The sequence below is a fragment of the Nothobranchius furzeri genome, chromosome 2, assembly GCF_043380555.1.
Source record: "Nothobranchius furzeri strain GRZ-AD chromosome 2, NfurGRZ-RIMD1, whole genome shotgun sequence".
Lineage (NCBI taxonomy): Eukaryota > Metazoa > Chordata > Actinopteri > Cyprinodontiformes > Nothobranchiidae > Nothobranchius > Nothobranchius furzeri.
The window spans coordinates 4,572,119-4,716,297 of NC_091742.1; the positions used below are offsets into that span (position 1 = coordinate 4,572,119).

General features: G+C 42.6%; 4 protein-coding genes across 9 annotated transcripts; 3 read left to right on the forward strand and 1 right to left on the reverse strand.

Moving 5' to 3' along the window:
- Positions 1–8,642: 8,642 nt before the first annotated feature.
- On the forward strand, positions 8,643–17,997 carry si:ch211-203k16.3 (angiopoietin-related protein 7). 2 transcript variants are annotated; one of them, XM_054747951.2, is made up of 9 exons: positions 8,643–8,758; positions 8,908–9,146; positions 9,845–10,060; positions 11,931–12,050; positions 12,141–12,255; positions 12,332–12,472; positions 15,461–15,677; positions 15,756–15,951; positions 16,018–17,997. In XM_054747951.2, exons 2-9 carry the CDS (start codon positions 8,991–8,993, stop codon positions 16,162–16,164), a joined length of 1,308 nt encoding a protein of 435 aa, XP_054603926.2. In that variant the 5' UTR covers positions 8,643–8,758; positions 8,908–8,990; the 3' UTR covers positions 16,165–17,997. The 2 variants fall into 2 exon arrangements, with proteins under 2 accessions (XP_054603926.2, XP_015802778.3); XM_015947292.3 differs by having other exon boundaries at positions 12,335–12,472.
- A 1,691-nt stretch (positions 17,998–19,688) lies between these two features.
- On the reverse strand, positions 19,689–39,002 carry snx9b (sorting nexin 9b). 4 transcript variants are annotated; one of them, XM_015947294.3, is made up of 19 exons: positions 38,152–39,002; positions 36,484–36,570; positions 33,663–33,737; positions 32,780–32,911; positions 32,238–32,315; positions 30,737–30,884; positions 26,036–26,165; positions 25,859–25,943; positions 24,804–24,929; positions 23,846–23,963; positions 23,633–23,763; positions 23,444–23,547; positions 23,256–23,359; positions 23,042–23,119; positions 22,850–22,926; positions 21,204–21,293; positions 20,988–21,102; positions 20,803–20,894; positions 19,689–20,725 (listed from the first exon to the last, which is right to left on the reverse strand). In XM_015947294.3, exons 1-19 carry the CDS (start codon positions 38,161–38,163, stop codon positions 20,678–20,680), a joined length of 1,830 nt encoding a protein of 609 aa, XP_015802780.1. In that variant the 5' UTR covers positions 38,164–39,002; the 3' UTR covers positions 19,689–20,677. The 4 variants fall into 4 exon arrangements, with proteins under 4 accessions (XP_015802780.1, XP_015802782.1, XP_015802779.1 ...); XM_015947296.3 differs by lacking the exon at positions 32,238–32,315; XM_015947293.3 differs by having other exon boundaries at positions 19,689–20,894.
- Positions 39,003–47,167: 8,165 nt separating this feature from the next.
- LOC107377595 (DBH-like monooxygenase protein 2 homolog) lies at positions 47,168–69,472 on the forward strand. Its single transcript, XM_070543199.1, has 16 exons — positions 47,168–47,512; positions 47,632–47,778; positions 51,077–51,191; positions 54,501–54,706; positions 54,781–54,927; positions 65,660–65,812; positions 65,892–65,975; positions 66,257–66,412; positions 66,518–66,620; positions 67,748–67,920; positions 68,000–68,088; positions 68,182–68,278; positions 68,375–68,434; positions 68,552–68,670; positions 68,779–68,857; positions 69,122–69,472. Exons 1-16 carry the CDS (start codon positions 47,243–47,245, stop codon positions 69,290–69,292), a joined length of 2,169 nt encoding a protein of 722 aa, XP_070399300.1. The 5' UTR covers positions 47,168–47,242; the 3' UTR covers positions 69,293–69,472.
- Positions 69,473–69,660: 188 nt separating this feature from the next.
- On the forward strand, positions 69,661–96,233 carry rps6kc1 (ribosomal protein S6 kinase polypeptide 1). Of its 2 annotated transcripts, XM_015947298.3 has the most exons (16): positions 69,661–69,910; positions 70,916–70,951; positions 71,703–71,823; positions 72,007–72,122; positions 72,199–72,292; positions 72,967–73,020; positions 73,102–73,524; positions 73,693–73,817; positions 73,949–74,047; positions 77,130–77,177; positions 77,568–77,700; positions 81,278–82,936; positions 83,540–83,629; positions 92,741–92,823; positions 94,133–94,228; positions 95,926–96,233. In XM_015947298.3, the coding sequence occupies exons 1-16, from the start codon at positions 69,809–69,811 to the stop codon at positions 96,025–96,027; spliced, it is 3,381 nt and encodes a 1,126-aa protein (XP_015802784.3). In that variant the 5' UTR covers positions 69,661–69,808; the 3' UTR covers positions 96,028–96,233. The 2 variants fall into 2 exon arrangements, with proteins under 2 accessions (XP_015802784.3, XP_015802785.3); XM_015947299.3 differs by lacking the exon at positions 70,916–70,951.
- Positions 96,234–144,179: the final 47,946 nt, after the last annotated feature.

A 144,179-nucleotide genomic window follows, 5' to 3' on the forward strand; every position in this document is an offset into this window, starting at 1 on the left:
GATGACAGAGAACCTTCACCAGCATACAACCTACCGGTGCGGGACCCGGACCGACGCCACCCAGTCTGGTGCGTGCCGGCCCAGGTGTGAAAGTGCCACATCAATAAAACTGTTATTGTTTCAAACATTCCGTGATGGCTGCTCCTTTAATGGGATCAAAATGAAAGAAATTGAGATGAGTTATGATTGAATCGATAAGCTATCTCCTAGTCTGACCTAGATAAATACCAAGCTAGGTCACTGTAGTCTTAAAACAACTTAATTTCAGACAAATTCGTTACAATGTTATTATTTAAACTTTGAAATTTGTGTCACATTTGCATTACATTTAGTCTGAAAGAAAAACAATTTTCCTGTTTGCATTTATACGTTTTCCTGTTGTTTTAAGATGGCCGTTAGCGAGTCAGAGTTGATTTTTTTAATCTCTTCAAATAAAAGCAATTTAAAGATCTCCACATCAGTGGTTTTCAAGTAATTTTATGGTGAGCCAGCTCTCTATAAAAAAAACTGAACTGGATTTAAAAACAATATTTGCTATCCACTCTGGTCTCTTCTTCCTCTGACTAGCCATTAGCCCATTAATCTGGTCAGATTTCAGCTTTAACTCAAAAGGGCATTATGATTTAAAAGTTCTGTGCATGGCTTAGAAAATATTAAGTGATTAGAATAAAATGAGATTTCAAAAATTCTGCCAACTTTTAACTATTTTAATTGGTCTGCACTGAAAACAAGTCTCAGCGTGAGATCTTGACTTCAGCTGCACAACTTCTGATTGTTCTCTGTAACATCAGAGACCCGTTCATCAGGGTGCCTCCTGGATTTCTTCTCCCATCAAACTGTTATTTTTAGATTGAAATTTGATCAGTAGTTATGCAACATCAACCTCCAGGTATGACGTCGGCAATCAACCAACAGCTCTGTCTTCATCAGAGTAAGAAAGCTCAAGTGATGTTCTGTTTTTGAAGCTTGCTCCTCTTCTTACATGGCTTCATAGAACTCATCACTACCTGCTCTGCAGCTGTCAAACTGTCACATCCCTCAGCCTCAACTCATCTCAGCTTCCTGTCAGGGTACAGGAATCAGTCACGTTGCATCGGGTCAAAGTAGTATCTGATTTCCAACTCATTTCTGCAGGTGCACAAGAGCAAAATCTTTGTCCTGTCATCCTAAAATTTCATAACTGCTCCGGTTTCAAATGCATCTATTGTGAGTCCACTTTTACACTATTATCATTTATAAGTCCTGAGGCTAATTCCAGCTTGAAAAGCAGTTTATCAAACCCAACACCCTGAGAACAATTCTCTTATTGTCTCCTGAATCAGAAGGAGAATATTGATTTTGAGTTATGATCTATGACCACTACTTCTACGTGTGCCCCATCATTTATTAATGCAGTTCCAGCAGCATATAAAAATAATGAATATTTTTACAATTATAAATCAACCTGAGCATTAATTGACTGACGGATGGAAACAACCACGTTAGGACCTGATATAGAAGCAGAACATCAACATCTTCAAAAAACTGCTCCGCAAAGGGCGTTTCTTCCTGCTGCACCTGATGAATCATGCTCTGTTACAGGAACTGTTAATCATTATATCTGTTCTGAGTGAATCCATAAAAATCTGGTTTAAAGCGGCCACATAAAGGAGGAATAAACCTGGCTCTTCCATCTGGACAAAGACACTTCTCCTGCAGCTTCTTTCCTCTTTATACATTAACAAATCACCCATGACTGTTCAAAGATCTACATTTAATGATATGTTTTATCAAATTAAAATTCACATTCCTTATGTTTATTAAAACATGCAGCCAAAAGGCCTGGCATGTGGGCTTGAAAGAAACTGGAAGGCACAGCTTAATGAGGGGTGCATTCCAATTCAGCAGCTTTGTCTGCTGATTTAAAAAAATGAGCACTTCCTCCTCCTTGAACCGTCACCTTATCGTGGTGGAGGAGTTTGAGTGCCCTAATGATCCTAGGAGCTATGTTGTCTGGGGCACTTAGTGCCCCTGGTAGGGTCTCCCATGACAAATTGGTCTTAGGTGAAGGGTGAGACAAAGAACGGTTTGAAGGATCTTTCATGGCGGTTAAAACGAAGAGTCGGAGTACCCGGCCCGGAGGGTTACCGGGGTCCCACCCTGGAGCCAGGCCTGGGGTTGGGGCCCGTGAGCGAGCGCCTGGTGGCCGGGCTTTCGCCCATGGGGCCCGGCCGGGCCCAGCCCGAACCGGATACATGGGCTCGTCCAACTGTGGACCCACCACCCGCAGGAGGAACATGAAGGGTCCGGTGCAATGCGAATCGGGTGGCAGACCAAGGCGGGAGCCTTGGCGGTCCAATCCCCGGACAAGAAAACTAGTTTTTGGGACATGGAACATCACCTCACTGGCGGGGAAGGAGCCGGAGCTTGTGGCAGAGGTTGAGCGGTACCGGCTAGATATAGTCGGACTCACCTCGACACATTGCATTGGCTCTGGAACCCGAGACCTGGAGAGGGGTTGGACACTCTACTTTGCTGGAGTTGCTCCGGGTGAGAGGCGGAGGGCTGGGGTTGGCTTTTTGTTAGCCCCGAGACTCTCTGCCTGTGTGTTGGGGTTTACCCCGGGGGACAAGAGGGTAGCTTCCTTGCGCCTTCGGGTCGGGGAACGGGTCCTGACTGTTGTTTGTGCTTATGGGCCAAATATCAGTTCAGAGTACCCACCCTTTTTGGAGTCCCTGGGACGAGTGCTAGATAGTGCTCCATCAGGGGGCTCCATTGTCCTGCTGGGGGACTTCAATGCTCACGTGGGCAATGACAGCTTGACCTGGAGGGGTGTGATTGGGAGGAACGGCCCACCTAATCTGAACTCGAGCGGTGTTTTGTTATTGGACTTCTGTGCAAGCCGCAGTTTGGCCATAACGAACACCATGTTCGAACATAAGGATGCCCACCGGTACACTTGGTACCAGGGCAGCCTAGGTCACAGGTCGATGATAGATTTTGTAGTCGTATCATCTGACCTGCGGCCGTATGTTTTGGACACCCGAGTGAAGAGAGGGGCGGAGCTGTCAACTGATCACCACCTGGTGGTGAGTTGGATCAGATGGCAAGGGAACATGCCGCGTAGACCTGGCAGACCCAAACGCATAGTGAGGGTCTGCTGGGAACGCCTGGCAGAAGAACCTGTCAAGACGGTCTTCAACTCCCACCTCCGGCAGAGCTTTGACCACGTCCCGAGAGCAGTGGGGGACATTGAGTCCGAGTGGGCCTTGTTCCACTCTGCGATTGTCGAGGCGGCTGTTGCTAGCTGTGGTCGTAAGGTGGCCGGTGCCAGTCGTGGTGGCAACCCCCGTACCCGCTGGTGGACACCAGAGGTTCGGGGAGCCGTCAGGCTGAAGAAGGAGGCCTACAGGGCGTGGCTGGTCTGTGGGTCTCCGGAGGCAGCAGACAGGTACCGGATAGCCAAGCGGGGTGCAGCAGTGGCAGTTGCCGAGGCAAAATCTCGGGCGTGGGAGGAGTTTGGTGAGGCCATGGAGAAAGACTATCGATCGGCTCCAAAGAGGTTCTGGCAAACTGTCCGGCGCCTCAGGAGAGGAAGGCAGCAACTCGCTCACACTGTTTACAGTGGGGATGGGGAGCTGCTGACGTCAACTGAGGCTATAGTCGGACGGTGGAAGGAATACTTTGAGGAGCTCCTCAATCCCACCAATGCGCATTCCGAGGAGGAACCAGAGCTGGGAGGCCTGGGGATGGACTGTCCAATCTCGGGGGCAGAAGTTGCTGAGGTAGTCAAACAACTACACAGCGGCGGAGCCCCGGGGGCGGATGAGGTTCGTCCTGGGTATCTCAAGGCTATGGATGTTGTAGGGCTGTCATGGTTGACACGTCTCTACAACATTGCGTGGTCATCGGGGGCAGTTCCTAGGGAGTGGCAGACCGGGGTGGTGGTCCCCATCTTTAAGAAGGGTGACCTGAGGGTGTGTTCCAACTATAGGGGGATCACACTCCTCAGCCTCCCTGGAAAGGTCTACGCCAAGGTACTGGAGAGGAGGGTCCGATCGATAGTTGAATCTCAGATAGAGGAGGAGCAATGTGGTTTTCGTCCTGGCCGTGGAACTGTGGACCAGCTCTATACCCTTGCAAGGGTGATGGAGGGGGCATGGGAGTTTGCCCAACCAATCCACATGTGCTTTGTGGATTTGGAGAAGGCTTATGACCGTGTCCCCAGGGGCATCCTGTGGGGGACGCTCCAGGAGTATGGGGTGGGTGGCTTTCTGTTAAGGGCCATTCAGTCCCTTTACCAGAGGAGCGTGAGTTTGGTCCGCATAGCCGGTAGTAAGTCGGACCTGTTCCCAGTGAGGGTTGGACTCCGCCAGGGCTGCCCTTTGTCACCGGTTCTGTTCATCACTTTTATGGACAGAATTTCTAGACGCAGCCGTGGTGTGGAGTGTGTCGAGTTTGGTGGCAGGAGAATCTCGTCTCTGCTTTTTGCGGATGATGTGGTCCTCCTAGCTTCATCCAGCTCTGACCTTCAGCTCTTGCTGGGTAGGTTCGCGGCCGAATGTGAAGCGGCTGGGATGAGGATCAGCACCTCCAAATCTGAGACCATGGTTCTCGACCGGAAAAGGGTGGCTTGCCACCTCCGGGTCGGGGGAGAGGTCCTACCTCAAGTGGAGGAGTTTAAGTATCTCGGGGTCTTGTTCACGAGATCGGATCGAAAGGAGCCAGTTGAGGTGGTTTGGGCATCTGGTCAGGATGCCTCCTAGACGCCTCCCCGGGGAGGTGTTTCGGGCATGTCCTGCCGGCAGAAGGCCCCCGGGTCGACCCAGGACACGTTGGAGAGGTTACATCTCCAATCTGGTCCGGGAACGCCTTGGGGTCCTGCCGGAGGAGCTGGTGGACAAGGCCAGGGAGAGGACGGCCTGGAGCTCCCTAATTGGGATGCTGCCCCCGCGACCCGGACCCGGATAAGCGGAGGAAGACGAAGACGAAGACGAAGCACTTCCTCTTTATTTAATAGCCTGTGGTTTTTATGCTTTATCAAGTCAAAACGACTGCCATAGTTAATTTTAAAGTAACACTAAATAAGTTTCCCGCTTCTCCCCCGTCTGGTTGAAAGTGGAATTACTGTCGTAAAGAACCCTGCCACAGCCTGCTGTAGCTAGTGCTAAACACAAGCTAATGCTAACATGAGCCAGCTGATTCTAAATAAGCCATGAAGTAAAAAGATCCTCAGTGTTCAAAAATAATATTAACATTCACAAGTCCAGTAGCAACATCCAGTTCACCATCAGTCCGTGATTTTGTAGCCTCCTTTAGCTCCCTCAAACGGGTGTTGGCCTCACCGATGTTAACTCTGGTTTTAGCTCTTTCCTTCACCTCAATAAACATTACTTTCCTACTTTTACTTCCAGGCACCTCCATGATGCCAACAGAAAAAGCAAAATTCTTCTTTTCATACTTTTAATTCGTAGTCGCTGAACAACGAGCTAACTGCTAGCCTTTATATTAGCTACAGCCACAGTAAACAGCTCTAAAGCAGGTAGATACCTCCCACTGGTGTTTCTACCAGAACCACAAAACTGTGCTAGTTTCTGGCTCAATAATCACTGAAACCATCTTCAAAGCAATAGCTAAAAGGGTTAAAACCTCTTTAATATTGTGTAGCGTGATGAATTGTCCTTTTCTGACCTAAAAGGCTCCGTTTTGCTCTGCTCAAAGCAAAACTAGAAGTTTCTGACACAAACCTAATCTGCATGAAATATTACTCAAGGTCTCATGCTCTGCTTCTAAACTGTGTCTTCCTTTCCAGCTCAAGAGAAGAATGAAGACAAAGGACTCTTTCTTTTAATAAATCAGAAGAACTCTATTTTTAATAAAGCTAATCAAACAAAGTGTTAGTCTATAATAAAATGTGAACCAATCTGTAAAATGACAATGTTTATGATCAATAGTACTGTAATAAGTAATATAACTTTAAATATTTCCACTAGAGATTCTCATCCACGTAATGTTAAGAATCACATGACACATTTCCTTTTTCTGATCCAATCAGAAACTTCCAGATCTGACGGAGGCGTGGTTTTGGCGGTGCTTGGTAAATCTGTCCTTTTTTGATTCGATCGTAAATAAAAACATCCAAATTGTAAAACTATGCCCATGTCAGCTTAAACTTCAGTTCAAAGCTTTCTAGAGAAGTTGTCGGAGTGGCCAATCCGTAACTTTCCTCTTCAGCCGAAAGAACCAACGACAAGCTGGATTAAATCTGTTGCATGTTCCACCTGCTGCAACGGTTCCTTTCAGAATAAAAGCTGAACCATCACGACCCCCCTTTTGGGTCTCGCTAGAACTGTCGTGACCCGGAAGTATCTCAAGACTGGTCTGGTCGGCAACCGCTGCTTTTCCTACCGGCTTCGGTTCCAGAGAAGGTCAAGCTGGACCTCGACATTCCTGATCTAACGGGGACTTCCGCAAAGGGTACGAAGACCGGCAGAATGGCGTCTCAATGTGTCTTATAAATCTCCAAACCAAAAGCTGAGCACGAAACATCATCTTCACTCCCATCAGAAACAATCGTTTCTCCGGATCTGCTGGTTCTGAACATAGTCACACATACAACATTCTCAGTCTTACTTCACCTTAGTGACACCATACACCCAGTGTTAAAGTTAGTCTAGTTTAATTTGTTTAGTAATAAATCTTTAAACTTTTAAAACTTGACTCTCTTTCTGTTGTCTCTGAGTGAATATGAAGTGTTGATCAATCCCTGCAATAAAAAGATCCAATCTTCTGATTAAATTTACTTAAAGATCCATTAAGGTGATATTTCAGACTTCGTGATATTTCACATTTTATGGTTTCTAATTAAACGTAGGAACGTCTTCTCTACAATTGCTTCAAACAATGACAAAGTTTTTTGCATTGTTGCCTTGCAACAAGAAGGCGCCGGGTTTGATTCCTCTCTTGGGTCTTTATGTGTGGCGTTTTATGCACCTGTCATTAACTATAAATTCACTCTAGGTGAGAGCATGAATGTGATGAACTGGTGACCCGCCCAGGTGTGGTATGAGTTCACTCACTGCCTGATGTTTACAATTTTCTTTTTTCTCCAAAACTTTTCAGTTCAGTTCAATTCAATTAAAGTTTATTTATATAGCGCCAAATCACGACAAGAGTTGTCTCAAGGCACTTCACATAATAAACATTCCAACTCAGGTCAGTTCATTAAGCCAATCAGAAATAATGTTTCCTATAAGGAACCCAGCAAATTGCTGTAAAGTCACTGACTAGTGTCAGTGACTTTACAGCAATCCTCATACTAAGCAAGCATAAAGCGACAGTGGAGAGGAAAACTCCCTTTAACAGGAAGAAACCTCCAGAGAATCCTGGCTCAGTATAAGCAGCCATCCTCCACGACTCACTGGGGATGGAGAAGACAGAGCAGGCGCACACACACACACACACACACACACACACACACACACACACACACACACACACACACACACACACACACACACACACACACACACACACACACACACACACACACACGCACGCACACACACACACACACAAAGTAATGTGTCTATAGTTATATTGTGATTTCTTAGTAAATATGTAACCATGCAGGTTATTTGTTGCAGGCTTGCAGCTCAGCACATCGCTCAGCACCAAGGCTGCAGGTCAGTAGGCTGTCGCACAGCGCCACCATGTGGCCGTGCATGCACATTTAAGTCACAGGCTTTGCATGCATCAGAACAAAATTTCTTCTTGAATGTACTCTCTGTTATAACAGAACACTCCTGGATTATAAAAAAGGTGATTTAAGAATAATTCTGTGACTTCAACAGTGCAGAGTTGAATGTTTGGTGCTGGTGATGTCACTTCAAAGATTTAACTCAGAAAATAATACTGTCTGTGCATAGTTTCTAACTTTTGTCTTGTTTGAGGTCTGATGATGGTGCACGAGTTTCAAAATGCATATTTTTTCTCCATTCGGTGTTACATCTGAATGCATCTGAACATAACAAAATAGTAATATTTGTTTTTTTTTTTAATATTATCACTATCGTTTAAAAATCTGTCTGATTCTACTCTTGTTCTCTGCAACAAAATGAAAATTTAAAGCAATAATCTGACTAAATTATCACAGTTTTCTGTCAAATTGAGTCCACTTAGCTTCTTCCAAGCTGCAGCCTCTCGATTCAGCTTTTGATCAAGTTTAGCATCAGCCGGAGAACATAAAAATGTGGAGAGCAGTTTAGTAATCGGATCAGCATCGTGCATACTCCTGATCACATTAGGCTTTATTAGCTTAAAGCAGGATTACAGTGCTTGTAGGTTATGTTTCTTAACTGTGCGTGCTGAAGAAGCTGTTTCTGCTGAGTCATGCTACGTGCCTCAGCAGAAACAGCCTTTTTTCCTGAGTCAGCTGATTTATCCTACTGTAATGGAAAAAACTTATTCTGGTCAATTGAAACAATAAAGAGCAAATGAAGAAATACTGTTTAGTTTTTATAATCTGATCAGCACTAAAAGTTCTTTGACTAAATCAGTAAAACAGATTGTGGTTTTAAATTTGTGAGCAATATTTCTCTTAATACTTGATTGCATTCCTCTTACGTCTTACCCACTGCCTTTACTCGGTTGAGGTGAATCCTCTTAAAGGTGGATTACTGGACTAAGATGGCCACGTCCAGAGGGAAAGAGGAAGATGTAGAATGAAAACATGGAGAGAACGCCTCTGCTCGGTGGCAGAAGATGGTGTGCAGCTGTGGTGAGTTCAGAACAAAAACTGTTCCATTGATGCAGGAATTGTTTATTTTTGTGAAACAGGGCATTGAATTCATTGGAAACTTACAAACTCTGCAGAATTTTTTCCAATTAAATATATTATAATTTCATTTTTTCCTCATTTGGTTTCAGGGGACCAGGAGCAGAGCCTCACATCATGAAGCAGAGCGCCTCTCGTCTCCTGGACCGTCTCACTGACTAGCACTGGAGCAAGAATGCTTTTCCTCCCATTTTCCATCCCTTTGAGCTCGAGAGTGTGTTCTGCTCTCTGTTTCCTGAGCTCGCTGCTCTTTGAGGTCAGAGCAGACAACCTGAACTCTTCTGCTGCACGTGCAGGTGGAGGGTCTCAGTGTGGAGAGTACACAAACCAGGTACACCTCCAACACCAACAAAATTAGCATTATGGACGTGTTACTGTCGTAATTGCCAAAAGTTGTCAAATCAAATGAACAGAAGAAATAAGGGTGAATTGTGGAGCCTATCAATGCAAAGAGACTGAAACACAAACCTTAAAATAATCAGTTTCACAAGTTTGACTAAATGGCTGTTCTTATTTTAGCATTTGTTTCTGTGTTAATCCTGCAACGTTTAGTAATGTTGAAAGATGCTTCATCCAGTCATGTGCTTTTTTTTTTTTACTTGGCAAAACATTAAATAAATAAATAAATATCTGGTTATTTAAATATTTTTCAGGTCTTAGAAAGAGGTCAAGGGTCTGTTTTTAAAATTTGAGAATGTTTTTCCCAAAATTCAAAATCTTTAGAAACACAACAATCCAAAAAGGCACATAAGCTCCACTTTACTAAGACCAACAGGGACTGGGCTGGCACTCCGAAGTTGCAAGTGCTGTATTCTTGCCACAGAGGGCAGTGAGGTCTGAGTGACATTTCATTAAAGGACTATTTTAGCACATGCTGTCTCTAGAAAAGTATTTAAAAACATGAAAAAAAAATTGCTCAACTTTGAATCCTTGAAATAAATAACTGAAAGCTTGTATTTTACAGTTTGTTCAAAGAATTCCTGTTTCCTGACAAAACACCAAACACGTCTTTGACCTTTCCTTTCCCAGCTGATGGAGGATGGGATGTGCTATTTGGTGGCCTCTCTGCCTCAGCAGGATGAACGCAGATGTCCAGATTTGTTTCGCTGCACAGACGAGGTCTCCTACTGGCTGGGTGAGAACGAGCAGAGGAAGCGGCAGATTGTGGGTCTGAAGGAGACCATCTCTGAGCTGCAGGAGGAACTCCGAAACCACTGGCATCGCATCAAAGTCCTGGAGCTGCAGGTGACGGAGCAGATGTGAGTCAGCTGTCAGTAGCACTTTAAACAGCTGACTGCAGGCTCAGGTCATGGCAATGCAACAGCTTTTGTTACAAATTCCTTATTGTTTATATTCATGTATTCACATCATGGTTTTTATTCTCTCAAATTAAAACGTTTTAGATGAATGAGATTTTTCACTATACTAAAAGCTTGGTTTGAGGGGAACATTTACCATACTAAGTATGAAATCACTTGTTTGAAGTGATTTTCAGCCTAACATGGTGTTAAAGCTGGCTTCCATCCGTGCATGTCCTTGACCTGGGCTCTAACAGGATTAGACTCGTCCACGTGTCGCCTCGTGCGTCTCAGGTGATGAGCTTTCAGCTGCATCGGTGAGAGTATGCAGAGGGGTGGGAGAACTGGACCAGCTCTAGTAATGAAAAATGGAAGTGAAAACAATTTTTTTTTTTTTACTGAGCTTGGGTTCAGGGTTTGACCCCTGGTAAATTCCCCCTAGTGTGTGTGTGTGTGCGTGTGTATGTGCAAGTGTGTGTGTGCTTGTATGTGTGTGTGTGCATGTGTGTTTGCGTGCGTGCGTGTGAGTGTGTGTGTGTGTGTGTGTGTGTGTGTGCTTGCATCCATATGTGTACAAGTGCGTGCATGTACATGTGTGGTGTGTGTGTGTGTGTGCTTGCATCCATATGTGTACAAGGGTGTGCATGTACATGTGTGTGTGTGTGTGTGTGTGTATGTGCAAGTGTGTGTGTGCTTGTATGTGTGTGTGTGCATGTGTGTTTGCGTGCGTGCATGCACATGTGCATGTGTGTGTGTGTGTGTGTGTGTGTGTGTGTGTGTGTGTGTGTGTGAGAACCTATGGTATGAGTTGTTTCTGCCAGTTGAATCTCTTGGAACCTGCTCCAATTCTGCAGCTGTATCCTAGCAGTTTCTTCTGAAATGGGTACGTAAATAAACATGTTTTTCTTTTTCTTTTTTTGTGTGTGTGCTTGCATCCATATGTGTGTATGTGTACAAGTGCGTGCATGTACGTGTGTGTGTGTGTGTGCGTGTGCGTGCATGTACATGTGTGTGCGCGTGCGTGTGTACATGTGGATGTGTGCATGTGTGTGCATGCATGTGCATGTGTGTGTAAGTGTGCAAGTGTGTATGCACACACCCAAGAGTGTGCGTGTGTGTACGTGCATTAGAGTGTGTGCAAGTGTTTGAGTGCATGCGTGAGTGTGTGTGTGAAAATGTATTGTTGTACTCGTGATAGACTGGTTACCTACCCAGGTGTACCTCACCTCTCACCAGCTCCCCGAGACCTTTAACAGGACCCAGCATGGAAGGATTCATTAACAGTATAAATGCCATTTTTACAACAGTTGTCATGATCTTGTTTTCCATAAAAACACATGAAATTAGTTTTATTTAATATTCAGACTAAAGTTGGAGGAAAAAAAACTCATGTTTTCTTTTAGAATCTTAATTTTTCCCTTTGAAGAATCCTGCCTGTTCTGTTATTTAGCTTATAAGGAACACAAGAACGTCCCAGTCAGTACTTTTTGTTTTTTACGGTAATCTTTTGCATATCCACACATTTTTGTTTTAATCTAAAACTTTTCAAATCTTTATAATAACATTGGTTTTATGCATGTTACTCCTAAAAGTGTGTTTATTTTGGGGCGGTATCATCAGACTCAAATGGCAATAAAAATAATCTGTTTGGATCGTTTAAAAAGCCTGACTTTAATAATTGAATATATAAATTTAAAAAATATAACATCAAAGTGTTTGTTAGGTGTGACCAATCATCATCATAAGATTAGAAAAAGTCTCAGTTTTAATCATAGCTGACCCACTTGTTGGTTATTTGCATCCAAACACACCACCAGAGTGAAGAGAAGACAGACCTGAACGTCTCTTTGGAGCAGCGGTTCCATGAGCTGGAGGTTCGTTACACTGAAAGCACCTCCCTGCTGCAGCTACAGGGATCCCTGATCCTGGACCTGCAGGTACACCTCCTCTCTTATTCTGATTAATGTAAATTAAACCTTCTTTTCCCTTTGGATGGAAGAAAACTCCAATTTCTGTTCAATATCCAGAACCAGCTCCATAATCTGACCCTTTCAGTGGACAAAGTCAACAGAAACCCCGGCTGTTCCATCAACGTCGTCCGTCCCAATCCTCTCCTCAACACCCAGGAAGCCCGACACCCAGGTGCACGCTCATGCACTGATCATTCATCAGTTGGCACCAAATACTCCTGATTCTCATACCCCACACACCCTCCCAGCAGAGATCCAGCATGTGGGCAACTGTCCCATTGACTGCGCCTCCATCCACTACAGCGGGGTGAGGAGATCAGGCCTCTACACCGTGGTGCCATTGGTGGTCGGCATGCCTGTGGAGGTTTACTGTGACATGGACACAGATGGTGAGACAAAGCCTGCAAAGTAGCAAAATATAAAAGCAGGATACCACATCAAACTGTTGAAAGTTCCATATAAAACCACAAAGCGCATAACACACACACACACACACACACACACACACACACACACACACACACACACACACACACACACACACACACACACACACACACACACACACACACACACACAAAAGGCTGTTTTAGAAACCTAAAACCCCGTAAGAAAAGGAAGACAGGAAAACAATCTCAAAACAATGAAGAATTTTCCTTTTCCAAATGAGCAGTTTTACAGATAAAGCCAATTGACAAACTTACAGATAAATTAGATGATAATCACATTCAAATTAACATACAGGCCTTCCATGTTTGCCTTTAAGAGCTTCTGAAGTCCATCATTTCCATTTTAGCCTTTATTCACAATTTATTTTGTCCTTAGTTGGTTTTCCAGCTGGAGTTTTCAGTCTCCAGCAGTGTGAGTGTCTCTATTACTTATCTGCTCCAAGCATTCCACCTCATCACGCAATACTCAGCTGCACCAGTAGGCGGCAGTAACACAACATAGGAATTTAAGTAGATATTCTGTTTTAAGGGGATACTGTGCAACTTTTTCATATTTTAAATTATTTTCTTGAGCCAGCATGTACTAAAATGACCCTTAACGTGGGTATGAAATGTCACTCAGACCCTCACCGCCCCCTGTGGCCAGAATATCATACTTGCAAGGCCAACCTGCTGGTGTGGAGAGCTGTGGAGCGGAGTGGAGTTGACATGGTGGAGCTGGAGTCGGCTTCCAGCACGTTTCCTGCATGTTTTATCATGAGCACAGCTGATTTGTTTGATTTATTGATGGATCGCTCCTCTAGAAACCAATGAAGGCTGAGGAGACATTTCAGCTGTTAGATTGTGTTAAAAAGATGAACGCACACAAGCCTGAAATTAACACACTCAGGCGGAGCCTGAAAAAAGAAATTGCCTAGGGTTTGTCAGTGTGTGTGTGTGTGTGTGTGTGTGTGTGTGTGTGTGTGTGTGTGTGTGTGTGTGTGTGTGTGTGTGTGTGTGTGTGTGTGTGTGTGTGTGCTCTGTCTTCTTGATCCCCAGTCAGTCGTGGAGGATGGCTGCTTATACTGAGCCAGGATTCTCTGGAGGATTCTTCCTGTTAAAATGGAGTTTTCCTCTCCACTGTCGCTTTATGCTTGCTTGGTATGAGGATTGCTGTATAGTCACTGACACTAGTCAGTGACTTGATGCAATTTGCTGGGTTCTTTATATAGGAAACATTATTTCTGATTGGCTTAATGAACTGACCTGAATTGGAATGTTTATTATGTGAAGTGCCTTGAGACGACTCTTGTCGTGATTTGGTGCTTTATACATGAACTTGAATTGAATTGAATTGAATTGAATAAATAATAACTTAGTTGGGGTACTCAAAGAAAAATACAAAAACTATTTAAAGTTTTCCAGGGCAGAGCAACGTCATCAGGATTTTCAGAGCATATTTTCAATGTTTTACCAGCTTTAAGAATTAGTGAGGATGAAAACATGTTCACATACATTATCCATTACTTTGTTCTTTTTATACACAGCTTAGTAAAATAATTGTTTTTTACTGACATGTTTCAGCTAATGACTCTAGGCATCATGAGAGTTCGCCGGTGTGGGTGGCGTCGCTCCCGTTTATCATCGGGAAGCAGAGGATGATGTTGCCCTCCACCGCTCGTGTCACCCTTGCCGATGATACTGTCCCACGCGTGATCCAGTGTAGACTCTAGTGATGAGAATTCCGGCTCTTTTTAGAGAGCCGGTTCTTTTGGCTCAGCTCACCAAAAAGAACCGACTCTTTCGGCTCCCAAGTGGCTCCTCAGATTTTCTGTTATGTAGAGTACATTTATAACCAAAATAATGCAAAACTATACAGTATGTAAAATGATTTACTAATGTAAAAAAAATTCTATACATCAAATATTTATCATTTCTATGGATTTAATAACTGAACACTTTCAGAAATCTCCACTTTCCGACTGCTGGCGTTCATTTTCTCACCGTCTTCGTCACACTCTCCTCTCCTCTCTCTCTTGCCTTTTTCCTCCTCATTCCCTCTCGTCTCCCTCCGCCCGCATGTGCTCTGCTGTGTGTCTGAGTCTGATCCTCCTTCTTCCCCACCCCTACTGCTCTGTGTGTGGACAGTCTGGACACGCAGTTGCACATGCTGACCAATTGCCTGTGGTTTCACCAAAGCAAAGGGGGAGGGGGAGGGGACGGCTCCCAATGACGAGCTGGCTCCCGTCGTTCACTTCAAAGAGCCGGCTCTTAGAGCCGGTTCGTTCGCGACCGACACATCACTGGTAGACTCCAGTGTCTCTGTTAATGGTTGTGTCCACGTCTCCTTCTTTCTATCGCTTCTTTGATCCATCTTTTGTATTTTAGTTTAGAGTTTATGATCCGTGATCCGTCCCAGTCCATTCTATGATTTTCTCTTGTGCTAAAGAGTGTTCAAATACAGCTTAACCTCCTTTTAGAAACCACAGAACAAGAAGCTGTGTTTACATCACTTTGCATTTGTGAATATAACTTGGTCAAAAGCAAAAGCAGGTTCATCACAAAAAGCAGATTCATGTTTCCTTTCATATTTAGTGCATTATTTAAATGAAGCTGGAAGGAAGGCAGTTGTTGTGGTAATGAAAATAGAATAGGTGCACTACCACTACTATTACTACTACTGCTACTACTGCTACTACTACTAAAATTTACCCAACTACTCCATTTCTGGGTAATCTCTTGGAAAATAGCTACTAATACGGGAAGAGGGTGGGAAGGAGATGTGAAATACGAGTTTCCCGGCAGCCAAAACTGGCAACTTGACCAGGGTGAAGCACGGCCATTGCAGAAGAGCAAGAAGTGGGTTTTAATCAGCACTTCTTACCAAGCAAAAAGGAGAATTTAGCTAAGTTTTACATTCAGGACTTCATTTGGTTTCCGCATCCTCAGGTGGTGGCTGGACTGTGATCCAACGGCGGATCGACGGCTCAGTGAGCTTTGACCGAAACTGGAGGGATTACAGAGACGGATTTGGCGATCTGCACTCAGAGTTCTGGTTGGGCAACAACCACATCCATGACCTTAGCACCCAGGGAGACTACAGCCTCCGCATCGACCTGGAGGACTGGAGCGTCCAGCACAAGCACGCTGTTTACCAGAGCTTCAGGTCAGTGCCTTGCAGTCACGTGTGACCCCTGCATGACGTTCTGTGCTATGATTTCTCCTTGGATGTCTACGTGTGCAGTGTGGAGGATGAGGATCATCAGTACCGTCTCCACGTGTCTGGCTTCAGCGGGACAGCGCAGGACTCCTTCAGCTGGTATCATGACAAGCAGGGCTTCAGCACGCCGGACAGTGGCAACATCTGTGCTGAGATCTCACATGGGGGCTGGTGGTACAACCAGTGCTTCTACGCCAATCTCAATGGAGTCTACTACCGGGTAAGAACCAGAACACCTCAACTTGACTTTTTAAAAGACAAAACTGTTGATGTCTTTATTCTGCAGGGAGGTCCTTACACCCCTAAAGGAAGAGGGCCACTGGGTCCAGATGGGATCGTCTGGTACTCCTGGAAAGACTCAGATTATTACTCTCTACGGAAAGTCAGTATGATGATCCGACCGCGTAGCTTCCACTCACATATGTCGCCCTGAATTATTGTAACCATGACAAGAGAGTGGAGACAGGAAGTAGCGTCCCTCATATGAGTGAGGGTGAGATTCTGAGACGAGAGCATGCTAGTGGTGCATCTAATGGGACTCCCTCTGTGTGGGAACAGAAATGGACTTTGGAAACAAACTTTATGCTGTAGTGTCCATTTCTTTCAGTCATGGAAAATGAATTTATTTTTATACAGCTTTTTACAGCTTGTTAGTTTGATGCTCTTACAGTAATAAGTACACAGGGATAGGTGTTTATCTGTTGAAGCTAATGCTTACTAAGTAAAAGGCACTTAAGTACAAATTACTATAACTAAGACAAATCAGTCATATGTATTTAGCAATTTGCTCTCTCTTTACCACCGCTCAAGTATATACAAGCAAATTTCCAAGTACTATGTACTGGTTTGGCTTAGTTACTTGTATTTGAGTGCATTTTACTTCTAAAAATTAATAGCTCCAACACTTACCTACCAACCTATTACTCAAGGCCGGATTAACCATATGGGCAACTGGGCAACTGCCCAGGGGTCCACGAACACTAAAGGGCCCAGGCCCAGGGCAGCAAGGGCACGAGCAAAATACTGTAACTTTAATCTCCTGCTTTATATTAAACTAGTGTGACCATGCGTCGTGTTTTCCCCGGACATGTCCACTTTTCACTCTCTGTCTGGGCGTCCGGGGGGTTCTTGTATTGATGAAAATGTCCTGGTTTTCATCCAGGAGCAGGGATCGTATTATGGGGAGCGGGATATCCTACACATCCAGGGGAGCCGGAAAAACGTTTTCTACCTATATTACATCCTTCATGGACTCTTTTGAGCAGAGAGCGGCAGAGCGCTGATCGTTGTTGCGCAGCGCTCTAGGCTGCTGCGTCCATCACACGGTCCATTCTCAAAGTGGCGCAACCAAAAAACTAATTAACACACGATCGTTCATGTCCGCACATGTTCTCTTCTTTCTGTCTTATTTGTGCCTGAAGCGCTCTGCCACTGCGGAGCTCATCGCCTGTGCTGTGGTGATTTCACCTCACTGACGCAGCATCGAAACGCGCTCTCCGCTTTGCGGTCAGGAGTTCCCTTTGATCTGCTCAAAAGTAACTGATGAGGTGAAAAGGTAAGAATCCAGGCAGCAGCTTTTCTGGAGAGTTTAGAGGAGATGCAGGAAGATGAGAGACAGACAGGACAGGAAATAGTTAAATAAAAACAAGAAAACAAAACAAAGTGTTGAAAAGTAAAATGTAGGTAGATTTATCTCGACACGTTTTTACCTATATAAAACAATAAGTTACACACATGTCATATTTATACATCTGATACAATTCAGATCACCTTTAAAACTCACTTACACACCCAGGGCCGTTTCAAGACATTTTGGGGGCCAAGGCAAAACAGAACACCCCACCCCCTGCATATTACAGTAAAATATTCTGTATGTGACCATATTATGGTGATCCTTGGGTCGTGATGATGGGGCCCTTTAATATTGTTGCGCAGGGTCCAACAAAGTGTTAATCTGGCCCTGTGCAATGAGTTTTCATGCTTTTGTCAAGTAAGGTTAACTAATCAGGTTTTACGGTGCACAAGTGTTCTTTTTTGTGGTCAGGGTGATGTGATTTTACGAAAGCCTCGACACAAAATCAATAAAAACAATTTTAAGGCCGTCTGATTTTCTAAATCTGTTCCTTTTTATTTTTTCTTGTAATGCTCAATGCCACAAGAGGCTACAAAGAGAAACAAGAAATGATGCTCATAATTCCTCTCACAAAATGTTTTTTAAAGGAGTTTGGTCAAACAAACAAAAAAATAAATTCCTTCTCATCTTTCAGGGCTTGGATTCTCCAGTATGATTATATACATATGTGAATATACTCAGTATTTTTGTATATGATGCACCAAGGGGCAAAGAAGATGTCATCCAACAGAGAAACGTGCTTTCACTATCAAGATGCTAAAGTTTGGAGCAAATCATGGACACAGAAAGTCTACTGTGTTCTGTCAGTGTTCGGTTTGAGGAATTATGTCCGTAAAACAAGCCGTTTCAAAAAGTCCCTTTTTGTGACATCACAAACAGGAAGATTAGCACAATATCACCTTGCATGTGCAAAGAGAGAGCTGCTGCTGGAGCTCCTCGCATATATCAGAGATTCTCAGCTTATAGCAGCCCGAGCAGGGTAGAGGTGGGCGTGGCCAACTCCAGCTTACTTTCTTACCCCAAAATTCCACTACCTCCGCTCCGGTCTGCCCCCGCCCTCCGCAGCCGCTCGCTTCCGAACTCAATTTTTACTGCTACCCGCTTTACAACGGCTCCGCTCCGGTGCGGAGACCTGAGGTGGGCAAACAAGCATGCGCGGGATTTTCGAGATCTTGCGATACAGTCCGAGCAATAAACGCGGAAGTTAGATCCAAACACCCGTTGTGTGGGAGAAGCATCGAAATGAACTGTTTGATCGGCCTATCATTTGTGTTGAGAGATCAGTAGTGTTTGGATCAACAAAGTGTGAATACTTTGATAGTGGAAACTGTATTTATGGCTTACTTTTGTGCATTTAAACTTCAGCCGCCACTGATAGTTGTTAAAAGTTGTTAAACCTGTGCATATGAAACAAAAAACGCCTTTTGTTTATCGATGTATTGTGAAAAACGGAAGTTGTGCTCGCTCCTTTTCCTGTTGGGCGTTTGTAATTTCTGTCCATTTACTGCGGAGGTGCTCCGGCGTCCGGCAAAAATAGGATCGATTCTATTTTTGCCGGACGCCGGAACAGAGGGCGGCGCACGGCGCCGCACTGCCGGAGCACGGCCGCAGTAGTGGAATTGCTCTGATTGACTACAACGGGACCGATTTTGCTCCGGCGTTCGTGTCGGAGCGAAGCGTAGGTAGTGGAATTTGGGGGTTAAAGTTACAGAGCCCCTAAACGGCTCATTCTGGAAGGTACTGAAAACATCAAGAATAAAACTGCTGAAATTGCTTCACGAGACGGATTTAGAGTACAGAACTTCATGAACGTGTTTGGTATGGACCACAGAACTATTATAACATATGTAAAAATATATTACATATGTACAAGTTACACGTCGCCTTTAAAAAAAAGAGAAATGAACAACTATTTGTTCTTACTGTAGTTTGTGCCAGATAATGACTAAACAATAAATTACATGTTTTCTATAAAAAATATGTGCAAATAATTTTTGTTTTATAAAAACAAAATTCTGAATTCAAATATATTTAGCATGCTACAAAACTTAAAATTATGTAAAATATTTCATTCTAAACTGAAGTGAAAGACACTTTAGTGTCGGGTGAACTCTTAAACAATATGAATAAATAGGAAAAGTATTTGTGATATTTCTGTGAAAGAAAGACCTTGAGTATTTTCAAAACCAATTTCTAACATATTTCTAACATTTCTCAAAATCCATTAACAGACAAAGTTGTGGGTTTAAATTAAAAAAGGGTATTTTAGGCTCAAACACGTCGCTGCACCTGATCGCAGCCACCGGCCAAATGAGACACCAAACTCTTTGTACAACAAACTGATTTTTATTCTGAGCCACGTCCAAAACTAGACTCAGCCCCAGTGAGGACATCCCAGTGAATACAAATCATTGTTTAACAAATCAACTGTTGCTCCTTATTCAATGACACTATATTTCTATACATAAAATATTGTAATGACAAAAACAGGCACCTGACAGCTCAATTAGAATACATATTTATATAAATTTATGCATATATATTTAAATGTATGAAGCAATAAGAAAACAAAAATTAGAAGCCAATTGAAAATGCAAAAAGCAAGAAAGTGGCATCATTGTCGACACTTTTACCTCAAACAACGATTCTAGTTCTTATTTCACATTTTCTTCTGTCATAATGAGAGAAACTCTGTGTGGTTGTAGATACAAGTAAGGGGCTGGAGCTAATAGGAGCACTTCTTAAAGTGGAGGAAGATCATTCAAGTAAAGCGGGAAGAAGGTGGAGTTTCCTGTTAGCTTTTGAGGAAACACGAGAGGGGAAAAGGGGGTAAGGCACTGCCAGCAGTGGACATGAAAAGGACAATAATTTGCTTTTGTCTGAATTCATAAAGAAACGTCGTTGACTCAGGCTTTATGAACATTAATGAACTTCTTTGTCGTCTCCAGTGAGAAATCAGAAAACAGCTTTGGGATCAGAAAGTCATTTAACCAGGTTTTGCAGACAGATGCCGTTTCCTGTATACCTGAAAAGAGCCTAGCATTCCTTCAGCAGGGTCAGGTGTGACGTTTTCACCCTAAAACTCGTCTATTAGATTCTAATATCACAGTTTACAAGGATGATGACTTCCTGTGTTACAAGCTGAGGAAGATGAACCGGAACAAAGGGTTTATGTACAATCCTCCAGCCAATCATCGTGTAAGAGCGGCGGTGGGAAGCAACAGGAAGAGGCGCGACGGTTGGCACAAGCAGGAAAAGATGAGTAAAGGAGCAGACGCCATCGGGGCGGTTTAGTCCTGTAGTGAGCCGCCGCTCACATCGTAGTGAACTGGCTGTGTGCTTGTCTCAGCTTGGCAGCGATCTGCGGAGTCCCAAAAGAAACGTTTCAGCCATAAAGTTTACTTCAACACATTCAAATCTACCTTTTGAGGCCTTTACTGTCTCGTAAAACGTGACTTGCTCCTCCAGGTACAACTGCATGACCCTGTTGTAGTCGTAGATTCGGTTGTTATGGAAGTGGTTCATCTCAGCTGAGTAGCAAAGAAGAGAAATCAGAGGAGCTCAGACTACGTAGGATGATAAACCGCAGCAGGGATATGTCTCAGACGGAGACAGAGTCTTGCCTTGTAAGGCGTAAGACATGGTGCTGAGACGTTTGGCCATGGTGCCTTTTTCCTGAGCGGTGATTTTATTGGTGCCCACCAGCTTGTCCCCCTCCTTCACCTTCTCGATCGCAGCCTGGAAGAGGAAAAACTCTTTTATTTCACCTGTTATTGCAGCGGTTTATGAAGCATCGGCTGATTTAACGTGTATTTCTTGTGATAAAGGTGAGTTTGTACCTTATGAACTGCGATGGTGTCTGGGAAACATCCTAGAAGACCTTTGTACTCATTGTTGGTCTCCATGAGGAAGTGAAGGTCTTTCTTTGGCTAAAAAAAAAAAAGAGACAAACAAGAAAAGATGAATGTAAAAGGGAAAAGGTGAGATCCTCGAGTAGGAACTGAAAATAGGAACAAAAACAGCCAAGTTTATCTCCAGGGCAGGAAGTCGTGGAAGAAGGTGATAAGAGAGAATGAAGGGAAGTTTTAAGTCACTCAGATGGCAGCCACACGGGTTCAGATGGACAGCGGGTAATCCACCTGCATCCTGGACCAGATGAAGTAAATATGTCCATCACTAAACTAGTCAGCATCAACACAAGCTTACCAAATGAATCCTTCATCTGGAAGCTGCTGAAGACACCAAAAAAGCCAAAAAACTTTATTACACACGACGACCAAGTTACCCTTTTATTTTATATTTTGCATCTAAATGGCAAAAAAGGGAAAGAAATATATAACACAAGAATAATAACTGTAAAACTATGTGTTTTTACTTTGTTGGCAGACTTGAAGTGTGTGTTCACAAACGAGAGGAGTTGCAATCACAGAAGTAGGGAGAGGGGCTTAAGGTGCAGTGAATTTTTCCACCTCTAGATTGTGTCCTCTGACAAAAATGACAGATTTCTGATTTAAAACAGCCAGATTGTTAAAGCTGCTGAACACGTGTCTAATCCATACATTTGCAGTGGTTTCTAGTAGGAATAAATGCCTAAATGTAAAACATACTCTGGGGCAGAAAAACACCAGTGCACCATTTTAAGGTGCTGGAAGTGAGCCACATCACTGCTGAGCTTCAGACGGCAGGTATTGGAGTCTTACTCCTGATATTTGGACATCAACTGACTTGCAATGTTGATGTTTTATCTCCACAAACATCACAACACTGGAGGAGTTCTGCTGTGTGGTGGAGTTGCTAATGCTAACGATTAGCTTCTAGTAGCTGAGACGTTCTCTGCTGTTTCCTGGAGGCTAAACCAACAACAGCCTTCCCCATCGTGAGTCAAGATGGGTGAGTCCATGAATGTTGAGCGTTTCACTCTCTTTAATCAGAATCTAATGCAGGAGATAGGTGTAGGAGACTATTTTCATGTTCAGTCTGCATGAAAAACTCAGATTGACTGATTATAATCAGTAATAATAATTAAAAAAATGTTTTTCAGTGTTCCACGCCTTTAAGGAAAACACTGACGAGTGAAATCAGGAGTAATCTAAACTTTGTACTGTGGTGCAGAATAAAGAGAAACAGGTTTACAGCTAATTTAGCACATTTTAAAAACGGCTGTGTTCAGGAAACATTTAGAGATACAGATGGTGTTAACTGCTGAGCTGAAAAACAAAGTCTAAGTGAAGCACTGAGAACCTTTAATAATCACTTACATATCTGCTTTGACAGAAAGCAGAAGACATGCAAATAACACTGAAAAAAACCTGGACAGAACTGAAACTGTTGAATCATTCTGCTTCATCTAAGATAGACAGACCGTCGTTAGCAGAAGAGACAAAGCCACAGAAATACAGCCTGATGTGGTTTGGACCTGAAACTGGGCCAGCTGCAGCAAAGAGAACTCTGCTACTTCTTCACAACGTTTCACATAAGAACCAACCTGTTCTGCCACCAACTGGGCGATCTCCTCGTACGTTTTCCCCGCCGCCGTCAAGGCGTCAGTGAGAGTGGACTCACCTGCAGAAGAGCAGGAATGAAGACGTTAGCCAACAGCATCTGTGCACCATTTGTAGCATCTGCTTGTCCTTAATTCTTTCTTCGGACATTTCAAAGGAAAACCTTTCCTCCGTACCTTGGTATCCACTGCTGGTGAAGACAGTAGACATGTTTTGGAAGGCTTTTCCTATTCTCTGGTATTCTTTTGGCAAAGCTGGAAAAAACAGCAGAGGGTGGATTAGTTCAAGTTTACAAAACACTGATGTTTTTTTTAAAAAGGCGTAAATAAAAATTAGAGTCTAAAAAGAGGCGTGGCCTGTGTGCGGTAAACACTCATTAAGTGAACGTACGTCCTGTGCATCTCTTCCAGTGCTCTTGTCCCACCGTCAGGATCTCCTTCACGCTGTCGTCCATGGCTTTGGTAAACCGGCTGAACTGTTCACATTTCTTCTCCCTGTCAGAGAAAAATGCATGAGCTGAACTTCAAACACGACGTAAATCACTGCTTCATGAGGTCCATGAGCTTGATTTAACTCACACATCTAGAGGATCCAGGTCTGGAGCTTCAGGCTCTATCGTGCTAAAGATCATCACTCCAACCGTCTCATCCTTCTCTGCTTTTCTCTTGCCCGTCTTCCAGTCCTGCACCAATCATAGCATCTTCTCAGTGAGGTGATTAATGGCAACTACAAGCTAATGCTACACTTAAAAAGAAACCCCATCGTACCTTCTCATCCTTGTACGTGAGGAAGAGCTGGAATACTTCGCTGCTAGAAATAATCGGGTGTCTGCACATCCTGGTCATCCAACCCTGCAACCGCTCCATACGCATCTTAATAAACTCTTCTTCAAAACGACCTAAAACCATCGAGAATAGTCTTTATTCATTTGTAACTGAAACCTCATGATGAACCACTTTAGGGTGGGGTGAGGAGCTCACCTGTCACCTGCTTGTCCGGTAAGGACGGTATGGGGATGGCTGACCCAAACTTGTCCAGGAGCCTCTCATACAGCCAATCAAAGTGCTTGTATCTATGATTGACGGGACGATTTGTGGTCTGCAAACCAAGAACAAGGAGCAGGTTAGTAAAAATGATATAAGGTGGTTAGGATTAGCGATGGGTACCGAATTCGGTACTTTTTAAGGTACCGACCAAATTCCATAGTACCGACTGAGCACCGATTCACGTCATTTCAAACGGTGCCTCGTTTCGGTACCCGTCGTTCATAAAGAGAACTTGCCAAGACAGCTGCGCATGCGCAAGAGCGTTATGTCGTCGCTCGCTGCGAGCGAGTTGTAAACAGAGCAGCATGGTAGAAAGAACGCACGCTAACGCTTGGGTCCACTTCACTAAATGTGATGGGTAATTGGGTGATGATGAAACCAGCGACAACGATCTAAGTGAGACATCCTCATCTTAATCTGCTCGGGTAGGTAAATAAAATGTTTAAGATAACGTTAGCTTGATATGTTAGCTTCCATTGCCGCCATTGTTATCAGCTAATGGTGCGTTCGCTTTCTCTTCGGAAATTCTAACTTCCCAGTAGGAAAAATCAAATGAAAAAGGACAGCAAAAGGAATGAAGATACACGGTAAATTTAGTTCACAGTAAAGATGTTTGCTTCAGTTTAATTATCAGCTTATAAAACTACAAGGACGATGTTAAAATACAAACAGTTGAATGTTATTTATCGTGATATTTATCAATTATGGTCATATACTGAGAAAAATATGTATTTTATTATAAAAGAGAATTAAAATATTAAACACTCAAAAGTATCTAAAACTGGTACGTTAGGTACCGGTATCGATTCATAGGTACCGGGACTTTGTACCGGATCGATTCAAATGTCAAAGGTACCCATCCCTAGGGATGGAAACGGTTCTGCATGCTTACACTGGCGGTGATTTGGTACTCGATGTAGCTCTTGAGGCCGTACATCTTTGAGCCTTTTTTGGGATCAGCTACGACACAGTCCAGCTGGGTGTCGGGGTAGGACCACACTGGGCCGACCTCTCCCATCTGCACATGGAACAGACACAAAAGCACACACAAACACGTCAAACTTAAAGGCACACTTTGCAGTTCTGCTTGCTTTAAGCACCCCGTAGTGTCCACTATTAATCATCGGTGGTCAAACCGAAAATGAAACCTCCTCGCTGTGCGTTTGTCTTTTTAACACCTTAATCACTAAAATGATAAATGGTAAATGGCCTGTATTTGATATAGCACCTTCTAGAGTCCTGGAACCCCTCAAGGCGCTTTACAACACAATCAGTCATTCACACATTCACACACTGGTGGTGATGAGCTACAGTGTAGCCACAGCTGCCCTGGGGCGCACCGACGGAGCCGAGGCTGCCGAGCGCTGGCGCCACGGTCCCTTCGACCACCACCAGCAGGCAACGTGGGTTAAGTGTCTTGCCCAAGGACACAATGAGAGCGACAGACTGAGCGGGGCTCGAACCTGCAACCTTCCGATTACGGGGCGAGCACTTAACTCCTGTGCCACCGTCGCCCACTAAATTAAACAAATCAGCTGAAACATCTCCACAGCCTTCATTATGGTCCACAGGAGTGATTCATCACTAAATTAAACAAACCAGGTGTGATACCGATCTCAAACATGCAGGAAATGTCCTGGAACCAGACTGCAGCACCAGGTAAGTCCGCTCCATTTTTCTCTAAGTCCAACAGGTGGCGGATCGCCAGTCTGAAGTTGCAAATACGGTATTCTGGCCACAGAGGGCAGTGGGGGTCTGACCACCTTGTAAAGAGTCATTTTAGCACATACTGGCTCAAGAAAATAATTGAAAAATATGAAAGAGTTGCATATGGGAGGGAGAGGACCGGTGCTGTGTACTTCAATCAGATGAAGCTAAATTTTGTACTTTTTTAAATCAATTGTACAAAATTGTATCAATATTTAAGGAAAACTAACATAAACCTACATATATTGTCAATTTCTCTTTTTCTTTTGGAAGCTGCTTGCAGAGAAGGTAGAGCTCAGGACCCGACTTGGAGAAACCTGGAAACCTGTAGAAAGAAAAAAAAAATCTTCACTCTTACACCTTTTTGGTGTTAAAAAAATACGTGGACAGGTTTTTCTCTGCCTCATAACTCCTCACTTATTGAGGGATATTTTCATCGATGTTCCTCCTCTTTGTATCGCTCCACTTTCTCCTGACTCGGATTCTGCATAACCGCCAGTGGACTTCATGTCATCCCATTCATCGTCCCACTCGTCCAACTCGGCGCCTGCGGAAGGATTCACGAGTTGTTAGTGTCATACAACACAAGACCTTAAAGTTAACTTTTTATTGATTCTTAAAGGGAAACAAACCAGGTTTCCTTCAGATTAGTTTGTTTTTACTGAGCTGAGAGCATGCAGCCTTGTGGAGCTTGTTGGCCTCAATAGCCTGAAACCAGAGTCTAGCTATAACAGTCCACCACATTTCAGTTCTGGTGTTGCAGTGGGTAAAACTTGTACCTGGGTACGGTTGTTTATGACGGTATTATAAAAAGCACACATGCATCCTTTGGTTGATGCTCACACAGAGCCTCTAAATCAGCTGCCAAAATCAGTTTCCACTTCTCAGTTTTGCACAACAGACGTAAGTGGTTCAACCTGATTTTCTGACAATATTTGCACTGAAAAGGTTGAAAAACTCTAATTTGATCAGTTTTCTTGCATGCATTTAGTCAGATTAATGCCAAACACAAAACCACACATCTGAGTTTACTTTTTAATATTAACACAGTAAGAACTGAGGCTGTATTTCTGCACCTCTCTGCAGAGATACAATGCATTTCAATACAAAACACTTGAACAAACACGTTTTCATTTTACAACACTTAATGAGGTCATTCTTAAATTTCACACGCTGTTAAAAACAAAGAAATCTTTTATAGCTGTTCACACACGAAACATCCACCAGACAATAAGCGAATACCTGTGTAATCGATAAGGTAGGGGTAAGGGTAGATGTCTCTGACTAAAAAGGGGAAAAGGAACAGGTTATTTTTCTTCTCCCAGCAACATTGTTTACTTTCTCCTTTCAAAAAAATAAGCGGAAACTTTAAAATCCAGATGAAGCGACTTGTCTATGAGTCATTTAGTGAGTCGAACTTTTCCACAGGAATTCTGCCCAGATGGCAGAGTCCACATGCTGGAGCAGCCCAGAGTAGGACTTCTAAAAGGAGACATTAAAGTAACACTGGACAGTTTTAACACTTTCAGCAATTCCTTCAAAAGTAGGTTTGAGTGATTGACCATCTTCATCCTGAAAAGGCCTCTGCAGTAGAGCCCTGCACTGAAGCCCTAGGCCCTCGGGCCAACGACTGTGTAATTACCTCGGACACGGGCCGGGCGCTTTTATTTTTAATCGAATTCATAACAAAAAAAGAAAAGAAAAAAATGAAACACTTGAACACAGCAGCACCTGCCTGCTTCTCACGCACCGGCACCGTTAACTCAGTTAAGGTTTGTGTGGTTTATAAATGCGCCTATATAAACGAATTCTCAAACTGCTGATTGAAACATGTGCCCCTATTCTAATATGCCATTTTATGTCCACTTTGATGTGTCAGAAACCGTTTGTTTATTCTCATGAAAACGGCAGCATTCTATTTTTCTGTGAATAAATTCGCTCTGCAGTTAAAAAAAAAACAGCATTCATTGCGGTTTTCTTTTTCTAACTGGAGAGCGCATTTTCAGAGCGGCAGATTAAATTTACAAACGCTATTATAATTGGGGGCATTTATTTAATCTGCCGTTCTGAAAATGCGCTCTGCAGTTAGAAAATTAGAATGCTGCTTTTTTTTTCTAATTGCACAAGAGCGCATTTTCAGAGCAGATTACATTTACAAACGCATCCAATTAATATAGTGTTTGTAAATTTCATCTGCCGCTTGAAAAATACGCTCTGTTAGAAAAAAAGCTGCATTGATGCTGTTTTTCTTTATTTCTTTTTTTTCTTTTTTTTTTTTTTTTACTGCAGAACGCTTCTCGCAGAGAATTAGAATGCTGAGCATCCTATCACGCTAAAACATTATGAAAGGTTAAAAAAAAAAGTCGGGCTTGGGCTCGGGCCAGAGAATCCTGAAAACCTTTTCGGACCGGGTCGGGCTGGGGCTCCACCCCCTCGGGCCGGGCTGGACACGGGCTCTAGCAGCCCTCTGCTGACCTCATACTGCACTTAACGGTTTTGTGGAGCAGGTAGGTGTTCTAGAGGCTGCATGGTGGTGCAGTGGTTAGCACTGTTGCCTCGCAGCACGAAGGTTGCACGTTCGAAACTCGGCAGCGGCCTTTCTGCGTGGAGTTGCGTGTTCTCCCCATGCATGCGTGGGGTTTCCTCCGGGTACTCCGGTTTCCCCCACAGATCACAACATGCCCTATAGGTTATAAATTGTAAGTCGCTTTGGATAAAAGTGTCTGCCAAATAAATAAACATAAACATAAAATTAGAGGGTGCTCTTTACCTGCTTTATGGCTGTTAGCTGTAATGCTAGTGGTTAGCTTTTTCGATTCACTGATCATCAATAAAAAGTAGTAGAAGAAAAAAAGTTTGTTTGTTGTTGTTGACATCGTGGCTGAGCCCGGAAGTAAAAGTAAGAGAGTAATGTCTTCTGAGGCAAAGCAAATCACTAAAACCGGAGTGCACATCATATTAAGAGGCTAATGTTAGCGTTAGCTCGTTGTTAGCGCTAGCTACAGCAGGGTTGTTTATAATTCCCCTTTCAACCAGCAGGGCAGAGAAGGAAATGATGAATGACCCGCACTTGTATAGCACCTCTCAGAGTAAGGACTCCAAAGCACTTTACACTACAGTGTATCATTCATCCATTCACACACTCATTCACACACCGATGGTGATGACCTACGATGTAGCCACAGCTGGCCTGGGGCGCCTGACAGAGGCGAGGCTGCCGAGCACAGGCGTCACCGGCCCCTCCGACCACCACCAGCAGGCAAGACGGGTTAAGTGTCTTGCCCAAGGACACAACAGCAGAATTCTCTGTCCGGAGCCGGGATCGAACCTGCAACCTTCCGATTACTGGACAACCCGCTCAACCTGTTGAGCTGCTGCCACCCCAAACAGCTTAGTGTTACTTTAAAGATCTAATTTATATTGTGACAAGTTTAAACTTTATTTTTATGAGTTATGCATGAACTACTCATAATTTAATTTTATGTTTCACTGGCCTAAAAACACATTTAAAGCCGGTAAAATATTTCATTCCAAGCATCCTTAAACGTTTTTAAAATGATGTCTTTTAAAGAATTTGGTCCAGAAACTGGATTTTATAATAATAATGACAGGTACATTCACCAGTTTGGGTACATTAGCGTCTGTTAGCGAACCAGAAATAGCCGCTGTGGGTGAAGCTCTGAGACAGATGTCTTCTACAGGAGTTTATTTAATAATGAATAAACACATTTGCAGATTCACCAAAGACACACGCAGCTTGTTTCTTGTTGCTACAGATGCAGATCACATGCTCGGCTGTTTCAAACAAGATCTTTGACTCCTATAGGAGGACAGTTTATGGGGCTTACTCCACAGAATACAGCCACACATCCACATGACTATCCATTTAGCTTCATTCAAATGTATTATCTTTGTTTATGGTTCCAGAGAGCATTCCAGCTGAACATAAACACTTTATAAAGCCAGTTAAGTAACGTTTACAACATTGGTGTGAGTTGCCTTTCTTTGGTGTTGCTGGAATCTTTAATAAGTAAAGGAATTAAATTTACACAACTAATAGTCAGATCGAGCTTTCGTGTCTCAATTATTTTATTTAGTCAGGAATTTCCTTCTAAGTTTTCATCATTTCTAGTTTATGTCAATATTATGTTTTTGTAACCATAAAAAATTCAAAGTTAACAGTTGAAAATAAAAACTAAAAGGATGAATTTGACTTTTGTGTGCCACGTATTTAATTGAATAATCAATAAATTAAGAATATTGATATAAAATAGTTACTGGTGGCAGCCTTAGGTATGACACTGGTTTAACCCCAAAATTCCACTACCTCCGCTCCGGCACGAACTCTGCAGCAAAAACGGTCCCGTTGTAGTCATTCAGAGTTGTTCCACTACTGCAGTGCGCCGCCCGCCGTTCCGCCATCCGGCAAAAATAGGATCGATTCTATTTTTGCCGGACGCCGGAGCACCTCCGCAGTCAATGGACAGAAATCACAACCGCCCAACAGGAAAGGGAGCAAGCACAGCACCCGTTATTTCACAATAAATCGATAAACAAAAAGCATTTTTTGTTTCATATGCACAGGTTTAACAACTTTTAACAACTATCAATGGCGGCTGAACTTTAAATGCACAAAAATAAGCCATAAAAAAGTTTCCACCATCAAAATAGTCACACTTTGTTGATCCAAACACTGCTGATCTCTCAACACAAATGATGGGCAGATTAAACTGTTCATTTCGATGCTTCTCCCACACAACGGGTGTTTGGATCTAACTTCCGCGTTTATTGCTCGGACTGTATCGCAAGATCTCGAAAAACACCGCGCATGCCTGTTTGCGCACCTCAGGTCTCTGCACCGGAGCGGAGCCGTTGTAGAATGGGTACCAGTGAAAATTGAGTTTGGAAGCGAGCGGCTGCGGAAGGCGGGGGCGGAGCGGAGGTAGTGGAATCTTGGGGTAAGTCTGCTATCCATGACAGCTCAAAACATGCAACTAAGCATAACGTCCTGTTAACGGTCTGATGAAATGAGTTCTGCAAAAGGAAAGGTGCTGCATGAAAAGACCAGGAATCCACACATACAGTTTCAGCTCCTGAGAAAATAAAATCAGTTTTCACCTGGGCCTTGGTACGCCTGAGGGTGGCCCTGCGATGCAGACCCCCAGGGGTCAGCGGGAGTGCCCTCAGGATTGGACGCCCAGTTGTTGTTGAAGCCCCCTGATGAATCTGCATTCCACACCGACCAGGGATCATTGCCATTGCTGGCCTGTAAGACACATAAAGAAGAAACTGTGAGGAATGAAAGGCAGGCCTGTACTGGAGAAAAAAAAAGGGGTGGGGGGGGGGGGTGGGGGGGACAGACAGAGTCTGTTTCATAAGAAGTTGACAGTTGTCTTAAAACAACATGCTTTTCCAAACACGTGAGCAGATCTGGCCCACAGCAGGGACACACTCTGAGAGATAACTCATCGATGTGCTGCAACTGCTAACGAACCTCTAACAGGACTGACGTGTGCACGTTTGGAATATGTTAGTGTTGGTGATCCCAAAAACGCACAGCATGCTTTAAAACTCGCAGGCAAAGGCATGCAACAGTGTGTGTGTGTGTGCGTGTTGCAGGTGAAAATGACCATAACCCCGGGTTTCCACAGGAGCCGTCAGCAGCACGTTACTGCAGCAGCACGTCACAGCTGCTGATAGGAACCGCTGTGGTCAACAGAACCTTTTCCACTGGAGCCGTCAGCAGCCGTCAGCAGCGCGAGTCGGCCGCGTCTCAGGAGCAGCATGTCGCGGCCTTTACGCGCCGGTTCTATTTTCTACGCGCGACGCCTCTGAAACGGGTCAAGTTCGACATTTTTGGGGAAGGAAAGACAGGAAATCGGACGCGGAAATGGAGAGAAGCTCCCGAGATTTTCAGAATAAAGAAACGTACTTCCTTCCGGTTGCTTCACTTTTAAAAAAGGTTACTAACTGTGCGGCCCTGTGAGAAGTTATCACCTAGCTAGCGGTCTCCTTTGTTTTTCAGGTCCGTATTGGCGATTATAAAACGGACAGAACATAAAACACAAACCATGTTGTAGTTTTCTCCTGCTTGTTGTTGTGTTTACTGACGAAGTCACGTGCTCGGTCGGTGACAGCTGCTCCCCTGCTGCTACGCGTCTCGTGGGAAGGGCCAAGCAGCAGCTTACGCAAGCAAGACGTGCTGCTGCAGTAACGTGCTGCTGACGGCTCCGGTGGAAACCCGGGGTAATACAAACGCGGTTTCAGAGCTGGAATGTCACCAGCAAGGGAACAGTAATGCAGCTAGAACTTCGTGTGTGGAGTTTAAAAAATAAATCAACACGTGATTGGCATTTTAATAAATTATGAGAGCAAAACTGATTCAGTTGTGTGAGATTTAAGGAGATGACTGAATAAATGGTGCTAATTCACATCATTCAGAGTGGATTTGATTGGTGTGATGTGTGTGTCAGCACTGATGTGAATGAAGAAGGCGAGATCATGCTTTCTTTGGTTGTTTTTGGAAAAAAGCAGACCAATCAGATGGTTTTGGGGTGAGGGGTGAGGACAAGAAGGCTTGGACTAATGCCTCTTGCTCACCCCCCCAAGCGGCGGTTACCTCCTCAGGGGACGAGAGAAAGGGGGAAAGTGGGGTGTCGGGGGAGTCCGGCAGGGCACTCAAGGCCCCAGCATCCACCTTGAGGGGAACAGAAGGTGACATCATCACAAAGCGCCTGCGGTGCAGGTGAATACTGAGTGGGGGTGAAGCTTGCAGGAGTGTGCTCAAGTACAAAAGCTGACACATTTCCTGCTGTGGCTCCTATTTTTCACTGATCCAGCAGTGTGCACCCTTTTTTTTTTATTTCTGGAACTTCCTGGCTGCTGAACTCCAGCGAGCTCATTTCCTTCCTGCCCGGCATTACTAAAGCTAAAATCTGCTATGGTTGGAAATAAGACCTCATACAGCAGCCACTCTCACTTCTGCATCTGAGGTTCACAGGAACTGCAGAAACATCAGAAGAATTTGGTCATCAACTTCTACTTTTGTGGCTTTTCCTCCAACGTCACCGCTTCACACACGTTTGTGAAGAACCTTCAGCATGTGGACGATTACACTTTATGTGTCTGAAGTGTGGTTTCAAGCACCAGCTCCTTCATTACCTGGTTTTGGGCGGGCGTTGACGCAGGTGCAAATGCATCGAAGATGGATAGATCCTGCGATGCTATGTTTCCTACACTGGGAGTAGGTGCGGCGGTTCCCGCTCCTTGGAATGCAGGAAACTGCTTATTGAGCTACAGAAAAAAGGGACAGACAAAAGAAGAGAGATTTAATGATTTCTAAAGGAACAATCCACGATGGCAACATAATCATCTCCTTGGCAGTCCTCTCCTGGATTTGCAAACAATGACAGCACAAGCTAGCGACCAACGCACATGCTTCGCTGCTTACGACTGCAACTGAGCTGGTCTTAAATTTGTCATTAGAATAAAACACAGAAAGTCTCGGAATTAAGATGTCTTTATTTATTTCAGACCATTCTCTTATCTGTAAACCTTTAGAATTTGGACACAGAATCAAAAAAGAATCTGGTAGAAGGCAACACACATCCACATGAAGCTGGTGGTTTCCATCAGTCTCTCACATGTAAACACAGACACGACCTGCAGAAAGTGTTTAGAGATAAGCTAAACTGTTAGCATCACAGACTCGACTTTTAATCAGACTTGGCATCCAAATGATGAGGTCAGAGTTACTGAACACACACACACAAAAACACTATAGTCAGCAAAATCTCTGAAGGAGCCGCATCCTGTTATGAACGTCAGGCAAGAAACAGCCAAACTGTGTGTGTACACGAGCCCAGATAACACCAAAATAGCACGTTAGAGCGCAGATTAAAAAAGTAAACTATATTTGTGCTCTGATCCTTCGCCTAACGTGTTAGCCTTAAAACATACAACAACTGTTATTGTTGTAGTTGTTGCTGATAAAGTACTGTGTGTGCTGTAAAACATCTGCTGTATCACTATCGGAGAATCTTACCTCAATGTAATCTTCAGGCACCAGTCCAACCTGCCCTTTTGAGTTCTGTGCTTCAATCCAGCCACCTCCGATGCTCTGAAATAAAGTCAAAACCAGCTAAACGAGTGTCTTTAATGGACACACACCAGTGGAAATAACATTATAACTAGTATCTGCAACTCAAAGTGCACTGCAGTTTAGTGCTCTGTGTTCATCCCTAAGAGCACATTTTATATCCAAGTTCTCACTATTTTTCCACACCAGGTCAATCTCTGTTTGAAGTTTGACACCTAAAGCTCTAATTCACTCAATTTTTCGATATATTTGCTGTGGTATGTAGGATAAGTTAATGTCTTGTGAGTTGTTCTGTATGGGGAAAAAAAAAGCTCTGGTGCACCCGTTTCAGTAAGTAGAAGTTAGCCGGAGGAGCAGAGAGCAGAAAACAACAGGACTTGGAGTCTTACTCATTAATATCCATGACATATGATCATATAGTCAGAGATAGAAAGTCATTTTGGATTGAGATATTGTGCTGTATGGATGGTTTGGGGATGAGGATCAGCACCTCCAAATCTGAGACCATGGTTCTCGACCGGAAAAGGGTGGCTTTCCAACTCCGGGTGGGGGGAGAGGTCCTACCTCAAGTGGAGGAGTTTAAGTATCTCGGGGTCTTGTTCACGAGTGAGGGTAGGAGGGATCGGGAGATCGACAGGCGGATCGGTTCGGCGTCTGCAGTGATGCGGACGCTGAGCCGATCTGTCGTGGTGAAGAGGGAGCTGAGCCAGAAAGCCAGGCTCTCGATTTACCGGTCGATCTACGTCCCAATCCTCACCTATGGTCATGAGCTTTGGGTAATGACTGAAAGAACGAGATCGCGGATACAAGCGGCCGAAATGAGTTTCCTCCGTAGGGTGGCCGGGCTCAGCCTTAGAGATAGGGTGAGGAGCTCGGACATTCGGGAGGGACTCGGAGTAGAACCGCTGCTCCTCCTGATCGAAAGGAGTCAGTTGAGGTGGTTTGGGCATCTGGTCAGGATGCCTCCTGGACGCCTCCCTGGGGAGGTGTTTCGGGCATGTCCTGCCGGCAGAAGGCCCCCGGGTCGACCCAGGACACGTTGGAGAGGTTACATCTCCAATCTGGTCCGGGAACGCCTTGGGGTCCTGCCGAAGGAGCTGGAGGAGGTGGCCGGGGAGAGGACGGTCTGGAGCTCCCTAGTTGGGATGCTGCCCCTGCGACCCGGACCCGGATAAGCGGAGGAAGGCGACGACGATATATGATCATCTCGCCTCTGATTGGCTAACAGTAACATGACTCTTCCACTGCCTTGATTTGCTCTGCAACGTTGATGTTTTATCACCCAAAATAACACAAGCCTGAAGGAGTTCTGCCATGTTGTGGAGTTGTGAATGCTAAAGTTAGCTTCTATTAGCCGAGACGTGCTCTGCTCTCCTGGACACTAAAACAACAACAGCCTTCCCTGTCGTGAACCAAGATGGGTGAATCCATGAAGGCAAATTTACAGTGTGACGTAGATCTGTAAGTCTTTTCTGACCCGACCGTTTCCTCGTCTATTTTCCACTGGCGGCTAATGCAGGAAATAGAGGTAGAAGATTATTTTCATGTTCAGCCTGCCTTTTAAACTTCGTGACTGTTGGTATTTAAAAGATAACAAGTACAAAACAGTTTCTTAGCGAACTTGCTCTTTAAAAAACTACCTTGATTATGTCTTACGATTATTTTTTTAAAGAGCGAGTCACCCCCTACCAGAGTATTACTCCACTCCCACTTCATGTTAGAAAAATGCAACAAATGCTGTTGCCTAGCAGACCGAGAGGGCGGAGCCGCTATCAAATACACACACACACACACACAGGCTCACAACGACATTGTGACATCATATGGTAACAGCTAACGTTCTAGGGTACCTGTTAGCCAATAGCGGTGGCAGATTTAAATTCTACTGCAGTGCAGAGTTTTTACCAGACAACGGCACAACACAGACAGTTTTAGGCAGAACATTTAAATTTTAACTAAAATGCACTAAAGTGAAAAACTTTTGACTACATGTGTCTGCAGCACGATTAGACACGCATTCATATAGTTTATCAGTAAAAAAAAGTTGATTTGGGGGTGACTTGCTCTTTAAATACATGACTAAGAAAGGCTTTATTTATGTTGGTGAAAAGTTCGGTTAGAAGTTCACACACTGCTTTAATGAGAAGTTATAATGTCGTTGCTCAGCAGAAGCACCGTCTGAAGAGACTCGCTATATATCTACGGAGACACCAGCCATTTGAGTTTGTGGGAAAACAGCCTTTAACTTTAATGAAACACCTTTATATCTATCACGTTTGCTTCATTAAATTACCGTCTTCTCTCCTTGAGTTAAGCATACTTTTTCATTACTCTGAACTCCCAAAATAGAGCTTAAAAAGTTTGGACGATGCCCTTCATTTCAAGGACATCTGGGCTGATAGCTGAAGAACAAATCAGATCCACAACAAAACATTTAGATAGAAGTGAGGAGTTTTGGATAAAGCCAGGAAACAAAAACCTAGTTAACTATAAACCTACCCGCTACAGGACAATCTCACCAATCGATACAGCTGCTCCTGATAGATTAGTCAACTATGCAGGTCAGTAAACTTTGAACTTTTGGCGACCTACAGCAGTGACACCATAGTTGCTCAGGTTTTATAGTGACAACACTTCATTACGACGTGAGATCATGTGTTCTGTAATGTAGTGTGCACACAGAGACGCAATTATAAGGCCAACAAATGAATAAATTATAATGTGAGCATCTGAAATTCTGCATTTTAGGAGTTTCAGTAAAATTTACCTGGTTGGTGATGGTGACGGTCTCACCTTCTCTCACTGTCAGCTCATTGTTTCCAGGCTCAGCTGTGAAGTCGTATAAAACCTGTGCCTGAAAAGCAATCAAGAAGGAATCCATTAAACCCAGAGGATGACTAATGGGACTGGTGTGTGTTTGTGTGTGAGCTAACACACGCTGGAACACTTCAAGGTCTTTAGCAAACTACTATCAGCAGGGGGAAAAACAGGCCAAACTAGTTCTTTTAGTCACTTTCTGAAGAGTGATTACAAAATTCCAGGTTTAACTGAAGTAAATCTGGTGTATTACAGCAGCCTAGACGTTCTCTCACACTGACCCACATCTACTAATATGTTCTTTCCCCCTCAGCAAAAGCAAACACACATTATTTATTCATCAGCAGGAGAAACTTCTCCCTGCAGGTCGTGAGTCTCTAAAAGAATCAACTAGTAATTGTTCATTAACCAGAGAGGCTGAATGCAAACCAGAACAAAGATTTTACTTTATGCCCACCTCCAAAAAGCCGGACAGATGTTTTTAATTACATAAAGGGAAAGTACCTTAGTTCTGCTAACATGGCAGAGTAATCTTCCTTAGAAGGTGCCATGAAAGCTTATGCACAGATTTGCTTTAACTTGAAATTCCACTCAATTTGTGTTCTTGTATTATTTTAGGTTTTTAGTTTTTGCATGTTAGATTTTCTATATTAATTATTAACGTACATTTACACTTATTTGTCAACTGAATAAGGTTTACCTAGCTTGAAACGGCACACATATACTAGTTGGGATTATTTCTAACAATATTTTTAAATGTATCAAACAAAAACATTAATTTTGCTAGCTTTAGCTAGAATTTTGCATTAAAATATCAGTATTTAATAGGATTTTTCCCATGAAAATATAACTATAATGATCTGAAGAAAATATGTATAGTTATTATATTAAATAGCATATTTTAATTTCACCACCATGGGAGACAAAATTGTATTTGCTGAGTTTAAAACATCAACCAGTTTTCTTTATCTTTAAACGATTAAATTAATAATAATCCAGCTCAAATTCTACATAATGTTGTATGCATCTACATTTTGCCAAATAATAAACTATCTAGTACTAATTGATCATTTAAAAAGCTTTCCAGCAGGATGTAGCTGCAAAATATGAAGTTCATTGAAAAGAACTACAAATATACCATCAATTACCAATAAAATGTTTAAAGTAATGAATAATTGAAAAGATACTAAATTCTATCTATTATAATTTAAATTTATATGAAGTTTCCTGTTTATCTGAGTAATATCTTCAGTTTATAAAGCTAAAATGACTTATTTAGTCATGCTTTGACCACTTCTACTAATGGGCTACATTTCCCAGAATGCAACTGGTGCAGCAGTGACCCGTAACGGGAGGTAGTAAAATGTCACAAGACACTTTTTACTGAGACACTTTCTCCATGTTTAGCATAAAATGAGACTTTTGTGTGTAACACACAAGCATGTACCGATTACGACGTTATTATTAGTCATGTGACGTGTGTAGTTCGCTGAGTGTTGACTAGAGAAACTACAACTCCGAACATTTACTAAACAACTGTTGTCAGCTGAATCTACAGCAGGCTGTTACAGCTAGCTTAGCAGTATGAAAACACCCCAGAAGAAGTTAGCAGGCTTACCTTTAACGCCATGGCGGCAGCATTGATTAATTATTTAAAAACAAACCAAACAGGCCCAGCGGTTTTCAAGATTTCCAGACCTCAGCTGGTCATTTCCCCCCCTCCTCCTCTTCGTCCCCGCTGTTCTTCCAACTGAAGGCGGACAAAAATACTCCTCTTCGCCCCGCTCGGACAACGCCGTGACACAGATAATAACTTATAAAAACGGGTTGTTGTTTAAGAAAACCGAACAAGGTGGGAAATAAAGAAGGGTAAAGGAGAGGAAACTTGTTCAGGGAGAAGTTTGAACCGCGCAGAGAGCTGCTGACAGCACAGAGGAGGGAGTGACCAGTGATAGGGTGAGAAACCGGAAAGGTAGTCCAGGTCCAACATGGCTCACAGAAATAAAACAGGGTTAGTCTGAGAAAAAGAGAATGAAGTGGAAATGTCATATGGAAAAAAAACTTTTACAAACTTTATCACTTCTATAGACAACTGGAAGCTCTAAAAGCTCTATAATCGTGTTTTAACCCATACGTATACAAATGAACACGTTTTAATTGTGATTATGGTTTTTTTGTGTGCTTTATCCTATAGTTTATATTTTTTGTAAAACCACGTTGTGTACTGACAGTTCTGTAGCTGACAGCTCAAAACGAGTGACCTCACCCTGAATCCATTTCTTAGTGTCAAGTCGCCCCCTGCTGGTTTTAAATTGTCTTTACACTGTACACCAAATTTTCAAACGAATGAATGAATGTGTATTTTGATGCATTTCTGCACATTTGAATCAGTTGTGCATTCACAGCAGTAAGAGTTTTATACAGTCACCATAATCAAACTAGACAGAAGCTAGTGCTTATTCACGCATATCCCGGTTTATTTGCGGAATACAATAAAAGAGGTACATCTAAATTAAATGATTCGCAAAGTAAGAAGAGATTAAAATAAATGGTAGGATGTTCTAAACTGATCAAATTTAAGTTCTAGAAATAACATCATAACAAAATTAAGCATGGACATTATGTGACATGTTGGTAGGAAAATATCAATATGGCAATACATCGTGATATTTTTCCCAGCAATATCGATATTCAAAAGCTGTGTATCGAAAATATAAGATAAGATAAGATAAGATAAGATAAGATAAGAACAACTTTATTTATCCTGAGGGAAATTCTTGTGTCATGTACATGCTCAAAGCAGTCGGAGAGACAAAGGAACAGGTGAAATAGAAATATGATATACAATATATACATAAAAAAGATCTACAGTAGTACCATGTAGGATAGTGCAAAGCAAACAATCGCATATCTCAATAATTAAATACATGACTGCATCCTTGTGAATAAGTAATTAAGCCGTCGGTGCAGGCGATTCACAAAAGTGATTAAAGTATTGTGTAATAGAATATGGGTTTGTAGCAGCATATGATATGATGGGGGGATAAAAACATATTTACAATCAGAACTCTTGGGTAATATTGCACAGTCAGTGAGGGCACAGAGTAACCTAGGTAACAGTATTAGGAGAATCACCTACAGGGTGAGGAAGAGTTAAACAATCCTATTGCCACCTGTACAAAGGATTTCCTGTGGCGGTCAGTTCTGCATTTCGGGGCAATGAGTCTTTTCCTGCTTGTCCTTCGATGGTCCATCATGTGGGCGTGCATGGGGTGGGAGGGGTTGTCCATGACAGAGAGAAGCTTTTTTAGCATTCTCCTCTCGACATCTCCTCCAGGTTCTCCAGTCTAACACCCAGGACAGACCACAATATATCGTGAATTTTCCCCCTGCAATATTACATCTGGTTGTTAACATCTACCAGGAGGTCTGAACATATTACACCAGTCCTACGTGCCTTGCATTGGCTCCCTGTTTTTTATCGCATCAGGTTTAAGGTCATCCTGTTTGTGTTTAAGGCGTTAAACACAGGGGCTCCTAAATATCTTTCCGATATCATCCACCAGCATGTCCCGGTGCGTTCCCTTAGGTCAGCTGACCAGAGATTACTAACTGTGCCTAGGTACAGCCTGAAGTCCCGTGGTAGTCGAGCTTTTTCAGTACTTGGACCAAGTCTCTGGAATGAGCTGCCAGCTGATGTAAAACAGGCCACGTCATTAGAAACTTTTAAAGGAAGACTGAAAACACATCTGTTCTCGCTGGCTTTTGGACGTTGAAGTTGGGGGAAGTAGGCCGGATATGGACTGTGAACTGGCACTCAGGTTTTTGTTCTATATTTTAAAATGGATTTCTTATTGTATTTTTATAGGATTTATTACGGTATTTTACAGGGATTTCTTAGTGTATTTTAATGGATTTATTAATGTATTTTAATGGTCATATCTCTGTCCTGTTGTGTTGCATTTTATTGATGTACAGCGCTTTGTTTGTCCATTTTGGCCATGTGAAAGCGCTCTATAAATAAAGTTGACTTGACTTGACTTGACATCTATATTCAAAAGCTGTGTATCTAATTTTTGGAAGAATTTACATGCAAACGTGTGTATTTTCTTGTCTTTTTGTGCAATTCAAACACCGACCACTAGGTGGCAGCAGTGTGCAATGGGTTTTGTTTCCACCATTGAAATGTAAATCCCTCTGTTATGGTTCAGATACTTAATTTTAAACATGTTAAGTATCAATTTGGACTGTTTATTGAATTTACCTACGGTAAATTCAGTCCAAAAAATTGCTAATATAGTCTGACAGAATGTATCGTGATATATTGTGATATATCGTATCTATCGTGATACGTATTGTATCACCAGAATTTCGCCAATACACATCCCTGATGACAAAGTTAGGACAAAAGAATAATTTATAAAAGAAATGAAATGAAGTTGTAGTGAGATAAACTAAAAATAAATGAGGTAGAAATGGTAAAATGACTAGTAAAAGGCCTGCATTTGTAATTTTTCAACTGTCTTTCATCTAATTATACATTCATCCTTAATTTGAAGTTTATTATTTATTCTGATGGTTTTTGTATTGGCGCTGATGCTGCTTGTCCATAAAAAGCACATTTTGCACAGCAAGCTAGAGCTTGTAGCATGTTAATCTACATACTAATCAACACTGTTTTCCATCAGTTGTTAGATTCTGAGAAAAGATCCAAACGAGTTAATAATGAAGCTTCTATTATATATAAATATCTAGGATATTATATATTCGATAGAAGTTCATATGCCAACGAGCTTGGTCTAATTTTAATCCAAAGATTAATGTTTGATTTAAGACAATGAAATTTAATAGCGAAAGTTTATTTATTTAATCAGAAGATAAAGGAATCTTTGCTTTTTCAATAACCAGAAATACACACCATTCTATGTTTAATTTCAAGAAGAGAGTCAGGGTTTTTAAAGTTAAGAATTTATTACTAACGCTTTAAAAAAATGACAATTCAGAAATGACAATTTTTGAACAGACAATTTGATATTAAAACTTGTTTGAAGGCAAACCTGTGACTGAATGAAAGCTAAATTGAAAATGCAAGTTTTGGATGCGTGAATGTTCTCAGAAGGTTTCTTTCAGAGAGAGAAGCACCTTCTGGGTTGGAAATGATGGTTTTGCAGCTAACTGAGTTGTTTCTTAGGAAGAACAGCATCAAACACAATCTGTCAGAATGTCTACCTCACCCAGTATAGGAGACCCTCTTCTGGATCCGAGATGTCAGGTGGAGATGGTTTCCTCCAGGCACGAGGTTGGTAGAAGGACCTTAGTGCGGCCAAATTGGTCCTGAGATGTCTCCTTGGGTCACTCGACTGGTGGAACGATTTGCGTCTCAAAATCAATAACTCTGAAGGAGTTTTGCATCAGCTGGTTATCGTTGCATTTATTCAGGGCAATTCTATCGGCGTGACAGAATGCTTAGTAGAGATTCGGGCGGCCGTTCCCTTGTCTCCTCGTATGGTTCATGAACTGAACTTTTGCTGTTGGAAATTTAGTTTTACCAAAACCCTCAGAACACGCCCACTCTCAGCTTCAGAAAGCTTGGTCATGAGTAAAAGACATGTGATGATGTTACCCTTACCCTGGATATCCCTTCTGAATGAGGCTGGTTACGTGCAAGACGACCTTCTAGTTTGCTGAACAAAATACATTTATACTGAACCAGAGATTATTTATGATGATTGTAATAACAGTAATAAAGTCAAGAGTTTATTAAAATTATTATTTAAAATTCGTCTTCGTCTTCGTCTTCCTCCGCTTATCCGGGTCCGGGTCGCGGGGGCAGCATCCCAATTAGGGAGCTCCAGGCCGTCCTCTCCCCGGCCTTGTCCACCAGCTCCTCCGGCAGGACCCCAAGGCGTTCCCGGACCAGATTGGAGATGTAACCTCTCCAACGTGTCCTGGGTCGACCCGGGGGCCTTCTGCCGGCAGGACATGCCCGAAACACCTCCCCGGGGAGGCGTCCAGGAGGCATCCTGACCAGATGCCCAAACCACCTCAACTGGCTCCTTTCGATCCGGAGGAGCAGCGGTTCTACTCCGAGTCCCTCCCGAATGTCCGAGCTCCTCACCCTATCTCTAAGGCTGAGCCCGGCCACCCTACGGAGGAAACTCATTTTGGCCGCTTGTATCCGCGATCTCGTTCTTTCGGTCATTACCCAAAGCTCATGACCATAGGTGAGGATTGGGACGTAGATCGACCGGTAAATCGAGAGCCTGGCTTTCTGGCTCAGCTCCCTCTTCCCCACGACAGATCGGCTCAGCGTCCGCATCACTGCAGACGCCGAACCAATCCGCCTGTCGATATCCCGATCCCTCCTACCCTCACTCGTGAACAAGACCCCTAGATACTTAAACTCCTCCACTTGAGGTAGGACCTCTCCCCCGACCCGGAGGTGGCAAGCCACCCTTTTCCGGTTGAGAACCATGGTCTCAGATTTGGAGGTGCTGATCCTCATCCCAGCCGCTTCACATTCGGCCGCGAACCTACCCAGCAAGAGCTGAAGGTCAGAGCTGGATGAAGCTAGGAGGACCACATCATCCCCAAAAAGCAGAGACGAGATTCTCCTGCCACCAAACTCGACACACTCCACACCACGGCTGCGTCTAGAAATTCTGTCCATAAAAGTGATGAACAGAACCGGTGACAAAGGGCAGCCCTGGCGGAGTCCAACCCTCACTGGGAACAGGTCCGACTTACTACCGGCTATGCGGACCAAACTCACGCTCCTCTGGTAAAGGGACTGAATGGCCCTTAACAGAAAGCCACCCACCCCATACTCCTGGAGCGTCCCCCACAGGGTGCCCCTGGGGACACGGTCATAAGCCTTCTCCAAATCCACAAAGCACATGTGGATTGGTTGGGCAAACTCCCATGCCCCCTCCATCACCCTTGCAAGGGTATAGAGCTGGTCCACAGTTCCATGGCCAGGACGAAAACCACATTGCTCCTCCTCTATCTGAGATTCAACTATCGATCGGACCCTCCTCTCCAGTACCTTGGCGTAGACCTTTCCAGGGAGGCTGAGGAGTGTGATCCCCCTATAGTTGGAACACACCCTCAGGTCACCCTTCTTAAAGATGGGGACCACCACCCCGGTCTGCCACTCCCTAGGAACTGCCCCCGATGACCACGCAATGTTGTAGAGACGTGTCAACCATGACAGCCCTACAACATCCATAGCCTTGAGATACCCAGGACGAACCTCATCCGCCCCCGGGGCTCCGCCGCTGTGTAGTTGTTTGACTACCTCAGCAACTTCTGCCCCCGAGATCGGACAGTCCATCCCCAGGCCTCCCAGCTCTGGTTCCTCCTCGGAATGCGCATTGGTGGGATTGAGGAGCTCCTCAAAGTATTCCTTCCACCGTCCGACTATAGCCTCAGTTGACGTCAGCAGCTCCCCATCCCCACTGTAAACAGTGTGAGCGAGTTGCTGCCTTCCTCTCCTGAGGCGCCGGACAGTTTGCCAGAACCTCTCTGGAGCCGATCGATAGTCTTTCTCCATGGCCTCACCAAACTCCTCCCACGCCCGAGATTTTGCCTCGGCAACTGCCACTGCTGCACCCCGCTTGGCTATCCGGTACCTGTCTGCTGCCTCCGGAGACCCACAGACCAGCCACGCCCTGTAGGCCTCCTTCTTCAGCCTGACGGCTCCCCGAACCTCTGGTGTCCACCAGCGGGTACGGGGGTTGCCACCACGACTGGCACCGGCCACCTTACGACCACAGCTAGCAACAGCCGCCTCGACAATCGCAGAGTGGAACAAGGCCCACTCGGACTCAATGTCCCCCACTGCTCTCGGGACGTGGTCAAAGCTCTGCCAGAGGTGGGAGTTGAAGACCGTCTTGACAGGTTCTTCTGCCAGGCGTTCCCAGCAGACCCTCACTATGCGTTTGGGTCTGCCAGGTCTACGCGGCATGTTCCCTTGCCATCTGATCCAACTCACCACCAGGTGGTGATCAGTTGACAGCTCCGCCCCTCTCTTCACTCGGGTGTCCAAAACATACGGCCGCAGGTCAGATGATACGACTACAAAATCTATCATCGACCTGTGACCTAGGCTGCCCTGGTACCAAGTGTACCGGTGGGCATCCTTATGTTCGAACATGGTGTTCGTTATGGCCAAACTGCGGCTTGCACAGAAGTCCAATAACAAAACACCGCTCGAGTTCAGATTAGGTGGGCCGTTCCTCCCAATCACACCCCTCCAGGTCAAGCTGTCATTGCCCACGTGAGCACTGAAGTCCCCCAGCAGGACAATGGAGTCCCCTGATGGAGCACTATCTAGCACTCGTCCCAGGGACTCCAAAAAGGGTGGGTACTCTGAACTGATATTTGGCCCATAAGCACAAACAACAGTCAGGACCCGTTCCCCGACCCGAAGGCGCAAGGAAGTAACCCTCTTGTCCCCCGGGGTAAACCCCAACACACAGGCAGAGAGTCTCGGGGCTAACAAAAAGCCAACCCCAGCCCTCCGCCTCTCACCCGGAGCAACTCCAGCAAAGTAGAGTGTCCAACCCCTCTCCAGGTCTCGGGTTCCAGAGCCAATGCAATGTGTCGAGGTGAGTCCGACTATATCTAGCCGGTACCGCTCAACCTCTGCCACAAGCTCCGGCTCCTTCCCCGCCAGCGAGGTGACGTTCCATGTCCCAAAAACTAGTTTTCTTGTCCGGGGATTGGACCGCCAAGGCTCCCGCCTTGGTCTGCCACCCGATTCGCATTGCACCGGACCCTTCATGTTCCTCCTGCGGGTGGTGGGTCCACAGTTGGACGAGCCCATGTATCCGGTTCGGGCTGGGCCCGGCCGGGCCCCATGGGCGAAAGCCCGGCCACCAGGCGCTCGCTCACGGGCCCCAACCCCAGGCCTGGCTCCAGGGTGGGACCCCGGTAACTCTCCGGGCCGGGTACTCCGACTCTTCGTTTTAACCGCCATGAAAGATCCTTCGAACCGTTCTTTGTCTCACCCTTCACCTAAGACCAATTTGTCATGGGAGACCCTACCAGGGGTTATTTAAAATTATTATTGTGAAACTTGAAGTGTCCTTCAGCCTGGGACGGAACAGCAGCAGATAAAGATGGTTTCAGCAGACATCATGGCTCCTGGCTTCGTTAATCTGTGGGGCAAAGTTACAGTCGACCCAGCTTGACCCAGCTGGGAAAATGTGACCTTTGTCACAAATTAGAGGCCATTAATGACGCTACACGCTGTTATTACTTTCATTTTGTTTCTCTTGTCAAAAATCTTCAAAGCTTTTGGAGATAAACCGTGAAAATGACTGTTTTTGTTGTTGTTGTTTTCTTAACCCACAGAATGATCAGTTTTACTTTACTGAAGAAAGAAAAACAGTTGTCACCTCTTGATCCTCCACCAGAGGGCAGCAGACATTTAAATGACTGTAAATAACAGGTTTTAGATAAAATTACTCATCCTGACTCCACCTGGATGCTTTAATACCAGAAGTGGTTTAATGTGAATTTGCAACAATATTGTTAGTAATCACAGATTAGGCAAGGCAAGGCATTTTCTCATTTACTCAGTTAAAAATAAATACATAAATAAAAAATTGAAATAAATTATGAGCTAGATCTAATATTATTTAAATTATTTTCAGAATAGTTGTTTATTATGTACGAGATATTTTTTCATATTCTGTCAGTATGTTTATTTTTCCAAACAGTCCACAGACGTTACAAATTTAAAAGAAAACAATCTTCTTGTGCTGCCTGGAAACAACATGGTTCCAGATGACTTAGTAGCATAACGTGTGAACCACTGCGTGCTCAGTTGCTCATTTCACGAGCCTCAAGGATAAATAAGTAAGTAACTGACTTGTGTAATGTCAACAAAAAGTTTAGTAAACACAGAAGCAGCCTCCACCTTCAGGTGGGACTTTAAGATGACGCAGCACGAAATCCACGGAAGAGAGGAAACAATGACTCAGCAAGAAGAAAATGATGATGTGTTTAAGATTACGCATCAAATTTCTATTTATTGCTTATGTTTGTTGGCACAGAGTGAGATAAAATGCCACTTTAAAGAGCAAAAGCAATGTTCATGATGAGTGAATAATGGTGCTTAAAGTTTTTTCTCAACCCGAAGGATTTGGGAGTCCAACATTCCTGTAAAACGAGACTCTTCTGGGTCAGAAAAAAGTCTTTGAAACATGAGAAGATGACAGGGGGAGAACAGAGAAAGCCATGGTGAATGGTTGTCAGTCTGGCTCTCTTTTGTCTACTTCTCAGACATAAACACCTGAATTTGACTGAAAACAGGTGGAAATGAACCTGTAGACGAGGTTAAACCTCAACATCAGGTCACTAAACAGCAGCTCACCCTGGAGCAGCATGTAAACAATCTAAAAGTGTTAAATATTTTAACACTGTGCACACCCGACCTCGCACAATTTTACAGCAACTTCAAACATTAATGATCAAGCATCGACAATAAAGAAATCAACAAATGTGAAGCTTAAGAAAATAACACAAAACAGCACAAAAACTGCTGATGTCATTCCTACAAGGTCAAGTTCTGAATAACTGAGCATTTCTTGAGCTCATGGCAACAGTGCAGGTGTGTCGTCAAAGGAGGTTGGGCGGGAAGGTGTTTTGGCATCTCTGAAGCAATTGTGCTCAGTTTGAAGGTCTCCAACCACAGAGACATCATGTCTGCTTTGTTCTCTTTATTCTTCATCTTACTGGCTTTGGGAAAAGCAACAGCAACCTTGAACTATAGCTTAGCATACTCGGCGTACCTGGATGCAGGTCAGCAAGTGAACCTGAAGTGGGGTTTTGATAATCCACAAGGAAACATTACATTCCAACTGACAGTGAACACAACCGGATGGCTGGGCTTTGGGTTCAGTGCAAACGGAGACATGGATAACGCCGACATCGTCATGGGGGGAGCTGGATCCAGTGGGAACTATTTTAAGGTAACCTTTTACCCTTAAATATTTCTATACTATCAATATTTGTGCTAAATTTTGATTATAAACTGAAAACTTTGAGTGAAATTAGTGCTCTCCTGAAAAATGATCCCTACGTTCTGCAGGATTATTTTTCCACAGGAGAAGCCATGCCTGTAGCGGACACCAAGCAGAGCTACACTCTTCTCTCCATGTCTGAAAACAATAGTCAAACCCTGATGACATTTCAGAGGCCTATAAATACCGCTGACAACCAAGACTTTCTTATCACCGTAAGAACTTCTTACTTTTTTCTACTTCATGATAACAGTGGATGCAACGCAGAAAAGCACCACTAAATCATAAATACATAAACTAGACAATTATGCTAAGATAGCTGCATAAAGCTGTTTCAACAAAAATGTTGAGGCTGCTGTCAGTGGCTAATTAGGGTCACCATGGCAACCTTATATTTGCGTGTCACACTTACGACTGCAGACTAAAGGCTGATTTATACTTCTCCATCAGCTCAGGATCGGATTTGCGTACACGCATTAAGGGAGATGTTTTCCCTTCAGACTTCTCCGTCACCTGAGGAGTGTTGCAAAGCCGTTCCCCGCCAGGACAACAGAGGCCGTAGCCACCGTTACAGTCACGTATCAGGCCCAAGATGGTGTTTTTACTACTGTGTTTGCATTGTGTGTGTATATCTCCAACACACTCTCACACCCGAAGCGGCTAAAACTGACAATGGGTGACCAAGCGCTTGTTTCTGATGCATCAGGAGGCGCCGCGTGGTGTCAGAGCGTCGGTTTCCAAAGCCCGCAGGAAAACGCACATTTGACCGACATTTAACCTCTAACCTCTTGCTATTTAACCTTCCCCTCACCCCCATCCTAACCTTAACCCAGTTTCTCTTTCCAAAATTCTCGTTAACCGTGTTTGAGGGGGGCGTTACAACTAGAAACAAAGTTTTGCATGCGCAACTGGGTTTAGCTTAGGATGGGGGAGAGGGGAAGGTTAAATAGCAAGAGGGTAAAGGTCACAATTTGGTTAATTCTCTGCGGGTGTCGGAAAGTGCTGCACTGGCAATGCGCCTCGCCTCGTGACGTTTCAGAAACAAACGCTTGATCACCCATCGTCAGCTTCGTGTGTGAACGTGTGTTGATATTTCAAAGCCTTTTTGACAGGAACACATTTGTCCAACATTCCCCTCCACCTCTTCATACGATTGGCACCTCTAAACCCACGTTTTCCATCCAGGAATAAAACGCTTGCTGCGTATCTTTGTACTCCTTTTGTCACGGGTGAAGAAACGCTCATTATTTTGTTCTTTTTCCGCAAGGCGTTCTTCAATCTGCTCCGTATCTCATTTTTGAGGGGAAAATGGTGGTGCTGTTGACGAATTTAAAGGAAACGGCATCCTGACCAATCACAAGATCATGACAGATAGTTAAAAAGTTGGGTATGTCTCCATCGACCTCTGCGAGCGCGTCGGAGAGCCCTCGCACCGACGCGTAATGGTGTTGCGTGTCTCCGACGCAGACGGAGAAGTATAAACTAGGCCTTAATCAAACAGATGGCAAACTCAGTAGGCGTTTGTTTAGTCTAATGTCGGCAAATTGTTACGTATTTATTCATGTCATGGCGTTAACAGTTTCAAAATGCTTTTACCAAATTTAAGAGTAATAGATAATCAGAATAAAAATACTAGATATGGAGATTTTTACCAAAATCATAATATCAAGTAAAAAATCATAATGGCTGCTCCATTCATTACTTGTTTAAGTGGCTAAATAACAAATATGAAATCAGCTGTGGTGTTTTCTCCTCCATGGCCCATACAACTGAACTAATGAAACATTTTATTACACTTTAATACTGTGTGATGACAACATAAATCCCTACTTTGTTCCCTGTAAAATTGCTGGTCATAACCCTGTTGTAAACCTTTTTACCCAAGGGCGTGTCCAGGGTGTGGCCTGGTGTGGCACATGCCACCCCTGATATCTGATTGGCCACCCCACTGAGTTCCATTTAAATTGACTTTAAATTTTCAACTGAAGGCTTGGGGTTATATAATTTGTCCCCCATCTCACCCCCCCCCCCCCCCCCCCGCCCTCCCTCCATAACCATAGGTGCCTCCCATACATAAACAATTGGCCCACCTGGGCCACCCCATTTGAAAAGGCCTGGATACGCCACTGTAACATAAGTTTCTTTGTTAGGTATGTCCATTCATTCATCCTCCCTTCAGCTGGGTCGTTTTCTAATATGGAGATCAAGGAAGAAACCTAATGTGTCACTTATGTTAATTTGGTCATTGAACCACAGAATTGGTAAATGCCATCCATCCATTGTTTGAACCCGCTTGTCCACGTAGGGTCGCGTGGGGGCTGGTGCCTATCTCCAGCGGTCAATGGGCAATCAGGCGGGTACACCCTGGACAGAGAACCAGTCCATCGCAGAGAATTGGTAAATGTTTAAAAAAAAAAGACAACTTCTTTGCAGATCCCCTTTTAGCAAAGCTGACAGTGTCCAGAAGATAGTTACAAGGGATGTCTGATATAATTGATGTACCATCAATACCGGCCGATATCGATATTAAAATTTAATATCGGAAAATATCGAGATCTGTTTTTCGTTCTTTAATGACCCAACCTTTACATGCCATACACATATTGTACATCAAAGTCTTCAGTTACTTCTCATCTCTGTCAAAATGTCAAAATATGACAGATCTGAGGTAAGGATTTTGAGATGTTTTAGCTCTTTTTATTACATTTGTTTGTAATGTCCAATGAGTCTGTGGAAATAACAAGTGTTTCGCAAATATTTAGAAAAGTTCAATCAGATCAAAATTCAGCATGTGTGATATTGTTACATCATAAGTTTAGCACTCTTCTAAATTTTAGGAAAATCGCAATTGTGTAAAATCCATAAAAGATTTCAAAATACTTTTTCAGGCATGTAAAATCGAACTTTCTGGGAACCGTTTAAAGTTTGAGTGACACTTCTCCTTTAACGTTTTCCCTCGCTGTAGAGCTCCAAAGGGGGTTGGGTCTGTGACAGAAACAGATCAGGTGAACAGCAATCAGGGCACTTACTCATTTATGCCTATGCACCCTTATTGATACCATCAAGTGATAAACACGAGAACAGCTGGTATGTTTTGTCCTTGTTCAGAGGTTAACTGAACAAATGCACTTTGATGTCTTTAATGTCCTTAAATTTCTTTATTGTTTGCATCGAAACTTTCCTCACAGCTCATAATTGTATTGTTAGTTTATTTGTTTGTGTGCTGCACCTCTCGAGTTTCCAGCTGTATAATTATGTGGAGCCTACTGTAAGTGCCTTTGTTGGACTTGAACATCCATGTATTCTGCCTTCAGCAGAGCAGTTTTCCAGTAAGAGGACAATGGTAACAGGACAATATGCTGCACAGGATTTTTTTCTCCAGTGAATGACAGAAATACCAAAAAAGTTCTGTAGTGGAAAACTACAGGGTTATATTTGCTGTTTCAGCGCCACCCAATAAAGGCTGTAAAAATAACATTTTCTAATTTGACTAAAGTAATCTTTATCTTGCAGAATCAACCCATTCTTGTGATCTATGCCTACGGACTAACAGATACAATTCAATACCACGACAACCGTCGAGGACACAAGCAGCTGAATTTGCTCAACTATACAGGATCTGACAAAAGTAAGTATTACTACATTTTTGCTGATAAATCAATTTCTGTGCACCTACGCTGATTTTTTGCACAAACATCTCTTTGCATGATACCTGCAAAATGAAATGGCACACTCTAAAATATATCCCATTTGCTGTCCAGAATAGGTATTGTAACGTCCGAAAGGGTCAATTTTTCACCATCTACATTGACCAACATAGTGACCTTTCATCTATAGAAATAAATCCACTTTCTATTTGGCATTCCAAACCCAGAAGGCTCTACAGTGCTTGTTTACATACCATTAAGACAAAACATTCAAACATTCTCAGCCAAGGTTCTTGCACTCACTGTGTGAACGCCAGAAGTCAACATTCTTCAGACTCCACGATTTTACAGTTATAAGTTAAATAATCATGTGTGATGAATGAACAAGATATTTAAATCAAATGTTTTAATAATCTGTGCTTAAATCAATGAATTTGAAATGAATATTGTTCTTACAATGATCCATTTATATCACAAATCACTGTGTGTTTTATTTAACAAGTTAATCACTGTTTACACTCATACACATTACAATAAGACACATATTAAGGTTAAGAATTTTGTATCTGAGGAAGGCGTGGCTTTCTGAGGGATGTTGGTAAATACTCAGAAACGTGTCAAATTCAAACTTGGCCAGAAATCATAACAAAGTAGTTTAATAAAACAAGAATTACTTCTCAATTAATTCAGTTTCTCGCTGACCCTCGAACCGGCCAATTCGGGAAAGAAGCATTTTTGAAACCATCTTCTCCTTTGACCTCCTGTCAAAGCCTCTCTGCAACGCTGTGGCTGATACCAGACAACCGGCTCTTCTAAGAGCCAAACAAACATCAACATTAGATGCAAATAAGCATTCCAGCTTCCTGCCTTCACTTGGAGGGTTCTCAGACTGGACGGGCTCTATCAGAACTGGCTACAGGTTCCTGATATCAGAGGTTCACTCCACCGGCAGTGACGATCAACCCCCACCAGATCGAAAGAGAACCTTCACACCAAGGGTGTGTAGACTTGGCACGACAGATTATGTCTGATCTTCGTCTTCGTCTTCGTCTTCCTCCGCTTATCCGGGTCCGGGTCGCGGGGGCAGCATCCCAATTAGGGAGCTCCAGGCCGTCCTCTCCCCGGCCTTGTCCACCAGCTCCTCCGGCAGGACCCCAAGGCGTTCCCGGACCAGATTGGAGATGTAACCTCTCCAACGTGTCCTGGGTCGACCCGGGGGCCTTCTGCCGGCAGGACATGCCCGAAACACCTCCCCGGGGAGGCGTCCAGGAGGCATCCTGACCAGATGCCCAAACCACCTCAACTGGCTCCTTTCGATCCGGAGGAGCAGCGGTTCTACTCCGAGTCCCTCCCGAATGTCCGAGCTCCTCACCCTATCTCTAAGGCTGAGCCCGGCCACCCTACGGAGGAAACTCATTTCGGCCGCTTGTATCCGCGATCTCGTTCTTTCGGTCATTACCCAAAGCTCATGACCATAGGTGAGGATTGGGATGTAGATCGACCGGTAAATCGAGAGCCTGGCCTTCTGGCTCAGCTCCCTCTTCCCCACGACAGATCGGCTCAGCGTCCGCATCACTGCAGACGCCGAACCAATCCGCCTGTCGATCTCCCGATCCCTCCTACCCTCACTCGTGAACAAGACCCCGAGATACTTAAACTCCTCCACTTGAGGTAGGACCTCTCCCCCGACCGAATTATGTCTGATGCTGTTTTTAATAAACAATTCTCTAGTTTAGAACCAAACAACAAATTCTTTTACACCCAGATTTCACAATTTCTCTCAGATACAAAGAGCGGTTGCTACAACATCTAGCTTCCATCACAACCCCTCCCATCCACCACATCACATCTCATCATTTATATCTTGTCATGTATAAATTGTTAGTTTAGGAAAAGAAATAAATTCATTTCATAAACTATAAACTTGACTCTGTCTGAATTAATACGAAGTGTGTTTATGGTCCCTAAACAAGCAAAGAACCCTAGAATCTTCTGATTGAACATTCAAAGATCAATCAGATTGATATTTCATATTTGTATGGACTATCACATCTTATTGGCCATAATTAATATGTATTAATTGCTACAGAATAATGCAACAGTGTTGTACAGGAGTCTTGTTAAATAGATTAATAACATTAATACATGAGCCTATTTGTTTGTACATTCTGAAATTATTTATGATCATCCAGAGGAAATATCAAGCATCAACCTTGAAGAAATCCTTAACCCATTATTGCCATTGACAAATACATGTTCTTTACAGGTGTGGGTGACTGAAAAAACATTTTAAAATGTTTTTTTTCTCTGATTTCAATCGGTCTCTCTGAGTTTTTCATGCAGGCTGAGCATAAAAATAGTCTTCTACACCTGTCTCCTTAGCTTCTGATAGAAAATAGACGGTGAAATTCTAGGATTTGACAATCCTGACAGTTCTACGTCACGCTGTCACTAAACATTCATGGACTCACCCATCTCGACTCACGACGGGGAAGGCTGTTTTAACATCTGGGAATCAGCATTGGACGTCTTGGCTAATTTAAGCTAATCATTAGCATTAGCAACTTCACCACACGGCAGAAGCTCCTCCAGGCTTGTGTTGTTTAGATAAAAAATCCACATCACAAGTCAGTGCTGTTGCGTTGCTGGTATCCAATCCGGGGTGGTGTCCAAATATCAGGAAATAAGACTCGAAAACCTGCTGTCTGAAACTCAGCTGTGATGTGGGCAAACTTTAGGTCCTGGAAATGGTACACCAGTATACTTTTTTACAACGACTTACAATGCATTCATTCCCACTGGAGACCACTGCAATTGTATTGATTAAATGAGTCAACAACTCCTTTGAACTAAACTTGTTATTCTTTAATGCCAGTAAAACAACTATTTGATAATCATTTTTATTTTGTTTAGTAAGTCATTGGAATACAACAGCAACAGACTAATTAAATTGGCCCTTGACACCTGTTAATTCTCCATCAGGAGGCAAAAGGCACACATAGAACTGGACATGGCAGGTTTATGATGAAAGTACTAACCCCAATCCTCCATCTGAAGAGGTTTGATGCTAATATGCTAAATTTGAAGCTGACAATTAATACAAAAAGATGCTGTATGTTTTAAAGATTCTACAGATGAAAATTCCCTTCAGGTCCAGTGCGGGTGTGTCATCAGAGCAAGGCGGGAGAGTGTTTAGATGACATTATACACAGTTTGATGTTTCAGACCTCACAGAAACATCATGTCTGCTCTGCTCTCTCTCCTCTACATCTTTATTACAACGACACTAGCGACAACCTTGTCTAACTCGATGTACCTGGATTCAAATGAACTGGTCAACCTGAAGTGGGGTTTCGACAATCCACAAGGAAACATTACATTCCAACTGACCATCAACACAGTGGGATGGCTGGGCTTTGGTTTCAGTGCAAACGGAGGCATGGATGACGCAGACATCGTCATGGGGGGAGTTGGATCCAATGGGAACTATTTCAAGGTAACTTTTTATTCTTAAATCCATCAATTGGTTTGTTTTCCAACATAAGATCAATTATGAGCCTCTGTTTATAGGATTACTATTCCACAGGCGAAGTCATGCCTGTAGCGGACACCACACAAAGCTACACTCTCCTCTCCGTGGCTGAAAACAACGGTCAAACTGTGATGACGTTTCAGAGGCCAGTGAACACAAACGACAACCAAGATTTCCAAATCACTGTAAGGATCTCGCCTGTCAATCTATTAAGGTTTCGCTGGATCGGAACTGTCAATTGTTCTGCTTCAACTGGGCGCTTTTGTGATTTGGGAACATAAAATCTCACATGGGATTTTTATCCACTGAATGACTGAAATTTGATAGTTTCTGCTAACATAATCTGTAATACGACCTCTGCAGTTACACACACACACACACACACACACACACACACACACACACACACACACACACACACACACACACACACACACACACACACACACACACACATACACACACACACACTTATTCGACTCCATATTGGATATAACGTCTAGCTGCTTTTCCTTATTCAACTAAAATATCCATTTGTGTTGCAGGATAAATCCATTTATATAATTTATGCCTACGGACTAACAGATGAGATTGCATACCATGAGAAGCGTCGAGGCCACAAGCAAGTGAATCTGTTCAACTACAGTGCAGCAAGCCAACTTTGCACTTCCTGGATCGTGATTGTGGGAGCATTCGTCCTTTTGCTGCTCTGGATTGATATCATGTAACATGAATTCACAAGCAGCAGGTCATTGTCCAATTTTATAAGAGGAAAAAAGAGAAATATTTATGATTAATAAGCTAAATTAAGCATATGTCAAGTAGGATTCTGATTTTTTTGGTACTCATAGTGAAATTTATAACTTAAGCATAGGTTTGGTGTCCTGGGTTTAAACTCGAAAGCTTTAGTTGTTGTTTTGTGATTGTTTTCCAGCACATTTTACTGTAAACATCATGTTCATAATGAGTTAATTACTAGTCTGCTCTAAATGACAATATTTAATGAGGTGAAATGGTTGATCTTCATTTTTTATGTATTAGTGCTACTATCACCACTGCCCTGGCTCTGAAAATCTAGTTTTATTTAATAGTTATTTTATAGTTTTTTTAAATAAACAAACATACATTGTAGATAAAAAACACATCAAGACAGTCTTACTAATTAGAGGACATATCTGAATACTGGTTTAGCTTTGTCTGCTGTGGATTTTCCAGTTGCTGAAACACATTTTTATACAAATAAAACCTCTCTGGAGATGGAATTAATGAAGTCTTTTTTTTTCTTCTTTTTATGCTGTCATGTGCGGTTTTAAAACAAATGTTTTTATGTTTAGAGATTACAAACAGTAAACCTGATTTACAATAGCTAAAAGACCAAAATACACCATTTTGATTTTAGTTTTGAGGATCTGTTGAATTTAAATGGAAAAAAGTCAATTGTCTCATTATGAGTTTTAACTAACACAATAAAAGTCAGACTAAAAACTGAGTTTCTAATTTTGCTCTGATGCCACATAAAATGCCTTTTTATCTGACTACCCAATTGAAAGTGTATTAGAGATTTAAGGAAGGATCTGGTGCTGGGTGTAAGTGGGGAGGTGAGTGTGTGTGTGTGTGTGTGTGTGTGTGTGTGTGTGTGTGTGTGTGTGTGTGTGTGTGTGTGTGTGTGTGTGTGTGTGTGTGTGTGTGTGTGTGTGTTTATTTATTTGTTAAAGGCAAAAAAAACATGTACACTAGAGATAATCGCATATGGTATCCAGGCATATAGTTTGGCCATGGCCAATAAACAGAGCTCAGTCGTTCGGACAGAATTTATGGTTGTCTTACAAACCATAGACATAAATACAGATGCTCTGGAGAGTGTAACAGTAATGCCGCCATATTGGATTGTGTCCTTTCCAAACCCAACTAAAGGGAGTGCAGAATTATTAGGCAAATGAGTATTTTGTCCACATCATCCTCTTCATGCAAGTTGTCTTACTCCAAGCTGTATAGGCTCGAAAGCCTACTACCAATTACGCATATTAGGTGATGTGCATCTCTGTAATGAGAAGGGGTGTGGTCTAATTAGTTTCTAAGTGTAAAGTAAAATGTGTTACTTCCTTAACTGGATAGCCAGCAAGGTTGCTGGTCTTCTTGCTTGCTTACATGGTAGCCCTATCCTGCCACAAGTTCACTACGCCACCTAGTGGTCTGAACATAAAATGGCAGTGTAGTACTGTGAGTGCAAGTGAATGATGAAATGAATGAAACTAAATTAGAAAGGACAATGTCTGTTTTATGTGTCACTTTTTATCCATCCGTTTTAATCTATTTCTATAGTTTTAACCCTCTACAAATACAAACACATAATTTTGTGGTTGATGTCACACAGTGCTATGAATCTAATCATTGTACCTAGTAGGCTATCACTACAAAAAAGCAGTGGATCACACAAAACATGACATACAGTATGTTGAAACCTTGATAGGTATATTTACAATTTGAAATGGGTAGAAAGTATACTTTTAGCATTGCCAACATTAAATTGTTCCTCAGACCATTTAGGAACCGTATCAATAACAGTGCAAAAATTATTCAACATAAACACATTGAGCTTCATCCATTCTTTGTAAACTTAACAGAAAACAGCTGAACTGCACCAGACCTCATCTTCAGTAATGATGGGCACATTTAAAGTATTTTTAGCCTCAGTATGAGAAACTAAATAAATAACAAAACGTACTTTTGCTCCATAAACAGTCAATGTTTAAACAAAATAATATTTCCTGCAGTCAGGCCATGTAAATAAATTAAACAACTGCTGAAATAAATAATGGTGGATTATATGCTTCAGTTGTCTATGTTTCACTTGGAAATATTAACCTGCTTCACCTTGTAGTGCACCATTGGCGGAAACACGTCATCATATCAGTGCTAGTCCACACTCGTTCCCTCAAACCAACAATTGTACCTCATGAGAAGAAGCTTCTCAAACTTGCGATCAGACAACTTGTTCCTCTTTGGAGTGAGAATTAGGTTTCCCAGGCTGAAAAGCCTTTCAACCGGGGGCACTCGAGGGGGTGGCTGCATTAAGTTTAAGAGATAGTTTCTTTATCAGCGGGAAATGCTTCAGAGAGTCTAACCCTGTAGCTCCTGATGTGAGGTACTTGGCTACCTCAGCTTCAGCAGTGGCATAGGTGTCATCCTCTCTGCAAAGGAGAAGAACTCATCCTCTTTGCTAGAACATGGGTGCTGTGCTGTGTCGGTGGCGCAGGTACCTGGTTGTAGCTGATTGTGTTTGGGGAGAAGTTTTCGACACTCTGCCAGCAGACGTGCCTTTGCGAGGTCCCTCCGTGCCTGGTCATGTAACCAACGAAGCTTGAATTTTGGTAGTGTCACAGCAGCCAGGAGAGCATCTTCACTTCCAAGAACATGTGCAAACCTTGTCCTGACTGCCTGTAATAATGACACAGCAAGAGTGCAAAAAGCATTATTGCATGAGAAAGTATGCATTGTTTCAACAATAAATGAATTAAACATTAACACCATGCTGTAGTTTTATATAGCATGTATTTTATTTTGTAAATAACATGTATTTTACTACATGTTGTATATATATATTTTATTTATTGATCATCATTTATTTATTGAGCAATCATGCATAGCCTTTATACACCCAAACACTAACGACACAATTTAAAAGGCAATTGAGTTAATTTCATTAAAGGGATATTCCACCCCTAAGTAAAATGTATCTATTCCCCGGCGTTAGATAAGAGGAAAAAAAGCATTTTGTAAACAGCTCAGTCATTCTCCTGATCTGGCAGCAGTCAGTTTGCTTTAGTTTAGCATAAAACAATGTAAGTGAGAGGAAACTAGCGTTTGGGTTTTCCCATTCACTTGTTTTATCCTAAATTAAAGCAAACTGACTGCTGCCAGATCAGGAGAATGACTGAGCTGTTTAGAAAATGCTTTTTCCCTCTTATTTAACTCTGAGGAATATAACAACAGACACAATTTTACTTCAATTCAGTTTCAATTCAAGTTTATTTATATAGCGCCAAATCACGACAAGAGTCGTCTCAAGGCACTTCACATAATAAACATTCCAATTCACAGTTCATTAAGCCAATCAGAAATAATGTTTCCTATATAAGGAACCCAGCAAATTGCATCAAGTCACTGACTAGTGTCAGTGACTATACAGCAATCCTCATACTAAGCAAGCATGCAGCAACAGTGGAGAGGAAAACTCCCTTTTAACAGGAAGAAACCTCCAGAGAATCCTGGCTCAGTATAAGCAGCCATCCTCCACGACTCACTGGGGATCGAGAAGACAGAGCAGGCACACACACACACGCACACACACACACACACACACACACGCACACACACACACACACACGCACACACACACACACACACACGCACGCACGCACGCACACACACACACACACACACACACACACAATAATGTGTCTACAGTTCTATTGTGATGTCTTAGTAAATATTCTATTTGGTGAGATAAACTTTATTGTATTTATCCTAGTGGATCTCTAATTAAATGGGTAAACTAGCAGAAACACGTCCAATGTCAAGGAAAGCAAAAAGTTATTATCAGGAGATGGAGAATGTTTAAGTAGTTAGCAGCAGTATGTTGGACGATGGCCCCCTCCATGAGGCCACCACAGCTCAGCAGAACATCGTTGTTGCTTCTTCTGGGGAGAAAAACACTTAGAGAGTAAATAAAGTTAACAGCTGAAATTGTAGAAAGGAATACAGTTAAAGAGCAGATAGTAGAAGAAAGTAGTAGAGTGTGGAAAGTGGTCAGTGTATCCTCCAGCAGTCTAAGCCTATAGCAGCATAACTACAGAGAAAACTCTGGATAATCTATCCTATTTAGATGGAGGCATGTTGGAGGCAGGGCAAGGGAGAGCCGCCTTTACCGACTGTACACTCCACTTCCCTGTAATCCCCCACTTGTCCAGATTTAGGCTAACATCAGATTTTAACTATAGGCCCTATCAAATAAAAATGTTTTAAGCCTATTCTTAAATGTAGACAAAGTGTCTGCCTCACGGACTAAGGCTGGGAGCTGGTTCCACAGGAGAGGAGCCTGATAACTAAAAGATCTGCCTCCCATCCTAATTTTAGATATTCTGGGCACCACCAGTACACCTGCAGTCTGAGAGCGAAGTGCTCGGTTAGGAACGTATGGAACAATCAGATCACTGATGTATGATGGAACTTGATTATTAAGAGCTTTGTATGTGAGAAGGAGGATCTTAAAATCTATTCTGAATTCAACAGGTAGCCAATGTAGGGAAGCTAAGACAGGAGAGATATGATCTCTCTTTTTAATTCTCATCAGAACTCTAGCTGCAGCATTTTGGACAAGCTGAAGACTTTAACTACATTCTGTGGACTTCCTGAGAGTAATGAATTACAGTAATCCAGTCTTAATGTAATAAATGCATGAACTAGTTTTTCAGCATCACTCCTGGAAAGGATGCTTCTAATCTAAGCAATATTCCGAAGGTGGAAAAATGAAATCCTACAAACCTGTTTAACCTGGGAATTGAAAGACATGTCGTGATCAAAGATAACACCAAGGTTCCTTACTTTGTTCTCGAAGATTAATGTAATGCCATTCAGGTCAGGCGACTGGCTAAGCAATTTCCTTTTCTGGATTTCTGGTCCAAAGATGAGAACTTCCGTCTTGTCTTGATTTAAAAGCAAAAAGTTTAGAGTCATCCAATGTTTTATGTCCTCAAGACAAGCCTGTAATCTACCCAACCGATTAGGTTCATCAGGGTTAATGGATAAATATAGCTGAGTATCGTCAGCATAACAGTGGAAGTTTATCCCATGCTGTCTAATGATTTTACCAATTGGGAGCATATATTTAGTAAAAAGAATTGGTCTGAGCACTGAACCCTGTGGTACTCCACAAGTAACTCTGGAGTATGTACTAGCCTACATTGGGATTTTCTACTTTAATTTATTTTATTTTATTATATATATAATTCAAAGATGCTAGTGCGACTGCCAAATCCTCAGTGCTTATCCTGCTCGACTTATCGGCTGCATTTGACACTGTCAACCATGGCTTCCTTTTGTCCACACTCTCTAGCATGGGCATTACAGAGAAAGCACACGCCTGGTTTGAATCGTACCTCACAGGACGATCATTCAGTGTATCTTGGCTTGGACAATCCTCTACCATGCACCATCTTGCCACAGGAGTCCCCCAGGGCTCTGTACTAGGACCTCTTCTTTTTGCCATATACACCACCTCACTGGGTGAGATCATTCGATCACATGGCTTCTCCTACCACTGCTATGCAGACGACACCCAGCTCTGTCATTTCCACCGGACGACCACACTGTCTCTGCACGAATATCAAACTGCCTCTCTGACATATCAAAATGGATGAAATCCCACCATCTCTAACTCAACCTCTCTAAAACTGAACTACTTGTCATCCCAGCAAAACCATCCATACAGCACAATATCTCAATCCAAAATGACTTCCTATCTCTGGCTCCTTCAAAGGCAGTTCGAAATCTGGGTGTTGTGATTGATGAACACCTGACCTTTAAAGATCATGTTGCCTCTGTTGCTCGTTCATGCCGCTTTGCGCTATATAACATACGAAAGATCAGACCATACCTAACACAACATGCCACCCAGCTCCTGGTGCAATCTACTGTCATCTCCCGCCTCAATTACGGCAATGCCCTTCTAACTGGTCTTCCAGGCTGTACTGTGAGACCTCTTCAAATGGTCCAGAACGCAGTGGCGCGCCTGGTCTTCAATCAGCCAAAAAGAGCACACGCCACCCCTCTGTTCATTGAGCTCCACTGGCTAGCGCTGTCATGGTCTGCGTCAGCCCCTTCCTTTTTTGTGCCTCCTGGTGTCCTCCATCCCTCTCTAGATTCCCTCTTGTGTCCCTTTGTTCCCCAGCTCCTCTTGTACTCCACTCCTGGTTCCCCCCTTGTGCTCTCTTAGCAGCCTCATGGGTCCTTGTCTGCATCCCTGTTATGTGTCTTATGTTGTAGCCCTTTGGCGCCCTCATGTGTCCTTTTTCTGCATGTCAGTTTAGTGTCATGTTATCTTTTCTACCCTTTCCTCCCAGGTCAGCTCCAGCCTTGTTCTCCCCAGCTCAGTGTGTGTGGGTGTATGTGCTATGTCCTCCTCCAGCTAGTTTGTGTGAGTCCTTCCCTCTGTCTTTTGGTAATATTTGTTTAGTTTTGTGTTTAGGTATTTGACCTCCTCTGTTTCTGTTTTCCCCATTGAGTTGATTAGTGTCACCTGCCTTCCCTCCAGCCCTCACTCCACACACCTGCTTCCTGTTTCCTTAATTTGTCTCCCAGTCTATTTAAGCCCGGTATTGTCTATGTCTTGTGTCGGTCCATTAATGTATCTGTATGTTATTCTGTCAGTGTTTGCTCGTGCTCTTGATGAGCTTTGTTTCTCCAGCGTTGGAGTTCTGGACTTTAGGCTCGCTGCCTGGATTTACTTTTGTTCCTTCTTCAAAAATAAAGGATTTTACTTTTCATCATCTCTGCCTCGTGTCATCCTGGGTAACTGCATATTTGGGTCCTAACATCCTCAGAACGTGACAAGCGCTAGCAGCACGCATCAAATTCAAATTGCTAACACTAGCATACAAAGTCCGAGATGGTATGGCTCCCATCTACCTGAATCCTCTTGCAAAGGCTTACGTCTCGGCCCGGCCGCTCCGGTCATCACAGGATCGTCGGCTAGCAGTGCCTACACCACTCTCAGGACAATCTAGACACTTCTCATGCATCGTTCCACAAATGTGGAGTGACCTTCCTAGCACTACCAGAACAGCGGCTTCCTTTTCAATTTTCAAGAAACTCCTGAAGACCCTGCTCTTCAGAGAGCATCTTCTTAACTAGCACCTTCCCTGCACCCGTCCCCCCCCCCTCTACCGTCCACTCCTTGTTCCCTCCTCTCCATGATTGATGTCAAGTTGTTATTGTTGTTGTTAGCCTCAAGGGCAAATGCCGATTATCACTTGTAAGTTGCTTTGGATAAAAGCGTCTGCTAAATACATAAACATAAACATATATTTTTAACTGATTTTGTGAAAATCTTAATAAAATGTGTTTTTAGTTGGGTGCACACCTTCCTCAGTAAAAATAAATGCACTAGGGGCAAATGGAGACCCATACAAGATGGAGGCTGGCCACTACGGCAACTCCTATAGGCAGAGCCAGTCTACGGAGCATGTATGATGTCACACGGCTGGATGGTGCTAGGACCAATCAAAGCAAACAAATAACGGGGCAGTTTGCCATTCACCATTGAAAAAGAAGAAAATACAACTAGTTTGAAAATAAAGGATTTTAGTAGCCTATCATCCAAAGTTGATGCCAAAGCTGTTTCAAATGAGCACCGTTCCGGAGCCGACACCATCTTTTTATTTTTTTCTTTATCCCACCTCTGGTGCTAAGCTGGCAAACATAGAGCACTGTGATTGGTTCAACCTAAATTTGTTTGGGCCAATGGTAGACCTGCTAAGGAACAATAAAGCATGGCTAGATCAACCTACAGAGTAAAAACTTTTGCTATGGTACGATTTTTCTGGATTTCTAGGCTGAGTCAACGGGGTTGGCTTGAGTAATCTTTGTTGTTCCACATCCTTCCTGTAGTCAGATTCATCATTGTCAAACCAACTACATTTTAATCAAATGATTGCTAAGATATCTTGCAGAAAAAAACCTATGCTTGGTACACATTATTATGGAAAGCTGGTGTTGAAAATGGTGGTAGAAGAGGTGATGTAGTGGCCGGAAAGGTCAAGAGGTCATCTACAAGAAGTATTGAGCTGAATTGTGAGTCTTTCGGATAAAACCTGATGGGAGAGGTTCGTGTGCTGTTTTTTTCCCATCAGCTCCAAAGTAGGTTCCTCTTTTGGCCAACGTTGAGATGTGCTTCCAGTAAAGTCTAACGCTGACATGTTAACAGTAAACTGGAGTGAATCAGAATGTTCCTGTGTTCCAGCCAAAAGTTTTCAGTAAGAGGGCGTGTTTATGATAACACTTATCAGAAGTGACAGATGCTTCCAGAGGTTTCCTGTTTCTAAGTCAACACTGTAGCAAGAATTTGTAAGATTTGTAATTAGCCCATTTGCCTATTGACACATTCAGTCCTGGCAGCAACAGTGTATTGCCTATGTCTGTGAATTGCTGCTGTTAAACGTAGTACAGGAGTTGATTATAAATACAAACTAACATGTCATGTTTATCAATGGTTAATGTCACAGTCTCCATCCATCCTCCCATCCATCCATTGAAAACAGGATGTCTACCAATATTATGACAATGGGCATCGTGTTTACTGGTTCAGATTACTGCTATGGAAATGCAGTAATCTGGGAGCATGAGGACAGTCGTGTCACTGGTTCAGACAAAGCTCCAGGTTGCATTCTGCCCAAACTAATCCAGAGTGACACACGAGTCCCAGACCTCTGGGTGAGTCAGAACAGAGTGGATGACAGCTGACATTGTATCAGACACGGACCAGTTCTGCATAAGCTGTTGGTCCACAATGATGTCCCCTCAGTTCTCATGTGGGACAAGGGCTACAATTAATTTCAACCACAGCTTGGTTCAGAGAGGTTGTCCTGATTAGTTCCTGAGTTTATTCCCATTGTGGTGTCTGGGCCAGCTTTTCATAGGTTTGAAAATTGGGAAAGTAGAACATAGAAGCAAGTTTCAGTGTGGTTTCAGAAATTCCAAACAACTGTTCTCTCTTTCCTGTTATCTACTCATCTCATCTATGAGAGGAGGTGTTTTGTCTTACGAAGGAGGTGGCTTGGCAAGGCTAAAGCCTTTGCACTCAGTCTGAAAGTTTCCAACCCCACAGAGACATCATGTCTGCTCTGCTCTCTTTTTTGTCAATTTTATTAGCCTTAGGAAAAGCAACACTACGTTCAAACGACTTGCCTTTCTCGTTGTACCTAGATCCGAGTCGACAGGTCAATCTGGAGTGGGGTTTTGATAATCCACAAGGAATCATTACATTCCAACTGACCTTCAACACAACCGGCTGGCTGGGCTTTGGTTTCAGCCCAAACGGAGGAATGAATAACGCCGATATCGTCATTGGAGGGCTTAGATCAAATGGGAGCTATTTTCAGGTAAGCATCTACGCTTCTGTATTTGTGCTTAGTGTTGTATAGCTATAAGTTTTGTAACGTTAACATAATTTGGTGCTGTCCTAAACTTGTGTCCCTATGTACATTAGGATTGTTATGCCACAGGAAACGCCAGGCCTGTAGCAGATGATAAACAGAGCTATGCTCTCCTCTCCATGACTGAACAAGACGGTCAAACCAGGATGAAGTTTCAGAGACCTATGGATACATGTGATGACAAAGACCTTCTCATCACAGTAAAGCACGGTTTGCTTTTTCTTCCTTGCTCCTGTATTCAGTAGACGTAGAAAAGACTCCTGATTACACAAATACCTCTTTGATTTGGTAAATATAAAATATCAGTGTTCAACTTATGTTTTGAGGAATGACAACAGTTGAAGCTGGACCAAATGGCTGCAGTTTATCTTTTTAAAACTCTTTTTCCCAGTTTTCGACAATTATTTTGTAGCTCAGGTGTCCCAACCATCACTGTGAGAAGTCTCCTGAATCTCTTTGTTAGAGCTGAAACTGCATTTAAAATGCTTTCAGCTGGGTGTTATATCCAATATGGAGACAATCATGACATAATAACATGCCATACAGGGTTTTGTTCTCCATTCAACAGCAGTAATACTATACAGTTTCTGTGATGAAAACCGATGCTCTGTCTTTTGTTGTTTCGCATGCACACGTTTACTATTTAAGGAAATGTTCTAAAAACGTAATTTTAGGAAGGATTGTTGCTTTTGTAAATGTCTTACAGGACCAACCCATTTATCTGATATATGCCTACGGAGAAACGGATGAGATAAAATACCACGGTGGGCGCCGAGGCCAGAAGCAAGTACATCTGCTCAATTATCTGGTCAGGTCCCTCTCGCCTAACGCCACATATCTCAGTGTCAGAGTGGAAAATGTACGTAGGAAACATTAAAACCAAATACACCAGTATTCCTGAGAGAAAACCCCTAACCCTGACCCTAACCACTTTGCAGATTACCATTCCCCCCAAAGACACCTACTATCACTGCAAAGTTATGCAGCTTCCCGTCTTGGTCACAAAGCAGCACATTTATCAGGTAATAATCTCTTATTACAGAAAATTCTCTTTTCTCCATCACTTTGGTAGCCTGGCAAGCCATCCGATATATGAGAATGCATATGGTCTAGATTCTAGACTATCACTTTGGAGCAAACTGGTATAGTTTTTGGTGGTTTTATTTTCTCAAGTTATTGATTTTTGTGTCTTAATGGTGTCCAGTATCCTCAATAGGTGTGACAGATGAAATAACAATGGGAAAAAAATAGATCTCAACAGCTAAGTTTTCCCTAAAAATGTGTGTGTTTGATTTTGATTCAGATTGAGCCCATCATTGAGAACCCCACGGTCGTCCATCACATGCTCCTCTATCGCTGCCCCACTTTTGTGGAGGCACCATATGATAATGAGTGCTACATGGGACACATAGGAGATGCCTGCTTTGCAGTTATAGCTTCATGGGCTGTTGGAGGAGGGGTGAGTCGATCATTTTCTACCTCCAGTCTCCTCTTTCTCTGTTTGAAAGAGTTTTTAATTTAACTTACTCTTTCCTCCCTCAACAACTCATCTGTGAAACTTTAGTCATTTGAGCTTCCAGAAAATACAGGGATTCCTATTGGAGGGAATTACAGGAGTCATTTCTACAGGCTGGAGATCCATTACAATAACCCACAAATGAAATCAGGTGATTATTTTCAAATATACAGCGCTGTGAAAAAGTATTCCCTCTGTTACAAATGTATTAGGCATTTGCTGTTTTTGGTCACAATTAAATGTATCTGTCATGGATTTTATCAATATGTTTATCAATAACCCATTTCCTGTAGTCGGAGAGAGATGGAGACAATGTGCAGACAAGTCAAACAGTTATAACTGTGACAAGACGCACGAGGCAAAATGCCCCGAACATCTGTTCACTGACTTTATTTATAGAGAGATGTGAGTGGAGAGAGAGAGAGAGAGAGAGAGAGAGAGAGAGAGAGAGAGAGAGAGAGAGAGAGAGAGAGAGAGAGATTGTGTCTGTGTGTGGGAAGTCAAGAATGTGTGTGTGTGTCTTGTGTGGATGTGTCTGAATATGAGCATGCAGAGAGGCATAGAGCAATAAATTTACATCCTGTTGATTGAGTCCATGATCAAGAATTAATAAACATAAATTTTTCCCATAACAGTATCAGATCAGCAAACTAATTTCATTTTCAAACATATCCTGAGCAAATAATCTGAGTAAATGCGAAATTCTATTTTAGATGATTCTGAAGCAACAAAGCAGCCACAGACCATCACACTGCTACCACCATGTTTGACTGTTGCTGTAATGGTTTTATGCATACACACAGCAATCATCTTGGAACCCTCAGCAGAACTTCCCTTGAACTCTACGCTACACCTCTATATATATTAGCAGTACTCTGCTGCCACCTAGTGTTAAGTTCAGTACACAACATTTACAATGGTTCATGTCTATTTACACATCATTAATAATACATATACTGATATTTACACATCCCAACAAATCTCCCAATGGCTACCTTTACAATGAGATCAAAGTAATCAAATATACATTTTGGTTACAGAAAAATACTTATTAAAGTCAACTGGGTAAGTCATTTGTGCCTCACTAACATTATTTTTGATTAAAGAAAATTGCTTGGGTGCAAATTGTCTTGACCGATTAAAATGTGATTAATCAAGAGTAATTAATCAAAAAGTCCGTAATTAATTAGATTAATTTTTACTTGAGTCCCACCCTTAGCTGTCTTGTTTGTATATTGTTTGGAATTGAGTTTTTTATTGTTTTGTCTCTTTGTACAGGAATCACAGACAGCTCAGGACTAAAACTCTACTACACAGACCAACTCCGACAGCATGATGTGGGGATTTTAACCACAGGTGTTCCGCCAATGTACCCCTTTCAGTACAAAATCCCTCCTAAAATCACTCAGTTCCACACTTATGGAGTTTGTAATACTATTAACTTTTCTCAGGTGTGTAATATGGATCATAAATGGTAAGAATATTGTCACTTCCTTTGTTTTCATGTCAGTCTTTAACATCTTCTTACAGCTTGTGAATAAAACACCTGATCTTCAAGTGTTTGCCGTGCTCCTGCACACCCACTTGGCTGGAAGGAAAATCAGAGTTGGTCATTTCAGGTCAGAAAAACAGGAAATGCAAAAACTCTATAAGTTAGAGAATTTAATGAAACCGAAAAAGAGTTTAAAATAATGTTCTTGTTGTTTATGAAGAAATCAACAGCAAATAGACTTTCTGGGTTTGAATGAAAACTACAACTTTGACCTGCAACAAATTGTCTCTTTGGGGAGCCTTAAAACAATCAAACAGGTAAATCTTATTGTACAAACTGGTAAAAAATAAATAAATAATAATAATAAAAAGGGAGCTCTCTATGGATTCTCATCATTTTGTTTTGCTGTTTAGAGTGATGATATTGTTGTGGAGTGCACCTACAATACTGAAAATCGCAATCAATCCACCAAGGTTGGTCATCATTGCTGCAGTAACAGAAACAGAAACCTGTCATGTTTTAGTAAAATTGTGAAACAAACAAAAAACCTGCAGCAATACTTACCACATCATCCATATGCGTTCTTTCAGATGGGTTTATCCAGCACTGATGAGATGTGCTTGGCCTTCTTGCTTTACTACCCTGCAATCAACATCACATCTTGCATTAGCCACCCAAATACATCGCTTTTACCATCTTCATATGACCTGTAAGACCCTGTGAGCCTGTAGGGATAATCGCATGCATTATGTTGTTTTATTGGTAAAATGTACATTGACATGCTCTGTTAAAATGTCTCTGGGATCATTTCTGACAGCATGTCGGGGTTTCAAGGCAACACTGTTGAGAACTTGTTGAAGACCTTACCACAAATTCAGGTCATCTCGGATGTAGATGTAAGTTTTTGAAAAATGTAAACATATTCAATCCAACAAAAAAAAATTTCCAGGATGTTTTTTAAGATATGAATGCAAAAAGACAAAGAAATAAATGTGATTGTGCACACTCATTGTCATAACCCTTATTTAATGTAAATGCATTTAGACATTTTTTTGCTTATTTCTTTTATTGTTTAATACACTATGAGGAATTCAAATTGAATAATTCTTTTTATGAAATAATAAATTAATTTTTTTAAACTTTTTCTTTCTTTTTCACAGGGCAAAATGTTTATTGATAAAAACAGTGTTGTCAAGGACTTGATGAAGACTCCCACCGCTGTTTGTAAGGATTCAGGAAATCCAGGCGCTGGAGCGACGAGATTCCACACGACCTGGATTATGAACACAGGAGCAATTACACTTTTACTATGCTGGATCATTATAATGTAACATATCTGCACAAACAATACATCACTGTGCAATTTTTACAAAGAATGTATTTTTTCTGAACTGACCAACTTGGAAATAGAATATAAATTTTGTTAGCAATAATAGATATATCGATAATTTTACTAGGATTTTATTATAGTTTCAGTTGCCTGATTTTAAAATGTCTTAAATAAGAAGCAATTGTTTTTGTTCTGTTCCTTCTTTCTTTAACACTTGATTTTCTAGTCCACATTTTCCATGATTGAATAGCCAATGCACACCAGCTGTAATTGATGTTATCAAAATGCAATTTCTATGTTTTGCTTAATTGTAAATATTCACATTTATTAACGCTGTAAAATAATCCAGCATAATAATATCAATGGAAAAAAAAGCGGTGGCATCAGTTGCAGTTCCAAGTTTATCCACGGAGAGGCGCTACATTTTTTTGTTATGCTAACTCTAATCAGAATTAGACACCATAACAGCGGCTAGCTCCCCCCGGCTGCTAGCTTCGGCAATGTTGTTACTATCAGAATGATATCACAGCGGGAGAGAGGAGAACTCGCTCGGTTTTATACTGTCACTGATCCTACAAAGCACCAGAAAGGCTACACTGTATACAAAGTCACTGCACGAGTAAGTAAATATAAGCTTTGACAAATAGTGAAAAGCTAGCCGTGGCTAGGTATGTTGCTAGCCAAGCTAAAGGGATGAAGATTCAAACACGGTTAGAATCAGTGAGTATATCCTCTGGGCGGTTGTAACTTGCGAGAACACCACAGGTAGAACCTCACCGCCTTGCTATTGCTTTGAAAATGTTGATTTTTATTTTCTGCGGTGAGTTTTCTGGCTGCTAATAACAAGAAAAGGCTGAATATGCAGTCATAGAACAATGTAACGTCATATGAATGGCGATAGAGACAAAAACAACAAGAATAACGGAAATCCACACGTAATTTCAACATTAATTAAGTTTGCGCGTTATTATAGAGATTATATAAAGAGGGTAGATGATGTAGGGTGGATAAGAGGTGTAGAACACTGACTTGTATATTGTAGCTGCTTCTCTAATTATTGTCTCCCTATGTTATTATAATTTCATTGTTTATTTCTTAATTCTAATGTTTGCATATCATTTATTTTTCTTGCACCAAATATCGCAGCAGTTTCCTAATATTGTGATTCTCGCACATATGGCAATAAAACCCTTCTGATTCTGAAACAATATCAGTACTTGCAATGTTCTGAAATCCTGTTGTCATAAAATTACTTCTAATTGATAATTAATAAATAATCAAATTTAAAAACCGATAGCTAAATTTGTGATTTCCTCTAAGTCAGAAGCTATGTTATGTAAAAGGAATATTTCAGCAGTTTCAAATAGCCTTTTTTGTTCGAGTGACTAGGCAAGCCCAAATCCAGTTTAATAGCTGCCATTCTGCTGATCATCACTCTGGTGATGTCCCGTTCTAACACTTAAGACTTTGATCCATAATGAACTCATTGTGACACTCAGACCTATCCCCTCCCTCTGCGTGCTTGTGACCACCCTCATCAGATTAAGCCTCCACACTGAGAAATGGACAAGCGCTTTCGCTGAGCTTCCTGATTCTTGAGTCCTGTTCTCTGTTTTCCTCACAGATCATCTCCAGAAAGAACCCAGAAGATGTCCAAGAGGTTAAACATGCTTTTCTTTCATTCTCAGTTAGTGAAAAGTAACTTTTTCTTCTAAAACGTATGACAAGAGTTAGGCCCTTTTGACAAAATTTCACATTTTAATAATTTAAGAAACGTAAAAGAAAACAGCAGATTAAGAAACCACCAAAGCTTTGAGGAAAGGTGCAGAAAGTATCGTTTATTACATGTTTACGAGTATTCAAGAATACCTCATAATTTAGTTACACTTTTATAGATAATAAGTGTTCATTTCAGACCTTCTTGCGACACTTATAATTCACCATCTACTTAAAACCAACAGAAAACACAGAGAATGAAATGCTTTGTGGCAGAAAGCCACCAACATAACTCAACAACAATTTCAATTATGATACCAAGTGAGTTTCATGTGGAAGCAAACACTCTTTCATTACTGAGCGGTGCTGAAGCGTAGCAACAAGGAAATGCAGTTTTCTCACAAAAAAAACCCTAAGATTTTAAATCAGATTATTGTGTTTAGCCGTAACTTGTTTATCGGCGGTATCTGAGGTTCTTGCTGAATTTTGGGGTTATAAAGCTGTTACTGATCCATTCAGATGTAGGTTTTTAAGAAAACCTGATTTAATTAGGTTTATTTGGATGTTTTTTTTCAGTCTAACTCAAAAATGAGCGTCACATGAGCCGATTGTGTGTTGGGAAAACCAAACTGATGCTGCTTGTATCTTCGAGCCATTATCGACTCGGTCCACACCCTCTCATCTTCTCTCTGCAGATAACGGTATGGAAGAGATATAGTGATTTCCGGAAGCTCCATCAGAATCTCTGGCAGCTGCACAATAGTGCATGTAGCCAGTCGGAGCTGTTTCCTCACTTCCCTAAGGCCAAAGTCTTTGGTAAGACCCTTCCCTTCACCTTCAACTTATCCAAGGCGTGATAAGAATCTCTGATTAATCCATTGTGATCGTGTATTCAGAGTTTTTGTCCTTTCACATGATTGTGTTGGTGCTTTTCCCTGTTTGAGTTCTATATAAAGATTACGCCTTTGTGTGTGTTTGTGCTTATTTACGTATTTATAGGTCGATTTGGTGATTCTGTGATAGAGGAAAGAAGACAGTGCTCTGAGGATCTTCTACAGTTCTCTGCAAACATCCCTGCTCTGTATAACAGTCAGCACATTCAAGATTTCTTTCAGGTATTGGATTGTTTTTGCAAATGTGCAAGTGCTTGTGTTTATTTTTGTAATTAGTTTTCTTCTTTTTTACTTTAAGGGAGGTGAGGTTCACGACGGCTCCGAGCTCATTGGACCACCTGAGCCCTTTTCTGACTTCCTGGCTGACAGTTTATCTGATTGTAGTTCTGATGGTAGGGTCACAGAAATCTTTCTTTTCTAATATTTAAAGACCAAGTTTCCTAAAGAGCAATTTCTTACTTGTTACTTTTGAACTATAGTCAGTCACTCTGATTTTCACATTCAGGCTAATTGTGAAAATAGCCTTCTACCCCTATTTCCTGCATTAGCCGCCGATAGAAAACAGACGGAGAAACGCTCACGTCAGAAAAAGCCACACAGATCTACGTCACGCTGAGTGTTAACGTTCATGGACTCACCCATCTTGGCTCGTGACGAGGAAGGCTGTCGTTGTTTTAGCATCCAGGAAAAAGCAGAGCATGTCTCGGCTCATAGAAGCTAACCGTTAGCATTAGCAACTCCACAACATGGCAGAACTCCTTAAGGGTTGTGCGATTTGTGGAGATAAAACAGTTGCAGAGTGAATGGAGGCAGTGGAAGAGTGGTGTTGCTGTTAGCCAATCAGAGGCAAGGTGTCTGAATATCATGAATATTAATGAGTAAGACTCCATATGTTGTCGTTTTCTGCTCCTTACTCCTACTGCTAGCTTCTACTTACTGAAACAGGAGAGCCAGAGCTTTCTTCCTCACAGAACCACTCACAAGGAATTCGTTTATATAGAGACGTGTGCAGATTTATTGAAATCGGTGACTGAGAGCTCTAAAGAGAGATGTGTGTGCTTTTCAGTTCAGAGAGACATTAGCGGTGCAGAGGATCTGACTATCACATCTGACTATGGAGGTAGCGTTTGCTCCAGTTGGTTAAATTTCCTGTTTATTGATGACACATATTTATTTACTGACCTGATTTGTCTATTTTCAGGCCCATCCAGTGACAGCGACCTGACCTCTCTGGCAGTGGATGCAGACTCTTTAGCCGGGTTGGATGATGGCATGGCCTCAGGTCGCACCTCCCCAAACCACTCACACGGGGGAGCCACCAATATTAGCATCAGCTGCAGCCCTCGCTTGCCATCCTTGCGTGAACGCCGCACCCCACCACCTGCCCCCGCCCCTGCCTCCTCAGCCCCTAACCCAGAAGTCAGCTGGCCAGGTCGAACATCGCTGCTGTCCAGTGGTCTGAGAAGAGCCAGCGGTGGCAGCGCCAAAGACTTGAAGTCAGACTACCTAGAAAAAGCCAGTGAGCTCATCGGTTTTGCAGTAGAAAAGGAAAAAGAGCAGGACTACCAGGCAGCTTTTACGTACTACCGCAGTGGGGTCGACCTGCTGCTGCAAGGAGTACAAGGTCAGACTAACTTTATAGGTCAGGGGTTTCCAAGGTATAAAACTGATCTCTTTCCTGTAACCAGCTCAAATCAACACTAGCTTGTCATATGGCATCTTCAATTCTTAATAAATACTTCAAATTACAAGTTTTAAAGACAAATGAGCTCTTCAACTTCAACTTTTTTAGGTGAACCAAGTGCAGCCCGCCGAGAGGCGGTGAAGAAGAAGACGGCCGAGTATTTGATGCGTGCCGAGCAAATATCAAGTCAGCATCTGAGAAGCAACATGGGTCAAGGATCAACACAAACTGTGGTGAGAGGAAGATAAAGGCTCCGTTCTTCACCGGCTGTCGGGTTTTTACACACGTTCTTTGGGTCAAATGTTGGAAGAAGTGCAGATTTTAAACTTTATGAACTGATTTTGTATTTATTCTTTCCATCAAGGCCTTTGGGTCTCAGTGCTGCTCATCTACGAGCAGAGGAGGGCAGCAGAGTCCGTTTGATGAGCTGATGGCTTACAGGGTGATAGGAGTCATAGATAAGGTAACCTGCTACTCAGCATCATAATTCGATGCTCCTGAGTTGGTTTTACACATGTCGGGCTTAAATTTGGTGTGTGTTAGTCTGAGATCAAGGTGTCAATTAGCCTCTGAATCTTAGTACTGAGATTTAATGTCAGGATTTCCTCCAGTGATTACAGTCGAGTCAAGCTGACATTTATATTACAGTAACCCCGACCCAGAATGCAGCTCGTATCTGTCTTCACTTTCCCCTCCTTGTGTCCTTTTCTCCCGTCTCTCCTATCCAAGTCAATAAAACCTAATAGATTTACTAGGTGCATGGCGGGGCCTGAGCGTGTGTATGTTTAGTGTCAGTTATGACTACCACAAGGTCAGTTTGGGTTGCTGGTCCTCTCAAACAGCTGCCGGCGAAGCAACTCCACCACTCAGCCATGAAATGACTTGGCACGCAGCGCGGAGAATGACACACTACATTGAACCTATGTTGCTCATCCACACACACACACACACACACAACCCTAAGAAAAATGTTGACACAATTCCAACATGTGTTATTCCACAGAGATGGACGCAAACTACACAATAACACGGAATCAACTCAAGCACAACACAAATAAAAGTTATGCAGCAACATCCTCCTCTCTTCTACTTCCTCCTCTCAGTTTAAACGAGGACAGAGGGGACAGATGGCAAGAGCTCCTCACCCTACTGCTCCCCATACCCCTTCTCCCCCGCCGCCACCCTCCCCTCCCTGCTTCCCTGATGCTTGTTTCTTAATTATATTAGCACCCTGGCTAGCACCGCCACTCTGTTTACTCGCAGCTCCATTCATATCCATTTAGCCCGCACCTGTTTGGTCCTAGTCAGGGTCACGCACCCGCAACACGTGCACCAGAATAAACACAAACACACACCAGGGCACACACATATGCTCAAGATGTCCCGCGAGACGAGCGATGGACCAGGAGAACGATGGAGATGTCAGAGAGGGGAAAAGAGGGCCGATGAAGGGAGATAATGAAGATGTTTGGGAGGGACAGGAAGGAAAAATGCAGGAGGAGTTGTATTTTTTATAGGAATTTCTACTTTTGGGCACGGGGTAGACCGATATATCTGTCAGCCAATATATCGGGCCGACATTTACCAATTGTTATGCATTGGCCAATATTTGTTCGTTGTAAAGCCAATTTCATGTCAGGCACATCCTCAGGCAGCCCGGTGCTGTTGCAGATTTTTATTTAAATGTGTTTTTACATTCACTAATAAAAGTCTGCATTAAAATACTCTAAATTAACTTTATTAAGGTGTCTGACTTTAACACTGAACAGTGCAAAAAGTTAAGATTTAACAGTTAAGGTCAGAGTTCAAAAACTGATTCAGCTTCAGAAACTTTTGCATCAACTTATATAACTGACTTTTTAGCATGAAAACAAAGTGGAAAATGTCTAGATATCGCCATGGAAATCGACCCATAAAATCGGCTGACCCTGTCCTCTACATATCGGCATCGGCAATAGAAAAGCCAATATTGGGTAACCTCTACTTTTGCGTGATTTAGAGGGTAAAGAGATTGAGCCGGTGTCGGTACAAGGTCTGCTCGGGTGCAAGATCGGCTCGGGGTCCATCGACTGCCGATGACGTTAAAGTAGTTGATTGGCTGAACATGAACCTTATGGGATTACGTAATCACGTTACGTTGTTATCACGTTACGTTGGTCCAGGCAAACTTTTCTGTTGGAAAGATGGACAACTTTTACAAAGAAATCCATCATTACCTCTTTGAAAATACACTTTTAGCATAGAGCTGCATGTATATTAGGGCTGAACGATTAACTGCATGTGCAATTAAATTGCGATGTGACAAAAGGAGATTTTCTAATCGCAAAGGCTGCAATTTGGCAGCGAGTGGTTAGCGCAATGCTAATATACGTGGAAAAACCCATAGGAATGCTAATGCTAATATCACCATTACATTACATTATTACAAATTATGAGTTAGAATCTTACCAAATGATTACATTTGGAGTATAATAGAAAGTAAAACTACCATCAATCAAATAAGTACAGACAGGTATTTTAGTAAAGCCAGAAAACTTTTAACTCCAGAGTTTTGGCTAGCAGCTATGAGCGTAACTGAACTACGCATGGACAAGACGTCAAAAACTCTAAACACAAAATACTTCAATAAACGGGACACACTTCTTTCCTGCAAATACAATTTCACAGGTGTTGCTAATACCTATGATCCTTCAAGGGATGTGCTCAAAGACGAGTTCAACATTATGAATACAATATAGTGTTTTATTTTACAAATACCATTATAAACACAAACTTACGTCTTAAGAAACATTATTTTAATAACAAAACTGCTAAACTCTTTCCAACAGTATAGATGTGTAGTGAATTTTGTCCGAGTGGGTTTGCCGTACTTTGACGTCATCGGCAGTCGAAGGACCCCGAGCCGATCTTGTACTGACATCGGAACACTTTAGGGATTCGTTGCACTGCTCTGTTGGGACTTGTTACAAAATTAAAAGTGTTGGAGCTTCATAAAAACATCTGTTTTATCAGGTTGTTGGGTGTTTTAAGAATTCTGTTTACTTTGGTAACTTTTAATTGCAATTTTTCATTTTTTTTAAATAATTAATGAAACATTAGCCTTGATAAATAGTAACAAAAATGGCCTCCTCCTTATATTTAGCATTTAGCGCACAGATTTCTCTAAATTCCTTTTAGTTTTTGTTATACAACACATTGACAATCCCATGAAGTCTATAAAAAGTGTCGGTGTTTCCCTCGAATTGTATATTTTTGGTTTTATACATTAGAATAAGCATGTTCAGATCTTAAAATAGGGAATTTTGGATATTTGAAACAATGAAGCTGTAAAAAAAAACAAATTTACATGAATTTTCTGAAGCTCTGATAGTTCCAAACAAAACCGCCAGCTTTCGATATAAATCAAAAACTCTTAACTTATCTTGCAGTGCCCCCTCGTTTAAACCTCGTTTTGACCCTGTCCGGTCCCAGACATGAACGTAGTGTAATCTTAGACCGCTTCTCTCTGTTCCTAGCTAACCATTAATGGCACTATTCCAACGCAGGTTCTTCTGGTCATGGACAAGAGAACACAGGAGACGTTCATCCTCAAGGTAAGTGTAATGTGTGTGTGTTGCTGTGCATCCTTGTTGTCCTGGCTGTAGGTGTAAAGTTGGCCAGAAGCTGCTGTGTGTGACCGGTGTAATTGATTCTAATGAGCTCATCTCCATCAGCTCCTCTGCTCTCAGGTGTGAGACGTGTGCCAGATGCTAATGCACAGCAGACACAAACGACCACACACTGACATGCATGCACACAACCAATGTGAAGTTTTATGGTGCTGATAGGTGTGTGTCGCTTGATGAATCCAGTGACTTTGGGTTTCTGTGGGCCATAACTGCTACTTTATTAATGGGAACCTTCTCCTCTGACATCGTCTCGTCCTTCTGTAGTTTCATTTTGTGAATTAAATGAGTTTTTCACAGTAGCTCTTCTAATCCCAGGGTTTGAGGAAAAGCAGCGACTGTGGGCAGGTTAAGAAGAACATCATGCCTCACTTGGTGCCCCACATGGTGCAGCTGAGAAAGTTCCTCATCTCTGAAGACTCCATTTTCCTCTTGCTGCAGTATGCTGAAGGTAAATGATAGAGATGTGTCAGTCGCAGATTTCATGGCCACTTTAAGTTTTTCCTCTTTAATAAATAAATCTTTACTGATTCCATTTTCATAATAAACATTTTCTACTTTTATAGAAAATTATTTTTATTGGGTAGTAATCCATTCCACCTCTTACAGGTTTGTTCTATAACTCCAGTCTTCAGTAAAAACTTCTAAACCAAAGGCATTCTAGTGCTAGCTTAGCCATGTTACATTTAAAAATCTGAATTAAAATCTGACTTTTAATCTCCAACAGCTAAGGTATGGCAGCATACAGTATTTAGGGTCACTCAGAAAAAGAAAAGGTTTAAAGTGATTTTCTTTTGTGTACCCGAGATTATGTTACATAAGACAGTTAAAGGGGCATTATGGAAGTTTGACAGCCAAACCATGTATAGAAATAATAAATGTCTTCTTCATACATTCTCCTGCAATGCCCTGGTCCTGTAGAATGAGCCCTGGCATGTTTACTGTGATTGCCTGTTTTTCTGTAAAATCACAGAAAAAGAGAGATGCTCGGGTCGAGCAGGCTGCTTCATGCGAGTTCACGCTCAGGCATCGCCCGTAGCATTTGCTATCCGTAGCTTTAGCAGCAGAGAGCAAGGCAGTGCCACTTTGTCGCTGTTCCTAACACCTAGTGACAAAGCTAGCTACATTTCTGAGGACCCTTAGCTACTTTCTGTAGAACTTTCTTCTAGATATTTCCTGCAAATTAGCAACAAAATAGCCATGAACCGTTCTTTGGTTTGACGTTGTTTCAGCTGTCATCAAGGATATAAATGTAACAGAAACTGAATGTTACTAGAGTGTAGCTCAACTTGTAAGATGTCTTGACTCCCATGCAGAAGACCTGGGTTCGATTCTGGATGTGAACATAGTTTATTTAGAGTTTATTTTTTACATTAATGATAATTTTTTTACAGTAAGATGCCCAAATTTTTATTCGAGACTCGCCGAACGGCATTGAATTCACAGATAAAAAAGAAGTGGGTTCAACTTTCATTTTGGAACAATTTTTCAAGCAAGGGAAGGGAATGACCTGAGCATGCAGGAGGACTGACCCATCATAAACCTTTGTCGGCTGTGCTGAAGAGAAAGGTACAGAACCACATTATTTAATTAATTAGCTGCGCGTTCTCCTGTCCTCTGTCCTCCGGGCCACACACACACACACGCGCACGCACACGTGCGCACACACACACACACACACACACACACACACACACACACACACACACACACACACACACACACACACACACACACACACACACACACAGGACTGTCTCAGCTGTTATTTTCGTTAAGGAGTGTGCACGTACAGCATGCACGCCTCATGCACGAGCCTACTATTGAAGCTGCTGTTACGCTTTTGGCCTGAGGGGGCAATCCCGAGCATAAAAATTCTAAAGTCCCTTTAAACTCAGACTCTGTAGACAAAATAAACATCAATATTTTAGGAATAAATATAATAGAGTAACAAAACCAGCAGCAGGTGTAGGAATATGAAAAATAAGGACAGTTGAGGTCAAAAAGGTGCAAAATTTGAATCTTAAAGCAAAAGATCCAAATTCTACTTATCTGTTTAATCTCCTCACCTTTTGTCTTGTTACCCTTTCTTTCCACTCTCGCTGCTCTCTTTGCCCTTGTTTCACACAGATGTTTTATTGTGATGGGTGTGTGTTACAGGTCATTATTCTAAATACCAGGTGGTGCAATGCTTCATTAGCTGTACCAACACCTGGGCCTCCTTACACCCTCTCTCTTGGATGTGTCTGTAGACTGTGTGTGTGTGTGTGTAGGTGACTACATACAGTCATATTTAACAGCCCTGTAACCTGTTCAGTCTGGTGTCCTCCATTACCATCTTACACTATTATTAAGTTTAATTTGAGCTAATTAAATGTTTTTATCTAAAATGGATTTTCTGATGTTAAAATCTGTTCTGTGATAAGGAATCTGCTTTTTCCTTAAACATGAAAGAAGCTGATGAGAATGGACAAGCAAACAAAGGGAGGTAGTGACCTGAGTGACATTGGACACAACAACATGTGGATGGTTTTACTTTCTAAGCCATGGAACTGCCCCGCTGTCATTATCATCATCGCAAACTCGCAATTCATCCTCATCACGCACAGCAGATGCTGGATTCTAATTGCTCACTTTACAGCTGTGTGTGTTCCTGTAGGCTATGTGTGTGTGTGTGTGTGTGTGTGTGTGTGTGTGTGTGTGTGTGTGTGTGTAGCCAGATCTTTGAGATGCAGTGTTTTCATTTGCAGAAAAGTGAGATACATGTCTGTGAATCCCTGCCAAGCACTCTGAATAGTTTCTGTTTTACTCTTCTTTGCCAACAGCACAAAGTGTGCGTGTGCACAGGAACTGAAAGACACTTTCGCTTCACAAAGGCTCCAACTTGTCTATGTGGCAAAACGTTTTCCGACTTAAATCGATAACTTTCTAATAGCTTCCTCCAAAGCACAATGAAGCTTTTAGGAGTTGGTGCAACATGCGTTTAAAATTCAACAAATTTCAGCAACCAAAGGGCAAGACATGTTTAAACATCCATAAAAAAACTTTAGAAAGACGGTTTAATCGAATTTAAGATTTGATCACTTAAGAAATATCTCCAAACTGCAAAGGTTGGTGTCAAAACACAAACGTGAAATGGTTCTCCATGCCGTTATCTCCTCCTGTCTAGATTACTGTAACACACTTTTCACATGTTTTAACAAAAAAGCCCTTGACCGCCTTCAATTGGTCCAGAACTCTGCAGCGAGGCTTCTAACTGGCGCAAACAGAAGAGCACACATCACTCCTATTCTGATGTCTCTGCACTGGTAACCCGTTAACTTTAGAGTTCATTTTAGAGTCCTGACTAGAACTTTCAATGCTCTACATGGTCAAGCTCCTCCCTATATTACTGAACTGTTAAAGCCTCATGCTCCAACCCGAGCCCTCAGGTCCACACACCAGAACCTTCTAGAAGTTCCAAAGACCAGATATAAAAGTTGAGGTGATCGCTCCTTCCAGACTGTTGCACCCCGACTCTGGAATGATCTTCCCTTATCCTTACGCAGCATTGACAGTCTGGACACTTTAAAAAAATGCCACCATTAAATCATGTGTTTTTAACTGTTTGGCATAACCCAGCTTAAACACATGCTTAAACGTTCTCGTTTAGAATCAGTTATTCACACTTTATTTCATCCAGACTTGATTGTGCAAATTCAGTTCTGATTGGTGTGAACAAGTCTTTGCTAGACCATCTTTGGAAGGTTCAAATGCAGCAGCATGTTTTCTGACAAACTCAGTCAGACACACATAACACGTCTGTCCTTGCCATTTTACCCTGGCTTCTTGTTTATTTTTATTAATTATTTTTTACTGGGTTCAGTTTAAAATTCGTTTTTGTCTGAATCTTTCATGAGCTGGCTCCCTCCCATCTTTCGTCTATAACTTGACTAAGTTTCTCTCTACCACCTCAGTTCCTCTCCTTATATTCCATTTTTCTGTTTCATTCCTTTTCCCCAATCGTTGTTCTGCTGTTTTGTCTTCAGGTGGGAAGCTGTGGTCTCACATTGGAAAATACCTCCATAATTCCAGCCCAGATGAGAGCTTTGACATCCCTTTCATCCAGAAGAGTCACACAACAGCTGTGCATTCACCACAACATGTAACGGCACAGGTAGATGTTGGTTCCGCCAGTTGTGATTCAGAGACCAATGCTGGTTCAGATTCTGCCTTGGGCCTCCAGAAGGAAGAAGAAACCCCCTACGTGCCGTCTCTCAAAAGGACCCTCCCTGCAGGGCTTATTGAACAAAGTGGAGGCCAGTCGGACTCGGGAGCTACCTCTGAAGAGGAGTGCACCAACAGTTATCTGAATCTGTGCAACGAGTATGAACAAGAGAAAGTAGAACCTGATGCTCTAGAGGAAGAAGACAAGAAAAGCGAGCAGGAGATGCTTTCAATAGATGGTCCAACTGCAACAGCCACCACGTCATCACGCAGCCGCTCAGTTCTTAGCAACGATAGCCTCTCTTCACCGCTGAGTTCTCAGGAACTGGGCTTCTTCTCGGATTTGCCTGAGACAAGTGGGCACACGCTTGATGATGACCTGGGTAAAGAGGAGCCCGACCATAGAGAAGTCTTTAGCCCTTCTCGTTCCCCTGCTGCACCTCTCTCTTTGGATCAGTCCAAGCACACACCCATGCAGTTTTTCCGTATCGACAGCAAAGACAGCGCGAGTGAGGTGGTCTGGCTTGACTCAGGAGAGCAGCGACCTTCTCATATGCAAGTCCATGTGTTTTCTACATCCATTCTGGGTTCTGGTGGCACTGAAGAGCCTCCTGAGCTGGCTCAGGAGGTGAACGGCCAGAGCTTGGAGTTTTGGGGGTTGGGCACTAGTGATGGAGACTCTAATGAGTCAGTGCCTGTAATTTCATTTCAAGAGGCAGCAGTCGAGGATGAGGGTCACCCTCCAGACCTGCTGGTTAATCTTCCTGCAATAAGTGGGACTGAAGACCCTTCAAAGAAAGAAAAAGAACCTTTAAGAGTTTGTTCGGGCCTGGAGGTGGCATCCTCTTCCCAAAAGTGCTTCCAGCCTGATGTTTTACAGCTTCATAACCAGCCTGAGCAACCAGAGGAGCGGCCTCTGGACCAAGAGCTGTCATCTTTCTGTACAACCTTTATGACGTGTGATACTAGTGTTGCATCAGCTTCTCCTTTCAACTCGTTATGGAACAACAGCTCCATGGGTGAACAGGAAGACTCTTCCAAAGCCCCTGTCCTTTCTGAATGCCCAAACAATGACTTTCTGCTCAACACCGACATTGTGAACCCCGATTCTGATGATGAGAAACTAAAGCCTTGCACAAGATTAAACACAGACTCGATTCCAGACCTCAGTGAGAATAGCACAGTCCCTGTCCCGGCCTTCAAAGGGACACAGACACGTGCAGTTGTTGAGGGTTTATTAGGTCTCGATGGTGAATCATCAGGAGTTATTAGCACTACAGGTGGCAGTGAATTTGATAAAGAAGTGTCGCGGCTGTTTGCAGAGCTGGACAATCTGTCATTGGCTGCTTCCCAAGCTCGAATCCCGGAGGAGTTTGTTCAACGCTGGGCAGTGGAGATGGTGAAGGCCTTGGATCACCTCCACCAACAGGGCATCATCTGCCGGGACCTGAATCCTAATAACATCCTGCTTGACCACCAAGGTTAGAATTATTGGGTTCCACCCATTAAAATGCTTAGCTGTTTTACTTGAAGACACTTATTGTGTGAATTAAGTCGAGAAGTGTCCCATCTGACCACATTTGACGGAGGGTCGGCCTTCATCAATCCGTCACAAACCTGTTTACCAGGAACTCTCTAGAAGGAAAATAGTTCCCGTGATGTCAGATTCCCCCCTCGACAACTTCTTTTGTCTTCCTACAATCGCCTCTCCCCACCTCATTATCAACAAGCACCTAATTAGCTGAGTGGCTGTTTTCGTCTCCCTGGTGGTAATTATTGTTCTAAAGGACCCATCAACGGCCTAGTGTGGTGCATCAGTCTGGCTAGCCGAGGCTAATGGCTACGGCTACCTAATGACACCATTAGTTCTAATGATAGCGTTAACGGGTAGCCGCTAAACAGGAGTAATCTCCAGGGCTGTTTGCTCGAAAAGCTCAGAGAGAGGGATGTAGAAAGAAGGAAGGAAGGAAATGCGCTCTGAAGGTTGGCGATTGGTTAGAAATGTTAAGTGACAGCAAGGGTTTTAGGAAAGGTGATCATCAAATCCAAATTTGTCAGATGTTTTTAATCTTTCCTCTCCTTAGGTCATGTTCAGCTCACCTACTTTTGTAGCTGGTGTGACGTGGAAGAGTCCTGTGACAAAGAGGCCGTTACTAATATGTACTGTGCACCAGGTGAGCCACACGTCCAAACCCTCATATTTCTACAGCATTCAACACAAAATCACATTTACAGCCACAAATTAAAATGTTTGGGGTTTCCTTACAGACCAATACAAAGAAAACGTTTTCCTTTAAGGTGTTTACATGAATGTTGTTCTTTGTGGAACATTGACTCATTCCAGTCTTTTTCCATCCATCCATCCATCTGTTTTCATCCGCTTATCCGGATTCGGGTCGCGGGAGCTGCAGCCTAAGGCGAGAGGCCCAGACTTCCCTCTCCCCAGCCACTTGGGCCAGCTCCTCCGGGGGCATCCCAAGGCGTTCCCTGGCCAGGTGAGAGACATAGTCCCTCCAGTGTGTCCTGGGTCTCCTTTTGGGTCTCCTCCCGATTTGACGTGCCAGAAAAACCTCACCAGTGAGGCGTCCAGGAGGCATCCTAACCAGATGCTAAAGCCACCTCAACTGGCTCCTCTTGATGTGGAGGAGAAGCGGATCTACCCTGAGCCCCACCTGGATTACCGAGCTTCTCACCCTATCTCTAAGGCAGAGTCCAGCCATTCTTCGGAGAAAACTCATTTCGGCCGCTTGTATCCGCGATCTCGTTCTTTCGGTCACTACCCAAAGCTCATGACCAGAGGTGAGGGTAGGAACGTAGATCGACCGGTAAATCGAGAGCCTCGCCTTCTGACTCAGCTCTCTTCACCACGACAGACCGGTACAACGCCCGCATCACTGCAGATGCAGCACCAATCCGCCTACCGATCTCACGCTCCAGTTTTCCCTCACTCGTGAACAAGACCCCGAGATACTTAAACTCCTCCACTTGGGGCAGGACCTCATCCTGACCCGGAGAAGGCATTCTACCCTTTTCCGAATCAAGACCATGGTCTCAGATTTAGAGGAGCTGATTGTAGCGTTATGGATGACAGTCTTTCTGGGACAAAGTTCACGTTCCAGCTAGGTCAAGATATAACCTTTATCCACAGATTAAAGCCATCAGGAACCAGAGTGTCTGAAGAATAATCATCAGCCTGACTGTTTATCTGTGTCCATCCCAAGATGGACATCTTCAACTATTATCAAATAACTCAATAAAAGCTTATTATTATTAAGGTTTATAATAATCATCATAAATAATCATCCTTTTCATATTAAATGTATTCTAATTAATGAAATGACTTATTAACCTTGGGTTAATAATAATTATTATTTATGATAATCAGTAATGTTTAATCAGTAACCAGAAGATGCCTTTGCACGTGTCCAGCTCATGCAGGATTCGCTTCAAGGTAAATACTTCACACATGTTTTGACGCATGATCAAAGCTTTCTTCCTGAGAGAGTGGGCGTGTCCTGGAGCTTGGTAAAACTATCCATCCCCAGCTTCAGAACGAGTTCTTGAACAACACCACGGAGATAGGGAAACGGCCGTCCCTGAATCTCCACCTGCTGTTCTACTCACGCCGACTAGAATAAGCTAAAGAATAAACAAACTGTAACCAGCTAACGAAGACTCTCCCAGAGTCATTGATTTCTGAGTTAAGTTAAAAGACGAAAAACTCCTTCAGAGTTACGGATCTTGAGACGCAAATTGTTCCACCAGTCGAGTGACCCAAGGAGACATCTCAGGACTGATCTGGTCGCATAGAGGTTCTTCTACCAACCTCATGCCTGGAGAAAACCATCTCCACCTGGACACTTTGGATCCGAAGGAGGGTCTTCTATATGGGTGAGGTAGACTTCGACAGATTGCGTCTGATGCTGTTTCTCTCTAAATAACTCAGTTAGCCTCAAAACATCATCTTCATCCAGACCGCTTCCATCTCTCTGGGAATGAAACCTTCTCATAACTTCATCCACGCATCCAAACTCGTATTTTCCATTTAGCTTCCATTCAGGCACAGGTTTGCTTTTAAAACAAGTTTAATATCAAAGCTGTTGAAAATTGTCATTAAAATTGCCATCCATGAATTGTCATTTTATGATTGTCGTCTCAAATCTCTAAGTTTAAAATTGTTAGTAATAAAATTTCTTCACTTTTAAACTTGCCTCATTATTGAAACGAAACACAGAAAAGATATAATATTTCTGGTTATTTGAAAGCAAAGATCCTAGTTTCTGATTTAAAATAACTTTTGCTATTAAATGTAATTATCTAAATTAAACATTAATCTTTGGATTTAAAATTAGATCAAACAGGTTGATGTATGAACTTAGATCGATATATAAGTATCTGGGATATTTATATATATGATATAAGCCTCATAGGTTAGTCTGATTGGTCATTTTTCGGAATCTCCACTGAATAGCACAGAGGTGATTTCAGTATGCAGATTTAACTCTACATGATTCTCATCCCAGCTGCTTCACACTCGGCTGCGAACCGCTCCAGCAAAGCTGAAGATCACGTTCTGATGAAGCCAACAGGACCACATCCTCTGCAAAAAGCAGAGACCTGATCCTCAGGCCACCAAAACGGATGCCCTCCACACCTTGGCTGCGCCTAGAAATCCTGTCCATAAAGGTTATGAACAGAATCTGTGACAAAGGGCAGCCTTGGTGGAGTCCAACTCTCATTGGGAACGAGCCCGACTTACTGCCGGCAATGCGGACCAAGCTCTGACACCGGTCATACAGGGACCTAACAATGCCACTACAATGGAGGCATGGAACAGGGTCCATTCAGACTCGATGTCCCCCGCCTCCCCCGGAACATTTTGGAAGTTCTGTCGGCGGTGGGAATTGAAGCTCCTTCTGACAGGAGACTCTGCCAGACGTTCCCAGCAGACCCTCGCGATACGTTTGGGCCTACCTGGTCTGACCGGCATCCTCCCCCACCATCTGAGCCAACTCACCACCAGGTAGTGGTCAGTTGACAGCTCCGCCCCTCTCTTTACCCGAGTGTCCAAGACATGCGGCCGCAGGTCAGACGAAACGACAACAAAGTCGATCATCGAGCTGCGGCCTAAGGTATCCTGGTGCCAAGAGCACATATGGACACCTTTATGTCTGAACATGATGTTCATTATGGACAATCCATGACTGGCACAGAAGTCCAATAACAAAACACTCAAACTCAGATCAGGGGGGCTGTTCCTCCCAACCACCCTCTACAGGACAATGTTATAACAGCATCAAGATTATAATGCTTTTGGAGCTGAAAATAGACCCGAGTTTATTTCACGTGTTCATTTTCATGAATATCATTCCAGTCTTTAACTTTTATTTAAAAGATAAAAGTTAAAAATCTTTTAAAATATTCGATATGGAGGCTGAGGAGTATTGTGAACTTTCTTTGGTTTTTTTAATGATCACATTTATGAAGATTATTTAAAAAAAACTAGACTTTATTTTAATGTTTTTTTTTTAAATCATGATATCTAGGGAATCTGCGATAACATTTTTGAAAATAAGACAAAAATTATGAATAAAAATTGACATTGACTCGCAGATAGAAATATTTCTAATTCGGGTAATTTTTATTTTTAAGTTACATCCTTCTGACAATTAGTTTTTATCAAATATCAGTTTTTGTTGAGCTCTTCTAACTCTTCATTAGGGGATGTAAATGCCACATAATTTGTATTTTTGTAAATACACATAATATTTTTAATTTTATTAATATTGTGGATGATGTCTTGTGGCCTCGCAGAGAATTACTATAATAAAAAACACACAATACATAGAAACATGTTAATTATCTTCATGTACATAGTTGTTAATAAAAAAATCTATTTTTATCCCGATTCTTTTATATAATCTATATTTAAATCAGTTCTCTAGACTGAAATGAACAGGCCTTCACAGGCAGTTGGAGATCTATGTTGTCTAAAGCTTATTGAAACAGGGACCCAAATTGCCAGATTAAAATAAGAAAATATTTACTTTATGGGTAAAAAATATTATTATTGGTTTTCTTGGTTTTTAAAACGAACTCGGGTCTATTTTCAGCTCCAAAAGCATTATAATCTCGATGCCGTTATAACATTGTCCTGTAAAGGGTGGTGTTGTGCTACTTTCCTTCTCTAGTGTGACAGCTCTGTGTCATTGCTCCCCAGCTGACCAGTGGCAGCTCTGGCATGCTGTTTAAAGGCTGTCTAAAACAAACTGCTGCTAGACTACAGGTTCAGGTCCCTATTTAGCACTTCTGTGTGTGTGGGAGTGTGTGTCAGTATGCGCGCTTGCTATATTTTTCCATTATGATCACGCTCGGAGCATATGTCCGCACGCTGGACGGCTGGATGTGTTTAATCTCTTTATTTTAATACGCTGGATTGATGAGCACTGACTGGATGGACTGGATTCAGTCACAGACATGCACAACAACTCTCCCTCGCTGTTCTACGTGCAGATATCATAGTTTAGGAGGTCTGGACGTTACATCATCTCCCAGATTTAATGAATCAGAAACAAGAAGTTCCCAATTTACTATTCAAACAAGAGATTACTTCTAGAAATTTAAATTCTTCAGCCTTAAATTTTGCAGTAGATGATCCTAAGAGACAGAAGAAAGTTTGTGAAACTTGCGTGTGTAAATCAAATCTAAATCTTAGCTAAAAAGTCTTTTTCACACAAGTAAAGGTGGCTTTATCCGGATAAAAGCATTTTGATCCTTTGTGAGCTGAAAACCTTCACTCTTCAGTTTATTTCATGTGTTCATTTTCATGAATATCTAGTAAAAAAATAAATAAAGAAGATCTACACAGACATCAGAACAGATGTGAAATGTCCTAATAGCTACATTTTTGTTCCCATGTGGATCATTAGATGTAATACAAGCTGTTGCTCAGCAGGGGGCGTGTTACGCTGCTGTGAGTAATTAATTGTTTTGTTTGTCTTAAAACAATTTAAATTCATTTCTGTTGAGTGATTCTATTTTATTATCTTAATAATTTCAATAATTGAACATGCCAGCACATGTGTGTGTGTTTATTTATGTATGTATGTGTGTTTGTGGTGTCTGTGCCTGTGTGTGTGTGTGTGTGTGTGTGTGTGTGTGTGTGTGTGTGTGTTTGTGGGCGCGTGTGTTTATGTATATGTGTGTATGTATGTGTGTTTGTGTGCGTGCCTGCGTGTGTATTAATGTGTGTGTGTGTGTGTGTGTGTGTGTGTGTGTGTGTGTGTGTGTGTATGAATGTATGTGTGTTTGCGTGCACCTGTGTTTATATATATATATATATATGTGTGTGTGCACATGCGTGTCTGTGTTTGTGTGTGTGCGTGTATGTATGTGTGGTTGTGCTTACGCGCATGCGTTCATGGTAAAATGGTAAAATGGTAAATGGCTTGTATTTGATATGGCGTGTATTTGGGGCGATGGTGGAACAGGAGTTAAGTGCTCGCCCCATAATCGGAAGGTTGCAGGTTCGAGCCCCGCTCAGTCTGTTGCTGTCGTTGTGTCCTTGGGCAAGACAACCCACGTTGCCTGCTGGTGGTGGTCGGAGGGACCGGTGGCGCCAGTGCTCGGCAGCCTCGCCTCTGTCAGTGCGCCCCAGGGCAGCTGTGGCTACATTGTAGCTCATCCCCACCAGTGTGTGAATGTGTGTGTGTGAATGGGTGAATGACTGATTGTGTTGTAAAGTGCCTTGGGGGGTTCCAGGACTCTAGAAGGCGCTACATCAAATACAGGCCATAGCGCCTTCTAGAGTCCTGTACCCCCCAAAGCACTTTACAACACAGTCAGTCATTCACCCATTCACACACACACATTCACACACTGGTGGGGATGAGCTACGTTGTAGCCACAGCTGCTCTGGGGAGCACTGACAGAGGCGAAGCTGACGAGCACTGGCGCCACCGGTCGCTCCAGCCACCACCAGCAGGCAACGTGGGTTAAGTGTTTTGTGTTTATGTTTATTTATTTAGCAGACGCTTTTATCCAAAGCGACTTACAATTATAACCTATAGGGCATGTTGTGATCTGTGGGGGAAACCGGAGTACCCGGAGGAAACCCACACATGCATGGGGAGAACACGCAACTCCACGCAGAAAGGCCGCAGCCGAGTTTCGAACCTGCAACCTTCGTGCTGCGAGGCAACAGTGCTAACCACTGCGTCACCATGTAGCCCCAAGATCTTGCCCAAGGACACAACGACAGCAACAAACTGAGCAGGGCTCGAACCTGCAACCTTTCGATTACGGGGTGAGCACTTAACTCCTGTACCACCGTCGCCCCATATGCACGTGTGTGCCCGCCCACGTGCGCGCTTGTGTGTGTGTGTTTTCGTGTGTGCATGCGTGTTTGTGTGTGTGTGTGTGTGTGTGCACACGTGTGCGTGTGTTTTTGTGCGTGCATGTGTGTTTGTTTGTGTCCGTGTGTGTGCTTGTGTGTCTGTCTGTGTGTGTGTGTGTGTGTGTGTGTGTGTGTGTGTGTGTGTGGGGGGGGGGGGGGGGGGGTTATGTATTGCTGTTTATCCAGACAGGGTCAGCTCTAGCAATGGCTTCATTCCTGATGACAGATTTATGTCTGTTTGCCAGAAAGCTAGCAGGGGCCCTGCTGTGACTCTGTGTGTGTGTGTGTGCGTGTGTGTGTGTGTGTTAGAAGGAGGAGGACATCATGTTTTTAAAACACACATATTCACACCCAAAAAACACGGGTGCGTACTTGGAAAATATGGTGAGGGGGTATTAATCTGCTTATCCTGCGATGGCGCTTATTTATTTTCTCAGTTTTGTCATTACTGATAAACATCAGGTGGCTAATGTTTTGTTAACTGGTAAGGAAAAAAAACAGCTGTTTTAATGCACTACCTCCTTTAAGCAGAAATGGGAAATGTTTGTTCTGTTTAGAAGGAAGCAAAGCCAAAAGCGATTGTCTTGATGATCTAAAAAAGGGGAAACTCGACTTTTCTTCCTCTCTGAGGCAACAAGGCAGTTATACCGAGGACTCCATCGTCCTTGTTCTGTGATCCTTTTACCTGCTCGGTGGCGTGTGATCGAATGGAAGATAAAGTTTAGTTCCCCTGTTGACACTGAGCTGTCAGTTCATTGTTTTCAACGGCCTTTCAAGGAAGATCTAACGCGACAGAACTTCTGCTTTATTGTATAACTAATAAACTCTTACCGCACAATTAAGATGGATGACGGGTTTGTTTCAGGGTTGTTCTGATGAGAAACTTTCAATGGTGTTATTCTCAAGACATGAAAAAGTGGACAGATATGCATAAAAGCCCAAGTTTAAAAATAAAAGTTGCTACCAAACACCAAAAAATGCCAACATCAGGGTTCTGGGAAGAACTTCTTTATGTTTGTGTAAACATACAACTAATGGAAATACTCAAATGGCCACAAAACCTTCAACCTTTTTTCTCCGACACTGCTGGATGTAGTCGGGCTTCTTATATCGAAAGTTTGACCGTTCAAAGGTGTTTACAGGTGAGCTCGCTGCGAGGCATCACACGCCTGCTTACAGAAACTTCCTCCTTTCAGGACGGCAGTTGCGTTTTTAGGGAAGTCTTTATAAGAGGAGAAGAGAAGAAGTTCCTTATGAGCCGCCATGAGGGATGAGACGATTAAGACAAAGCAGAGGAGGGAACTGCTCCGATGAAAGGAGAGGGAAGGACAAGACTATTGTACTGTTTTATTATTGTTGCATTTCTCAGAATTTTCCTTTGTTTTTTTTTGTTTAAATTAACTTCTCAGGAAAGAAAAAAATCGGGTAGTTTTGCATATCTTCTAATTAACACGTCCTTCTGTAACAGTGGGCTCTGGATGACCCATGGCCCGTGGATGCAGTTAACTCTCCCTTCCCGTCTCCTTTGCTCCCTTCCTCGCTCTGACAGAGCAGCAAGTGTGGCCAGCTCCACTGTACAATCCCTGCAGCTCCTTAGACATTAATCCATTGTGATGACATCGACCTTGCTCTGAGACTGTGTGTGTGTGTGTGTGTGTGTGTGTGTGTGTGTGTGTGTTTGTCCAGTTTCTACCCCCCAGCTCATAACTACACAGGTATCAGTGGTCCGTTCAATGACGATCTTCTCTCCTTGGCTGTCAAAACACTGGTCCTGGGAAGCCCTGAAGACCGTTTGCTCAGTTGGTTGTGTGTTTGTGAATGAATGTGTGTGTGTGTGTGTGTGTGTGTGTGTGTTTGTGAAATGTGTAAGTCGTACCACAGTCCTCTCCAACCTTGGCTGCAAGAGAGCTGCACAGGGCCCTGGAGTTCCCAGCAGCCTCCAGGAGACAAGGGGTCTTTGTCTAATATGCTCCCCCAGCTGAGGAGCCTGGTCCCTGGGCACACACAACCGTGACCCTGGGTCCCGGCCCCTTTGGGTGACCAGCCCCCTCCCCCCTTTGGAGAGCAGAGGAGCTGAGCAGCACACGAGGCCATCTGGTATCCAGTGGAGCTCCAAACGAATGTCACTGCGCGGTTCAGCTGTGGACGCCCCGTGGCCTTTGCTCATCCCCGCTGGAGGACCAGAGAGAAACAGCTTCACCTCTGGAGGACACCGTTACTTCCAAGAAACTTCTTTTATTCATTTTTTTAAGTGACAAAGCCAAACACCTACAAAGACAGAACTTTTAGCGTTTTCTGCCCTAAAGCCTAATTAATTCAGATCTAACATTTATTTCATGTTCATTCTCCAGTTTTAATATTCATCTAGGATCTAAGGAAACAAGACGTCTGCCTAAATATTCATATTGAGAATTTTTTTCCCTTTATTCCCCGACACTCAATTTACCAGACTAATTAAATACGATACATATAACAATTATGTGAAGTAATAAGCCAGGAAAAATGGGATTAAAGACGACTAAACATGTATGCTGCTTCCAAGTGTCCCTGCTTTGTGTGTCTTGGTGTGTGTGTGTGTTGCAGAAGAGTGTGTTTGCGTTAGAGGTCAGGTCATGCAGATGGTGTGAAGTTGCAGCACAGACGGTTTCCTCAATTTAACTGCTTTTTATTATGCAAATCGCCCTTTTATGAGACACACATTTTGTGTGTGTGTGTGTGTGTGTGTGTGTGTGTGAGACGGAGAGAGAGAGTGACCGTGGTGATGTTTTTGTGCTCATTTTGAATTAATTGTATAAATTTGTTGCTACTAGAAGCAGTGTTTAATGGAGGAGATGGAATTTCTAATGAAATGAAATGTTTAAATTAATATTTTCCTTTCTTTTGTATCCAGAGGTGGGAGGTATAAGTGAGGAGACGGCATCGTGTGATTGGTGGAGTTTGGGCGCCGTCCTTTTTGAGCTCCTGACCGGCGCGGTGAGTCGAAATCGGATCCAGAAAGTCGTTTTCATCTTTGTTCCTAAGGTGTTCTGGGATGTCTGTAGGTCTCTTGGCTTTAAACTCTCACACACTCTTTATGGTTATGCCAGCTTGTGTGTGAGTGGGTGGAGTTTGTTGGTGTGTGTGAGTGTGAGGTGCGTCTTGGCTGCGGTCTCTTGCTCCGGTTCTCAGGGAGTGCCAGGGGTGTCGGTGTGACTTTCTCCCCCAGCCTGAGCTCCATCTGCTGGGCTACCGGGTCAGCTCTCCCCGGGACTCTTTGCTGGCTCTTGGAGTGATGCCGGGCTCCGGGCACGCTGACCTCAGATCAGCTTGCAAGGTGAAGACCTGGGCAGCTCTCATGTCGCTGCAGCTTGGCTGGTCCAGGATCCGAGGACCCATCTTTTGAGACATTCAAGAAAGGAAGGGAATCATGCTTTTCTTTTATTGTTTTGCAGATGATAAATACAGAAATGCTTGTTTCACTGCTTGTAGGACATTTATAAACTCAGTAGCAAGCATGCAGGGCAGGTGCAGCGTTCCATCAATTTTTCATTGTCTACTAGATTTGAATAAATTCTGATTGCCAGTGGGCATGTTTTCATATCAACCATCATTGTTGGGTTAGCGTGATTATGTCTAACAATACACACCTACGTACCTGAGCAAAAAAAAAAAAAAGAAGGAAAACTCTGCCACACAGATGTCTCCTTTGATGATTATGTCTTTGTACGGCCCTGGCAGGAACACACACACACAGCAACACACAGTGTCTCTTGATCCTTGCAGGATAAGATCTGGCCCGGAGCAGTCTTAACTGCTGCTAGGAACGCAGCCAGAACTCCTGCAGCATGCGTCAGGGGAGGGAGAGAGGCAGCAGCCCAAACTGTTGGGATAAAAAACATACTGTGTTCTCGCGTTTTCTTTTTAGGTGTAGACGGCATGTGGCGATTAGTAGTTGCTGTCAGTTATTTCAACACTACCTCCATGTTTTGTGGGTAGAAAAGCACTTTTAAGCTCGTTTTGATGTTCCTGGTCAGGCTTTAGATTCGTCATGTTTTTATTCTTTCTGTGATTTTGTCTCTGCTGGACTCCCACGACAGTTCCAAGAAAGAGCAACAGCAGTGACATCATCACCTCGTTGTTTGTGTGATCAGTGTTGTTTCAGGTGTCCTGACTCTTTGGTCCCCTCCTATCTGTCCAGCTCTGATGCTTTTACTCTGACTTGGTCTCTGCAGTTGTCCAAATGTTGTGTTTAACATTGATGGTTATCTGTCTCTTTTCTTTCCATTTCTCCTTCCCGCTGCAGTCTCTAGCTCGCTGCCATCCAGCGGGAATCAGCCGTCACACGACTCTCAACATCCCCGAGTCTGTTTCAGAGGAGGCCAGATCGCTGCTGGAGCAGGTCAGAGGTCATCTCAACTCAAATCCGGGTTTTGTTTCATTTCTTCTTTTTTACGATCATTAAAAATATCAAGTACTATCTTTAAACTATAAAATAATTATTTAATTGTGTTTACATCTGGTCCAGTCACATGGTTAAGATGAGAAGATCCCACAGTAGCGAAATTTGTGTGTTACCTCTACTTGGAAATATTTGTTTATTCAGATAAAAACATACTGAAAGACACGATTCTTATTATTTCTGATACATTTCGGTAGATTTAGCTACATATGATCACTAATATATATATATATATATATATATATATATATATATATATATATATATATATATATATATATATATATATATACACACACACACACACACACACATATGTTTTATTTAGCACATTTAGACATTTACCTGCCATCTGCTCTTGAGGCAGCTGAAAAACCAGACATTTATCGAATTTATAACAAACGTTCACATTTTTCTCGTCTGTGAACTCATCAATGCTAACGGCTAATTCATGCTACAATAACAGATATTCAGTGTGGAAAATTTTTGTTACAGTATAATGCAATTTACAAAGTTATAGTTAGAGATGAATTGGAATCAAAATCAGTATCAGCAGGTCGGAGCTGTGCAAGAACTGGAACACCAGAATTTCTACTAATGACAATTTCTTTGGTGCTGGTTTTTAAATATTTTTTATATTTTCATACCGTAAAATGCAAACATAATTAAAAGGTGTGGAACACTGAAAACAACCTTTTTTTTCTAATAATAATAGTTGCATCTGAGTATTTCACCCATCTTGACTCATGACGGGGGAGGCTGTTGTGGGTTTTGCATTCAGGAAACAGCAGAGAACTTCCTGGCTAGTAGAAGCTAATGCTAGCATTAGCAACTTCACCACACTGCAGAAGCTCCTCCAGCCTTGTGTTATTTGTGGAAATAACGCATCAACGTTGCAAGTCAGTGGTAGAGTCGCGTTGCTGTTATCCAGCCTGTGGCGAGATGTCCAAATATCAGAAAGTAAGATACCAAAGCCAGCCGTCTGAAGCTCAGCTGTGATGTGGCTCACCTCTAGTTCCTGGAAATGGTGCCCCGCCCCCCGGGTGCGACTTACAAGGCATTAATTCCTATTAGAGACCACTGCAAATGCATTGATTAAACAAGTGTTCCACACCTTTAAAGAAATAATTACAATATTTGTTTGGATCCAATAAGGAATTCTGCACTCATTAAACAGCCATCTCCTTTACATTCCTGTCCTCTAACAGGAATATTTTCCAGTAAATGTATTCCATTGGAGCAGCAGCTCTAGTGGTTCCTCAACCAAGACAGTATTTGCTTTGAGTGTGTGAGATCTCTACGCTATCAAAGTAAAAATATACCGTATAATAACCATAAGTGATTTAGGAATGTATGTATTTTTCAGACGGATTAGATCAGATAAACAACTGATGGACATGTCCTTAATAACACTGTTGGCACCCTGCTGATGTCTTAAAGCTAATTGCAAATCCTCCAAACTGCTAATCTTTAGATGTGTATTAATGTGGGATAATCTGACAGACTTTCTGAGCAGTCATGGCATGACGGTGATCACACAGAGACGCTGTCGACCCGATAATTGTATAATTCCTGTTTCTGATCACAGTATTAAAGATATTTTCCACTTTATCCACCTGTTTTTGTATTTGAACCAGCTTCTCCAGTACAACCCAACAGAGAGACTGGGAGCGGGCGCTGGAGGAGTCGATGATATCAAATCTCACCCCTTCTTTGCTAGAGTGGTCTGGTCCAACTAGATGACGCTTAACAGGGAACGGCGAAAACCAGTGGTGCATGATGGGAAACCGGATTTCCTGAATGTGCTCCCATCCAGATGGACAGAAAAATCAAAACATGCATTTAGCCTCATTGTTCAAATCACATGTGCTTGGATTTTATACCAGTAAAGCTGCACTGGGGACACTATTTACTGGTGTGAGCGATGATCCACTACTTCACTTTTTCATGCAGACATCTGTCTCCTCAAGTCTCCACTGATTCATCAAGTGCTGCAACACACCCAGCGATACAGGCGTAACACATCTGTCCTTAAAGGGATATTTCAAACGTTTTACAGTGCGTTTCTGTTGTAAAAGCTATAAATGTCTTTGCAGAACTTGAGTCATGGACTTGGACAGAAACATACCTTCAATATGGCTGAAATGCTCTTAAAGGATTGCGGTTTATTTGATTACTTTCCTCTGTGAAGCTCGTCTCCCGTCATGGATTCACTGACATGTAAAAATGCATTTTTCTGATCTATAAACTGACATTTAATGTCGTTGCGAACCAGCCTATGAACTGCAGCAGAAACGGACACTATGCAACGATATCTGAACAAAATACTAAGAGGTAATAAATAGATGCCGACTTTAGTCCTGGTGAGGTTTGATTGTTTTATTGCAGGGAAAATGCTCAGGTGACGACTCGGTTTAAGCACTTCCTGTGTGTTTTATTCAAGTGAAAAAGAACGAGGCCACATCTAAGTTTCTAAATCGCCCTTTTACATTTTGATATTTTTAGAACATGAGAGGAAACGATCTGCCCTGCGTTTTGTTCATGAAGGATTGTGATTTGTGTAATCTATTTAATATGAGGATGAACGGGCATAAAAAACGTACAGGTCTTTTTAAGGGTGTTGATGCAAATTTATGCCCAGGTGTCAAACTTGTTCTGTGTTCTCCTGCTGGAACACTTCTGCCACACGGATCTGAAGCTGATTTTCTGTGACTGGTTTACATTTTTATGGTTGCAGTCCTCGCCGCGCGTCACTTCCTGCATCTTTATTGGAGGATTCTGAGAAGTCTGGGAGTATTTTAAGCACGATGCTAAACACGACGTAAGCTACAGCTGGTTCTCATAGCAGGTTTTATTTGTAAGTCTGTGGAGCTTCTTCTTGTCTTTGTTGTGTCAGTGCACTTTGAAAAACAATAAACACCTGGAAGACCATCAGAATGTTTATTTCTTTGTTTTTTGCACACATGAGCTGTTTGTTCTCAGGGTAGAACAGGTTTTGTCTACTGAGCAGATGATGCTCCTAGAAAGCGGCTGCCACGCTGGCTGATCGTCGTAGTGACCATAACACAACACGACAAACAGCTGATGCCCTAAAAGTGACCCATTACTGTACATAGAGGCACTCCAATGAGTTTTATGAGGATCAGACACGGTGATGCAGATCAGAAACCGGTTCGGTGAGAAGACTGATTGTGATGTGTCACTAAACAAGCTGAAGCCTTCAGCTGATCTCCAGGAGTCAAATAAATCAGAAAAATAGATTTCTGTTCAATAGAATTGATGCAAAAGCTACAAATAATAGTTAGAAATGAATATAAGCTGTTTTGAAATCAGAATAAACTGAACCAGAAACACAAAAACCATGAAACTGACCTTTTGATAGGTTCTAAAAAATTACAGCTTATATAAACATATTCTCTAAGTTTTGTTATATAATATTTTACTTCTTTAATGTATCAATTATGACCTTAATCTGTAAACAAATTTACAAAAGTGGAAAAACTTGAAAGCTCTTCAACAGCCCATGTTTTAATGGTAAAATGGTAAAAAGTGGAGTTTGGTTGTCTTAGTTTTCTACGGGAGTTAATTCTTCTGATTTCCTACTGAAAAAAAATCGTTCACAAATAAAACTAAGGACTGGACCTCGGTGCCTCTTGTTGATTAAAAAGTAATCATTTATAGAAAGAACGTGATTTAATCTGTCTTGACAGAAATCCTGATTATAATAGTTTTTCTGAAATCAAAAGTAAATATTTTTAAAATAAAATTTTAGGGTTTTTTTTCACCATTTTGAGTTGAATTAACCTGAATCTGAACTCATTTCGTTTTTGTCTTTTCTGAAATGACAACACACACACACACACACACACACACACACACACACACACACACACACACACACACACAGGTGAAGCTGTTAGCTGTGCATTCCCTTGTGTCAGCTTTACTGCCACGGGGGTCACGAGTCACAGCTGATTAGTGAAACCTGTCTCACGTTACACACACACTCGGGGCTAGAGGTTGACTGCAGCTCACTTCAGAAACTGTCAATCTTGCTCAGCATGCATGAGAGATGTGTCTTTAGTGGGCTCACAGAGGCAGCAGCTGATTTTGTTCCATCTTGTGTGAAGTTCAAAGGACCTGATAGTCAGTAGATGTGATCGGCTGTACTTTTAGCCACTTGTGTCATTATTTAGATGTTCTATCTGTGAGTCAGGACATTTAGTTTGAAACAAAAACTCAATATGATCACAATCTTAATGTAAATCAAAAGGTTCAAGTGAGAAATACATTTCTTTTTTAAGAGTCTCCCTCTTTAAAGCTCTGCCAGATTGTCCTGCCCTGTGTCTTACTGTGCAGAACTTGAAAAATGTTAATAAAGTAAAATAGATAAATAATAAATATGTAGATATTTGAATAGATATTTTAACATTTTCTTACATTGTCATCTTTTATAGATAATGTGATTGTTATTGACTTATACAACAATCCTTATTGCCCTCAGATTAATAAAATATATATATATAGGAAATTCAATGCATTTTTTGGTGTTGAAGGTTAAAGATTCATATTCTGATTTCACTGAATCACATTTAGTTGTGTTAAACAATTATTGACTGAAAGTGTATTTTCTGCACTGTTGTGTTGAAACTGAATAACTCTTGTAAAACTAATGTAGATCTAACATTTGTTATATTAAAAAACATAAAACTAATCTCCTAAAAGTCAAATCAAAAATACTTTATTATTCCTAATAGAACATTAAACATGCTTCCTATCTTCTAAAATTTATAGATAAAAAAAATCAGATATTTATTCCAATTATTTTTTTGCCCAAATGAGTAAATTCATAAATACTTTAACAATAATTTCCTCTGCAGAAACACGCCTGTTTTCCTTCCATTTCAAGTTTAATTGGGACCCAATTCAAGTGTTTTGACCTAGCTTGTACCCCGGCCTGAACTCCAAAACCATTAAAACCAGCTCTAATTTAGCCACCCACTGCTGGGCGCACACTTATGTGTAATCAGAGGTTTATTCCAGGGATTCAGAAATGGGGAGCTTTAGATTACCAGCATCCATTCACTGTTTTAACCGTGTGTGTGTGTGTTTAGTCAAAATTAAAGAGGATGCATCAAGGTCTCCCATGGTTCAATTCAGCCATCTTTTTCTGAGCTCTGAAAATGTCAGCAAGTCCTGCAGACTGAATTGACCTCTGACCCCTTCCTGTAACTTCCTGTTGCCTCTATCTTCTCCATTTCCCTCCCTGTCATCTTTTCCCACCTCTGCCTCCTCTTGGATGTATCTCCATGTCGTTTTCAGGCACTGTGTAAGCGGGCAGCAGCCAAATGGCCTGCCCTCTGCTTCATATTGCTGGTGGTCAGGTTTTGTTTTTCTCTTTATGGTTTGACTTTTGTTCACAAAGTCCAGGAGGACTCAGATAGCCCAGGGACACACACACACACACACACACACACACACACACACACACACACACACACACTTATACTGAGCTGAAGAGTTTCACTGTGAGACCTCGGGCATCTTCTCCAGCTTCTGTCAGAGCCATGATGTCATCACGAGAAGACACAATGCCTCTTCATCATTGCCTGTAACACACACACACACACACACACACACACACACACACACACACACACACACACACACACACACACACACACACACACACACACACACACGCTTCATGGTCAAATAAATTAGAGCAGCACACAGTAACAACACAGGTGCTGGAAAACAGGACAGCTAACTTTTAATGTTTTCTGTAAATTAAACTGAAGTAAATCTACACTTTAGGAAATTTTATGTTGAATTTATGTCAACTGGTTCCATCTAGTTGCTTAAAGGTAAGAGTATTATAAAATGTTATATGGTTTGATGCTAAAAGGTAATTAATTGTACATTAATATTAGTTTAGTGAAACCAGTTGACATAACTTGTCAACTGCGGGATCCTTTTGTCAAATTCAAAGTCACACGGGCGTGTAGATCCTCTGAGAGAAAGTGGAAAAAGGATGGCCTACAGGTCTCGCGTGAGTTGTTCAGAGCATCTCTGGTTGCTTATCAGGATGCTGTGAGGGCTGCTAGAACTGCCTATTTTGCAGACATCATCGAAACTAACTCCAAGAATCCCAAGATTCTCTACAAAACACTGAACTCTGTTCTGGTGTATCAGGAGCCCAGCTCCATGTCTCCTACAGCTGCTGGAAACTCTGAAGATTTTCACAAATTCTTTGTTCACAAAGTATTGGGCATTAGAGCAGCTATTTCTGGTAACTCTATTGACCCTGCTCCAGTTCCTCCATCACCACCCACCCTGAGCTCCATCAATACAGTTTCTTATTCTGAGCTGAGTAAGCTTGTTGCGAGGCAGAAGCCATCTGGCTCTCCACTTGAGGTTCTGCCGCCTCGTCTCTGGAAGGCTGCCTTTCTGTGTCTTGGCCCGTCCCTTGGTCAGATTATCAATGGGAGCCTCAGCACAGGTGTGGTCCCAGCTGCTTTGAAAGCAGCAGTTATTCGGCCGACCCTGAAGAAACCTGGTGCTGATGTCTCTGTGATAGAAAATTACAGACCTATCTCTACCCTGCCTTTTTACATCAAAACTGCTTGAGAAAGTCGTTTATCAGCAGCTGGTCCCACATTTAGCTGACTCTGACAAAAGTGGTATATGCATCTTGTTGACTTTATTGTACCTAAAGCACAACCGATCCAGATCAATGACATTAATCCGTTATTGAACTGCATAAACCATTGTATTTAGTGAGATCTCTACAAATAAGACTAAAGGTCTAACTGAATCTCCTCCTGGTCTGATTTTAATTAACTGCTGTAATAGTACGTGTAGTAGTACGTGTTAAAGGGAGTTCACTGCCCTTGTGCCTTTGGGCTGTCTCACATTTTAATCTGATTAGATAGAACAAAGCAGCTCTGTTTCTTAGCTCGGCTCCTTTACCCACTGAAAATGTTCAGCTCTGTTGCTGTAATGAAGTAACAGTGCGAGCACAAAACCAGTTTCTGATTTCTGTTTCAGTAGCAGATTACCGACAAATTGGCCTTTAACGTTTATGTTATCAGTTAAAGCGATCGCTGACCCGATTAGAACGCCAAGCTCTCTCCACCTGCTGTAGGTCAGACCGGGATCTCATATTTGCATCAAGACAACACAGCTGGGTCACTGATGGGTCACTTTAAGGACTTTTGGTTTTACCAATTATATATATATATATGTGTGTATATATATATATATATATATATATATATATATAAACGGGCTGCACAGTGGCTAGAGCTGTTGCCTTGCAGCAAGACGGTCCTGGGTTCGCTTCCTGGCCTGGGATCTTTCTGCATGGAGTATACATGTTCTCCATGTGCATGCGCGGGTTCTCTCCGGGTACTCCGGCTTCCTCCCACCGTCCAAAAACATGACTGTTAGGTTGATTGGTCAAATAAATCAGGAGTGGGGAACCCTGGTCCTCGAGGGCCGGTATCCTGCATGTCTCTGCTCCAACACTTCTGATTCAGTGGTTGGTTCACCTGTTCTGCAGCTCATCGAGCTCTGCAGAAGGTTGTTAATAACCTGCTGATTGAAATCAGGTGTGATGATGAGGGGTTGAAACTAAAATATGCTGGATAGCGGCCCTCGATGGACAAGGGTTCCCCACCCCTGGTCTAAATTGTCCTTAGGTGTGTGTGTGATTGTTTGTCACGTGTGTCTCTGTGTTGCCTTGCGATGGACTGGCTCTCTGGCTCTTTGTCAAGGGTGTACCCCGCCTGATAGCCCATTGACCGCTGGAGCCAGGCACCAGCCCCCCCCCCCCCCCCCCCCCCCCCGACCCTATGTGCCTACGTGGACAAAGCGGGTTCAGAAAATGGATGGATGGATATAAATAAACATTAAAAAATAAACTTTTCTTCTCTTTGCATCTGAAGACTACAAAGACATCTGTTTTCATCTTGACCAAGCTATCTTGCTGAAACTACTAAATTAATTGGTCTCTATTATATCCAAGAATCCTACAAATGTTAAAGAATGTTTTTGCATGAAAAACATGACAGCATGGATCCATAATGGTTTTTAACAAAGGTTTAGAAAACTCAGTGTGTTTACATGCAGCATTGCTAAATTGATGTTTTTTTTAATGCGTGTAAATACGTTAATCTGGTTGAAGGCAAACTCAATCTAATCGAGCTGAAGTAGCCAGATAATGCAGTTAGAACCCGATTTCCTCTTTATGTAACCTGCTCAGTGGATCTGTGACCAGTTGGACCACATACATCATATATGTTGATGTGAAGCGGACTGGCACTGTGTATTGGAGCTGGTGTAGCAGCAGGCCGCCATCTCGGATGGGTCCCTATTCACCCCCCAGTGCATTTATTTCTACTGAGGATGGTGTTTACCCAACTGAAACCACATTTATTATGCTTTTTCACAAAATCAAACATAAGGTATAGGATATTAAAATAAAAAGTTCCAACAGGTAGGCTAGAAAAGTCAATAGTAATCCCACGTGATCTGTTTTCAAAAAATACGCCAGTTGTTCCACTCGTAGGCTGCACAAAACATGGGCATAGTTGCTCACTGCAATGACTCCAGTTGGGTTTGGGGAGTGAGGAACTCACTCAATATAGCGGGGATGCTTTTAAGCCCTCCAGCGCCAAAATGGCGCAGCTACACATTCATGTCTATGGGTTGGACACTCACCTTCCAGACTGATAGTGGCAAAACTGCGGAAACGGTCTTCTGACAATGTCATCGTCACAATGTAACTTGGGTTGTCAAACAGTAGAGTACGTATCAAACAAGCTGTGCTGCAGTGTTGTTGTTGTCCAGTCCTTCTGACATTGTGCATATCCTGTTTCTACTCCCATCTGCTTCACTCGCGCCAGCATTTACTTACTATTTGTGTTGCTACAAGCTAACTGAAAGAATACCAACACGAAGGGGCGCTTCTCGCCACCTACCGTAGAGTAGTCGAGTCATTCAAGACTCTAACAAAAATGTAAACTTGGATAAAGACTCCCTGTTTGTTGACATAGATCGACCTAGATTGACTTAGATGTAGGGTTGTCACGGTATGAAAATTTAACCTCACGGTTATTGTGACCAAAATTATCACGGTTTTCGGTATTATCGCGGTATTTTTTAAACGGTGTTTTATATGTTCAGAAAGCATTGATAGTCCTGTTCTACACAAACTGAAATAGTTTTGAAAAGGTTTAACAGTGTTTATTAAACCTAAAATAACACAAAGCCTTAGCAAAAGTGCAACTTTTCACAAGTAAAGGAACAAATAGCTTCTTTTTCTGGAACATGTTACAGTAGTCAGTGCAGGTTTAAATTATACAAATCCAAACATTCAAAACATAAACAATATGTAAACAAATCAAAGAAACACCACTTGTTTTCTCATATACTTGTTTTCTTCATTATCAAAATGAAAATCTAAAACTCCAGTCCACACTTGACTTGAGCACTGTACAAGTCAACCTTAAAAAAATATGTATTTAAAATAAATATCCACTTTAAACAAATTACTAAAATAACTACTACACTATGTAATCAAATCCAAATGTTCAAGTATAAATGGCATTGAATAAGTAAACAAATCAATGACAAGGAACTAATTGTATATTTCTCTTCATCATCAACAAATAAGATGCTTCATCCAGCAACAGGGTGTCCGTGACACGGTGTAAATGCTGGCAGAGGACGCTGCGGCTGCAGTATATAGTGACTCGTTGCATTCTCCCTCAACCAAAAGTCCTCACGTCATGCATTTAAGCTAAAATGCTAATGTTAACTTACCTTGCACTGGCTGTAGAGACGTGGGTGATGGTCACGCAGATGTGCCATTAGATTCGAAGTGTTGCTGCCTTTTGCAGACACTTGTTTCCTGCACGTTCTGCAAACGGGATAGCCGTCTTCTATTAACTGTCCCTCAGCATTTTTCAGAAATCCAAAATATGCCCATACTTCCGATTTAGTCTTCTTTGAGGGCTGATGGATGTCCTGGGCGCTGCCGTCTCCTCCTTCAGCCATTATTTCAGCTTCAAAGTTTTGGTGCCGTTGCAAACTAAAAAGTGCGTGTGCGCGCAGCGGGAACTTCAGCTGAAGCGACGGTGGCTGGTAAGGGTCACCGCGCCGAAACCGCGGCCACGGTAAACCCACCGAGATAATTTAGTTTTTTAAAAACTGGACGGTTATTTTTATTGTCAACTTTTTTACCGGGGTTTACCGCTATACCGGTTACCGTGACAACCCTAGATGTGCATGTGAACGCACTAACTAATTTTGGTGTAATGCTGTAGGGGAGATTTACCTGGCACATTTTGGACTCCTTAGGACCCAACCGAGGTTGGTTTAAACACCACAGACTACTCGAGTATTGTTGCTGACCAAACTCTAAGTTGGGGCTATTCAATTCCGGGTCTTGAGGGCCGGTATCCAGCACGCTTCCGTTTTAACCCTGCTTCCACACACCTGATTTCAATCAACAGGTGATTAACAGGCTTCTGCAGTGCCTGATGAGGTGCTGCACAGGTGATTTAACCACTGAATCTAGTGTGTTGGACAAGAGAAACCACTAAAATGTGCTGGATACCAGCCCTGGAGGCCCGGAATTGAATAGCCTTGCTCTAAGTAATGCAATTTTGGATTGACTTAACCAAGTTATATCAATTGGTTCTACAAAACCCAGTTGCTTAAATGTCAAAGAATAATTTACATTAACTTTTAAAAGGGCAGGATCACTGAGAAACCATTTATACTTGTTATTTTTTAAATACAATCGGCCAATCTGAGTTTCATGTGTAGGCTGAAAGTGAAATTAGCCTTTTACCCCTTTGTCCTGCGTTAGCCACCAAAAATAGACAGAGAAGCTGTCGAGTCAGAAAAGGCCAGACAGATCTAAATCATGCTGTAAATTACCATTCATGGACTCACCGATTTAGCTCGTGATGGGGAAGGCTGTTGCTTATTTGGCATCCAGGAGAGATCAGAGCACATCTCTGCTAGTAGAAGCTAACCTTTAGCATTAGCTACTCCGCAATATGGCAGAACTCCTTCACTCTTGTGTTATTTGTGGAGAACAAACATCAGTGAGTGCGTTTACATGCAGCCAGTAACCCTTTTAAAACCCGAATATTCACAATAACCCGGTTCCGCAGGTCCATGTAAACACCGCCAAAAACCCGGATATGCTCATAACCGGGTTTTTAAAAACCCGGTTACTACACCTGGGGTAACCCTTTTCTAACCCGAATGTTTGGTCGTGTAAACGCATATCGGGATATCCCCATCAAAGCGTGTGTTCTGCGCATGCCCTGTTCGCAAGGAATCTTGGTCTTTTGAGTAGCGAGACGTCTTGTATGCGCCAGAACACCGGAAGTAAACAACAAGTTGGGAGCAACATGGCGAGTCGCGGCACAGCACCACACTTTTGGAGTGACGAGGAAACTAAAGCGCAAACAAACGCGGTCGCTATCTCTTCCGAACTGGGAAACATGTTGTTGTTTTCACGGATACCGGAACAAGAAGAACCGGAAATGGTGCATATTGCGTCTGGACGTAGTCCATACGTCCTGACGCTACCCCAACGCCCGCATTTAAATCGGGTTATGCAAGTTAGAGATAACTCTTTCTATTTATGCTTGTAAACGGGTTATTCTGATCAACTCAGAAACCCGAATACCGACCTTAACCCGATCATAACCCAGATATTGGCTGAATGTAAATGTAGTCAATGCTACAAATCAAATGGAGACAGTGGAAGAGTCTTGTTGTTAGCCAATCAAAGGCGAGATGTCCAAATACTGTGAATAATAATGTGTGAAACTCTAAATCCTGCCGTTTTCTGTCTCCCTCTCCTCTGGCTAACTTCTACTTCCTGAAACTGGAGTGCCAGAACTTTCTTTCTTCAGAGAACGTCACAATGCATTAATTTCTACTTAAGACCACAGCTGATCAATCAAAATAAATTTGTGAATGAAATGTTTAAGTAAATTAAATATTTAATTTCTTAAAGTGCATGCTTATCCATTTTCTTCCCCATCTTCTGATACCAGCAATCCTAAACTGTTTCCCACAAAGATGAGAGTGTAAATGTTTTAAAATCCTTTTTTATATCCTTTGGTTTTATTGTTGTTTAGAGTCATATTATGATCTTTGGGTCACTTTTGCAGGAGTGAAAATTGCCATATAAAGAAAACTTGACTGATTAATAAATTTGAAATTTGTTCAATCCGATGGAACATTTTTGTGTGTTTTATTTTACAAGGCAGATGTGTTTTAATTAAAAGCTGTTAGCTTAATGAACTCATGAGTTATCTGTAAACCCTCAAATATAAAAAAAATCCTGAACTATTCCTTTAAATCAAGACAACAAACATGATTGGATTACACGATAAATGTGTCCTAAATGCCCACTAACCCTGGGAGATGTCTCAATGTGCTTCAAGTAAAATTACCCAGGATGTCTTGCTGCATAAACCTACCACTTTCTACCTCAACTTGAAGTGCTGGTTATTTTTCCTGCTCAAAGCGATGTTCTACCTCACCTTCCCCGCCACATTGGATTTAAGGGTCTCTTTAAATAACCCACATGCCTGCGTGTGAGTCATGATACGAGAGGCTCAGATGGTAAAGGAGTCCCAACCGGTGCCCAAAAGATGTGTCACTAGTAATACCTCCCCCCAGGCCTGAGGTGTCTCCTTTCGTTGCGCTCTTGGCCCCACTGATCTTTGTGGAAAGGCGGTTTGCCAGGACCCAGGCATGCCGTCAGCAGCTCACTAACATAGCATTAGCTCTGCAGTCATCTCAGTGGGCCTTTGCTGTCTCAAATGCTTCCTCACGCTTGACTACACACACCTTCTGTGGCTCCACACCGCTTGTTAGCCACAAGCCCCTTCTGTCATAAGACCGCCCTCCCCTCGCCTCTTTCCTCTGATCATGTCTCCGTCTAGGCGTTTATTCCCCCCCCCCCCCCCCCCCCCCCCCCTTTTTGCCCAATTGTTTAAATTCTTGCTTTAGGAGATAAAGGGTCCTCAGCAGGTGCCTCGTTGATCCGAACAATCGCTTCTTACCTTTGCAGGTTGTGGGCAAAGGCATCTGCCCAGGAATGTCAGAGAGGGAGATCAGCTCACTTTCTGGTCTTGCTGCGTTTGAGACGACGGGGTTGCCAAGGCAAACCTGCAGGGGAATGCAACGCTTGTTAAGGAGGAGACGTTCCTGGGAATTGGGCTTGAGTGCTGCACTCGAAGCTACATTCTGCCCACTAATCTGTCTGTTCCTCCAAGGCGAAAGTCTTCCTGGCAGTGATACACATTCTGTTACAGAGCTACACACAGCCCAACTTACAGTACCAGCCAGATGACATCTCACTCACCCCGAGGGTAAAGAGCTAAGGAGAGAGAGGGGGGGAGGCTGTGGGAAAGGGAGGCAGCAGCTTAAGGGGCATGGATGACATCTCTCACATCTTGATAGGGCAGAACAGGAAAGATGATGCAAAAAAAAAAAAAAAAAGAAGGCCAGCAGGTGCTTTAACGTGTCTGAGGCGGCGAAAAAGATGTAGGACTTCAGTGATGAGTGACGGGTGAGGAGAGGAATGTAGAGGAGAAGCAGCTTTGGGAAGTAGTAAAGACAGGCCACAGAGTTTAATGGACATCGTGATCTTACGGTGTCTAAGGTAGAGGTAGAGAGCAGCATCTGACAGTGAGGTGAAACAGGGGGCGTGGAGGGAGGTTAGTAGGGCAGACAGCAGAGTTCTTGAGGGAACGTGGAGGATCCTTAGAGTCCTGGCACCTTATGGCATGGCCTGCAGTCAAACAGATGCTGCAGGCCTTGCCAGCCTTGAGCAGGGCACAAATGAGGCCATTAGTAGCACAGGAGGAACGTGCCTTGTCTTACCGAGCAGCGCAAGACCGTGTGTGTGTGTGTGTGTGTGTTCAGATCTGTCTTTCAAAGAAAAAAACCCCAACATGACTTGTTTATTGATGTTATGCTAATGTGTCCGCTTGTCTTCAGCTGGTTGTCCTTACAGGGGGGTTGAAGACGGTTATGTCTTCCCTGTAGTTGATAAATGGGCAACACTGCTTTAGACGCCTTAATAGAACCACAGAAAATGATATTTCTCATACAGACATCACAGCAGCTTCCATAAATCAATCAATCAATCAAATCAATCAATCAAAGCTTTATTTATATAGCGCCTTCCGCAACCCTGTCGGGTAGCCCAAGGCGCTGAGCTTTAAATCATATTTAAATCATATTTAATCTTTGTAAAGGACAGAATTATCCAGTTTTTGAGTTCCTTTTGATGCTTTTCGGAGTTTGAGTTTGCAAACTTTGTCTATTAAATGTTTTCTGGGTTTATGAAAAAAAATTCAGCTTTTTAAAGTAACAATAGATAGTTTTTTAAACTTTAAGCTAAAGCTTTAACATTGATCTCAGTGATCGTTGAGTTAAACACGTGACCAGTTGCATATTTGACACCCATTTGCAGCCTTCTGCTGACCACACTTGATAGATTAGAGGGGCAGGTAGGTACTCTATAGGGGACGCTATTTACCAGCTTTACAGCTAATGGTTAGCATTTTCTGTTTGCCGATCATCAATTAAAAAAAGACACAAGAAGAAAAATAAGTTTGCTTTTTCTGTTGGCGTCATGGAGGAGCCTGGAAGTTAAAGTAAAAGAGAAATATCTCTGGAGGTGAAGCAAAGAGCCTTAGGTCTGCATCATTGAGAGTTAAAATAATGGACAAACCCTCGGTGACGTCACCTATAGGTTTTTGAGGCTTTGACTTGAAGCCAAGTGGACAGTTCCGATAACGACCATCTTGACTGTGGCACATGTCTTGACACTCCCGGACAATACAAAAATGGACATAGAGGTGGAGCTTAGCAGAATTTCAAGGATCTCATTCTGCCATTGCTCCAAGCTAGCTGAGCTAACTGAAGCTAACGGAGGTTTGTGGGTGCATTTAGCCAGACAAATGCAGTTGAGTGACTCTAACGTGAAGCATGCATCAACTCACCGAGCTGCGGAGTTTCTGTGGTATCCCTCAGAGAGCTCCACAGTCACAGAACAGCCTAGGACCACAGCGATCGAAACCGGGCGCCAGGGATGAGCAAACCCACGCTTCGCTCTTCCGTAGTGGTTGGATGTTATCTCCCTCAGAGAGCTCCACAGGCGACAATCACAACGCAATCTCATACCGCAGCGATCGGAGCTAGGAGCCTGGGACGCATGAGCCCCAAACTTTGCTCCACCACAGCGGTTGGGGATCTGCAGGGCCAATGCCCGTGGTGGAGCTGGGGGGCAGCGGCGCTCTACCGTACTAAATAGAAGAGTTACCCAGCCCCCCCCCCCAAGAGTTGCCATGACTGCAAATTAGACCTATCACACTTAAAATGGTTTTTGAACCCGGCTGTTAACCTGTGAAGTTGGCATTTTTAACATGGGATGAGGGTGGAACTACAATCTTTGTCACGTACAGGCTGGCTTTGGGTCTGGAATCCTCGGGTTCCCGCTTGGTTCGTATAAAGTTTTTGAACCATCATCAAGATTTCACAAAACAGCAATCCCAATTTCAATTCTGCTTGTTTCCTTGGTTCCCAAAATGTAGTGATGTTCCTGGGCAAAGCTTTGTAAACTAAGTCAGAAATGTCCAGTTTTAGCCTTGCTTACATTGCCTTTATTCAACTTACAGTGGGATTAAAGGTTGTAGGTAAATCACAAACTTCTACACATCTCAGAGTTTGGGTAAACATTCAAAAGCCATGTTTTATTCTTTTCTTTATTCTCAGATTACAACAGCATATGTAAGGAAGGCAGACGGGTCACAAAACATATCTTCACTATCAAATCCACGCCCGTGTTTTGGAAAATTCTGACTCTAGTGGGTGGAAGCACACAGTAAGTGGAAGAAGCGCAGCGCCAACTCTCTCCTCACTGTCTATTTTCTCTTCTCCATCTCTATTTTTTCAAGTGTAAGTGATAATACCCCCCCCCCCCTTTTTTTTTCTACCTCTCACTGGCTTGAGTGATTTGCTAAGGTGGTGTGTTGGAGTGTGTGCGCACGTACGTGTGTGTGAGCGCGTCTCACATTAGCCTTTTTCCATTAAAGCAATTTCGCCGCCCATTGTATTCCTGAAGAGGACCTGGGAAGTCACTAATGGTGCCTTGCGTCCACCCTTGCGCACAAACACACACACACACACACACACACACACACACACACACACACACACACACACACGCACACAGCAGAACATCTCAAAGCGTGTGCTATCATCACCTGTCGCCTGATTGCTGTAAAACACACACATTAGCATAGAATGAGACACATTATCACTCCTGATTATGGGACGCTAAGAGGTTTCACGGGGGGAGAAAAAAAGACCTCACACCTTTTCTCCACAAAGCGAGCTGCTAGTGAGATAAATGCATGTTGTCCAACATCTCTGATGCTACTGAAACAGCCTGAAGACTCCGCTGATGGGTTTAATGGCCTCTTGTTGTTCATGTTCATAACTGCTCAGATTTGTCGTGTCAATACAAATTTTTTAAATCCAGCCTGCGCCGTGATCCGGCTGCCACCGTGACAACATGGACTTTGCATGTTTCTGTCTGTTATGAGAGCGGAATGAAAAGCGCCTGGCTGCCGGGGATTTCAATGCAATCAAACCAGACTAGAGACGGAGTGGACACACACACACACACACACACACACACACGTCCTGCACGAAAGGTGACAGAGCATGATTAGCAGGTGGCCTCCTCTTCCCTATCTCGATGAGTAAAGGAAGTGTCGGCCATGTACGGCGGAGGTACGAGACACTTGTTAAGGTTAAAGGTCATATCTTTCTGCTTAATGCACTGTTTGCTTAACGTCCAAACGGGTTCTGTTGTGGTCGACATCCTTCACGTCTACCAGGGGTGAAACGATTATGTTTTCCTATAGCTGAGGAGGAAGGAGGGAAGATGTTGGTCTTTATTTTCTTTTGTCCTTCCGGCATTTCTCACAGGCAGACTGGAAATGAGGACAGGCCATGTCTGCATCCTTCTTTAGACTGGGAAGGTTACGGTGTAACAGGTGGGGGTGGGGGGTGGGGGCAGAGATGGGAATTTCCCTTGCATTTAAGCTTACTTTAGGTGTGATGTGAAAAAAACAGGGACTTTCCATGTTAACAAGAGATTCATGTCTGCATATTATCCTTTAGGATTTTTTCAACAAAGAAATTATAATTAGGAGTATTTCATGGCCTAACTATAGCTTGGTAGTGAAAAACATAGATTTTCTTTATTGTACAAAACTGTGTGAGAAATCTAGTTTCATATTTCTTCTGGGAAGTGGGAAGATATGTTCCTCACCAAATTTCAACAAACATACAAACTAACTCTATCTAACCAGTTGTAGGCTTCCTGAATGGCTTCTTTTAGGAGAACTAGATGTTCTAAAGCAGCCAACACTGAAGCTAGTTGATGCTATCTTTAAAAAGTCCCATAACGGTAAATGCAAATGTTTGAATTGCGCACAGATGGGCTCCAACTTTGAGATAGCCATGCAGCCTGCACGGCTGTTAGGTGGTTAGTATTAGGTGCTTACCGACTACAGGAGTTTTTTTTTTTTTTCATTTCTCATAGTATCCATTTGTAGCAGTTACCCTTCTCTTCTATTTTGGGGGACGACGACAGGAACTGTGGCTATTTTCATTTCTAAACTGGTTTTATTTAGATTTTGCTGCAGGAAGGGTTCCTTAGCTCAATGGGAACCTGTGAGTGACGTAATGGAATTGGAATTGGTCCAGTTATACGTTTCACCTATTTGTGTATTTTAAAACAAAATACAGCTTTTAGCTTCTTCTTCCTCTTGGCTTACATTTGTTTTACATTTTAAACTGTGACAATGCACAACCAACTCACAGCTCCTACGATGTGCAAATATTGTGACTAAATGATGCATTTGGACATTTAGGTGTGGATCACTGAAACCATTTTTTAATTATGATTGTTAATCATAATCAGTAACTCTGAGTTTTTCATGCAGGCTGTACATGAAAATAGTCTCCTACACCTATCTCCTGCATTAGCTTTAGACAGACCTGCAGCACACTGCCACTTAACATGGACTCACCCATTTTGACTAATGACGGGGAAGGCTGTTGTTGGTTTGGCGTCCGGGTAACAGCAAACAACATCTTGGCTAGTAGAAGCTAACTGTTAGTATTAGTAACTCCACAACATGGCAGAACTCTTTCAGACTTGAGTTATTTGTGGAGATAAAACATCAAACATCAACATTGCAGGGCAAACTGAGTCAGTGTTGGAGTTGTGTTGCTGTTGTCCTAGCCAGGGGCGGCGTTAGGCCCGGCTACTTGGGCTGAAGCCCCGGATGTTTCATGGAAAGCCCCGGATCTAAATCGCGGAAGTAACATGCAGTACCAAAGTCCAACAGAGAGGGAGCAGCTGGCAGTAGTTTGTATACAGCCTGCCTGAGCCTCCACCACTGAAGAAGAAGCCCTTCAGCAGCTGGCTTCTTCTACAGTCTCTGCCTGAAACGCATGAGTGAAGATGGACATAAGGATGTTTTTTAGACCAAAAGTACGGCGACAGAACCCCAGCTTTGATGAGACTGGTGTTGACTCAGGTTTGTGAGTCTTATTTGAAAATATTTGTTGTGCTGCTGGTTTGCCTAAAGTTAGCTTATCAGGTAACGTTGATGGAGAAAGAAAGGGAATATTTACATCATCTCACACTAAACACTAACAGGAACAATATTCTGCCCTGAAAATGCTTAATATGTAGCTTCAGATTAAAATTATGCGGTACAAGACATATATGAGCTTGACTAGTGCGTGTGTGCGTGCGCGCGTGCGTGTGTTAAGCTCCGCAAGTTCTTCAGTCCTTAATCCGCCCCTGGTCCAAGCCGAGGCGAGATGTCCAAATATCAGGAAATAAGAGTCCAAATCCTGCCGTCTGAAGCTACGTTCTCTGCCAGCAGACATCTACTTCCTGAAACAGAGGCATCTGAGGTAGAGCGGGTTGTCCAGTAATCAAACGGTTATAGGTTCAATCCCTGTTCCAGCCAGAGAATGCAGCTGTTGTGTCCTTGGGCAAAACACTTAACCTGCCTTGCCTGCTGGTGGTGGTCAACAGGAAGGATGGCTACATCACCAGTGTGTGAATGTGTGTGTGTGTGAATGAGTTGGGGACTGATTGTGTTGTGAAGCGCCTTGGGAGTTGTAGAACCTAAGAAGGCGCTTTACAAATCCATATAATTTACCATTAGCCAATAGAGTTAGACATCTGCTTATGTACAGATGTCAATCACAGAGTGGGTGCACCGGTTTGTGGAAATCCAGGCAAGTAAGACCCACATAGTACAAGCCAGACGTTTGGACACACCTGTGTTGTCTTTATTTTCGTAGATTTCATAGAATTGGTAGATTCTCACTGAAGGCATCAAAACTATGAATGAACACATGTGGAGTTATGTACTTAACCAAAAAAGGTGAAATAACTGAAAACATGTTTTATATTCTGTTTTCTTCAAAATAGCCACACTTTGCTCTGATTACTGCTTTGCACACTCTTGGCATTCTCTTGATGAGTTTCAAGAGGTAGTCACCTGAAATGGTTTTCCAACAGGTTCCCAGAGGTGTTTAGCATTTGTTGGCCCCTTTGTAAATGGTCATGGTCATGAAAATAAAGAAAACACATTGAAGGAAAAGGTGTATCCAAAACTTTGGCCTGTACTGTATGTGTGTGTGTGTGTGTGTGTGTGTGTGTGTGTGTGTGTGTGTGTGTGTGTGTGTGTGTGTGTGCGTGTGTGTGTGTGCGTGCGTGTGCGTGCGTGTGTGTGTGTGTGTCCATCCACCTATCTCAATTTTTAAAATTCTTTCTATATTTTGAATGAATTCCATTCTTGTGTGCATATTTATAGACTATTATGTAATCAGAAGCACTAAGAAGACACAATATTGACGTAAATTTTTAAGATTTTATAGTGAAATGTTAGAAACTTAAGGATCAAACAGAGAACATGCTATTGAGAGATTTTTGGAGGTAACTGAGAGAGACGGTTTAGATTTCTTTGGCTCTGTGTGGCATCATTTCCCCACCTGTCACCTGAGACACACACACACACGCACACGCGCGCACACACACACACACACACACACACACACACACTGATAATGACATAATTGTCCTAGAGCACACAGCCATGCAAATATGGAAGATGGTTTGTGTTGCCATGTGCAGGTCTCTGCCATCTATTTCCATTATTCTAATGCACTGCTTCTTATGACCTGCTCTCTCACAATTAACAATCAGTGTGTGAGAGGCAGCAGCAGGAAGATGAACAGAAACAGATGGAATGTGTGGTGTTTGAGATAGTGTTTGGTCTTCTGATCATTAAAAAAGGGACAAAAGACAAAACTTTTTTTGCTTCGTTTATCCTAAAGTAAAAATGGCACACCCTGTCCACTTCCTCTCCTGTGTGATCTCTTCTTGCATGCATGTTTTCTATGTATGTGTGCGCGTTTGATCTTGAGAGAATGGGCTGTTGATTCTGGTCTGTTCCTTGGCTCCCTGTCTCATGGTCTTGGCCCAGGACTGATCCCTGTGATTGGATCGGAGGGCTTTTGTGGTGGCTGATGGGACAGAATTAAGCCAAGTGGCACACAGTGAGCGCGCTCTGTGGCGGGCAGATGGACAGAAAGTGAAAGAGCTGTGATTTCTCATTGTGTCCCACCGTCTTTTGGGGTGTGTGTGATATCCCCTGAGCACATCTTCCATCCAAGAGCTCTGTTCTCAAATCAGTGGCCACCGCTTCCTGAGTCCAGAGACACGCCTCTCCAAGATTTCATCTCGGTATCGGGCCACAACTGGGTTGTAAGCAGCTTACTGAGGAATAATGTAGGGCAAGATATGGCTGCTTAGTTTTTGTTCAAGGCTCTGTCAAAACTAGTGCGGTGGCTGCTTTTACACAATTTCAGGAGACAAATTTGATATTGTTAACATTTTATTACATGTATTTGTAAAACTTGAGAGTCTTATGAACGTATTGATACTCCACCAGTTGTAGATGGCTTTTTCAGTCACCTCAACTTGGAGGCTAAGTGATTAGCTCTGACCAAAGTGCCAAGCTAACAACTAGTCAAGATGGGGTCGAGAACAAAGTGGATCGTGAAGATTTCAGAGGAACTTAAAGGTCAAGTTCACTTGTTTTTTCAATACATTTGCAATGGTTTCTAGTGTAAATGAATGCCGCGAGAGACAAACCTTTGGGGGGGGGGGGGGGGGGGGGGGGGGGGGGGGCTCTCGTGCTCTTTTCCCAGGAAGCAGAAGTTAGTTAATGGAGAAGGGAGCAGAAGGTGGCAGGATTTGGAGTTTTGCACACTATTGTGCAATCGAAAGCTAGCCTAAAGACCCATTTCTTTCACCTAGCTTTTGGCCAATGAGTGTGTTCTTGTGCCGCATTTTAGTTATTTATGGTCTTAAAGTTTTATTTCTGACTGTTAAACCTGCACTCTGTATGAAGGGGAATTTTAATCCTTTGTTTTTATGTCTAAGTTTTTACCCTGTGCAACACTTTGGTCAGCTAACACGCTGTTTTTAAAGGTGCTTTTACAAACAAATACATGGTATGGTACATCTTTTTTCTGATTGGCTAACAGCAATGTGACTACCACTGACTCTGTTTGCTGTGCAACACTGATGTTTCATCCCCTCAAATAACATAGTTTAGCTGTGTGGCAGAGTCGCTCACTAACTAACGGTTAGCTTCTACTAGTCAAGACATTCTCTGCTGTTTCCCAGATACTTAACCAACAACATGAGCCAAGATGGTTGAGTCCATGAATGCTCATTTTACAGAGTGGTGTAGATTTTTGTTGTTTTTCTACGTGTTTCCCCATCTATTTTCTATTGGCAGCTATAGAGGTAGACTATCTTCACATTTAGCATGCATGTTAAACTCAGAGTGACTTATTGTACTTAAAAAATATTAAGTAAAAATGGTTTCTCTGTTAAGTTGGTCTTTAAAGGGGCCATATTGTGGAAAATCCACATTTTGGAGCTTTTAACCATGTGATATTGGTATTTCCTCATGAAAACAAAACAAAACAAAAAATAAAATAACCCCATTTAATGTTGCATTCATGCATTTTCCTGTTTCAGCTGCAAGTTTTGAGTTTTACTTTGAAAATCCTGTGAAGCCTGAATGGAAACTAAGTGCATCATCAGGCCCTGCTCCTCTCCTGGAAGCTAGTCTCTAGTCTGAAACATGTCTTCCCTGACCAGAACAAGAGACTGGTGTCATGTAGCAGATTTGGTAGTCCAGTGCTTACAGTGCTCAGACAAATGCCTTAACCACTGGACTACTATAGCCAATCCAGCAACTGACTCGCCTAAGACGCTAGGCACCTTGTGTCGGAGCGAGCGTGGGCGGAGTTTCACTCAAACGAGGCATTATATTTCCAGGTATGAATTTAGACTGATGAAAATAACTTGTATTTAGGTGAAATGGCATCTCAATAGTGCCAACAGTAATATTTTATCACATACTATGCCTACCTTTGCTCTTAAAGATTTAAAATTGCATGATACGGAACCTTTAAACGAATTATTTACTGACAGTTCGACATCGTCAGGTTATCATGAAAACAGGATCTAATTTTTCAGGGAGTGCTCCAGGCTGCACAGAAAGTTGTATGTAAATAACTGTATTGCATCATTGACAGTGATGAAATTGTGAAATATTATTGCGAGTAATTTTGTGACATTGCTGCTTTAAGTAGACGGTAATCTTTTTTGGTTATGATCCAGATCAGACTAGTTGTTATCTTTCAATCCTGTTAAAATTAAATGATTTCTTTAAACTGAACTTCAGAGATTTATCTAAAGCAGATCACTAATTTAAAAGAACATAAACACACCAAACAGGCTTTTTAAGATGTGCGTACTTATAGTCTTTTTTTCATGGACAGATCATCTTACTGCAAATAGTTATTTATATTAAGTCACTGGATCAGTGCTCTTGCAGATGTGCCAGCTGTTAACAATGCTCTCATACGAGATTTAGGAAGTAAACAGATGCCAAACTGTCAGTTTAGACATTTTCCAAAACCGATTAAAAACACATAAAGGGGTTAAACGGCTGAGGCGGTGATACTTCCCACAGATGATGTTTAACCTCTTACCTCTGGGGCCACCTCCTGTGCCCGAGCACTGCAGCTTATAGCCTCAATGAGATTTACACCACAAGTGTGTGTACCGCTTGTTTTTATGCGTGTGAGCGTTCTGATGAATTTTCCGATTAGAGCAGATTACTTACACTCATGTAAAAACAGGAATTAGTTTCCAATAAGAAGTGCTTATAGAGCCATAAAACACCAAGGCTGACCATTAGACTGAAAGCTACGTCGGGGGTGGTGTGTGTGTGTGTGTGTGTGTGTGTGTGTGTGTGTGTGTGGGGGGGGGGGGGGGGGGGGGGTTGGGCTCCACTTCTTCAGAAATCTGCGGGTGTTGATTAGCCTGGCACCGCTCCATTGACGGCTCTCGGTTGTGGGGCGGGTTCTACCGTTGTCTTTCAAATGATCTCCGCATGCTACTGGACAATGAATGTGACATACTCACCGCAACAGCTATCGGTAAATGAGGCGGTCCGCAGTTGAAGAAGGAGAAAACATAATTTTTTCTAAAAAAAAAAGGCACTTAAATACATCTATCTGCTCCTGATTCTAATAAAGCCCGAGTTCTAAAGCTTGGTTTATGCTTGACGCATTCACTTTCCGCGCGGTAATGCGGCTCGCGGATGGAACGCGCTTCACAACTCGCAGCGTTTATGGTTCATGCAGCTCGTCTCTGTGGTGAGCCAATATTCTCCCAAACTGTAGGGGGCAGCATGGAGCTCTACGGCATGCATCCAACACTACACCATAGTAGAAGTAGAAATTGCTGTTTACAACATGGCATTCCAGCATTTTTAACAGCGTTCTCGTCTTTTCCGACAGTGCGAGCTATTTCTCTCCAAGAATTATTAACATGTTGATCACGGTGATCTTTGAGAGCTGAATCATACAAATGTCTGTATTTACGAATCTCTGCCATACTAGTTCTTGCCGGTCCGCCATGTTTTTCTGCGTCCGTCCGTCCGCGTGGTTAGAAATTTTCCGAGGTGCGCGTTGCGGAAATTCTGGGCCGTGCGGAGATGAAGTGGAGGGGCGTGGTTGTTAAAATGACGCAAAATGACGCAACTTTTCCTCGCGGAGCCGTGCGGACCTCGTGGACGCGTCAAGCATAAACCACCCTTAATAGTACAACATTGATGTAAAAGCCGTTTTTAAACGAGCTGTCGCCATCTTGTTTCACTCTGTTGCATCATCCCACCCACCTGGCATATAGAGTGCCCTGATTGGCCCACAAAGTCGATAAAGCTCTGTGATTTGTTCACTAAGCAGATAGAGCACTATGATTGGCCCACCATTATGGACCAATCACAGCTCTTTATGTGTTTGAAACCCCTCTAGAGAGCTGTGATTGGCCAGCCAGAATGCTGTTAGGGGCTGCAGAGGTTCCAGTGGAGCGTTCCTAGACCAAACTTTGCAAAGCAAGAATTTGGTCTAGGTCACTAGGCTAGGTGTTGATTGCTACATTTCACCAGTTCTCTGATCTGGATCTTTGCAAAGGCCTCAACTTTTTTTGCAAGAGGAGGAGGAAGAGGCACCATAAGAGGCAATAGTCATAACATGGCATCCCCAGTAAGGGTTGAATGATCTACTTAGAAGGGCCATGGCCGGGTTGGCCATGCAGAAGCCAGATAGATGCCTGAGCATGCTGGCGCAGCACCAAACAACCCTTTAAATCTGCTACTACGGCTAATCTCTAATCTGGAGATTTACTCAGTCTGTTCCCCTCTGCTTCTCTTTCTTTCTGCTTCTATTCCTCCTCGTCTATAAATGATGCAATCTGTGAATATTTCAAAAATGTGTTAATGCCATCAAAAATGTTATTAAAGACCATCTAATTCCCTGCACATCTCTCAGCTGAGATCCAGCCCCACCCCAACACACACACACACACACACACACACACACACACACACACACACACACACACACACACACACACACACACACACACACACACAGTGTTTTGCAGATGGTCACATAATGCACAATCAGCCAAACAAGACGGCTGATTTTAGGGAGGAATGTTGGACTCCCTCTCCTTTGGAGGCCATCCTTGGTGGACATTGCGAGCTAGAAGCCATTACAAAGCTGCACGCAGGATGCCAGCACCAGTCGCAACCAATCCCAAATCTTCCTCTAACTGGACCAGGTTGCAGTCCAAAACTGGAGCAGGGGTGAGTCTTCTTGCATGTGAAAATGGTGCTAGAACACAGATCTGCATGCAGTGTCCCATGTCTTTTAAGTGATTCAAGACAATGACCATTGATCACTTCATGTTCATTGTCCTACTGCAGTGTTCGCTGACACTAATGTGGCACAGGCCAAGAGAGGATGGGTCCCACGTAATGTGTATCTTCCTCCGAGTTCTTCCCTTTCACCACTGCCAAAAAACAATGCGTCCCTCCTCCCTCGTTCTCGCTTCTTCAGTCTTAGACCCATGCAGCAATTATGCCCAATCATAGAGCCTCAATAGGAAGCAACCAGGGCTTGTTTGTGCCTCTGCGGTCATTAAGAGGGTGGTGAAGAAAGGAATTAATGACTTAATTGAAGAGGAGAGAAAAGGGGGAAATCACACAGACTCTGGGAGCGTATAAGGGAGAGCATGAATGGGGCGCCTGGAACGCTCCTGAAGCAGGGGATTGTGGGATTGCTGAAGTGTGTCAAGATTTTGGTTGTCCTCCAGAGCAGATGGTGGCTTGTCGTTCGCATACCATCTATTCTCCTCTTTGTCAACCCAGTGTGGCTTCTTTTGTTCCTCCCCATTGCTTTGCTGCAAAAGTTCAAGCAGACAGAGAAGTAGGGAGAAGGGGGAGAAAAAGCAACATAAACAAAACTGAAACAGTGCTCCAGTTTATACCGACCGATCGTCTCTCCCTCCCAACTGAAGTTTTGACCAAATCAAAAAGGATGCTGTGTCTCAAGTGTCGCTGTGCCATGCTTGGCACATCGCTAGTCATTCCTGTCTAATGTGGCCGTGTCGCCCTGGTGCCAAGCCTCCACTCCGGTTCCACAGACACCTGATTACTGTGGATAAACACGCAGGAGGAGAACACCCCCCCATCCCCACCAACTGAGACTTGAGAGATACGCTACCTCCAGGAAAATCTGGCTCAACTTGCCATCACAATTACTCTTCCTGTCCAGGATTTCTATAAAGTAATCAGGAGGAAACTGAAAACAGCTTGCTGACCGTTGTGCATTTTTCCTCTTTGACTGTTGCACAACAAAACGTGCACCAACGGGTGGACGGAGCTACGTTTAAGCCCCAGGGTGGACAGAGCCGATGAGAGCAAGCTTTAAACCGTTTCCCTTTTCTCTTTTCTTTAATGTGCCCTGATTCCTGGAAGCATTCCTTCTGTCAGCAACTACTGAAAATACAGACCGAGGCTGTTTTGGAGAAAAAATGCTTGCACCTCTTTGCAGGGCTGAATAATTAATGTATGCTAATGCTAACAATGCATTAGTTATTCAAATATAATCCTTTTGGACAACAGAGCTGTTTACCCCCTATTACTGCCTCTGATCGTCCACTCCAAACAGGAGAGCACATAAAGAGAAGAAAGCAAAGGAAGAGAGAGAGAGAGAGAGAGACAGAGAGAGAGAGAGAGAGAGAGAGAGAGAGAGAGAGAGAGAGAGAGAGAGAGAGAGAGAGAGAGAGAGAGAGAGAGAGAGAGAGAGAGAGAGGGGTGTATGTGACACTAACGGACACCGGACAATGCTAGAATAAAACTCTGAGATTAGCATGACAGAGAATACCAGCGCTTCACACATTAATACACAACGTGAACTTTAGTTATAACCCTCAGAGGCCCGACCCAATCTGCATCTCCTCTACCTCCTCTGTCGCTTCTTTTTAACATTGTCTCCATCTCTTGTGTTCTTTACCTTCTTCTTTCCCACCCTTCTGCTCTTTCTCAGCAGACGTCTGAAGGGCCCTTCACCACAGAGGAGATGAGGACTCCTCTGTGCTGGTGGGGTGGCAACAGAAGGAAAGGAGCAAACTCTCTGTCTGGAGAATGGAAGGATGGTTACGAGTCTGAATGTCGTGAGAGGAGGGCCCCCCATTGACACATTAAGGACCAGGTTGGCTGTATACTTGAGAACCATGGTGCTCCATCGCAGGAGGTGAGACTCGAGAGCCAGGTCACGCATTAGCATGTGTTTTGTTTTCAGCTCGGCCGTCCCAGAGTCCGCCGCTCAGCTGTATCACTAACAAGCAGGAGGAAATAAAGGAGGGGAAGGCCTCCTTCTTGTTTGTTGAGCAGTATTTACACAGAGCTTATGGAAGTCTTACAAACACACAAATGTTGCCTCTCTGGTAAATGCTGGAGGCCAAAGTTTGTCTCTGTAGCGATTTAGTGAATCCTAAGCAACCAGAACAAAAACCACATGTGTTTTACTCCAAAGGAAAGGTGTGTTCTGCATTTCCATAATGATTAACCCTAACCCTCGTGTTAAATTTACTTAACCAAGTTATGTCAACTGGTTCCACTAAACTCACTTACTGTTACATTTAGTTTTAGTTTTCAAATTAGCATCAAAACAGACATTTTATTCCAATGGGAACATTAAACTTTTGTACAACAGGAAAACTCTTTTGTAATAAAAATCCCAAAAGTAAATTTCCCTATGTATATATATATATATATATATATATATATATATATATATATATATATATATATATATATATACATACACACAGGGTTTCCCCCAGAAAATGAGTTAAGCCTGGCGGCTTCGGCCATCAAGGGGTGGGGTTAGGGGGATCGCGTGCTCCGTCCTGCAGCGCTCTTCTGTGAGAGAGCGGGGGTGGGTATATATATATATATATATATATATATATATATATATATGTATATATATATATATATATATATATATATATATGTATATATATATATATGCCCTGCGATGGACTGGCTCTCTGTCCAGGGTGTACCCCGCCTGATTGCCCGCTGACCGCTGGAGATAGGCACCAGCCCCCCCCCCCCCCCTCCCGATTGACTGATTGAAAGATTTATTGTGTTTCTCAAATGTTAATAAATGAGACACTTTGCGTTCCCAAACAGTCATTTCTGTCCCGACAATCCCCTCCATGGTAGCAGAAACCCTTATATATGGTAATTAAACATTAAAGCACCTGCGGCGAGTCAGGTGCGGCTTATATTGGAGCGACCTGTAATTTCCCCCAAATTTAGTTCATGCAGCTTATATTCATGTGCACCTTACAGCCCAGAATTTGCAGTAGTACGTGTCCTTGTTAACAATAAGCAGAAATGTATCCAATCCTAAACATGAGGCCTAAAATAGGCGTTTTTACTTTTCTGAAACTGCAATCACATAAAAAGCTTACATATCTTTTTATTAATTATCTATTCATTCAGACTCGTTGAACATACATGAATCCCAGCATTAATTAGCATCAAAGGTAGAGTGCTGTTGATGGGATAATAATGCTACAAGAACTGAGTTTATTCTCCGAATTAAACCTTTTTTCTTCTCTTGTTTCAGCTTCTGTAACTGTTCCAACCCACGATAAGGTCAAAGACGAAACTGTTTGCAATTTTTTCCACAGATTTCAAGAGATGGCATGCTTAAGAATTAATTTTAATGATATGATCTTAAGATAACAAGGTATTTATCTCATTATCCAGAGATAATGACAAATTTTTTGTAGAGTTAATAGTTTAATTATGTCATTTTCTTGACGTAACAAAGGTGCTTTTCTCTAACAGGTCCATTTAATTCGTTATTTTGACCCAGAAAAGTTTGATTTCTGGTGACAAAGAGACAAAAATAAGAATTTATTTTAAAATACATTCATATTGTTTATTTTATGATTCTGTTTGTAACCCAGGTAGTTATCTGTTTAACACTGAACCAATAAAACACATTTTTACAGGGTCTTTAAAACATACTTTTACTCTTTATTTTGGAGATGCTTTCATTGGTGACTCAGTCGCTTATATCCCCTGAAGCAGGACCCTGAAGGTGACTGATTGAGGGACATCTTTGAACGTCACCAGTGTTTCTCCTGCTGGCACAAAAGATCAATTCGTCTGCAAAACTGCAGACCCAACCAAACCCCTCCATCCCGAGCCCCCCACACCCATCCTCATCAAAGGTAGACTTAAATGAGGTGCAATTAAGGTAGATTTCACAGCCGCCATGAAACGAAACCCTCGTGATAGGAGAGCTTCCACATTTACAATAATCACCCACTAAGTTCACACGTAGTCACTCAGCAGCAACAAGGTTAAAGATGTGAAGCTGACCTGTGTTTTATTTTTTTAATTGTTCATGCCAATCATGATCCCACTGAGGGGCTGTGAAACAAAGTCACTTGAACACTGACAGCTACACAACCCCTCCTCGATTTCCCCTTTTTGATAAAGATATCAGTAATGGAGTGTTTTGTTTGATAAATGAGCTGCTATTTCTGAGAGGGACTAATAATACGGCTATAGTCTCGTCTGTTGGGACTGGATGTACAACGCTGCTTTGGTGAACGTACAGCTGTTGTTTGTGATCGGGAGTTTGATTTAGAAGTGGTCACTTTGGTCGGAGAAAGAGCCATAAAAGTCAGTGGTGCGTTTTTTAACCCTTATTTAGTTAGGTAGAAACCCACATTGAGATTAAAATCCTATTTTTCAACGGAGACCTGGTCGAGATGGGCAGTGGCAAGCATCACACAAAGTCCCAGAAAAAATGTTACACAGTTACAAATACTTGAAGTTGCCGTCTGTGTGAATAAAGTGCTTCAAGCTCACCTGTAATTATCCTCAGATGGCAGGGTTTGATGCTAATATCATCAGTCACTCTGAGTTTTTCATGCAGGCTAAACATGAAAATAGTCTCCACCCATCTCCTTCATCAGCTTCTGATAGAAAATAGACAGTGAAACTGTAGGATTTAAAAATCCTGACACATCTACGTCACACTGTCGCTTCACATTCATGGACTCACCCAACTTGACTCATGATAGGCTGTTGTTAGTTTAACGTCCAGTAAACAGCAGAGAGCGTCTCAACAAGAAGAGGCTAGTTAGCATTAGCAACTTCACCACACGGCAGAAGCTCCTCCAGGCTTGTGTTTCTTGTGGAGATGAAACTTTCACGTTGTAAGTCAGTGGTAGAGTCGTGTTGCTGTTACAAGGCACATTAAACAAATCGTCATCGTCTTCCTCCGCTTATCCGGGTCCGGGTCGCGGGGGCAGCATCCCAACTAGGGAGCTCCAGACCGTTCTCTCCCCGGCCACCTCCTCCAGCTCCTCCGGCAGGACTCCAAGGCGTTCCCGGACCAGATTGGAGATGTAACCTCTCCATCGTGTCCTGGGTCGACCCGGGGGCCTCCTGCTGGCAGGATATGCCCGAAACACCTCCCCAGGGAGGCGTCCAGGAGGCATCCTGACCAGATGCCCAAACCACCTCAACTGGCTCCTTTCGATCCGGAGGAGCAGCGGCTCTACTCCGAGTCCCTCCCGAATGTCCGAGCTCCTCACCCTATCTCTAAGGCTGAGCCCGGCCACCCTACGGAGGAAACTCATTTCGGCCACTTGTATCCGCAATCTCGTTCTTTCGTTCATTACCCAAAGCTCATGACCATAGGTGAGGATTGGGACGTAGATCGACCGGTAAATCGAGAGCCTGGCTTTCTGGCTCAGCTCCCTCTTCACCACGACAGATCGGTTCAGCGTCCGCATCACTGCAGACGCCGAATCAATCCGCCTGTCGATCTCCCGATCTCTCCTACCCTCACTCGTGAACAAGACCCCGAGATACTTAAACTCCTCCACTTGAGGTAGGACCTCTCCTCCAACCCGGAGTTTGCAAGCCACCCTTTTCCGGTCGAGAACCAATTTTTTCTATAATGTTTTGCTAGTTGTGATAATTTGACACTTAAAAACAGAACGACTGGGAGCAGCCGAGCAGGTGGACGTCCAACATGGCCCAGTACACGAATATTTTGGCTTCACTTCTAAACAATGGAAGACAAAACAAAGATGCTTTGCCAATCTTTATTTATTATGACAGAACCAATCAATTCAGTGTCATTCTTTGTGAAACTTTTCATGTTTTTTTGCATTTCTGTGTCTCCAACTGGTCACAAATGATCCTGTGACTTCATTAGCCTTTTATCACCACAGCCTTTCTGCTGGAACATTAAAGAAAAAAGTGCCATCTAAAAGTACACCACTGTCTAGTTGTCCTGCAGCCTAGAAAAGTCACAAAGTCTGCAACAAACTTGTAGCTTTCTGCCTCTCCAGCTTCCTGCCAACTTCTGTGACTCCAGCTGCAACTGCCAAAACTCTGATTCACAAGCTGACAACACCAGATGATGACAAAAAGTGCATTCTTAACCCAAAACACTGCACTGATGCTTGAGATAGAATTTCTCTCCTTTGTGGGACGGATGATAATGGGCGAAAACAAAGAAGCAGGGTGTAAAATGCTTCAGCTGAGCATGATTACAGCTGTGGCCGTCATTAGGCAGCCTCTTTAATGTAATTGATGGAGTGGATTCTCATAGCAGACCTCAATAGACTAGGCAGGGTCTCCTCGTTTATTTGGACTCATCTGCATTTGGTGTGTGTGTGTGTGTATGTGTGTGTTTTGTGTTTATGTGTGTATGTAAGCACGAGGTAAAGCCAGAGTGTGCTATAATTATGACTTCACACTCTTCAGACACTTAGAGAAAAGAGCAAAACAAAGCACAGTAATCAGTGTGTGCATGTGTGGATGCATGCGTGTGGTTTGCTACATTCAAAGTGCAAATGTGGTCTTGGTGTGTGTGTGTGTGTGTGCGCTTGTACGTGTGTGTGTGTTTGAGAGACTGTTTGCATTTGCTCAAGGGTCCTGACCCTTCAGAAATGACACGTTTTCTCTATCTACCCCATCCTTTTTCTCTATCTACCCCATCCTTTCCCCACACATTAGGTGCTTACAAAAGACAGAGCACTAATGCATCATCTAATTGGCCTAGGCTCCTGCCTCTGCCTCTCCCTCCATCACTCTATTAGCTCAGTAATTACCCATATGCCTCGGCGAGGCGGGCGTCCAGATAATGGCCGCCTCAAGGGCCCTTGAGCGTGGCAGAGAGGGGCCTCAGTCTGTCGCAGCGGGAACAGAGCAAGCTCTCGAAACTATCCCAGCACCGCATTGGGAAAAACACAATGGGGAAGAAGTTTGGCAAAACTACCCCCCCCCCCCCCCCCTACCACCAGTACCTCTATCATAGAAAGTTACAACTGGAGTGAGCATGGAGAATACCAATCGGTAGCTTGTGTGACTTAACCTAAAATATTCATATTTTCGTTTGTAGTTTCAGAAAGTTGTCCAGTACTTATTTTTGTGTTTATTAGACGACTGAATTTAGGTCAAACCAGATTTTCTCTTCATATACGCTTTGTAAAGAGACTCTGATGCAACATTTTAACACAGTAATACCTTTTGTCCAGTTTTATTAGCATAGAGTTCAAAAGACATCTATCATCATGTGAAAGAGTCACCATGAAACCGTAATGAAAGATTAAAAATGCCTCCTGGTTTCCTCTGCAAGGAGACCCAGGGAGAGGTTCAGAATCTGCTAGAAGGAATTTATATCCCCTTTGGTCTGGGAATGCCATAGCTTCGCCAGGAGGAGCTGGGATGTTTGGGTATCCCATCCGCACCTGTCGACTCTGCAACCCAACCTCGGATGAGTCAACAAAGATGGATAGATTGAAACTTTGGTCATGTCTGGTTTTTCATGCGTTGCTCCCACTGAGTTGGAAGTGGATCTTTGCCTCATGGAGAGGAGTTTAAATATACTTATGGGTTGTGATGGTAGGACGGAGTGAAACAATAGACTATCAGAACTTCCAGGTTGTTTTACTGGACCTTTGTGGCGTGGGTGTGTCTTCATTTCTCCTGGTCAACCCGAAAGAATCACTGTTCAGACCACATCTGGAACCAACGGAGTACCTGAATTGGGGTATCAGACAAGACCTGGTAGAGTTTATGGGTGGGACTTGTGGTTAACTCATGCTGATTGGTTGTAAGCAAGGATGTAATTTTCACTTAAGAAGTGGAGGGGATGGGGGGGGGGGGGGGGGGTACCTTTACAGTATGTTCTAATGGGAAACAGGCTTCAACACAAACAGCTGTTTTCCCCTTGGTCCTAGAGCTCAACCAGTGTCAATTTAATATAGCGTAATATTATTTTTGGATGGTAAAACGTGCAGGAGTCAAAACTTGACTTTGGAAAAAGTGGGGGGGACATGTCCCCTCCCACAAAAAAAATTACGTCCATGGTTGTAAGTCAGTTAGGGTTAGGGTTGTGAAAAACTGGAAGAGTTGCTGGTGAAATGGAAGGGAAGAAAAAGAAAGTTTTTCATGCAGGCTGAACATGAAAATAGTCTCCTACATTTATCTCCTGCATTAGCTTCTGATAGAAAATAGACGTGAAAACTATATTTGAAAATCCTGATAGATCTACGTCACACTGTCACCTAACATTCGTGGACTCACCCATCTCGACTCACAGCAGGCTGTTGTTGGTTTAGCATCCAGGAAACAGCAGAGAACGTCTCAGCAGGTGGATGCTAAGCATTAGCATTAGCAACTCCACCACACAGCAGAACTCCTCAAGGCTTTTGTCATTTGTGGAGAAAAACATCAACGTTGCAAAGCAGTGGTAGAGTACCATTGCTGTTATCCAATCAGAGGCTAGATGTCCAAATAACAGGAAAAAACACTCCATAACTTGCCGTCTGCAGCTCAGCTGTGATGTGGCTCACTTCTAGTTCCTGTTAATGGTGCGCTAGTATTTTTTCCCCTGACTACAACTTACAAGATATTCATTCCTACCAGAGAACACTGCACATGTATTGATTAAACAAGTGTTCAGGACCTTTAAATTCGCTGTTTCTAAAATCACACCACAAAAAAATCCAAAGTCAATCCCCCCACACAACACTGTAGTTAACATTGCTTTATGGTCTCCTGATCACAACGCTTTTTACGTCTCACAGCTGCTCTCTTCATCCTTCAAATTGATTAAATTACGGCTTACTTTGACAATAAAACTTTAATATTATTAATGTACATGAGCGTTTGTTTTTTTGACTCTGATCAGTGACATCACTTGTTGCAGAAATGGCTGCGATTTGCTAACGTTTTAGCTAAGTCCTGAAGGGGCTGGAGACCTTTTTCTGTCACCTTTCCGCCTCCCAGAAATTTCCTGGAAACATAGACAACCAAACAAGGATAGGCTCGCCAATTATGTAGTGTAATGGTTTATGGCTCTTTTATGAAAGAGGAACCATTCTACATATTAATTTGAGATATTAATTTTAATAAATTAATAACCAAATTTTATAGAATTAAGAAGACTCAAAGGTTGTTTTCATCGATAAACTGACGATCATATCCGTGTGTCTGTGTTTCAGTTCAATGAAGAGACAAGTTTGAAAGTTAAGAATTTTAATTCTTAATTTAAACTAATGATTTGAAATGACGAGCATAGGAAATTAATCAACATTGGCAACCTTGTTGGACAATCTTTAACAGTTGATATTTTAAGCTTGCTCAAATAGACCTTGTGTTGGATGTGCTAAGATTGAGAATGATGTGATATGAATGCGTGTGGGCAGGTATCTCAGATTGCTTCAGGAAGAAACAGGTGTCTGAGTGAAAAGTGATGGTTTGAATAAAACTTAGGTCTTATTAGAAAAAGGCATCAAACGCTATCTGTTGTGTACTGCCTCACCGTACGAGGACCCCCTTTTCAGATCCGTACGTCACCGGAGGATGTTCATCCAGGGGACACCTTGGCTGGCAGAGAAGACGAAGGTGTCCGACGCTCCGGTCCAGAGTTAACCTCGGTACACGTTGATGACGCGTTTGGCAGATGCGCTTTCTTAAGTTTAAATTACTCAGAAATCAAAAGACTCTGGACGAGTCTGCATTAGCTGGTTGCAAATGTAACGTGAGGAAATATGGGTTTTCTGTCACAATGGTGGTGTTGGACGCAGCTGGGTCATAGCTGGGTCGCTGAGAACTTTCACCCACAGATTAAGACCTGAACGCCAGCGAGTCTGGGAGGAAACCATAACATCTGCCACCAGCGGTCTACCAGAAGATGTGTTTACATGAGTTGTACCCAGACCAAGTCAAAACATAAAGTTTAAACTTCTTTTTCTTGATTTTAATGTTAAAGTAACCATTATCATTTTGCTCATTATAAATGTGTTTAATCAAATGAATGACTATTATGCTTTGGGGTAATTATAATAGTTTAATGAATCCATTCTTAAATAATGTTGAGAATGTTTGTTACTGACCTTCACACACACTCAAGCACAAACATTCACACACATCCACACACACCTGCTCACAGTAAACTCCAGACACATTTGATGACGCACGTTTGCTTTGAGAAGAGAAAGGTTTTTGGTAAGTTTCGGTCTTATGAATTCAGTTCGTGTGGGGCAACGAGAGAGGAAGGACTTGTGAACAACCGCTAACGGGGAACGGAGCCCATGGGCTCAATCCCCCCCCCCTTCTCTCACGCTGTTTCTGCCACGCCAGGCAGAATAGCTGAATTGCAACTTCTAACGCAGACTCATTACCGAGTCTTTTGATTTCTGAGTGAATTAACTTAAGAAAGCGCGTCGACAAAACGCTTTACCATCAACGTGTACCGAGGGCAACTCTGGACCGGGTCCGTTCGACACCTCGTCTCCTGTCAGCCGCCGGTGTCATCTGGATGAACCGACATCCTCCACGGCCCGGATCCGAAAGAGGGTCCACAAGAATGCGGTGAGACAGAACATGGTGTTTAGCGTTTTGATGCATCTTTTCCAACTAAAAACCTAAGTTTATTCAAACCATCACTTTTCACTCAGACACCTGTTTCTTCCTGAAGCAAAATCAGATGCATTCTCAATCTTCATAAATTCACTAGAAGGTCTATTTGAGCATTAACAGCATATCAACTGTTAAAAGATTGTCCCACAAAGTTACCAATGTTGATTGTATTTCCTGTTTGTCAATTTCAAAATCATTAGTTTAATTTGAAGAATTAAAACTTTTAATCCTTCAAACTGGTTTCCTCATTGAACTGAAACACAGACACTCAGATATTATCGGCAGTTTATCGATGAAAACAACCTTTGAGTCTTCTGAACAATATAAAATTTGGTTATTGATTTATTAAAATTAATATTCCGAATTAATACGTAGCATGGTTTCTCTTTCATAAAAGAGCATAAAACCATAACGCTACACAATTCAGCTATCCTGTCTGGCTTGACAGGAATAGCGTGGGGGGGGGGGGGGGGGGACAGGAGCCGCAGGCTCCCTTCCCCGTGTGTGTGTTCAACACGTCCGCTCTCTCTCGTTGACAAACTCGAACTGAATCAATTACCAAAAACCCAGTTCTCTTCTTAAGCAAACGTGTGCGTCAGAGCAAATGTGTTTTGGAGTTTACTGTGAGAGTAGACCTGTGTGAGCGAGTGTGAAGGTCATCACTAAAACATCTTCAAAACATTATTTAATTAAGTATTGATTCATTATAGCTATTATGATTACCCAAAGCATAATAAACATTCATTTGATTAAAATATATTTTTAATGAGTAAAATGGTAAAATGATTATTTAGCATTAATAAACAAAGGAAGCGTAAGACTCTTTTATTATGACTAGCTTTCATGAGAACTCCATCTTCTGGCACTGCAGGTGTTCAGATGTTGTGGTTTCTCCCAGACTTGCTGGCGTTCAGGTCTTAATCTGTGGGTGAAAGTTCTGAGCGACCCAGCTCTGACCCAGCCAGGCCAAATACAACCTTTGGCACAGAAAACCCATATTTCCTCACGTTACAAAGGCATCTGCAGTAAAAAGGGCATAGCTCTGGTCTGTCCTGTGCTTGGAAGTAAGGTGGAGATTTCTAATTTGTTGAAAGGAACTTGGAGTAGAGATGCTGCTCTGACACATCCCACAATGAAGATACCTCTCAGTGAAGGGATTTTACATCCTTTCTGGGCTGGGAATGCATTGGAATACCGCAGGTGGGTGCTGGTAAATGTTGTTTGGGATAGGAATCTCTGGGTTTCCTCTTTGGATCCATTACCTTTATTACCAGACCTAGGAAAAGTGGCCCAAAATAGAAGGAATTTATGTGGGATTTTGTCCCATATAGACCCACAAAATGAAGGATAACTTACTAGTATGTTCGAGTTGGTCAGAATTTGAAGTCTACTTTAATATCCGTAATTCTCTTGTAGTTTTGTCAAAAATATTTAATCCCATGTTAGTGATGTGCAAAAACCAACCTTTAGAGGCTAAACCGAGCTTCATTTTATTCACATATAGTGACATGCTTCGGTGCATTTTGAAGGATGAAGGTTTTTTTATATGTTTGGTTTGTTCATTTTGAGTCATCTCTGTGGTTAGAAACTTTGTACTGACATTGATGTGTTTCATTTGGTTTGAAACTCCACATAACTTCCTGTCCAAATCAGCCTCAAATATATTTAAAATTTTCATCTTCTTAATTGAAATCTCATAATCTCTGGCAGAACAGAGGAAGCTGTTCTCATCCGATCCCAAGAGGACACTTTCAAAAAGACTCCAACAAAGAGCTTCTTAAATAATTCCCTGGCTCTGTGCAGCATATAATATGGATTACAGAGGCCTCTTTCTCTCGCTTGCTCCCTCAATCTGGGATATGGTCTCATCCCGTCATCCTACCCAAGGCAGATTTTGTGACACTCAAGCTGACCAGCCGGCATTATCTGTTTTTAAAATCTGATAAATATATAAATAAAGCATCCAACCGTAATGCTAATATATGTCCTGAGAGGGTCTAAGGCTTCAGATCTGTGGACTTAATCTGGATTTTGGAGAGGTATCGTCCCTTCGTCGTTCAGAGATTTGTGAGATCGCTGTCAGTGCTGGGCTGGCTGAATTATCTTTGCGTATTGTGTTAATCTGTTGGCATGCAGATTGTGGTGGACTAAGGTTCAAGTGGGAAGGATTAGGGGAGATCTGAGCAAAGCTGGTGGAGGCTGCTTTCTCAAAAACGACCCACACACCCAGGCTCCTCTTTGATGGTTTTTTTTTCTTTCTCCCACACTGACCAGGAGCGCCACCGGAGCACCGTGTCTCTAACACACACACTCACACAAATCGCCTTCATTTCACCCTCTCTATTCCAGATAATTCCCCTCTCAAAATCTCCCCTCAGACCAACCACTGAGTGCAGGACCCAAAATGCAAAAATCAGTGGCCTTGCCCACTCCACAAATCCCAAAACCTTTTAGAGCTACTTGACTGAGAGAAATCCATCTGAAGAGGATATCCACCATCCATTACTTAGAGACTAATGTCTAGTTTTAACTCATCTGTATTTATTTACACCATAAAATCTAAATAAAGCACCTTTTCCTGCCCACAACCCCTCTTTGGTAATGCCTTATTAAGATGGAACTCGCCGCCAGAACCCTGACAAGGTTTCTAACTTTAATTATACATTGTCAGTTGAATAACTCAGCGCATTGTGCCAGACTCTTTATGATTATCTCTGGAGAGTGATAAAATCACTTCAGGTAAATGAGTGATTGGATTGGAGGACCGCTAAAGTACAACTCATCAGTCCTTCAGCAGCTTGTGTTTGCTAAATGGAGCCATGGAGTTGGGAGGATGAGGAGGCTGGAAGGGTCACAGGGGTCCACACAGACCAGCTATTGGGCGACTCTCAGAGGGACGAGCAACCAATCACGTTCTCTACAAATCCTTAACCTTGGCACCCGGAGATCCAGCAGAAGAGGCAGGAATTCATTTCCACCAATCACTTGGCTTCGGCAAAAGCTAATTGAACAATTCTAATCTCTCAAATCATTTTATTAGGTTTAAGGTCCTGATGGTGGAATTAACAATGGTGAAGATGTTCTTGTCTTTATGGTAACATTTGGAAAAAATCTCTAAGCTGAGTTGACCCAAACAAATGGACTGTTTTATAATAATAATAATAATGCATTGAACTTATATAGTGCTTTTCTAGACCCCCAAAGACGCTTTCACACATTCACACACTGCTGGTGATGGTAAGCTACTTGTAGCCACAGCCGCCCTGGGGAGGTCTGACAGAGGCGAGGCTGCCATTTGGCACTGTCGGCCCCTCTGACCACCACTAACACAGGCAAGTTGGGTGAAGTGTCTTGCCCAAGGACACAACAGCAGGATACCCCTGGCGGGAGCTGGAATCGAACCCATGACCCTCCGATCATGAGGCAGCCCGCTCTACCACCTGAGCTACTGCTGCTCCTACTGCTGCCCCTTTTACCTTTAAAGGGATACAATGCAACTTTTCATATTATTAGGTCATTGTCTTGAGCCAGTATGTGCTAAAATGACCCTTTACACGGTTAATGAAGTGTCATTTAGACCCCTATCGCCACCTATGGCCAGAATATTGCACTTGCAACTGCAGAGTGCCAGGCCACCACCTGTGGACTGTCTGCTTCTAGCACATTACCTGCATAATCCATTTCTTTGTTCTTTTTATTTTGTTCAGCTTAGTAAAAAAATAGTTTTTTACCTGACATGTTTTGGCTAATGACTCTAGCCATCGTCAGGATAAATGGAACTCAGGCAAACTCAGATGACGGCCAGAGTCATTAGCCGAAACATATAAAGAAAAAAATTAAAACTATTTTTATTTACTTTATTTTATTTATTTAATTTAATTTGTTTAATTAAGTGATGAATCGCTCCTGTAAACACAAATTAAAGGCTGGGGAGACGTTTCAGCTGTTAGATCAAGGTGTAAAAAAGACGAACGCACAGCAAGGAGATGGGTTTCACTTTTGGTTCTACCAAACGGACACTAGGGGGTGCTCAAAGTAAGTAAAAACTGCCAAGTGTGCCTTTGTGAAGAACAAACAAATAAAATCATTGTTTTTTAATATTTCTGAGTGAAAGTGGGTATTTGTGAACATGTCTTCACTGTTTCTGAGACTAATGAGTGCACGAATCAAGACATGGCCAAACAGATCTCCATCTTTGTAGTGTAATCAACCAATGTCTTTGGTTATTTAATCCTATTTATTAAAGACAGAGTCCTTTTGCCTCCATTCAGAGAGTTAATGGGTCTCTAATTGCCGAGTCGGGGAGGAAGGAGACCAAAAAATTTTAATTAAGGAGTGAGCATCCTTTTTTTCCTGCCCTCACTCGCTTGTACTTTGCTTTCAAATTATCTCCCAGACGTCAAGACTTCAGGAGCAGTTGTTTTCTCTCATCTCTAATTAGAGAAAGTCACTGCCTAATTTCTTCCCTCCATTTGTGAAGCATCAGCGAGCAACGTGGACACGAACAAACCATGATTAGCTGCGGTTAAAGCGCTCCTTGATAGATTCTTGTCTGATATTATTTCCCACAAATATAATTAGGTCCAGGTCTGGGTATTAATGTGGCTCATTGTTTCATCGGTGCAGTGGTTCACTTTACAAAAAAAATGTTAAGTAATTCTTACACATCTTCTTTGTGTTTTCAAGGAAATACTTTAGAAGCTGAGCAAAGTGCAAATGTGAAACAAACAGATGTGAGTCTGGCTGAAAACAAGACAAAAGCTCAATTAGCATGGAATAATAAAAACAGCAGGAGCGATCATAAAGGGAAGGGATCTTATTAACCGGAGAAAGACAGAATGAAATGGAGCATTTCTTAGCAGCTTAAGCCTCGGAACAATGTGCCTTTTTCAAAACCATTCTGCAGAAAATCATCAGTTTGGAAATATTGTGCCTCTAAGCTCTTTAATAGGTGTTTGGGCAAAGTCTTTAAGATCCTCATTCAGAATGGTCAATCTGGGCCTCTGTGTTTCAGGCATCTCCGAGCTTCTGTGTGGCGCGTAGAGGGATTGTGGGTTTTAGGAAAAGTTTGGCAGAAGGAAGAAAGAAAATGGCAGAGGTTTGGGGTTCATGAGCAGATCACTTGGAACTTTTCATCAGTTGTCTTGAGCAAATTCTTCTTTTTGTTGCATTTTAGAAGAAAAGAAAAGTACACCCATTCCACAATTATAAATGTTTATTTTTTTATATTTTAAAGCCCAAGTTCACTCATTTTTTCAATACATTTGCAATATATTCTAGTATAAATACATGCCTTGTGAGTCGATCACTGTTGTGAAAAAGCTCTTCCGCTCCTTTTTTCAGGAGCTCGAAGTCAGCCAGGGTAGAGGTGAGCAGTTGACGGCAGGATTTGGAGTGTTACTTCCTGATATTCTGACATCTCGCCTCTGATTGGCTAACAACAATCTGACTCTACCACTGACTTCATTTCCTTTGCAGCATTGATGTTTGTTCTCCACAAATAGCACAAGCCTGAATGAGTTCTGCCATGTTGTGGAGTTGCTAATGCTAATAGTTAGCTTCTACTTGCACAAACGGACTCTGCTCTCTCCAGGACAGCCTTTCCCGTCACGAGCCGAGATGGACGAGTTCATGAATGTGAATTTTCAGAGTGATGTAGATCTGACTGGCTTTTCTAATCCTAGCATTTCCTTGTCACTTTTCTATTACTGTTAATGCAGGAAGAATGGATTGAAGACTATTTTTATATTTGGCCTGCATGTAAAACTAGTAAAAAAACAGCTTCTCGGTAAACTTGTTCAAACTTGAGTCCGTTTTTGCAGCAAAGCTATGCACAATGTGTCAAATAATCCACAATCAAGTGAAAAAATTAAGTAAAATCTGCATTGATGGATAAACAGTTGAGTGTTTCTGACCTCTTTTGACTCCTTATTTTGTTTACAGATAGATTTTTTTAAAGAAACTGTCAATAATCTGTTTTCCCAAACGACTTTTAATCACCCTCTCAAATATTTGTGCCGTCGCTTGTGTGGAGTCATGTCCTTTAGGATTTGAGATGGCCACAAACAACAGAAGTGGGGGAAAATGACACTGCCGGGAAAAAAAAAGATCAACAAACAGGCGAAGCATGGAAACAGAACAGTTTGAGGATGAACGCTGCTAATCCTGACCTCAACTAATGCTAATGCAAATGCATGTTTATCAAATATGTAATCGACATTAGTTAGAAAAACAAGGATCTGCCCGCATGCTGCTCTTTGTTCCGTGATTGTGGAAGAGGGAGATTAAGACGGGCTTTAGTAATACTCGGATGAATGGAAGGAGAGGGATGGAGGGATGCATTTGTGCTCATTGTCAAGTAAAGCCGTGAACCTCTGAGGTTAAATTTACTCCTGTTCTTAGTTTCAGATGAATGACGCTGCAGCAGCATTAACTAGAACTTTGTTAGAAATCACAGATTTCATTATTCACACAAAAACTCCGGTTGACTATAATTTTTAAGAATAATTTATTTGACACAATTTTTTTTATCAAAAACCTGTTGTCTCATTTCATGCTCCTTTTTGTGTTCGTCTGACTGGTTTCCAGTTAATCTAATAAAAGAAGAAATCTGTTATTTGCCAATGAAAATGAGGAAAGTTGAATTTGGGCAAAAAAAAGTCAAATACATTAAAATAGCAACTCAAACCATCAGTGGAAAACAAAAGGCGCGCCATGGCTGGCTGCGGTATGTGCCTTTTCTGTCTAAATGAATGAGACATTTTCCTGACAAAAAGTCTAAAAGTACGCCATACTTCCTGATGTGAACCAAAATATTTGTTTTTCTAATACATTTAGATTTATGTAGTTATTTTATGCTTACATTGCTTGCACGTGAGAAGGTGATGTGCCAAAGTAGCTCCAAAAATTCAACGTGATGGAATCACTTATAGTCCTTGAAGGCACCCCCCACCTTTATACAGTTTGAATTAGGGATGTAAGAAAATATTGGTATGGCAACATACATAACAGACTGTGTGATATTTTGTAATATTACTCCTTTAACCCGCTGTCTTCATCTCTTTTCTTTGTTCTTGTTCACAGCTTTTCTTTAAACGCTGTTTCCATCTTCTAACTCCTCTTTGCATCCTCCTTTTTATTCCCTCTCCTCGCTGCCACAGGGGATAAAGGAGGGGTCTTGTGTGCGGCGTTCGCCCCCCTGATGGTTGCAGAGTTTGCTGTCGGTAAATGAGGTCGTTAGAAGACAATCTGACATCACCAAAGGCATTTGTTTGGCACGGAGCAATTTTTACTCCATCCTCTTCTTAATATAAATGTACACCTTTGATGAAACGGCCAGATGCTGGGATCGTTAACTTGTCATTATACCAACAAACAAATTAGACTGGCTAATATTAGTTTAAGCTCTTTAAGCAGCAGAAACAGTGACATGTTTTTCCCTTGGTCACTTTCAGTTGGTGCTGTAAGATTATTTAACCATTTTTAGCGTGCTATAAATAAAGAAACAACTTGATTTGATGTATTGGTACAACTTGCGTGGGGTGATGCCTCCAGGTGAGCCTCGGGGCCTTTAGGTCTGTCCTCTGTGGCAAGGCGCCAGTCCCCTCCATGACACCTGTGAGCATTGGCAGCGATCCTGGTTTACAGTAGCTGTTAGCAGGCTTTTATGTCAAACAAAACACCAACACAATGTGTTCTCTCTCACTTATACCTCAACAATTCCCTACCCCCAAATGACTCCAGCCCACTTTCTCCTGCTCTCAAAGTGGCAGCAGCTCTTTCTGCAGCCGTGTGTTGCTGCAACCACAGCCCGTGAATTAGTCTTCCTCTCACCATGTCAACGGGCTCTAATTATCGGCGAATGTCAGGGATGTCTGTGAGGTCTACCTCGTCCCTCGCGGCAGCCAAACCCATTTCTTGTGTTGTGTAACACTCCTCTCCATTGTCTGAGCGCACTCATAAACATACTTCATATGCAGCATCTCTGGAGTGTATTCCATTGTTCCTCAAGTGGCGAGACGAGTGTTGCTCCTCTCCAAATGGACATTGGCGCAGCTCCTAAAACAATGTGCTTCCCCCACGCCACATCACTCACATGCGTTTTAAAATCGGCAGACCTTGACCACTTACGCCTGGAAAGAAAATTACCTGAGCACAAAGCGGGAGCTCTTGTGTACACCCTAAAAACACACCGTAGCACTCTTGTGATTGCAAGTGGAGGGTCTATTATAAACAATTATTTTAGCCCTTCACGGACAGTTTGGTCTTTTTGATGCATTGTGTTTTTGAGTGAAGAAGTGTAAGCAGTAATCAATGGAGGAATAGTACGGTCAAGGTAAGGCTGTCAGATGATCTAAACATGTACGCAGGAGAGAAAAGGAGGCGGTAAAGACTGAATGCTATAAATTTATATTAGAGATTATCCATGGCCAGATCATTTGAATATTTTTTCCCATAATGCCTTTATTGCGTACAGGGGGACACGCATTCAATTCAGTTCAATTCAAGTTTATTTATATAGCGCCAAATCACGACAAGAGTCGTCTCAAGGCACTTCACATAATAAACATTCCAATTCAGGTCAGTTCATTAAGCCAATAAGAAAAAAGTTTCCTATATAAGAAACCCAGCAAATTGCATCAAGTCACTGACTAGTGTCAGTGACTATACAGCAATCCTCATACTAAGCAAGCATAAAGCGACAGTGGAGAGGAAAACTCCCTTTTAACAGGAAGAAACCTCCAGAGAATCCTGGCTCAGTATAAGCAGCCATCCTCCACGACTCACTGGGGATGGAGAAGACAGAGCACACACACACACACACACACACACACACACACACACACACACGCACACGCACGCACGCACACACACACACACACACACACACAACACACACACGCACACACACACAAAGACCAGTAATGTGTCTATAGTTATATTGTGATGTCTTAGTAAATATTCTATTTGGTGAGATAAACTTTATTGTATTTATCTTAGTGGATCTATAATTAAACGGGTAAACTAGCAGAAACACGTCCAATGTCAAGGAAAGCAAAAAGTTATTATCAGGAGAGGGAGAATGTTTAAGTGGTTAGCAGCAGTGTGCTAGACGATGGCCCCCTCCAAGAGGCCACCACAGCTCAGCAGAACATCGTTGTAGCTTCTTCTGGGGAGAAAAATACTTAGAGAAAAAATAAAGTTAACAGCTGAAATAGTAGGAAATAATACAGTTAAAGAGCAGACTGTAGAAGAAAGTAGTCGAGTGTGAGAAGTGGTCAGTGCGTCCTCCAGCAGTCTAAGTCTATAGCAGCATAACTACAGAGATAACTCTGGATAACCTATCCTATTTAGATGGAGGCATGTTGAATGCAAAGTTTTCCTGAAGATGTAATCTTCTTGCAGCTTTGAACAGTTATTGAAATTAGTTATATAAACTGAAAAAAGGATTGGCTTAAAAGTAGATGTTATGTAATTTCAGTACATGATTGAATCGGAAAAGGGTGGAATGCATTCTCCGGGTCAGGGATGAGGTTCTTCCTCAAGTGGAGGAGTTTAAGTATCTCTGGGTCTTGTTCACGAGTGAGGGAAAGATGGAGCGTGAGATCGACAGGCGGATAGGTGCTGCGTCTGCAGTGATGGGTGATGTCTGTGGTCTGTCGTGATGAAGAAATTATATATATATATATATATATATATATTAATATCATATGATTTAAGCCTTATATAATATGATTAGCTCATGTTTACTTGGGCCAAGAATAATTTTTTGAGTGTACTTTGATGGTTATCTGCAGGGTCAGAAGGGATAAAAAAACATTCGCCTCAAACATTTTCCATATCCATCACTTTAGATGTGATGGAAAGATGAATCGAGACAGCAGGGCAGAGAAGAGACAAAAAAGAGGAGGAGAGGTGTGAGACGTGTGGGTGGACACTGGGCATGGTGGCAGTGGGCACAGGGGCTTAATGAGAGGTGAGCCAGAGGAGAAATGAAGCAAGGACAGACAGGGAGAAGGGAGAGGTGAGAAGGAGGGAGTGAGTGATAGATGGTGCAGCAGGAGAGGGGTGATGGGACTGAGGAAAAGAGGGAGAACAGGACTTTGAAAAACAGAAGCAGTAAACAAAAGCCAAGAATAGAGTCCAGATGTGAAAAGAGAAGAAACAGCTGGGAAGTGGAGGACAGAGAGGACGATGGAGAAGGGAATTCTAAGGGAAGAGCAAGGCAGGGTGAGGAGGATTCGTCCTCCAAGGTAAGCCAGCAGAATAAAGGATAGAAAGAGGAAAACAAAGCATATTTATAGCAGTAAACAACTCCTTCTTTAAGTCCTTTTACTCAGAAGTTTGTGTCTTTGAATCCTTTAAAACTTTATGGAAAAAGTAGATAATGAAGCAAAAGTTCTTGAACCCATAAATTTGTTCACATTTGAGAGTTTCGTAAATAAGCTACACTGGTCTTTTTCATGTCATTTTTCAAACAAATCAGGACATTTTTTATTCATACTAGGGGTGGGATTTTAACACCTTAATTACAATCAGTTACTTAACACATTCAAAGTTTGAGCCTGAGCATCCCCAAATTGGAGGACCGTGTTGTAGCAATGTAGAATTAGTTTCCCCTGTGTTGGGTGTGTGTGCCGATGTTTTGTCGATATCTGTTCCCCCCTCGAGATCTGTTCCACCTCCACCCAGCCACAGGCTGAAACCATCCACTCCCAAAAATGTGTGTCCTAGTCCTTACCCTAACCTTTACCCTAACCACAACCCTGTAACCGACATGAAATCATTCCACACAGACTAATTTCATAAATTATAATTGTGCAAAACATACATTTTTGGTGACTGAGTCATGGTGAGGGCTTTTTTTTTTTGTGAGAGGAGGAACTCAAATCAACATAACACCAGCGCCGGAAACAGAGGAAACAAATTCTACCTGACATTTCTAGATTCATCACAATTACTGCCTATAGGGCCGCAGTAGCTCCGGGTTGTCCAGTAATTGGAAGGTTGTAGGTTTGATCCCAGCTTCTGCCAGAGAAGGCTGCTGTTGTGCCCTTGGGCAAGACATAAATTTAACCTGCCTTGCCTGCTGGTGGTGGTTGGAGGGACCGGTGGTGCCATTGTTCACCAGCGTGGGAATGTTTGTGAATGAGTGAATTAGGGTTGTAGAACCCTAAGAAGACGCTTTTCAAATACAGACCATTTACCACATGTATATATACATACATATATTTCAATAAATACAATCAAGCTGCACAGGTAACAAGACTGAGGAGGCTAGGCTACAACACCCTATAAACCTTTTTTACGTGCTCCAAACAACTAAAACTACAATTAACTGAATCATCACAAATCGCTCTTCGTGAAGAAAAAACTATTTTTACCGTTATGTTTTCTAGTTGGTGGAGAGCAGACATGCAGCAAGCACACACACAGTATTCATCTGTAATCCTCAGCAAAACTTCCCCTGAATGATGATGATAAATGACACCCACTTGTATGGAGCCTCTCAGAGTAAGCACTCCAAAGCGCTTTACACTACAGTGTATCTTTCATCCATTCACACACACATTCACACACTGATGGTGATGAGCTACGATGTAGCCACAGCTGCCCTGGGGCGCACTGACAGAGGCGAGGCTGCCGAGCACAGACGCCACCGGTCCCTCCGACCACCACCAGCGAACTGAACTCTACACTACACCTCTATATATGCTGCCACCTAGTGTTTAGTTCAGTACACAACATTTATAATGATCCATGTCTATTTACACTTCATCAATAACACATATACTAATATTTACACAGCCCAACTAATCCCACAGTGGTTACCTTTACAAAGAGACTAATACAATCAAATAGACCTTGTAGTTTAAGAAGTGTACACATTAAAGCGTGGGATAGTCACCTGTGTCTCACTAACATTATTTTTTATTCGAAAAATTGTTTAGGCGCACATTGTCTTGAACAATTAAAATGTGATTAAACAACATCAATTCATTACAAAGCCTCCAATTAATTAGAAAAAATTTAGTCAAGCCCCACCCCTATTTCAAACATTTGTAATGTAACAGCTACAAATTAAAACGCTTACTTGAGAATTTCACACTAATTACACACCATTAAGTAAAATCAACAGTGTTTGTTTTTTGAAGTCAGAAAGATGTATTTAAATAAATAAAAGCAAAACATCATTTTTCCTTAAAACAAGACACTTCAGGCAGAGGGAAATGTGAGACGGACAAACTGAAACTTGGCCCCATCCCAAATGATAAAAGAGTTAGGGACACCACTCCACCATCCCCCACATAAAGGTGATTGATGTATGGCCAGGGGATGGACGTGCCCTTGTCAGAGGGCCGTGTCTGAAAATGTTGATGGATGGGGAGAAGGCGAAGGAGAAGAAGAAAGACAGGTGATGGGGAGATGACAATGATGAAGCGTTGGTGCGACACACGACCACTTCTCAGGCAGATGTTTGGTGATGGGGGAAAGCACCAAATGTAGACGTCTAAAGGTTCTGTGGACGGTGTAAAGGACAGATGACAGATTTGTGGGAAGTAAAGAAGTACTGTGATTCTACTAGAGGCGTCAAAAAGCAAAACCTCTGCCATGAAGCTGAAAGGATGTGAAATAACAACTTTCTCTGCACTCTCTCTTCAAGCTAAATCTGTTGGCTTACAACAAGAGAGTGGCATCATCTACTCTCTGTTTACCCCATCCTTCGAGGCCTGGCTGTTGCCTCAAGGCAAGCCTCGGGCTCCAAGGCTCCCCTAGTGTGGCAGGATACCAGATCGGACTCAGACACTCACAGCTGTGGCCCAGGGGCCGCCGCTCCTCCCCGAGAATGACACTCAAACTCCTGAGAGGCATATTTAAGTGCAACACGAAGTGATTATGTGTGTGTATCGTCTGTGTGTTTTGCTGTTGTTCGGAGAGTGACTTCTAGCCTGTAGCCAGCAGGTAACCGAGGGCTTTTTCAAATTAGAAACGGGGAAGATTAGCCGATTCCCCTCCGGAGCCCAGCGGGTTTTCAGGCAAGGACTCTGGGAGTATCACCCATATCTGTCAAAGCTGAACGTGGCAAAGCATCACAACAGTCGTAAATCACAGAGTTGGTCCTGCTCATCCACCACTGGCCACAGGTCGCACGGCATGACTTCTACTGAGCTGCATGTCTCGAACAAAACATAAATGAACAAATAAAACAAGACAAAACTGAACCTCAGTTAAAAATGTTATCATTCATGATGTAAGACTGTGTCAGATGCAAGTAGAATGTCTTAAATGGGAGAACAATATCGATGCCCCAAAACATGTTATGTACATCCATCTTCTGACAAAAACAGAATTATATTAATATATGAAGACTTTGTATCTACAGACAATGTTGAAACCATTTACTTTATGCTAGGATTTGTCAAAAAATAAATTTTTTTGCAATTTTTTTAAATGGAACATTTCATTTGCAGCCAGCCTCATAAGAGGGAGTGCCCATGAAAAGACAATTAAACATCATAATGTCTACTATCTATGGAATTAAATATATTCCAATAGATCTGGGCAACACAAACCCCCACCAAGAGGTTAGATTGTACTACAGTTACATAAAAGCTCACCCATTTTTTCAATAAATCTGTTGTGATCTCTAGAATAAATGAATGCCTTGTGAGTTGTTCTGTGTGGGTATAAAAGCTCTGGCGCACTGGCTTCAGGAAGTGATGGGGGCAGAAAAAGGCATTCATTAATATTCATGATATTCAGACCTCTTGTCTGTGATTGGCTGACAGCAACACAACATTTCTACTGCCTCAGTTCCCTAT

What these genes read in the sequence shown, in the direction of transcription:
- si:ch211-203k16.3 (XM_054747951.2), top strand. Translation starts at nt 8,991, where the DNA reads ATGCTTTTCCTCCCATTTTCCATCCCTTTGAGCTCGAGAGTGTGTTCT. An exon ending in GCTGTTTACCAGAGCTTCAG is followed by an intron (nt 15,678 to 15,755) that starts GTCAGTGCCTTG and finishes CTACGTGTGCAG; the next exon opens with TGTGGAGGATGAGGATCATC. An exon ending in TCAATGGAGTCTACTACCGG is followed by an intron (nt 15,952 to 16,017) that starts GTAAGAACCAGA and finishes TTTATTCTGCAG; the next exon opens with GGAGGTCCTTACACCCCTAA.
- snx9b (XM_015947293.3), bottom strand. An exon ending in TTCTCTCGTCCCCTGAGGAG is followed by an intron (nt 30,885 to 32,237) that starts GTAACCGCCGCT and finishes TGTGTCTTACAG; the next exon opens with GCCAGCAATGGCAATGATCC. An exon ending in AAGAGAAATTGACAATATAT is followed by an intron (nt 24,930 to 25,858) that starts GTAGGTTTATGT and finishes TTCCATGTGCAG; the next exon opens with ATGGGAGAGGTCGGCCCAGT.
- LOC107377595 (XM_070543199.1), top strand. Translation starts at nt 47,243, where the DNA reads ATGTCTGCTTTGTTCTCTTTATTCTTCATCTTACTGGCTTTGGGAAAA. An exon ending in ACCAAGACTTTCTTATCACC is followed by an intron (nt 47,779 to 51,076) that starts GTAAGAACTTCT and finishes TTTATCTTGCAG; the next exon opens with AATCAACCCATTCTTGTGAT. An exon ending in ATCAGAGTTGGTCATTTCAG is followed by an intron (nt 68,089 to 68,181) that starts GTCAGAAAAACA and finishes TTGTTTATGAAG; the next exon opens with AAATCAACAGCAAATAGACT.
- rps6kc1 (XM_015947298.3), top strand. Translation starts at nt 69,809, where the DNA reads ATGATATCACAGCGGGAGAGAGGAGAACTCGCTCGGTTTTATACTGTC. An exon ending in ATCTGATTGTAGTTCTGATG is followed by an intron (nt 72,293 to 72,966) that starts GTAGGGTCACAG and finishes TGTGCTTTTCAG; the next exon opens with TTCAGAGAGACATTAGCGGT. An exon ending in GCTGCTGCAAGGAGTACAAG is followed by an intron (nt 73,525 to 73,692) that starts GTCAGACTAACT and finishes CAACTTTTTTAG; the next exon opens with GTGAACCAAGTGCAGCCCGC.